Here is a 121,403-nt window from a genome sequence, read left to right on the forward strand (position 1 = left end):
ATAAAATCACAGAGGCTAGGCCAAACTGTCATATGCACCTACTTTCTGGTGCCCTGCCCACCATGTACTGCTGTTGCCTCTTGTGCTGGTGTGCCTAGGTACTTCCCCAGCTTCAGCAGAAATTGTGGGGGCTCCAAAGTATCAGCAAGATGTCTTCCTCTGAGCATCCAAAATAAATTGTGAAGTGACTTTGCCTGGCTCTGTGTGTCTCACTGCCCATCAAGCACAGTTCTCCCTGCTGGGAGCATGGAAGGAGCTGTGATCATGGGAAGCTCCCTGCTGCTGTGGCCTTCCCCACCCCAGGAAACACCCAGGGAAACAAGGCAGCAAGGGGTCTCTTCGGTGCCCAGGGCCCCTGACATAGCTTTCCCTTCCTTCCCCACCTGTTCCGCAGCAGCAGATAGCAGATGCTTTCTGCATCAACCACTGCCTGCAAAAAGAAACTATAAAGAATAGTGGCCAAGGGGATTATTCCCTTCAAGGGAAACAGAAGTGAAATAATCAGGAGGCTCAGACTGTACAGCCAGGAAGCCCGTTAAAACCCTCATAAATAAGAGCCCGTGCAGACAGCAGGTACTGCAGGGCTTTATAGGCCTATAAAACACCCTGAGCTGCCACCAAGGCTGGAGGGGATGGGTAGGGAATCTAATTTCACAGGATTTAAAGCAGGTGAGAGAGATATAAATGTGTGTTTTTAATAGTAATTAATGCTGCCATTCAGAAGCACTTAAGCACTGGGTTCGGAGAGTTTCCAAGGGCCTGTCTCATAAATCATCAGCCTGCTACCTGCCTGCTGTGCTCTTGGGGAGCTGAGCCATGGCTGGCGTGCTTGATCCAGGCGCTGCAGCAGAGTGGCCGCCTCAGCGGGGGCTGCATGGTGCAGCCCACTAGTCCTCGCCCAAGCGGGGCAGCAGCAGCTTGCTTCACCTCTCTTCTCTGTGGTGGGAATATTAATAAGTCACTGCCAGTCTGGTGTTATTCACAGACAGGTGCTGAGGGTTTTGCAGAAGTTTGGAGACTGAGACAGCAGGGCTGTTTCCTAGCCTGAGCAGAGAGCACAGCAGTGCTGCAATCAGGCTGCTCTGGAGCTGCTGCAAGTGGGTATTTTCCCAGCAGCTTCCCCTCACCACCCTGGTCTGGCAGACCCTGATGCTGCCTGCCCCATGCTGGCCCAGATGAAGGGAGATGGCACAGCCTGCAGAAGTGCGCTTGCCAATTTATTGTGCTGCGATCAACAGTGTGGAAAACAAGCATTTGAAATGCTCTGAGTCACTGAGCAAACTTGTCAAGTACCACAGGGGGATGTGCGGGCAGCAGGCAGCGGTGCCCTGGCAGCTGGCTGCAGGTGATGGGGAGCTCATCCTTGGCATGCATCCGCTAGGGAGCAGGGGCTATGTGGCCATGCATGGATGCTGCGGTGCTGTGTTTTGACCAGGTCCTAGCTCTCTGAGACATGGAATCAGGTAAGGATCTCAGCATGGCTCAGGGGGGAAAAAAGAAAAGTTTTCAAATAAATAGCAGGAAGGGTGGAAGTATCCATTCATTTCCAAGGAATCTTCAGGTTTCAGCTTTCTGGCCTTTAAAAGAGCAACAAATGAGCAGCCCCGCTATCCCTCTTTATCCTGGGCCATCCTGGTATGTGCAGAGATGCACCTTCTTTCAAGGTTATCTCCTGTTCCTGAAAGCCAGGAAGGCTAAATAGCAGCTTCCTCATGGCTAACTTTTTACTTTTCAGCCACTGGCTACCAGTTTCCTGCCCTTGTTGAGTCATTTCTGCTGTGCAGATGTTTGGGTCCCGTGCAGCCTGAGTCTCTCCATCTCCATCTCCCAGTTTTAGTGAGGAGGGAGAGGCTGCTGCTGCCCACAGGGATGAGGTGGATAGCAGAGGGTGCCCCAGGAGCGCATGGTAAACGCTCAGGAACCACAGGGTATACATAAAACCTATGTTGCTTTTTTGGTGGTATGATTTCTAAGCTGACACCAGGAATTCTTGGGGTCTGATTTTTACACCATTCTTGGAGAGAAGGTTGAGAAGATGATAGAGGCCAGGTAATTAGTGGGGAAATACAGAGCTGACCGCTAGAGATGTGCCTCATGTGTTAGCATCCCCACAGCATGCAGGAAAGGAACTGCAGTGCTCGTGGCCTTCACTGCACGCGTGCACCCACTCTCGCCTCCCACGGCTGGCAGTGGGGAGGCAAAGCAGGACGGCAGGTCTGGGGCTCCTCTCCAGCCCTGCCCAAGTCCTGCCCAGGGCAGCGCAGTCCAGCTCCAGCCTTGGCCCAGTCTTGTCCATCCCTGTCTGGGAAGGCTTCAACTGTGTGTCTGCCCTGCCCTCTAGTGTCACTTTTACCACAACTACACTTTATAAGCCAAGTAACTCTCTCCAAAACCTCTAGTACAAATTGTTCAGTGGTTTAAGATGTTAATGTTTCAGGCAGAGCTTAACTTTTATACTGGGGGAGCTGGACAGATGAAGGATCTAGACTTAGAGATTTGCCAAATGGTAATGCATTAATGTGAGGGGGGAAGGAACTTTCCTGTTCCCCCCACCTCCAGTCTCTGTGCAGGGTCAAAGCAGATCACTGCAATTTCATGTAGGCAGGAGTCCTGAGGAGACCAACGTTTGGAGGAGAAGGGGAGAGACTTCTCCTAGGAATGAACTGGGGTTGTAGCAGTTTGTCACACTGAGGCAGCTCAGCAGGGGCTCCTGTGAAGAGACTGCTCAGCTAACAGCACAGAGATCAGGAATTTGCAAAGAACAACAAAGCCAGGGAAACCTTCAGTAACTATTTCTCATGCATTCATCTTCCAGTTATCCAGGCTGGGGATTAACCAAGCCTCAGATGCAGAAACAGTTGAAATATAGTAGCATCTATTAGCTGAGGGGCACCTGTACTGCTCCAGAACCAGCTCAGGTCTGGAAACCATTAGCTGCCTTAGCCTGGCACACAGCCCCATGTAGAGGTCCTGCTGGGCCCCACTGCCTCCACACTGGCTCCTCCAGAGCCGAATCAGTGTTCCTGCTCCAGGGTCCTGGCACCAGAAATAAGGAGGCTGAAGTGCACAGACACTGCAGGAGCTCTTTTACAGATCCAGTTTGGATCCAGTGGGGAATTAGCCCCTTCTGGGCTGAGCCTGAGCTGACTCTGCAGGAGGTCCCCCCCTGCCCTGGGGTCCAGCCAGGTGTCTGACCTGGGTGTGGCTGGATCCAAGCACTCTTTGGTTGCTGTGACAGAGCTCCTGGAGCTGGGCAGTGTGGTGCAGGCATGTGTCTTTGCAGCAGCTACTTGGGTCAACAAGGCTAGTACAAAGCTCTAACTAATGAATCCAACTGGACCAAATCTGTTTCCCTTTTGTGTTGACATGAGGACATCTCTACATTGGGGTCCCCAGATGATCCATGTTTTTCTGTTGTATGAATACAGAGGGACCTATTATCCTGCACAATGGAGAGGTGACTGTAGCATTACCTCCCACAACCCATTTCTCCTATCAACCAAGAAGGTTCTGGAAAGACGTTGTATCATAACCGGGAATGTTGGCATTAGAAACAGGTATTGTTTTAGAAAGATACTATGCGATTTCTATATTCTCTCACCCTGATTCATGTTTACTGCCTCACAGATACCTGATCTGCCTGTTCTGATCAGATGAAGCAGGCTTGGAGTTTGCATTGGCTTCCTTTTCCTGTACCATCAACAAATGCAAAACAGTTTGATTACTGAGGCCTGTTATTACCAGGGAATATCTGCTGTTGAAAGATGGAACACTAAGCCTCAAGTTAATTCCAAACTTGCTGCCCCTGCGATGACATACACAGCAATATAGACGAATCACTGGTAGGTCTAGTAAAGTAATACACCTGTGACTGAGTGAACCCTCCTGGGTTTTTAGTCTCTGCTTGGGTTCCATTACAGGTTCACACTGTACATGTGTATACACACATACTCACTCATATGCTATGTACAGACACACATAGACATATATACACATATATGTGTATGTTTATACATATAGATAGATAGATACTTTCACTTGTAAGACCCTTACTCTGCAATCATCTACCAACATACTCCACACTCTGCAATCAGTGCCCAAATATGTGCATCAGGGATGTTTGTAGTAACTGGAAATCAGATACCCATATACACAAAGAACAATAAATCCTTAAGCGTTACAGCAGTTACCTCACTGGTGAGCTGGTTTCTTCCCATTTCCCTTACAGAAGCACAGAGGTAGTGGAATGTGGCCTATTTTTGATCCCAAAGGATTTTCTTCCTGAAGACCCAGAAATGCCTAAGACTCGTGATATTTTCTGCTACTTCGTTTGCTATTCAGCATGACTTAAAACCGCCCTATTTCCACATTAACAAGCTGGTTGGCACTTTCAAGATACCTTCTCTCGTGTGGCTAGGAAATGAAGTTTATATGCTGGCTCCCCACGGGGTCTGACCACTGCCCAAAAGTGTATTGCTATTTTATCAGCCAGGTATCAGCTGTTTATTGCTGATTTGCTTGCTTTTATGCAGGTCACATAATTTGGGGGGGAAGGGAAGAGTTCTCCTCAGGGGAATAACACCTGTCATATTTTTAAAGTTTTTTTGTTAACATAGGAAAAGATTAAATGAGTTGTAGGAGTGCACATAAAGCTGTGTGCATGCCAGCCCCTGCCTGCTCAGGAGGGAATGCCACAGGCAGGCAGAGCGCAGGTACCTCTCTGGACATGAGAGCAAGGACACTACAGGGACAGTCAGATTTCCCAGTATCAAGAACCTGTCAAAGCTGCTCATTTTCCAGTTTGAGACCTACACCAGCGATAACTTCATTTTGCAAACACTGAAAGAACATGAACCAACTCTCTCCAAGAGCATGAGGAGAAATAATCCTGTGCTGATCCTTTGTTATATTTGTTATTGTGTGAATATACAACCAGATAGCAAGGCAGAAAAATACCTAGGTCCTTTCCACATGAGGAAGTCAAGTGCTGTTGCTATAGCAAATTAAACATGTTCTATAGGGAAGTTAAATATATTTTAACTTATCAAAAACTAGGTTAAAGGGTAACTTGGTATGTCTATAAGTGCTTGCATGTGTCATAAAATTGTAACAAAATCCAGATGTTGAAACCTTGAGCTAGGCAACTCTAAACATGAAAAAAGAATGCATGTTATTTAGTGGGAAAGCAATCAGGCACTGGAATGATTTTGCTAATGTCCTACTGAATTCTGTATTCCCTGAAATGTTTTTAATCAAGATTGGGGTTTTTTTCACCCTAAAAGATCAGCTTTAAATCAAGCAGGAATTAATTCAGGCAAGTCCAAGGCTGGTGTTTTTCAAGAGGCCAGGCTACACTGTCGCAAAGGCCCCTGCTAGCCTATTAATTATCACCTTTACTCTGGAATCTCTAATCACCTAAACCTTTAAAGCACCTTTACCCCTAAGTAGAGCATCCATGTGAGGCAGGTAGGGAGGCACAGCTGTGGCAGTTTTTTCACTTAAGCAAGCTTTTATTCAAAGCACTTGTCAAAACCATTGCCATGCTGTAGACAAACTCTACCTAGGGAGACTGACCAGAGCAACTATCACAGAACTATGTGATTGTCTGAGAATAAATCACTTTTATTTTGGAATACAGTGTCAACACTAGGGAGTTATATTGGCAGAGCTGAGATAGCAGTTGTGGTCAATTTTCCTATATAGACGTGCCATACATATATTATAAGTCTGGAGAACACTCTTCCCAAGAGAAGCAATGAATGCTTTATTGATTGGGATATTTCAAACTTGTTTAGGACAACGCAATCTTTTATTTGCTGAATGAACAGACAAAGGGGAATTCAGAGGGTTTTTTTTCCCCATTTCCAATTTCTGTGTTTAGTTTAGAAAAGACTTTTTGAACAACACTGGCAAGTGGCAATGAAAAAATATGATCTGCATATGGCTCTGCTAACATCACAGGGGCTGTCTTGTGACCTTACTGGCAGGAGAGGCAATTTTTTTCAAATTAAAGATGAACCTGTGAGGCTGAAGCCACAGGTGTGTATAACAAACCACTGGGACCTTTAGACTCTCTCCAGCATCTCACACATAGCCTAATGTTTGTTTTGCTTTCCTTATTCATTTAGTACTATTTACAGAAGAAGTGTTGGGATCAATTTGAACCTGGAACTGGAAGGTAGTAGACAGCAAGGAACACAGGAGAGGAAGCTTGCGATGAGTAAGTTTTAGCTGCACTTCTAGTATGCAGGATCAAAGCATGGCTCAGCTAGAGGGAACACCTGTCAGTAATTTCCAGCACATCAAGGCTTTCCCTGGCCTTGATACCAGCTCCTCAGCAGACTAATCAACTTTTCTGTTTAGATGGCAGGAGCTGGCAAGCCTGTGTCAACCTGCTCTCGTGCCCCTGTGTGTGCTGGGGTATTCGGGCACCTTCACCAGGCAAACAGCTTTTGCTATGGCAGCTTATCCAGCAGCTTTTGCAAGCAGACAGAGCTGAGAGGTGGGTAAGGCGAGGAGGCTAAAGTCCCTTGGGATTGCTAGGGCTCTGATCAGGCTGGAAGGATGGATGTCTGATACGCCGCTGCAATCTGCAGGAGTGATACCTGGCATTCAGCACATACCCAGGGAAATGCTCAAAGGGCTCCTCTGCGTCACCCTGCGCAGCACTCAGGCAGCTTGGGACAAACCCAGACACCAACTATGTCTGCCTAGTGGGAACTTTATGCCCACCTGTGCCCAGATGCTTTTGGCAACAGAAGGTGTACGGGGAGAGACAACATCTTTTATGAGACTGATACAACTGGAAAAAAAAATTCAAGTGCTATTTTAGAGACCTGAGAAGAGTGTCTTGTGCCTGAAACATTTTCCAGCCTTATCAGCTGGTCTAATGAAACACATTATTTCTCTCCCCACAAAGCTGCCATGCTTCTCTGCCCTTCACAACTGCAAGAGGACAGCTGCTATAAGGGCTATTAACGCTGCTGACCTTGCCTGTGAAATCTTGCTAATTGTGCTCTCTGCGAATTGCTAGGCCCCAGGACAGCAGACAGGATGTTCTGCAGCAGTCTCAGCCGAGGTAAGGAATGGGGATTGTACTGAATGGTGTTTGACACTGAACTCACTGCTGCCTCCCCTGCATATTGAATTTGGTATTAATTTTAATTTATTATGTTGTATTCAGCAGTTTAAATTTGCAACATACTAGAGAATTTAGTATTGAAAAAGCTTCATTGTATAAAACACTTAAGAAAAGGCAGGAGATTTTGGCACATGGTTAGGGGCAGATGGTTTTTATACCTGGAACAGTGATTTGGGGTTGTGGGATAATCACCTTAGCAGGAGAGACTGTGTGTGCAGCTTACACAGATACCCAGGCTACCTTTAAATTATCTGGTTCCTGTATTGCTTGCACCGTAGCAGGGCGGTACAGAGTTCAGCACAAATCAGTAATGGAGCAGTTAATGGTGTTGGCAGTGACATTTTCACGGTCAGATTTTAAAGTTAACGCTCCAGGAAGAGGAACAAGGCAGCTGACACTTCTCTGTATTATCTTTATGACACAGTTGCAGATGTCACCGTGCCTACTCCATTTAGGTCATATTTACCTCCACAAAAATGAGAACTTTATTTCTGTAAATAAGGCTTAGACAGCAGAGCACAGATCTGTATTTTGTGGCAGGCTGTGGGCAAAATGCACATTAGAAATCACTGGGTGTACAGGACCCAGATCACATTTGGTCCAACCAGTACATAGAGGACATTGATATGAGATAGCAGAGCAGGTATTATTCCTGACAGAGGTGCTGCCATCAATTAGCTTCTTGATGCCAAGACCTGTGTAGTGGAGAAGGAAGCTGTTCCATGAAAAAGTGATCTCTATCCTGTTATCTCTCCCCATCTTTACTTGTTAATTCAACCCCAAATCCTTTCCATGACAGATTACAGTACATTGATGTGAAACACTCAGTTCACCTGAAATATCTTCAGGCCACCTGACATTCAGATTTTGCAGTATCAAATACTTCATTGACAAAGTGAGTCTCTGGCCTTCGCAAGCACAAGGAACATGGTTCTGTAAAGAGATGCATGCTGTCTTCCTGAATTTGCAGGCAGCCTGAAACACTGCCTCTGTTCTTGTTTGTTGTGCAGTCAGCCATGACTGCAACTTACAGAAGTGTACCCAAACTGGTTGCATGAGTACTTCAATTGCAGAAGTGTGACACCTAATGCTGGCAAATTATCTGTATGTTTTGCTGTCTTAAGAGGGAAGCCCCCTTGCAACAGCAATCTCTCAGCTACCACAACTGTATTAGCCTACATAAGGGTAGCTTAGGTTCAGGTGCAGATGTTCTTAGCAAGCAGCACCTGTGAGGGAAATCCTGAGGCAAGCTTGCATCCCAGCCTGTGTCCTACAGCTCTCAGCTGCCGTCTCTGGAATCAGATTGGTATTGCACTGCCACCTCTATTCAGAGACTTCACAGAAGCTCCAAAAACAGCAGGGGATGCAGCACAGATTTAGAGACATGATCAACCCAACCTTGTTATATTAGCTGAAAAGGCAACTTCAACAGGTAAGCATGACAATGTATTTGTCAATACTAACTGTCTTGCTTCACTGTAGCAAAAAAAAATAGAGAAAGAATTGAAACAGAAGTGGGATAAAATCTAGGAACTACATCAGGAAGAGGAGAGTTAGGATAGGAAGAGAGATGAAGACCTGAGGTCCAGTGGGAGGAGAGCTGCAAAGTGGCTCCCAAAAGAAGGCATACAGTGCTCGAAGAATTCTCTTCTGCCACTTGATTCATTGAGACCTATGGATGGGGCCTCTGGGCTGATAAGCAGCCAAAGCCAAATCGGAGGGTTCTGGAACAAGTTAGGGGAAGGGATAGGAGCAGGGCTGGGAAAGAAGTAAAACCTAGAGATCCAGTGCAAATGGCGCTGAGAAGGGCCTTCACAAGGAAGTACGGGCTGAAAAAAAATTATCGTGTGACAATGTTTGCTGCAATCACTTCCATGAAAGGCCTTCCCTAGGCTCAGCTCACACTAGACTTAGGGTTTCAGTTATAATTAGGGATAGGATTCAGACAGAGACAAAGTGTAGAGATGCAGGTGGACTGCCACTGAAGAGAAGATTCCAACAGAAGTGAAGCACAGCCAAGACATTTTTCCTGTGATGACAATTTCAAGTGCACCACATATGGGTGCCTTGCCTTAGCTCAGGCCACATGAGGGTTAGGGTTAGGGTTCAGAGAGAGAGAGAGAGTAGAGCTGCGGCTGGACTGCCCCTGAAAAGGGGCCTCCAAGGGAAGGAAAACCGTGCCAGAACAGCTGTCCTGGGGCAACCTTCCAGGGCACCACTGAAGGCTCAAATCAACCTGAGTACGGATTAGGGTTAGTGTTAGGCTTAGGGTTAGGTTTCAGAGCGAGACAGAGCATAGAGCTGTGGCTGGACTGCCCCTGAAAAGGGGCCTCCAAGGGAAGGAAAACCCTGCCACAACAATCGTCCTGGGACTGCCTTTTCCAGGGCACCACTTAAGGGCATCCTTGACTTGGCTCAGCACCAGCAAGGGTTAGGGTTCGGATTCAGAGAGAGACAGAGCACAGAGCTGCGGCTGGAGTGCCACTGAAAACGGTCCTCCAATGGAAGGAAAATGCTGCCAGAACAATTGTCCTGCGACCCCCTTTTCCAGGGCACCACATATGGGTGTCCTCAACTTGGCTCAGCACCAGCAAGGGTTAGGGTTCAAAGAGAGAGAGTGCGTAGAACTGTGGCTGGAGTGCCTCTGAAAAGGGGCCTCCAAGGGAAGGAAAAACCTGCCACAACAATTGTCCAGGGACTACCTTTTCCAGGGCCCCACTTAAGGGCATCCTCGACTTGTCTGAGGACCAGCCAGGGTTAGGGTTAGGGTTCAGAGCGAGACAGAGCGTAGAGCTGTGGCTGGACTGCCCCTGAAAAGGGGCTTCCAAGGGAAGGAAAACCCTCCTGTAACAACTGTCCTGTGACCTTTTCCAAGGGACCGTGTATGGGTGTCCTCGACTTGGCTGAGTGCCAACGAGGCTTAGGGTTAGGTTTCAGAGCTAGACAGAGCGTAGAGCTGTGGCTGGACTGCCATTGAAAAGGGGCCTCCAAGGGAAGGAAAACCGTGCCAGAACAATTGTCCTGAGACAACCTTTTCCAAGGGACCACGTATGGGTGTCCTTGACTTGGCTGAGCGCCAGCGAGGAGTAGGGTTAGGCTTAGCGTTGAGAGAGAGACAGAGCACAGAGTTGCGGCTGGACTGCCCCTGAAAAGGGGCCTCCAAGGGAAGGAAAACCCTGCCAGAACAGTTGTCCTAGGACTGCCTTTTCCAGGGCACCACTCATGGCTGTCCTTGACTTGACTCAGCCCACACGAGGGTTAGTGTTAGGCATAGGGTTAGGGTTTAAAAAGAGACAGAGCGTAGAACTGTGGCTGGAGTGCCTCTGAAAAGGGGCCTCCAAGGGAAGGAAAACGCTGCCAGAACAATTGTCCTGCGATCTCTTTTTCCAGGGCACCACATATGGGTGTCCTCAACTTGGCTGAGTGCCAATGAGGGTTAGGGTTCAAAGAGAGAGACTGCGTACAGCTGCAGCTGGACTGCCCCTGAAAAGGGGCTTCCAAGGGAAGGAAAACCCTGCCAAAACAATGCTTCTGCAACAGCCTTTTCCAAGGGACCGTGTATGGGCATCCTCGACTTGGCTGAGTGCCAACAAGGCTTAGGGTTAGGTTTCAGAGCTAGACAGAGCCTAGAGCTGCAGCTGGAGTGCCACTGAAAAGGGGCCTCCAATGGAAGGAAAACGCTCCCCGAAAAATTGTCCTGGGACAGCCTTTTCCAGGGCATCACCTAGGGGCATCCGTGACTTGGCTGAGCGCCAGGGAGGGTTAGGCTTAGGGTTAGGGTTGAGGGAGAGAGAGAGCGCAGAGCTGTGGCTGGACTGCCACTGAAAAGGGGCCTCCAAGACAAGGAAAACCCTGCCAAAACCATGCTCCTGCAACAACCTTCTCCACTCAGTCACCTAGGCGCGTCCTTGCCTTGGCTCAATGCCAGTTGCGGGTATGGCTAGGGTTAGGCTTCAGAGAGAGTCAGACTGCAGAGCTGGAGATAGACTGCCAGTGAAAAGGGGCCTCCAAGACAAGCAAATCCCTGCCAAAACCATGCTCCTGCAACAACCTTCTCCACAAAAACACCTCGGCACCTCCTGGCCTTGACTCAGCCACAATTAGGGTTAGGGTGTAGGGTTCAGAGAGAGACAGCGCATACAGCTGTGGCTGGACTGCCACTGAAAAGGGGCCTGCAAGACAAGGAAAACCCTGCCAATACCATGCTCCTGCAACAACCTTCTCCACTCAGACACTTAGGCGCGTCCTGGCCTTGGCTCAGCCAGAATTAGGGTTAGGGTTCAGAGAGACAGTGCGTAGAGCTATGGCTGGACTGCCCCTGAAAAGGGGCCTCCAAGGGAAGTGATAGGCTTCTAATACATTTTTCCTGGGACAGTGTTTGCTGCTCCAACTTGCATACGTGTCTGTACCGAGGCTCAGTCCGCACTACACTTAGTCTTTCTTTTAGCTTTGTGGCATGGGTGAATGTTCAGAGACAAAGTAGAGAGCAGTACCTGGACTGCCATTGAAAACGGGCCTTTGCAGAGAGTGAAGTGCCCCAAATACAGTTTTCCCCTTACAACATTTTCCATTGTGCCATATATGGGTGTCCGTGTCTATGGAACCACCAAATCTGAAGTTTTAAGGTAAGGTTTCACCTTTTGACAGACACAGTCTAGATGTCAAGTGGAAGTGGGGCTGCAAAGGAATTTCCAGAATAAGGTATAGCATGCCAAAAGAATTCTCCTCTGATACGTTTTTGCTTTCGGCCCTGGTTGGGGGTCTTGGTCTAATGCTCAGGCAAAGCCAATCTTGAGGATTAAGGTTACAGTTAGGATTAGGGGTAGGGTTGGGACAGATAGAAAGCCTAAAGGTGCAGTAGAAGTGAGGCTGAGAAGAGGTTTCCAAGGAAAGTCCTGGGCTGCAGAAAAAAAGGTCCTCTGATCATGTTTTCTGCTTGGACTTGCATGGGTGTCCTTGGCTAAGGAAGAAGCAAAGCTTAAGTTTTGAGATAAGGGTTAGGGTTGTGACAGAGACAAAGCCTATAGATTGAGTGGGAAGTGACCTAAATACTAGGGTGAAGAATGGGCATGAGATGTAGATATTTTACCCATCAGAACATGTAAGCCAGGAAGCCTACAAATGTCACGAGCAAGAATAAATAATATATGTCTGAATAGCCCCAATAATAAGAACATTAGCTGCCCTTGTGTGATTTTAAGATTCCCTAAGCAGAATAGAAGTTGACAAAAAAAGCTGAGGAAATTGTCCTCAGAAAGAATATAACAGCTGAGGAAAAAAGGCCATACTGAAGTAAGCAGAAGCTTTACCAGCCTCACAAAAAGCACTGGAAAGACTAAAAAAGGCAACCATAACAAAGAAACTCAGATGCTGTGAACATTTTGTACTTGAAAAAAAGCAAAATCTGCATGGCCATCTGCAGAATACTGTCTTCAGGTTCCTGAGTCTTCTGGGATGTCTGACCAAGAGATTGGTAAGGTCATGGTAACAAGCACCATGTACAACTGCTTAGAGTTGCCTGGTCGTGTGTGTTCAGCAATGCTGGCCTGGTAGAGAGTGGACTAGCTTTGTGCCTACTGCTGCCTGCTCCGTTGCCCACTTATCACTTGGGAGCAGACTCTTCTGATCACCTCGTCTGGCTTTTGTCACAGCATTTCACCAAATGGTTCCTGTATCAAGCCCATCGCTTCTGGCTACATAAATTATTCCAGTGGTAATTGCACTCACTTATTTGCCCATTATTTCCAGTTTCAGCTTCTAGCCATCTGACAGATCTTCACATCCTTTTTTTCTTTTTTTGCTAGATTTTAAAAAATACACCCATCATCAAATAGATGTTCTTTGCATAGCGCCACGGCTGCTGCTTTGCAGCCAGGCCCAGTTCGCGGTGGGGGGGAGAGGAGTGCCTGGCCCCAAGGAGCGGCCGCGGCCGGGGCGGGGCGCAGGGTGCGGGCCGGGGGCGGCGGCGCTGCCCGCGGCCCCGGCAGGCCCTGTCCCAAGATGGCGGCGCAGGCTGACGGGCCGGGGGAGGTGGGCGCTGCCCGCGGGGCGGGAATAAAGGGCGGCGGGCGGAGCCGCGGCGCTCTGGGGAAGCGAGGGGCCGGCGGCGGCGAGAGGAAGAGGAAGAGGAAGGCGCAGGTGAGCAGGGGGGAGGCGGCGTGCCGCGTCCGCAGGGGCGGCGCGGGGGCCGGCCGGGGGCGGGCGCGCGCCTGACGGCCTGGCCCGCCATGAACAGGGCGCAGCTGAAGCGGCCGGGGATCCTGCGGATGGCGCTGGGCGGCAGCGCTGCCGACCCGCTGCTGCCGGCCGAGGGCGGCGGGGGGCGTCCGGCGCCCTTCCTGCTGCGGGCCCTGCGCATCGCCGTCGTGGTCTGCCTCTACTGGTTCATCTCCATCACCATGGTCTTCCTCAACAAGTACCTGCTGGACAGCCCCTCGCTGCGCCTTGACGCCCCGCTCTTCGTCACCTTCTTTCAGTGTGCCCTCACGGCCGCCCTCTGCCTGGGCCTCAGCCTGGGGGCAGCCTGCGGGCCCCTTGGCTGCCCTGGCCTGCCCACCCTCCACCTTGACCCCAAGGTGTCCCGCAGCGTCCTGCCCCTCTCCGCCGTCTTCATCGGCATGATCACCTCCAACAACCTCTGCCTCAAGTATGTTGGTGTGGCGTTCTACAACGTGGGGCGCTCGCTCACCACCGTCTTCAATGTGCTGTTCTCCTACCTGCTCCTCAAGCAGACCACCTCGCTCTATGCCCTGCTGGCCTGCAGCATCATTATAGGTGAGTGGGGCTGGGAGGGTGCCTGGGCCATGTGGTGTTGGGACTCCACAGCCCCTGGTGGTCCATGTGTACACATGCGGCACAGACCCACCATGCAGGCAGTCCTGCAACCTTAGAGAGCTGGAGGAGGGGTTTCTCCTGAGCTTGGGCAGGTAACTGGAGAGGAGCCTGATTAACCCAGCTTTGGGGTCCTGGTGTCTCACTCTGTGGGCTGTAGCGCACTGTTGGACTGATTCATCCCATGGGGTGAATGCCTGTTGGAAGGCCCTGTTTGCTCTGCTATTGGCACTGCAGCATCTCAAGTCTCCAGCTGTTCAGTAGTATGTATTCCTACAAGACAGGGGAATGCTAAACTCCCACAGGCCTAATGAGAGTTTCCTAGCCTTTATTTGCAGATGTTGCTTAGCACCCCTTGGTGGTAGGCAAAGCCATGATAAGTGGGCTGTAGAAGTGTTAACCACCTTACGTGAGTCGTGATCCCTCAGGACACTCAGGCTTGGTAGTGCTACTCTGGCCTTAAGCTCAGACCTAGACACTAAGCTGACTCCCCCAAATACTGAGCCAAGCAGAACTGTTCTTCCTCTCTAGTCTCCCTCCACGTGCACAGCTGCTCCCTGATGAGACAGCATAACTTTAGGACTCTTTTCCTTGCTCTACCTTGGACAATCTGGTTTGTGTGTCTGGAACATGTAGGTAACAGTCCTTCACAGAAGAAATAACTTTTCTGACTGTTGCTTTCTTTTTACCTCCTGCCCCCCCCCCACCCTTGAAGGACTAAGCAACTATGAACTCTCCATTGAAGTTTAACTTAACTTGCTATTATTTTTTCACAGAGGCCTTAAAACAACTTGTGGTTTTCTCTTGATTTTCAAATGATGGTTGCATTATTAGCTTTGATAACAATAACAGTATTTAATAACTGTAAGTGCCACTGGGACCATACAACAGAGCCTGCCAATTTGGACAAGCTGAATGCATATGATGAAGGTTAGCTAATCAGCCAAACTTACTACACAACCAGAGCTTCTGGTGTTATTTTAAGGAAGTAGGGTAGGGCACTGACTGGCTTAAAGGGCACAGCTTATTAGCCTTCCATTCCAAAGGCATCAGTAATGCTAAAAGCTACCTTCCACTTCATGGCCATTCAGATGCCAAGGATAGTGAATTTTTTATTTTAGTCCAGTTCCAGGTGGATATGTGTTCACTCCAGTGCTTAGACAAGCAGATGGACTTGAATGAAAATGAGTTACAAGACTGTCCTCCCCACAGAAGGGGTGAACAGGAGGGCCTGTCTGACTAATGGCTACTATTTTCCCAAGTGATGCAGTCAGTTGGCTTCAGTGTTCCTTCAGAGGCTGATCTCTCCTGCTATGGTTTTCTTACAAGCTGGACAAGGGCAAGTCTCCATCGCTCAGCTCTGGAGAGACAGTCTGTAGTTCCTGTTTCAGAGGTGGTTAAAGAATGTACTGACTCTCAAAGAAGTTCAGCATGGTAAAGACATTGCACTCAGTTTCTGTCTTTTGATCTTTTTGGTTAAAGCTTCTTAGTATTACACCCGTGTGTTTTACTGTCTCTCCTTCTTCTGATTTCTCATCTTTTCTCTTTCTATAACAGTACAGCCAAGCCTGGGTGGGTTGTGGGGCCTGATTTCCTCCCCACCCTGTGGTAAGGGAGGAATGGTTATTGCTACCTGTGTGTCCTATTTGCTTCCTTGTCAATAAAAAAAATCACATGATCTCCTTCTGAAAATGACCAGTACACAAAGAATGTCTTTAACTTTAGTTCATGGCTTTTTGGAATAATTGTTTCTAAACTCATGCTACCTGCTCACTGTAGAAATCAATCCTCTAAGATTGAATGATTGTGCAGTAAAACACCTGCACTGCTAAAAGAAATCTTCCCAGAATGCTAGTCATCACACATTGTGGATTAACATACTAGAAAGGGGAAACCCTTAAGCCTATCTCTGTTTATGATTGTGGTTTTTTCAGTACAAGGTAGATGATGAATCACTGGCTGTGTGTGTTTTAAGTCCTTCACCAGTTGTTTAAATTATTCCTGATTTGTTTGGTTGCAGGTGGCTTCTGGCTGGGTGTTGACCAGGAAGGAGCAGAGGGCACTCTGTCATGGGCTGGTATATTCTTTGGGATCTTAGCAAGCCTGTGTGTCTCACTCAATGCCATCTACACCAAGAAGGTGCTGCCTGTGGTGGATGGTAGCATCTGGCACCTGACCTTCTACAACAACGTGAATGCTTGTGTCCTGTTCCTCCCCCTCATGATGCTGCTGGGCGAGTTCCATACCCTCTACCGCTTTGACAAGCTGGGCAGCCCCAGCTTTTGGGGCATGATGACCCTTGGTGGAGTGTTTGGCTTTGCCATTGGGTATGTGACCGGACTTCAGATTAAGTTCACTAGCCCACTCACCCACAATGTCTCTGGGACAGCCAAGGCCTGTGCACAAACAGTGCTGGCTGTTGTCTATTTTGAGGAGACAAAGAGCTTCCTGTGGTGGATGAGTAACTTGATGGTTCTGGGAGGCTCCTTTGCCTATACGTGGGTGAAAGGGCTGGAGATGAGGAAGGCACAAGAGGAACCTACTCTCAGAAGCAGTGAAAAAAATGAGACTGGTGTGTAGGCAGCTCCAGCCTCACATTTGTTTCTTTGTGTCTGTGGAGCTAACCTTCAATGTGAAAGGAGCCAGGAGCACAAAAAAAGTTGACCTGCAAAGTGTATGAGGAGCTGTGTCAGGAACCAGAGCCAAAGGCCTGTCTGGTTTGTGTTTTATCCACTGGATTGGACCCTGTCTGAGTCGGGAAAGCGTGTGTTGAATAGACTGATAAATTACCATGATCTCTTTTTAAAGTGGATGTTTCTGACCTAATCTGGACAATTTGCTTCTCTGGAGGTTGGAGATACAGTGGAGCAAGAACAGGATGAGAGCTGTGTATATTTGGTGATACAGAATGACAGCAAACTGAATTAACATAGTCTGAAATGATGATAAAAATCATGAACCTTCATGTAAGGAAGAAGCAAGTAGCCATACTGTTGAGAATAGTCTCCAGTAAAGTGTCCCCCTCTAGTAGAATTGGCAATAGTAATTCTATTACTCACTTTAAAGCAAGTGACTGGAAGCTTCTGCCCTTCTAGTTCAGTACAATTTTAAGCAGAAGCAGTGCCTCTAAATCTCATGTCTGAAGAGCCAGCATCTCTTCCTGTTGAGGTGTCTCGTGTCTATGTTTCTGTCCATCTGGTTTGTTAGTTTAAGGAACTATCCAAGAGGCATGGACAAAACTTCTCATTCCCTCTGTACTTTTTCTGTGAGAGAGAGCATGCTGTCTTAAATAGCGTGCCTTTGTTAAAGAGGAGCAAGACCTCTGCCTCTTTCAGGCTCAGAAGGGCAGGGAAAAGTTTCTGAAGCACTTGCTTCTAGCGTGCCTTTGTTAAAGAGGAGCAAGACCTCTGCCTCTTTCAGGCTCAGAAGGGCAGGGAAAAGTTTCTGAAGCACTTGCTTCAGTAGGGTGGAGATCCCAGGGCAAAATTCACTTTGTCCTCTTTCTCCCCGTGTGTAGGGGAGAGGTTGGGTCTGACAACTGTGTTGTTACTGATTAGGCCAGTTTCGGGGGACTTGTGCCATGCCTTCTGTTGATCCCTTCGGTGTTTGTGGTTTGTCTTTTTGCTTGTTCCTTGTAACATTCTCCCTCTTCCCCCCCCCCCCCAAATGTCCAGTTCAGTCAATCCTTTGCCAAAAAAAATTCCAGTTCTGCCCAGCTGTGTCAAGCCCTTTAACTGGAACTTGCGTTTAGGCTTCTTCTAAATAGTTACAGTCCTGCAGAACTCTTTGCACGCCCTCTGGTGTCGTGCCAATGCTATCTGAGGCTATTCTAAAGCCATGATTTCTGATCCTTGTAAGCAATGACATCCTGTAATAAGTTGTCATGCTGTACTGTATACTGTATCAGCTTTCCAAACTCTAGACCCCTCTAATTCCAAGGGTTATTTGAGTAGGGATTTGGGGCAGTTGGTGCATGCCCTGGTTGACCCTACACAGTGACGTTTGACCACTACTACAGAAACACTGCAACTCTTGTTTCTGTCCTGAGCATGTTTCTTTCTGGTTTCTTGACCATGTTTACCACCATGGTGGGTGCTGCCTCTCATTCTTTTTTTGGTGGAGGGTGGACTTTTTGGTCCTCAAATTTTCTATCAGAACAGACTTTTTTAATGATGCGAATACTGACTTGTAATTGTCAAATCCATTGAATAAAAATGGGGATTGGTATCTTCGTCTGTCTCATTGAAGAGCTGTTCAGCAGCGCAAGGGAATAGTGGCTCCTGAAGCAGGAACAAGGAAACTGAACAAGGAAAGGGCAGATGTGGGTGACTTCAGATAGAAAATTTGCTTAAGACGGCGAGAAACAAATACTGTACTCTTATATTTCTGCCTGTGTGATGAGGCAGGCTTTGTTTTGACTAGGCAGGCTGCTGGTTTGACTTGCTTAGGGCAGCACAGCCCCTACGTGCTCCTGAGCGTGCGGGTGGGCCCTGCCTGCGCAACGCTCTTGCGACGGGGCTGGGGGGGGCGACCGGCTCCTGCGGCCGCCTCACGCCCCCGGCTCCGCGGGGCCACCGCGGGGGGAGCGCACTGACAGCGGGCACTGCGGCCCGGCGGGATGAGCAGCCCCGGGGCGCCGACGGGCTGCCGCGCCGCGCCCGCTGGGGGGCGGCAGAGCGCAGCTCCGGAGGTTGGTGGGGCCACCGGCGCGGGCAGCGCCCCTTTAAGCGCTAGCCTCGCCCTCCGCCGCGATCTTCCCGTGGTGGCGGCGCTGCCGCGCACGCGGCGTCCCGCGCCGGGCGGCAGCAGCCAGTGAGCGCGGCGGGGGCGGCGGCGGCGGCAGCGGCAGCGGCAGCAGCAGCAGCAGCAGCAGCAGCAGCAGTAGCAGCGATGGCGGCTGCGGCCTCGGCGACGCCGCGCGGCCCGTGCCGCTCCGTGCACTGGTTCCGCCGCGGGCTGCGGCTCCACGACAACCCGGCGCTGCAGGCGGCGCTGCGGGACGCCGTGGCCCTGCGCTGCATCTACATCCTGGACCCCTGGTTCGCCGCCTCCTCCGCCGTGGGCATCAACCGCTGGCGGTGAGCGGGCCTGTCGCGACAGCGGGGGGTCGGGGCGGGGGGCCGCGCTCCCGCCCCCTCCGGTAACGGGGCAGCGCCCAGCCGCCCCCGTCGCGCGCCTCCCCCTCCTCTGCGAGGACGGGCGCCGCGCCTGCGGGTTCCGGGCCTTTCTGGAACCCCCGGCGGGATGGCGGAGGAGCCGTGAGCGCCCGGGAACCGCCACGGTGGGGGTGCTCGGGCTGCCGCGGCCTGTGCTGCCGCGTACGAAGCAGGCTTTCTCACGGGCAGCAGCAGGCGGGAATGCCCTTCGCGTGCTGCCGTTGTCGCTAGCCCCGTCCTCATGTAGAAGAGCGAAAACTGTAACTAACTAGCACCCTTAGCTGTTAGGCAAAAATGTGCTGAGTAAATACGTTATTTGTATTTATTGGAGGCTCCATTGTTTCCCAGGGGAAGCTTGGCTTCATTTTGCTCTTTTTTTCCCTGCAATTATTGGTTTTCTCAGGTCAGTGCTCTAAAGGCAAGTGTTTGTGTTTAACTTAACTTCCAGAAATTTATCATGTTGAAAAATTATTTATCACTTAACTGCGCAGCATATGGGTGAGCCAAATAATAGCAGCCCTTGCCTAACTTCCAGAACACCCTGGAGGGAAAGATGGTGTTGCTATTTAACAGATATATACTGAGCGGGGGGTGGAGGAGTGGTTTGTTCTGATGATCCAGACCTGATTCTGGCTCTGCTGTGCTGCTTGGCACGTCTTTCCTTGAAACCTTAGTCCCTTTCTCCTTCAAGATGTGCACAGGGGGCTGCGTCTGTCACAAAGCTTGCAATTCACATTATGAGCCATGCAGTTGAACAGAGAGGAAGTACCCAGATTGCAAGACAATAGCTCAGCTTTCCTATTAACTGTGCATGGTCTTCAGTTGATACTGCAGATACATCTTACAGGTCAGGCTGCAGAGCGGACATATAGGGGAGGAGGAGAGGCTGCAGACTCCATTAGGAAGGGTTCTGGGTTTGCAAGCACTGCTACATACCCTTGCAGAGATTAAAGTTTAGTTAAGGCTGGCATCATTCACAGTTATGGACAAAACAAAGGAAGCCAAGTTATAATGTAGATGGGGTTACATTGTGGTATGTCTGTGAAAGCAAAGATGATATGCCTGAAGTTGCACAGCACGATGTGAGATCAATAAGACACACTGTCAATAAAGTGCTTTTTGACAGCTTTGGGGTGGGAGGGAGTAGATAAATATCTTAGCATGCTCTCATCTGCATGGTGGAAGATAAATTTCAGTTCTGTTTGTAACTGTTCTAAGTATGGCTGTCATGTGGAGAGAGCAGCTGACAGGGGAGTATCAGCTCGAAGTGAGAACACAGGAAGGGCAGGGATTGCAAGAAGAAAATCCTGGAGAGCACTCTCATTTGGCTAAGCAGAACATGCATGTGAATGGCTGGGGACTGGCTGGTGCTGCAAAGTCTTAACAGTTAGTAGACAGACCAGGCATGAATAAGAACTCTTATTTTCTACATTTCTAGTCCTTCACCTTTTGTTTGGAGAACTGATCAGTGGTGCAGGTTAATTGGATTTCCATGTAAATCCTCTTCATTTGTCTTCTAGCTGTACCCAGTCTGACTGACCTGAACTGCTCTTGTTTATTCTCTGCAGATTCCTACTCCAATCCCTGGAAGACCTGGACAACAGTTTAAGGAAACTCAGCTCCCGCTTGTTTGTGGTACGAGGGCAGCCAACAGATGTCTTCCCAAGACTCTTTAAAGTAAGAGAATAAACTAATTTTCTGGAGCATAGTCAGGCAAAACTAATGTCCTGCTGTAAATGATATCCTTGTTTTCACTTCCTAATATCTGGTAGTTGTTGGAGATCCCTGGCTTCTCTTTAACTTCGCTACTATCCATAGTGGCCAGCTTAGGAGCCAGATACGCTCTTCACTCAGATTTCCACAGAAATTTAGTAGTAGGGAATAACCTAATATCAGAATGCTTGAGCTTTGCTTTTGGGACAGTGGCCTTCGCCTTTGTTTCTGCAAGTCAGGTTTCACTGGGTTGCACTGTAACCCACTGATTCCCCTGTATTGAGAGTTTCTTTTCTACTGGAAATTTTCTGTGTGCTGCTTCTACTCAAGAACACTGCCAGGTCTATACACCTTTACAGACATCTGAGAAAGCGTATTGATCTACACCTGAGCTGCAAATAAGGCTTTGTGTTATAATGTGAGAATTCAGAAGCTTTTATGTTAATTGTTCTTCCTTTCCTGCTTCCATTCAAGCCCTGCAGGTTTCTTGTTGCTGTTGTTTTGTTTTATTTTGCTGTTTTTTGGTCGGCTCAGTAGCAGAATGTAGCATGGGTCCAGGTATCTTGAAGATGTGCTGTTTAGGACTGTGGAATATGCCTTGGACCTCAGGGCCAAAGATGGATTAGTAGGATACATCTCTGAGGTGATATATCAGTGCTGCAGATTGGGAGAGAGAGGGCTGGCAAGAGGATCTCCTTGAATGTCAAGATTCCTCAAGCAGTAAAAGTCTCTGACTCATTCCTCTCTGTCCTGTTCTCAGATTATACTCATTGTTGTCTTTGAAGCCTTCTGACAGCTATTTTGCTAGAGTGACAAAGCTAAATGAAGAGAATATGGTTCACAATACTCTTATGGGTTGGATTTGTTGTGGAGAGTGTCTTACGTTATCTTACCTTATCTTATGTTTCATAGAACTGGTGTTCCCAAAGCCTGCTGTAGACCAGCTTCTGAGAGGGAGAGGTATACTTGGATCTATATGCTCCTGCAGTATACAGTCACAATACAATTTTCTCTGGAGAGGGGCGGTAAGTGGGAAGGGAATCAGATGATGCAGGTCAGAAGGTGCAACACTATTTATTTTGGCTCCTACGTGTTAACAAAGGACACAAATAACCTATTTACTGCTCTTAGCCTTTCTACAATCTGGGTTATTTTTATCTTTTGATCTGTAAATAAGTTCTGGCTATTTGTGGTCCATGCCCTTTCCTTATTTCTCTTCAAGGACTAGATATTCACAGGATAATTAAAACTCTGCAAGAGAAAAATACCTTTCTGTTCAAAGAACGGAAAGTAGTTGGCAGAGTCTGAATTTTGGAGAGATGATCGTGGAGTCAGCCAGACCTGCTTTTCACTGCGGACTGTTTTGCCTAGGCAGGTGTTGATGAATATCTTAGATGTGCTGTAACAGAGCTGAAGAGCATGTTCCTTATGCTACTACAAGGAGAACGTATGGTTTTCATGGGAATTCAGGCCCCTGCAGAGCTGCCATGCTGAACAGTGGGTGCTGGACAAATGAAAAATAGAGGGCCCTGTGATTATACTTGGAACTTATTGGGCCTGTTCTTGGACAAGCTTCATACATAGCTGGAGTGGCTGTAATCACAGCAAAGGTAAATGCCTATGAAGAACTTTGTAAATAGTGCAGGACAGCAGAACAGGACACCATTCATTTTTTCATTCTGTAATTAGAGTAATAGACAAAAAAGGCATTTACAAAATAAGAAAAAACTGTTGCCCTGTTCTATGGAAGAAGGTAAATGCCATTTACCTGTGGTTCCACCAAGTAGTGTCCACTGTCTTATAGCTGAGGAGTTTGGTTTTACTTTCTGCTTAAATCTCTGTAGACAATCACAGAGCTAAAGGCAATGAGTAACATGGATTTGGAAAGGAGAAGAGTTTGAGTGTAGAGTCTTGTCTGAAATGGCGTGCCTCATGGCTATAATGCACTGCAGGCAGCTCCCACAGAGAGGGCAGCTGTTGGAGCAGTATGCAAACAGCCCTGGTGCTCACGCTTTGCTGTCCTCTGTTGTGGAGAGTTACGTGATATGTGGTAAAGCAACAATTATGTCCCATCTAATTTCTGCTTGTGCTGCTAGCAGCAGGGGTATGTTGTTGCAGAGGTATTACTGTTGCAGGGTAGGGTAGTTGTGCTGTGCTTCCTATGTGCTAGTGTAGCGTATACAATGCTGTGCTTTTCAAAACTGCAGGAAATCTGCAGCAAACTACCTGAATTTGGTATTCTTATCCTGAAAAAGACACTTAGCCTTAAATGTATTTTTTCATTCCATTCTCTCCAAGCAGTAATACATGTTCTTCAAGACTAAACCTATCTCTTCCATGCACTCTAGCTGGTACTATTGTTCTTTTAAAGGAAAAGATTAACATGTATCTGTTAAATCACATTTTAGTAGGGGAGCAGACGAGGCCCTGCATCATGTTTGTGTAACTCCTGCTCTGACTTAGGGTTCTGTCATGTTTTTGTTTTGGAAAAGGAGTAGAGGACATCTCAGAAATGTACATTCAGTGATACACAACTGTTTTCATTCTCTCTTCTTCCATATAGTAATTGTAATATTGAATCTGAAAGAGTTTAGGAAGTAAAGGAGGCTTGTACAGTTGTTTTCTGCATCTAAATTCCCTTCCCTGTCTTTGGCATTCTTTTTAAACGGACTGCAATGAACTAGTCATATCTGTTCTTTGTATGTTATTTGTGTTTCTGATGCCTCAGGTCTGGTTCTGGGGTGGGTGAGACTGTCCTGTACGTACAGAGGTGACCTACACTGTTTCAGTTGGAGAATATGTTTCACATCTTAGTTGTGCGAAGGGTTTTTTTTATGTCTAGATTTTTTTGGCTGTGCTTGTCGAAGTGTTTGCTAAACAAACCTGTGGGCTGCAGCTCTGTTTGACAGATGTCTCAGGAGGGTCTCTGTGGAGACCATTAAACCTCCTCTTACAGGGTTCATTTTCTGAGGAAAACTAGGCCATAGACTTTGAGAGCAAACTGTGCTCTGGAAAAGCCTGCAAGAGGCTGAGAGCTATTTCATAAGGTCTATTCCATGTAATCTGTAAAAGACCTATTAAAGGTGTCAAGACACAAAATAGGTTCATAGCTTGACTAGGGTGAAAGAAATTCCTACCTTTGGGAAGTTAATCATTTAAATCAGAACTATAGTATCATCCTCTACTATTCTGAGAAGAAAGGTCCACTCATCCTTTGAGCCATCCAAGCCATCCTTTGTCCTGCATTTCGCACTGCCACGTTGCTTGCTGTTAGGGTTGGGTATTGATCCTCTATTATGTGTCAGCCTTAAAGACGCATTTCGGGGGGGAGGGAATTAGAGCTTACTCTTTTTACTTGATGATAGCCTCCACATAAAAACACAGTTTTTGAGCAGAACGTGTGTTGAAAGATTTCTCTGAAATGCTTTCTCTGCAAATGCTGGAAAAGAATGGGAGGTTTACTTTCAGACAATGTGGGAAACAAAACAGGATGCTTTTAAGGCTTAGTGACTGAGCTGTAATCTAAGAGGAAGGTTTATGGAGAACTGAAACCTCTTCCTGTGTGTTTTAAACCTGACTTATAGTTTGCATAGCAAATGCAGTGTTTGCTAGAGCTGCTGAAGTTGTTGATTCGTCAGTTATCTTGATTCCAAGCTGTTGTTCCTCACAGGATCTACAATATGTCTGAGCTCCCAGGACTTAATATCGACCAGAAGAATTTTCTGCCTTCCTCTTTAGCAATTGTACCCCTTGGAGAGCATCTTCTGTTTGACAGCTGTGTGTATTGTGTTTCTTGCAGGAATGGGGAGTTACTCGTCTCACCTTTGAATATGACTCGGAGCCATTTGGAAAGGAGAGAGATGCAGCTATTGTCAAACTGGCCAAGGAGGCTGGAGTGGAGGTGGTGATAGAAAACTCTCACACGCTGTACGACCTGGACAGGTACGGGGCGAGCAAGGGCAGAGGTGCTGCCCAGGCTAGGCTGGGATTGTTGTGTCTGGGAAGATTTCAGCCTCCTCGGTTGAGTCGACAGCTATGTGTTGCTCGCTGTCGTGCCCTGTGAGCCTGGATGGTGTCGACAAGGTTACGCTGTGAACTCACACTTTTGATTAGAGCACGTCAAAGTGCTGATAGTGACGTGAATGTAAGGAAAGGTGTTGCCTCAAGCTAATTAAACTCTGTACTTCAGTCATTTAAGTTACTCAGCTGTGTCCTATTGATTGCTGTCCTTGAGCTTGTTGTCACTGCATAGACTGCTTTTTTCCACTTCAGTGTAATAAAAATAGTTGAGCTGTTGTCTCAAACAGGTTATGAAGGCAGGTTTTTTAATTGATGGATGTGCCAGGACAGCTGTAAGAAACAGAACAAGGTTGACTGGGACAAATTTACCTTATTCTAAAACTTGAATACCTTGTCTTTGTTGTGTATTTGCTATGCAAGAGCCTTGCCTTTATTTTGAAACTAAAAAAAAAAAAATTCTCTTAAACAGTGGAGACATGTTTTCAGCCATGACTCTAAGATATGCTTGACTTCAGCCATGTTTCAATACAGCTCTTACAGGTTGCTTCTTTTTTGTTGTTGTTGTTTCTTTTTTTTTTTTTCCCCCTTTGGCTGATTTGTGCCAGGAATGTTAAAAGTAGCTTTTCTCCTGTAAGTCTGTTGTATCCATAATGTCCTGTGGGAATGAGCTTTGCAGCTTAGCACATGCTGTGCGCGAACGTTTGGGGTGAGAGGTGTTCTTCTTGAACCTGTCTCTTGGGTAGACACTGCTCTCTCATTTTTGTATTAGAAGAGACTGTGAACGCTTGTTTCTTCTTTACCTCTTCAGTGCCCCTCATCCTTCTTTGTGTCATCTTTGTCTCTTCCAGGCTGGAAAGTCATAGTTTATTTAAGTTTTGCAGGTGGAATCTGTTGTGTATCTCTTCTAATCTTTGTCACCTTTCTTTATGCTTCTGTCTATTTCTTGAGATGGAAAGTAGAGGTGAAAACTGTAGCTGGCATTCAAGATGTAGGAACACAACAGATTTATATAGTGCTGTAATGTTTTCTGTCTTCTCCTGTTAGTTACTAGCATTCTGTTGGTTTTTGAGCACTGCTAAACACTCAACTGATGTTTCTGGGCTTCCTTCCTGAATGGCCATAGCTAGTTGAGAGCCCATTACTATATAAGTAAATTTAAGATTGCAAAGCAGTGCGTGTGGAGAAACAACAGTACCAACACAGAAATTTATGTGATATTTTTCTCAGCTGGTCAGATGGTGTATAGGGAAGTTCTTCAACCGCCTTTCATTTTCATCTATCCCAAGTAGCTTACTATGTAAGTAAACTTCATCACCTTGCCCTTCATTGACCCTTTCCTGATAATTTTGGAATAATTTCAAGCAGCACAGGTCCTAACTCAGCTCTGTGTGGGATTTCTCCTTCTGTCAGAAAAATGTATTCCTACTCTTTCCTGTCACTCAACAAGAATCTTCTATCTGCAATGACTTTTCCCTTTATCACAAGTCATTTTGGTTTCTTCAAGAATTTTCAGTTGGCCACCTTGTCAGGTAGCTTTTGAAAATCCAGATCGAGTTTATCAACTGAATTTCCTTTGTCCCTGTGCCCAAAGATGGCTAAAAGATTTTTTTTTTTTTTTTTTTTTTTGAGGTACCAACTTGCCTTGACCCTCTGGTGTATTGTATCTACCCATACATTCCCTGATTCTAGTGTTATTTTTTACCAATTTGCCTAACACAAATACCAGGCTTTCTATTCTGTGGTCCCTCTGATGCTCCTGAAAGGCTTTATAAATCTGGAGTCATACTTGCTGTTTTCTAGTAGTATTGGATAGTTTTAAGGAAAGTGTTAAACGCAGCAGTAGTACTTTGGTCATTTCTTGATATCCTTTAAAAGTCCTGGGTGAATACTCTCTGGTCCTGGCAAGCTCTTACTGTTTTAGCATAGCTTCATTCTGTAGTATAACCTATTGACATCCCAGTCTGTGACATTTCCTGAGGTATTGCCTTGAAGAGATTTGGGGTGCCGATCTCCCTGAATACCTCCATAGTGAATACAGATGCAGAAAAAAAAAAAAAGCGCTGTTTTTCTGCTGTGATGTTGCGGTGTTTGCTTTCTTTCTGCCTTTTTCACCTCTTGGCTCTGTAGATATCCTAGAGTGTTTGGAAAGAGACTTTTCACCACTTACGCTTTTTTATTGTTGTTTGTTTCTCAAACCTTCATTTGGGCTGAGAGGTGCAAGAGGGAAGTGTTTTTTTGTTTTTGTTTTTTTTTGTTTTTACGTTTTTTCACATTTAACCTACCAAAGTTCCCGCCCCCCCCCCCCCACCGTTTTTGTTTGGCCTTCAGCTTTCTGAATGATTCTGCCTTCTGATGTCCTCACTGATGGTGTTCTTTAACTGCTTTGACTTTTGTGATTTTTCTAAAATCTTTTTTGATGGTTTACATGCGTTTGTTGATTTCTAATCCCCCCCCCCACACAGAGCATCTTCAAATAATTTCTGTGCTGGTTGTCTGCATTTTACCCTTTTGACTTCCTCTTCTTGCCTAGCAAGCTTCAGTAGCTATAGGCAAATCCCTTCTTGAAATAAAAGCTGTTATAGTTTTGTTGCTACTGCAAGGATACTAAATTGACAGAAGCCACAGTCATGGTTAGAGTTAGGCCGGTGATTAAATAACACTTTCAACTAGATGTTGCCTAGTGCCTAGGACAAAATTATGAATTGCCTCTCCTTCTTTTGGGTTCTTGATTAGTTGCTCCATGGAAATCATTTATGGCATCTAGAAAATTGTTGTTGCCAGGCCTTGGAGTGTGACATTTACCCAGTCTATGTGGAGGTAGTTGAAGTCTGCAGTTACTATGGTGTTTCCTGGTTCTTGGCCTCTCTGAGCTTTCTCAGTGGGTGGTAGCATATTTCTAATACTGTATTTCTCCTGAAAGTTTGTCGGACCAAGTATATTGCCCTACAGGCTTACTCTCCAGTCTTTAACTCAAGGCATGTGTCATCCCTATGCCCAGCCTACTTTTTCCTATATAATTTGTAATCCAGTGTTGGCATCTTACTTCTCATCTTCCTTTAACCAATTTTTCAATGAGACTGTCAGGCCTAGTTTTAAGCAAATAGTCTGATATTTCACTTCTACCTATGTGATTCCAGTAGTCTATCCCTCTTCCCCAGCAGTGTGTCCCTGCTACCATCAGCTGCAGCTCCTTTCCTAACATTTACAAAGAGCCTATTCAGTTAGCTTGTGAATTTGGCCACTTTTATGCCCGGTAGGAGGGTTGCAATGTGTTTCTCTCTGGCACTGCTGACACAGCTGTGTGATGATCAGAGCTTCTCCCCTCCCTCTGTCCCAAAACAAGGAAAGGGCTGTAGAAAAGACTACATCAGTGTTGGAAAATACTCCTAAAAAAATCTAAGAATTCCCAGTCAAGATTAGCGATGTTCAGATTCTAGAAGTCAGACAGAAAAGATAATCTTGAAGGTATCAGCTTAGCCTGCTCAAAGCCTTTACTTGACAATTATTCTGTCTGACAGCTTCCAGCTGACAACTTGTTTTGTCCCTTCTCTGGATCTGCCTGGTTTCCCTTCCTGAGGATCTAAATCCTCCGTAGTCTGCTTGCTGGCGGTCGGCATTGTGGTTTCTGTAATCCTGGGCAGCCTGGGTCATTGTGAGCTTGTTTTTGTAATATGCATCAAGAGATGTTTTACACTAAACATTCTAGCATATGGTTGAAATTATAATTAAATGCCTTTTAATAGGAGCGTGTACTGACTTAAAGGAACTAAGCACTGGGGAAGTTTGCACACCCTGGCAGTTCTGTAATGGATAGTTACTCTATACCAAAAACTGTTTTGTTTTCCATCTAAAAAGCTTCTGACCTCTCTGTTGAATCATATTACTCCTTTCTGTCTTGCATGGTGATTTAGCATCAGGTGTTTTCTCCTTGCACTGATACTTAGACTGTGATCGAGGAACTACATCTTTCACACACTTGTGTGTGTGATTCTGTGGCAGTGGAATAGTTCATCCGTTGTCCAGTGTCTGTTGTATGGCGTATCTGTAGGTTATCCTCCATCTCCTCTGTGAATCTGAAGAAAAGCTGCTTGTCTTAGGGGTGCACAGCCCTACACGAGCTCTCTGGAGAAAGGATTTAGATCAGAACAATTGTATAACCTGACAAAGGCTAACTAAATAGTATATGTGAATTGGTAGTCTGGTACGTCGTGGAACAGCCTGCTTGCCGAGTGTTGGCAGCCAGCTCTTCCGCACAGGAAAAAGCGGGTGGGAGCACATTTGGTCCTTTGACAGAATGGGGCCCTGTTATTTACAAGCTAGCTGAGATGTTGTGTTTCTGAGGAAAACAGCTTTCTCCAGACTGGTAACCATCCCACTGAGACACTGCCATGGAGGCTTGAGTCAGAACCTGATGCTTGTAGGGGTGCGCATTTGAAATACGCAAATACTGTGTCTGTCTTGGATGACTGTAGGATACCGTATAACCCTAGTAGTGCCAGAACTGTGTTTGGTCAGGTTTTGGTTGCTCTCCTTCTTGAGGTAAAATGTTATTGTGTGATAACCAAAAACATCTGGGCAGTGTCAGATAATGTTGGGCTGTATATCACTGTCACACATGTAGTCTGTGAATTGTGCTGGGGAAGATGGGATGAAACAGGAACATTAAATCCTGGGGAAGGTCCTGTTGTTGCTTTGTGGCCCAGTCTGCCTTGGGGTCAGTCCTGTGAGACTATACTGCCTGGGTTAGAAGGAAGCTAGGAAGAGGGAAAAGACCTGTGCCTATGGGGGCTCTGGCAGCTTCTGCAACCCCTTGTACCTAGGGCTGAACAACATCACAATACATGATGGTATTTGATATTTCTTTTCACGACAGTATTGTAAAAGGTTCAAATTTTGTTGCATGATGCCAGTGTCAAGTGTTGTAAAATGTGCAAGTTGTCCTAGTTCCATCTCTTGGGAAGATTTGTGTCCCAGATCCCATAACTGGCTGTTTAAGAGTTTAGGAGATGTAGTAGGTTATTTCACTCACGTTTATATTCTTGAGGATGCCAAATGAGAACACAGGCCTCCACCTGCAAGTCACAGCAATTTGGTCCAAATTACTGTCTGTTTGCAAAAACTTTAGCTGTGGATCTCAGACGTGATATAACACTGTGTATCTCAGAGTCCGGTGCAGCATAAGCAGATCTGTGGAAGAGGACTGAAAAAAGAGGTAGTGTTAAAGAAGCAGCTCCTTGTCCTGTCCCAAGCATCTCAGGGCAAACACTGTGCAGCTCTGTCACGTTTTAGTCTTGGGATACTGAACTCCTTTGAAAACACACAAGCCTATCTCAGGTCCTTGCTGTAACTGAAAAGGCCTCATTTTCCTCCTGGCAGCAATGATGATCTTTCAGCAGTCCTTGTGAACTGATGGTCTTGTTTGAGGTCCCAGTGTTCAGAGCAAGCAGCAGGGAAGTTTTGGTGGGTAGTATTCATGAGAGTTCATGGTCTCTTAGCATCCCTGGTATAGTACATAGAGACAGCCAGCCAAAAAACATCTGTGAAAGTGCAGGAGATGCTCTCTGGTTTGAAGAAACAGGACAGAACATGTTCCCTGTAGGGGTCCCCTCAATACCTTTGCTTGGAAGAGTGGAAGAGGGTGCTGAGCCACACAGTGATCATGTTTAAAGTCTTGCACTAAACTTACTGTTCTTTGCATACCCTGATGACCCTCCTTACCCTGCTCATTAGTGTCTTTTTCTCCAAATATGTACCGTTTATTACATAGAAAAATGAGAGGAAACTACAGGAGGCTTCATTTGAAATCTCTTTAATCTTTGCAACTGTGCTGCCTCTTTTAAAGGTTCCCTTTTTCTCTGCTCATAGTGTGTAGGTGGCCTGGGCTCCTGGTTCACACATGGCCTACATGGAAGCGGCAGCAGCAGGGACGTGCAGGGCAGGGCACAGCTTCCCACTTTGCTGTTGCTATGTTGAGCAGGGAAGCTAGGTCACTATAGAGCACACGTGAGGAATGGCTTGAGGAAGGCCGTGGGCCAGCATGTCGCTCCTCCTTTCTACACGTGCAGTTACTGGGGGAAGGGGAGGCACATGGCTCCTGCTGAAATGCTCCACGTCTGCTGAAACACTTGGCTTTAAGCCCAGCCCCTTGCATAAGCTGTTGACTAATGGGTGGGGAAGGCTGCTCTGCTGCAGCTCATGTGTGAGCTGTGAGGTTGGCTGCCTCAACTTTATGTAATGCTGGCGATCCCCATGCTGTCTGCTTTGCTGTTAACTCCTTCCCCTCCCTGCAGGAGCTCAGGCCAAAACATGGAGAAACCTACCTTGGCCAGGAGGTTTCTCTGAGGCTTCTGTGCTCGGTGTCCCAAGGAAGATAAGACTGTGTGGTCCTAGTAGGCTGTGGATACTTAGTGACGTAGAGGAGAGGGGAACTGTGACTGTCTTGCTGCCTTTTCCCTGGCGTGATCTGGCAGGTCTGCTCGTGACTTTACAGGGTTGGGGAGGAAGGAGGATTTCTCTAAGCACAAGGAGGGAGAGGAATGATGCAAACAAGGATTCGTCTCATCTGAGATTGGTGGAGGAGGGGTCGGTAATGCAGTGAGACCTCTTGTGTTGGGAGGGAAGAAAGTAAGGACAGAGGCAGGTTAGGATATCTCAAGGGGTGGGGAGGAGCAGATGCAGGTCTGGGATTTGTCATCCTGGGGAGACAGGGAGCAATCAGATTGAGGTTTCATACAGGGGATTGATATGAAGAGCTCTGGGAGAGACATGATGCTAATCCTGATTCAGCTGTAGTTGTTTTGTTGTATTTTCCATGGAAATGGATTAGTATGCAGTTGGGATTTTTTTTCTTGTGTGTTCATTTTTTTGGATATCCCTTTGAGGGGCACATCAGGAGGAACCTAGATCTGTACAGGATATCTGTACCAAAAGTGAAAGGCTGTTCTGAGCTGAGGTAGCAGGGTGCAGTTTAGCTGTTATTCCATTGTCTCTTCTGTGGGAGCAAGACTGTGTTGTAAATGTCATCTCGTTTATTTTATCTCCAGAATAATTGAGCTGAATGGCCACAAACCACCCCTCACCTACAAGCGCTTTCAGGCCATCATTAGCCGTATGGAGCTCCCAAAGAAGCCAGTGAGCAGCATAATAAGCCAGCAGATGGCAACGTGTAAAGTGGACATACAGGAGAACCATGACGATGTGTATGGAGTCCCGTCCCTGGAGGAGCTGGGTATGTGTTTAGAGTGAAGGCAAGGGTTAACTGCCAGCAGAAACGGGTTCCACTGAAACGTGTTTCTGAATGGTTGGCATGCACCCAGGACAGCTCCAGTGTTCTCATCTGACCTGGGTTGCCCCTAGCTGTGGAAGCAGCATTTGATTGTTAGAGAGTGCTGGAGTTTGTGAAAACAGACTGCTTCCCCTTGTGCCACAGTCATACAGAGGGCAGCATCCCCTTTAGCATTGCTCTGAAATGCTCTGTATCTGTCCTAGTGTTCTCGCTGCTATTCTGAACATGTAACCACTGTTACCAGTGTCTCATGTCCACACCAGCTGCTTTCTTCCTATTACTGTCTCTGGCAGGTTGTGTAATAGACCTGAAGAGCTGAGCTAACCATGTGCCAGTTTCAGATCACTTCACTCACTTGCTTCCAAGCAGCACCAATTTGGGAGCTTAATGAGACAGAAGATACTACTGAAACTACTTTCATCCATCCTGCTATGCCTTTTAGTTCTTGGGAAGTCGGGGTTTGTTTCCTCCTTCCTAGATACTTTTGTATTTTTTTTCTTGGAGAAGGAGGATGAATAGAGTGGTGCAACGTGAAGAATTTGAGGCCTATATCAAGGGTCTGAATTTAAATACAAGGAAATCAAGGGTTAATGCAAAATATTGTCTGTGTGCATGTGATGCTGGAGGCTTGATGCCAGTCTCCTAGGAGTATCACCTTGGCACCTTGAGGCACAATTTAAGCAGTCATGGAAAAGGAGGGCTTCACAACAGGAGTACCTGAGGGCTGCAGTTCTTGGTAGATCATCTTTCCTTGTCTGACCTAATGCAAGACTGCATGCAACCTTACAGTGCTCTGCTTGCTGCCAGGGGAGGCTCTGCTATGAGCCTAGAGCAGTGCAGGGAAATTGCACTGTTGCTTCCTGGGTTGCATTGGTTCTGGAAACTAACAAAATGTAGCTCTTCAGCACTATTCCAGCACCTTTCCCAGCACCATGTGTCGGAAGAACAGGAGCCTCAGCAGGCTCTCTAGTGAGCTGCTGGTAGCTGTGGCAGGGTATTTTGTAAGCCAAACCTGTGGGGCAGATGTCCCCTCTGCCAGCTGTTCTGGCCCTTGGAGCAGAGCCCTGTGGGTAATACTAATTCACAAGGGTGCCAGTGTGTGAGCAATAGGGGAAGTCCTCAAAAGGCTGCCTGAAGCATTGCAGGGACAGGCTCTTGTACTGCAGTGTCATGAACAGGCCTTCCTCATGCTCCAAATGATTTGCTTGCTGTAGAAAGAATAGAGCAGCAAGCAAGCCATGTTAGGCAACTCAACTAAATACTACAGTATTCAGCATGTCTTGCTGTTACTCCTGCTTAATTTCATCTGTTCCTTTTGTCTAGAATTGGCTTCAAATCATACCAAATTCTTTCCCTCAGGATTCCCCACAGATGGCCTTGCCCCTGCAGTTTGGCAAGGAGGGGAGACAGAAGCCTTGGCACGGCTGGATAAACATTTGGAAAGAAAGGTAACCCGTGTTATTCAAGTGGTTGTTCCTGCAGGCAGTGGCCCTAAGTGAAAAATGTTAAGCATTGGCCATTGCCCTCTTTTCTTGCTTTTTCTAGCAGCAATTGCACCATTCACCTGCAGCAGGGGAATTTCATACTGATGCTGTACTCCTGATCTTGGGTTGTATATAGAGCAGGGAACTCCACTTCTGGGCTACACCAAACCCAGAGCAGAGCTGTGTGTTAAGTATGCTGTTGTGAGAAGCACATGGGACACCTTTTCCTTGCTATTTCTCCTTCCATTTCCCTTGGAGTGCAAACTTGGAGAATCTGCTGTAAAGTTGCTCAGTCCATGCTGCACGCTGCATGCCATCTCCTCTTGTCTGTGTGAGGTATTAGTAGGGGTATGCACTCATAAAAGAATGCCTTCCCATTGTACGTCTGTCTTATGCTGTCTCACTAATTGGTATTCCTGTAGCCCCTTGCTGAAATACCCAGATCCCTTCTATGGTCCTCGTGCTTTTCATCATAGTGTGCGTGAGGCAAACTATTAAAGTAATGAAAGGTCTCCCAGGTGGAGAGGTATGGCTCACCTTTAAGCTGTTTGTGTCTTTTTAATGCAAGATGGCTTGGTGACAGGTGTAGAACTCAAAGTATAAATTCTGGTGCTGAAGAAAGAATAAATCTTCAACATCAACTTACACAACAAGCAGCTCTGAACTTCCTCCGATTATCTCATTCCACACACTAAACAAGACAGGCATACTTGGACATAACTGCATTAGCATGTGTCCCTAAGAGATCTCAGGGTTACTAGCTGAGGCATGCAGTGCAAATTTAGTCCTTTTCTGGGCCAAAATGACTAACTGGCTCAGATCCTTGTGGAGCAAGTGTTTTGCATTCCTTGAGTTGGGGTGTGGGGATTGGAATTGCCCACTGGAGATCTCCCCCAGCAGTGGTTGGAAGTGAATAGAAGAGATGTGAGTGACCTCACCACCTTCAAAGAGGCCTGTTCATAGCAGTGTCTGACAGGTTTGATTTTCTTTGCCTCCTGAATGTGTCTAGGCATGGGTTGCAAATTATGAAAGACCAAGGATGAATGCCAATTCTTTGCTGGCCAGCCCTACAGGACTGAGTCCCTACCTGCGTTTTGGCTGCTTGTCCTGCCGCTTATTTTACTATCGTCTCTGGGAGCTGTATAAGAAGGTAAGACAAAAGGAAATCCAGAAGTGTTCATCTGGAGAGCAGGCTGGTGTTGAGCACAGCAGGATTTTGGCTCCTGGAGAGTGTACCAGAACAGCTGCAGAAGTTGCTGTTGCCTACTTTGTGTCTGACCCTTGAGCAAAGCTTGTTGCTGCTATGGAAGAGGCTCTTGGGTGAGAAAAAGTGATTCTCCTGTATGTAGTTGAGCAGAGTGTCATTCTGCTGATCCTATTCTTTAGCCTGGACTCCTGGGTCATCAGCTATGTAGAGCTTTTTATTGTTAGTTGTTATTGGTGGTTCAGATTGCTTTTGTTGTACTGAATGAACTAAAACTCATGAGCTAACTTTACCAGCTGGGGTTTCTGGTAAAGTATGAACTGAAATTGAACTCCTTTATGGCAGCTGCCAGTAACTGACTTGATGGGAATCATGCGTACAAATGTATGGATGGCTTACAGCTCAGCTTAATGAAGCCAGTCCTCCCCTCTCTGTGAATACCCTTGTTCCCTCCTCCACAGGTGAAACGCAACAGCACGCCCCCCCTCTCTCTGTATGGACAGCTCCTGTGGCGGGAATTTTTTTACACAGCAGCCACCAACAACCCTAAGTTTGATCGCATGGAGGGGAACCCCATCTGCATCCAGATCCCATGGGACAGGAACCCTGAAGCCTTGGCAAAGTGGGCAGAGGGCAAGACAGGCTTCCCTTGGATTGATGCAATCATGACCCAACTGAGACAGGAAGGGTGGATCCACCATCTGGCCAGGCACGCTGTGGCCTGCTTCCTGACCAGGGGCGACCTCTGGATCAGCTGGGAGTCGGGAGTCAGGGTGAGTCTGGCATTTCCAGAGGCTTGCAGGAGACCATAAGGAAAACAATCTCCCTGGCACTCCCTGCAAGGATGGGAACACAGGTATGGCTTTCGCTTGGCAAGTAGAAGTTCTGTGGAAGAAGATTTGCTAGTGGGCTCTTGGCCTGCCAGCAGCCTGACTTCTTGCTGCTTCTGCCATGAGGGCTCCGAAAGTAAAGAGAGTCTCCAGTAACCCCTAAGTAAAAATTAGTGGGACCCACTGGTAAATATGGGCTGTGGTTTGGGGGGGCTTTGTTTTGGGTTTTTTTGTGTAAAAGTGCTCTCAGTCCATTTATTTTTTTTGCAAGTTCCATGGCTCTTTATAATTGGACCTTTCTCCTCATTGTATAATCCATCACCGTGCTGGTCAGGGAAGGCTCCATGACTGAAATCTGAGTCTAGAGTCTCTCAAGGAAAGAGGTAAAAGACCCACCTTTTGGGACATTTGAAGGGTCGGACAGCTTGAAACTACAGACAGCTTGAAACTATCAGGTATACATAAGACCTATGCAAAAAAAAACAGAAGCAGAGGCATTTTCTTACAAAGCTGAAAGTGTATCTTAGGATCGAATGTTAAAAGCACAACTTCCACGCATGGATGCGAATATTCCGCTGAAACCTGGCTGCTTCTCAGGATATGGGCAGTGAGCTCTGGGACCCCCAGAGGGGCTTTTCCTTCTTGTTTGGTCCTTGTTCTTTTGTGCAGCATCTGTCAGCTTTCCAGGGTCAGTGCTTTGCACTTTTTGGGTCTCCCAGGTTAGGATCAATACTCAAGGATTGATGTAACACTAAGCAGTGATTTAGTCTGTAGCTGCATGAGACATTAGCCAGCATTTTGTCAGTGTGAGCAGACAGTGCCTCCCTATGTGGAAAATGTCACGAAGCAGGATATATTGACCAGCTGGCTGGCTTCAGCCAGCAGATCGCCTCTTTGTTGCTCTTCTGCTTCCTAGGAGCTGTTCTCAGACAGCTCGATGCCTGCCATCTGGAATATCTTCTTGGTTCCTCCTTCTCCAGACGGGAATTTGTGGCAGCTCTCACTGCCTTTTCTTCCAATTGCTGCAGGTATTTGATGAGCTGTTGCTGGATGCAGATTTCAGTGTAAATGCAGGCAGCTGGATGTGGCTTTCGTGCAGTGCGTTCTTCCAGCAGTTCTTCCACTGTTACTGCCCTGTGGGCTTTGGACGTCGCACAGACCCCAGTGGTGACTACGTTAAGTAAGTAATGTGACTGGAGCTTCCTTCTTGCTTGATCTCCAAGCTGAAGTTGTTCGGTACCTGGCAGGTGCATGGCACTTCCTGTGCATTGTGAACCCTGCGTTGCTGCTCTGTAAGTGATGTTTGTGCATTGTTTTACTTGCGCCATAGGCGGTATCTGCCCAAGCTAAAGGGCTTCCCTTCACGGTATATCTACGAACCCTGGAATGCCCCAGAGTCTGTGCAGAAGGCAGCCAAGTGCATCATTGGGGTGGACTACCCCAAACCCATGGTGAACCATGCAGAAACCAGCCGGCTGAACATTGAACGCATGAAGCAGATCTACCAGCAGCTGTCACGCTATAGGGGACTGTGTAAGTACCAACATCTGTATGACACTGACCTTAGCAGGAGACAAGATGCTGGGAGGAGGGTCATGATGTAAAATACATAGCACCTGTGTCCCCGGCCAGTCCTTGCAAGAGGAAGGAGTCCATGTTGAAAGCTGTTTTGAGTCTGTGTTTCCAGGGAAGCCAAGCTAAGAGCTCAGTGTAGAAGTGGGATTTGATTAGTCTTTTGAGAGCTGGTGATGACACAAGGTCCTGTTTAATCCCTGTGCCACCAGGCACCAGCCCATTCTTCACTTTGAAAAAACTGGGCAGAGTATCCTGAATGAACCTGCTGCTAGATCATGGTGCCTGTGGCCAGCACTGGCTGAGCAGAGCTCTGAACTCATCCTGGTCATTGGGAATATGGATGTACTGATTGTGTACTGATAGTGTTGATGATTACTAGGTGTTTTATGGGAAGGGCTCTTGTTCTCTCCTCCTACCCCTGCCAAGTTCCCTGTTTCTCAGTTGTGATCGTCTTGCTTTCCTCTTCTAGGCTTATTGGCATCAGTCCCGTGTGTGGAAGATCTCAGTGGCCAAGTTGCAGACCCAGCTTTAGGGCACAGCAGCAGTACAAGTACAGGTGATTTGGAGCTATTTACATACTTCTGAGATAGTTTCATGGGGACTTGAAGGCTGTGGGCAGGAAAGTAAAATTCTCTTCTAATGAGAAGAGGATGTGTAGCTAGGAAAACAGATCATACTCACCTTACTTTAGGCTTTCTGCAGAACTCTGCAGTGAGCCTTCATTCCTAAAAGAGCTGCAGAATAGGAATTCACTAAAATTAATCTTTAATGGCCTGTTTGGGATCCTATACAACCACTTAATGGAGCAGTGCAGAACACTATAGAGCTAAATAGATACAATTAAGCTGTTGCCCTGCAAAGGAGAGCATCTTTGGTTTGTTCTGGAGGTATTAGTTTTTCTGCTTTTAATGAAATTTGTCAAAAGTGAACTCTCAAGGAGGCTGTGACAACATCTCCCAGTGCTTGTACAGTGTAGTTCTCCTGTCCCCCAACTCTGTGGCACATTAGAAACCCAGAGTGTACCTGTGAGGAGATCTAAGGCTGGAGGAAAAGTTGCAATGACTTTTCTTCCTATACAGTGATGAGACTACCACAATCTGACCAGACTTCTCCAAAGCGCAAGCATGAGGGAGCAGAAGAGCTGTGCACTGAAGAACTGCACAAAAGAGCCAAAGTGGGAGGTCTCCCTGCTCCAGAGATCCCTGGCAAGAGCCTGTGACTGTGAGTAGTCCCTGGCATGGTTTGGCTCAAACCATCTTGTTTTGACAGTTTGCAAGGGCCAATCTTAATTTTGAATTTTAAGGAATAAAATTGATTTGCTTGGGGAGGGCATGGATCCTGACTGTAGTTTCATAGCTCTGTAATTTGCCAGTGACTCTGCCTTCTGGTTGTTCTGGATTTGCTTGATAAGCTGTTTAACCCATAGTACAGCAGAGAGTGGTACTTTATTGCTAAAGCAATTACAAAGCAGTTATTCTTGGATTTGCTCCTGAAAGGTTTCTTCCTCTTCTATAGAATGGGGTTGCAGCCAGCTTTGCCCATGTGACGGGGGTACAGGGTGGAGGAGGGGAGCTGGGAGGTGGCTGCTGTTCCTAATCATCTGCCTGAAATGCTCCACATCGCAGTAGGGAAGGAGCTGGCCATATGTTCTGCCAGCTCCCTTTTCACTCTGAGGGGGGAACCAAGGCAAACTCTCTTTTCTCCTTTTTCCTGCAGCTCACAAGTGAAGAGCAAGTGCTGAAGAGGTGACGAGAAGAGTAGGGACTGTTGCCACAGAGGGCCTGGAACTTGAGATCCGCAACGGAAAACCTGGGGTGTCTCATGTAAATGTGTAATTCCACTAGCTGCCACAAAAGGGCACTGTATCACTTGTGCTTGGGGATATTTAGCTTTCTGGCCTCCGAAGAGCCAAATGTCTCTTCTCAGCCAAGCTCAAAACCTGCCTGCATGTAAGGGGGCAAGAGCTTTCTACTAATTTGTTCACTTCCAGGTGTATCTTTCTTTTCGGACAATGGATCAGTGCATGTAACTTTATGCATTGATAGGGAGCTGCATCTCAGAAGTAGTGAATGTCCATTCTCACTACTGGTACTAGGCAGTGAGGTGGGCCAAGGTTAATTCAAATTATAGTAGGAGTTGAGAAGGAAGCTGCTAGAGTATCAAGAGTAGTGCCCATCTACAAGAGAACAGGAAAATGTCAATGTTTGTTAAGCTAGGCTGGCAGGGATATAAATGCTTTCTGAATACATCAACGTGGTACATGTGTGAGATGGAAAAGAAATGAAGGGCAATTGTACCAAACGAATGAAGTGATGTGAACTGCCTTTGCACTTGAAAGGCACTTAAAACTTTGCAGTAGTGAGATTCTTCTGCAGGGAAGTTGAGCCATAGTGCTGTTGCCTGGAACAGGCAGCTTGAGAGCAGCTTGATACCTTGGGGGAGAGAGAGTCAGAGAAGGAGAATTATTTGGAGAATAAGACCATGGCTTGATATGATTAAAGCAGTCTCTGAGAAACTTGCTGCTCCAAATAGCAGAGGGAGCTATACTTGGTGGAAGGAATAGTCCTGGGATCTGGAGTCTACTGGATTTCCTTCTCTGAGCAATAGCTCTTTCAAATGGAGTTACCAGTGTCTGGTGTGTAGCCTGTGGAGTGTCTAGTACTGACGGAGGATGGGTTACACAGCAGCTTCTTGAAGTGAGTCTTCCTTGGACTCTGTCCATTGTCTGTTCTGTGTGGATGTTTGCTCCCTCCTGTATTAGCATCTGTGTGTTGAGTTTGTACACAGTATAATCCCAAAATCTCATACCCTGTGCACCGCTCCTTCCTGTTCACGCTCACATCAGTGTTTTGTAGTCTAGCAGGACAGCCATGTAGTTTTCTAGGCTCTTAACCATACATTCCTTGGCCTTGTCCTGTTACAGGATGTCATTTCAGCACAGTGCTGGCAGAGTGACTCTCCTTGCCTTCCCACCTGAGAGGGCAAGGGAGAGCAGTCCTGTAGAAGAGCCTCTGTTTCAACATTATTTCAAGTAATTAATCCCATGCAGTGGGCTGCTGTTGGCACTGTTTTCATTTGCTGTGCAAAACTCTTCATCCCCACCTGGCACAGATAGTGTGGGGCTATGTGTAAGCTTTCTCAGCTAATGGCTTGGGGAGCACAGGATTTGTCTCCCACTCTGACTGGGATAGTCAGATTCAGTTTTGGAGCCCATCTTTGAACCCAGAACACTGGGGTTACAAACAGGAACTCACTCAGAGGGCTGGAGGAGGTGGAGTAGTTGAACTGTGTCCAAGAGTTAATTTATTTAATAGCTGAATAACTTTTCCTTCCCACTCATCTCCCTAGGGCATTGACCCTAGATTCCCTTTCTGAGGGAAATCCATTGGCCAGAGTGTCTGAGTAAACAAGAGTCACTCTTCCTTCTTCACTTTCTTCTAAGCTACTATTCATAGAGTCTCCCTGGTGAATAACACAGTAATCAGTATTGCTTGGGTTTTGTCTCTTTCAGTCTGAATCCAGACCTTACTCCCACTGTCTGAGGGCAGAAAGGTATAAGGGAGAGACCCCCTGTCTTCTGCTGCAGGGGGAAGACATGCACTTTGTACACTTAAATTACAGAAACTTGACTTCTGTCATTTGGAAAGTTTCATGCTTAGGCAATGGTCTGTAAATATGACATTAGTTTTTTTATAAATGTCTTTAACCCTTTCTGCTGTGGTCCGAATTACTTTATTTGGTAAGTGGAGTATTAGAGCTGGATCCATGGGGGTAAAGGGTCAAGGGAAAAGAAGGCAAAATCTCCTAAGTGATCTCTGGGAAGGCTTTGTGGATAAGGGGGAATCCTGTTTGCAGGTTTTCTGTCAGCTCCTGTGGTGTGAATGGTGGCAGCTGGAATGGCCACAGTTCAGGTAATAGAGCTGAAAAGGGCACAGAGAAACACGCAAAGAATGATCAAGATGTGGAATAACTTCCATACAGAAACTTATTAAATAGGTTGGGATTCATCCATTCTGTTATCTTTTCCCATTTGAAATGATAAAGATGTGTGACACTGACAGGTGGAATAGGGAATGATTATTCACTGTTTCTATAGTGTTTAGGTTTAGGGGTATTCAGTTAAACTACCAGATGGCAGGCTCAAAACAGATGAGTATAGCATGTCTGCAGCTTCCTCTACATGGACTTTTTTGTGTCAGGCTCTTAATATATTGTGGGTATGAACAGTTTTCCTGGATTCAAAAGGCTTGACAGGTTCATGGGGAAAGAAAAAGCCATTAATAACCATTAGCAAAAATACAATCTTTGTTTCAGGAAGGAGCAGAGGATTGCTGGAGGCTGAGATATACAAAGGATGCATCATCAAATGCATGCCCCTTTGAGGTTTTTAATGTTTTCTGAGATAACAGCTATTTTCTGTGGCTGAGGGATACAGGGCTGGAAGGTTATCTGGTCCGACCTGGTACAGGCATCCCCAAAGGGTGAAATTCTTATGTGGGAGGAGAAAGCAGCTTGTTTTTGATGCTGAGAGAGTAGTGGCCCTTAGGACTCCCTTGCAGAGGATGTTCCATGGGCTGGTATGGAGACCTCTTTTCACTGAGAGGGTCAACACTGGAGCAGAGAAATGTGACACAGCTGTGAACATTGATATAAATGGGCCTTCTGTTTTCTCTTGCAACTCTTCAGCTAAGCCATGAAGTGATACTAAATACACCATCTCAAGCAGCCTAGTAACTAGCTAGGACACAGTTGAAGCGATCTTCTGTTTCTGCATTATGCCATTTTCCTCAGTGCTCCTTTGTAGACCTGGTTCCTGAAACTTTTTATCTTTGGAGAATGACATGAGGTATATTATTTTCTCAGTAACCAGCAAACTTTTAGCAAACAAACTGAAATGCAAGTGGCTGCACATTTCCTCCAGGTTTGGCAGTAGGGCTGATCTAGAACAGAAGTGCTAGACCCTTAGCCCTTAGTTATGTTCAGTTAGTACCAGTCTGAACACCAGCTATGCAATTATTACAAACAATCCAGACAATGACAAGATGCAATTCTAAAACATCTTTGTATCTATAAGCATTTAAAATTCAGAGGCTAAGTGGTTGGGAATGTTTGAGAGTGAAAAGACTTTTGGAAGATGCAAATTAGGTTGTTTCAAAGAGGCGTTGGTGATAAAAGGACAGGACTGTCTACGACGAGTGCAGTGCATACAGAACACTGGTTAACTGAGTGAGGCTATGGTCAATGTTTATGCTAGTGCTGAATTGTTCTTCACTGTCTCCACGAGCAAGGGCCTCATGGGCTTGAGGAAATACTATTTCAATTCTTAAAGTACCTTGTAAATGACAAACCCCTTTTGAAAACTGCAGCGTGTGCATTGGAAGACGAAGAGCCAATACAACAAACTCAGTAGTTCAAAAGCTGCTCAGTGGGTAGTAAAGTAACTTGGACCTGCGGAGGTCAGTTCAGGAGCTGCGGCTTGGATTTCTGGTAGAGGCTGAGTGATTGTGTGCTCCAAGTGCTGGTGGTTATGGAAATTCTCTTCTCTCATCTCTCTTTTCCACCAAGACATAGCTGGGAGTATGCGCGCACACACCACACACTCCTCACTGGGGCAGAGGGGGGATCTGGAGCACTGAGAAGGAAGGAAGGAGTAGGCTGCTGATTTGGTACAATAACTACATTGAGGGAGAGAGGGAATACCTTGTATTAGACCAGATGGTTTAACTGTGGGAGAGAAGCAGACAGTCCTCTCTCAGCACATAACCGTTTCTCAGGCTAAAAACAAGTGCTCTGAACTGAATCTGGTGGTTAATCAGACAATTTGAAAGAAAAGACAACATTCTTTGTGGGCAGAGGTGTAGGTTAGGGCAGAAGTATAGAGTCTGTACTTTGCAGGACATGTACACATGTGTTGCTGGGAACATGGAGGGGTTATACAGGGTCTACGAAAAATCAGGATGACTAAAACACCTATTTCTATCAAGTCGCCAATTTTCAGTAGTTAGACATCCTAGCCAAAGCCTGTGGCCTCAAATGAGCTGACTGCACATCACAGGTGCATCAGATTGTTTTACTTAGTGTCCAAGTGTTAGGTGTGATCTAACAATCTTCCCTAGGGAACAGTTCTTTGGGGTTTTGTTTCGGTTTTTATTTTACTCCCCTTACAGTGAACCTACATGGGAGGATCAGCTCATTCTCATATTCCCATACCTTGGCCAGCCAGTGCATTCCCATTGCAGATAAGGCAGCCTGCCTGGCTCCGCAGGGCAGCTGGATGGGGTTTCCCCAATGCAGAGGGTCTGAGGGCAGCGAGCAGGTCACATCAGCAGCAACATCCAGGTAAGTGAGGTTGGGTGCAGACAGGCATTAGAGGGGCATCCAAGGCAAAAACAAAAGGTTGTTAATAACTTTACTATTCCAGATCATACTCAGCTGCAAATGTGCTGCATGCTTTTCCACAGCAGTATAGGCCACTATGAGGGAAAAAAACTATCTCATGTTGTCCCTTGAAGTATTTGTCCTATGGCTGGCAGCTGCAGCAAGGGGGACTTGGGGGAAGCCATGGTGTGCCCCAGGGGGCATGAGGCTTGCTGCGGCAGTTGCCATGTGGAGGGTAGCACAGCCAATGCTGCTCTGTCTTAGTGAGGGAGCCTGCTAGGAAATAAGGGGCAATGTTGAGGGACTAATTTGGTATGAGATGCATGACTATCAGGGCTGGGTACAGCTGTCTGTTCCCAATGTCCAGGGATTCCTTAAGGAGGATTGTCACAATCTATTTCATGTCCTGGGGCCTTCAATAAGGCATGTATCTTTGGCCCTTGGGCCCAGCAGCCTTCTTCATCTGCTGACAGCTGAAGCAGAGACCTCAGTCATGGTCCTTTCTCAAGGAGAAGCATGGTGCAAGGGGGCACAGTCATCCCTGGGAGAAGATAATCCCTCCAAAGGAGAGTCGCTGGGAGAGTGGACCACTTCTACCACAGCAAGAGACTTTCTGCTGGGAGAGGGCCTGGCCTGAGGTGAGAGTGGTGTTGCTGTGTGCATAGCAGGGAAAAAGCACCCTCCGAAGCCCCTGCCTTGATTGCCAGGGGTGCGCAGGAGACAGAGCTGTAAGACAGGGTCACTTGCTCTCTGCATGCTCCACGTACCGTGGCAGGCCTGAGGAGCTGATGCTGTGTGGGCCCAGCTAAGGAAGGAGCAAGGCTGTAGTCCTCTCCAGATGACTATGTCCCACCAGCTGGGTCAACCAGTGACAAGCCACTAGAGGTCCTGCATAGCTTGGAAGCTAGATTTAGCCTCTGCTGTGCTGCTAGTCTAGAAGGAAGCTACGCTTCCCAGCACAGGCACCTTACTGCTCTCACCACAGGCAATGGGCTCTACTATGCACACAGGGAGATGGATGTGAATGGTACTGGTGCAGCTAGGAAGGCTAAAATGGGTCTACTGCTAGCCTGGCCTCGTGTCTGGACTGAGTGTGGGCGGAGTGTACTTCACTTCCTAAAGAGAGGAGAGATGCATTCATGGTGATCCGCCTGCAGGAGGAGGAGACTGCCTTGCCTGCTCCCCGGGACAGAAGCCAAACCCCACAGCCATGCTGCAGATGAATTGTGTTTCAGTAGCTGGGGCTTGTACTTAAAGATGGAGTGACATCAAAGCTCCTCCACTCCTTGAATGGAAGTCAATGAGTTTCTTAGGTCCTGGATGTAAGACAGCTTGATCTGTGCATCCAGGCTGTGAAGGGTACAAGTAGCGGCCCTCGGGAGGCTGCCCCGAGGGTGCCTGTGACTGCTGATCTGGTGGTTACGTGCCTGACTCCATGCTGGCCCAGGATTAACATCTCTCGAGTTTGGCAGAAGATCAAGACTCCCAAGTGAGAGCAGGGCTCTGTGCCTTGGAGGGCTCTGCTTGCTCTTCTCTGGAGGAGCAGCTGATATCCTGGGTCTTTGCCAAGAAATTAATACTGTTGTCTCAAAGACAGTTCCTTCTGTGGCTTGAGAAACAGTGATGGGACCTGCTCTGCCTGGCAGAGACTCTTGCTGGATGCAAGAGCAGGTCTGTGTTCTGGGGGGAGAGCTTGGCCCTAGAGATGCGCTTTTTCCCTTGTGGGTGTGGAAATGTGCCTTTTCAGTTTCCCGTGCTGGGCTTACAACCCTCACAGCCTTCAGGAGGATGGGGGGGGCAGAAGACAGGGTTTGCAAAGGGGTGGCCTGGAGCTGCCAGACCTGTTGTCAGCCACACAGGAGGTGCAAACCTGTGATGAAGGTGGGAAAGCATGGCCTGATTTTAGTGCTCTGCTACTCACCTTGTCTCCAGGCATGCATGTGCCACAGAGGAGAGGGGATGCTGGTGTGCCCTGTGAGGCCCCTAGTTTGAGAGAAGGGCCTGTGGGACAACCCTGGCACTGCTGCCCTGGGTTGCACCCTGCTTGAGGTACTGCCACCCCAGGAAAGACCTCGGGGGTAGATGTTGATGACAGGACTGCCCTAGCCCTTGGAAGTGGCCCTGGGTGTCAGACCAGCCAGGGCTGAGGCATCCCCTGGGGCCTGTCCTCCCCCCCCCCCGCCCCGGGCTTAAGTGCTGCTACTCAGCTCTGCCCCAGCAGTTTCCCCTGCTCTCGCTCCCCGGCCTGCCCCACTGCGTCAGGCCCCATGGTAGAAGCCCCTGGGCACCACCCGCACCAGGAGCTCTGGACATTTCCCAGGGGTGCTGGGGCTGGGGATGCTGCCTCCAGCTGTGGGCACATCTGTCCCAGGGGTGTGGCCTCTGACCTCTGTGCCCTCTGGTGGGTACATCTGTCTTGGGGGGCACTGTGTCCAGCTGTGGGCACATCTGCCCTGCAGGCAGGACCCGCGTTTCCCAGGGAAGGGGTGCGACAGGATGCTGCCTCCAGCTGTGACACATCTGCCCTGCAGCTGCTGCCTGGGACCATGGGCAGGAGCCCCCTGTGTGCCCCCCCCTCCCCCCCCCCCCGGTCGGCAAGTGAATCCCTCCCTGCCAGCCCTGCCAACAGCCCCCTCCCCGCCGGCCCTGCCAGCAGCCCCCTCCCCTCCTTCCTTCCCTCCTTCCCTCCCTCCTTTCCTCCCTCCCTCCTTCCCTGCCTCCCTCCCTGCCTCCGCCTGCATGGAGACAGCCACAGAATGGCGGAGCGAGAGAAAGGAGCTGCGTCCCCGCCTGCCTCCTCCCCCTTCCTGGGGCTGCACCTCAACTCGCCCCCCAATTTCAGGTACCGGCCACCTCCCCCGGGACGACCCCCCCGGGGCATGGGCTGCCCCCGCCGCTTCGGATGCCGCTCCCCCTGTTGCTGCTTCAGCCCCTGCATGCACGGCTGCAGCCCCCACCCGCATCGTCCCCCCGGGTGCGCCCCCCCAGCCCATGCACCACCTTGACCCCCCCAGCCTCCTGCTTAGCCCCGTGTCCCCCAAGCCCTCCCGGCTGCCCTACCTGTCTTGCCTCCTCTTCAAGCACCTCTTCCTCATGAAAATGCTTCATCTTTCTCCATCCCCAGGAAAGCCTCTTTCTAGCCCTTTCCAGGAAATCCCGGGTGCTCCCCTTTCCCTTCCCATCCCTGTGAAACAGGAACCCGAAGCGAGGAGGTGTGAGTGTGCCAGAATTGATCCACTCGGAAATACTGAGCACTCCCATTGATTGGGGATGCAGGGGGCTGTCTCTCCGCTGAAACCCGTCGAGGCGGCTTGCCAGGGCTCCTGATGGCCGTGGCAAGGCCAGATATGGGTAGAGTGGCTGACCTGTGGGGCTGGGGCCTTTGGACCCACTGGTGACTCTGGAGAGCAGCTCTGGGACAGGGCTGTGCTTGGCGGGTAAGGGGCGTCTCGGCTATCGCCCGCGTGAGCAGTGCCTGGCGTTTTTCTGCTTACTGTGGGAGGGAGGCTCAGCGCTTCTTGTGGCTTTAACATCTTCAGCCATTGCTCTCTGCTTGTCTCTGGCACCCAGGGGTGCTGTCGTGGAGTTGCTTGGGAGCCGTGTGAGAAGGGGGGGTCAGTACCAGGTGGTTTATGTGGTGAGATTTGAGGGGGAGGGGGGAGCAGGTGGTCCATGCTTGAGGCCACAGCTGAACTTGTCTCTGCCTCTGCCAGGCCCCAGCCTCTGAGGCTTGGGAACCAACAGGACCCTGGAAGGAAGTAGCTAGATGCAGTCAAGCTATGGCAGGTTTAGGCATTTTACATCTGAAGGTTTATGCAGACTTTTGCTTCTGGAGACCCTTTGCTGGGTAGCTCTGGGGGCTTCAGCAGCCTCCTCCTATTGCAGCGCTGCCTGTTAGAGCTGCTAGAAGCTATTGCAAAGTGGCTCGATAAACCCTGCAAATTGAGCAATTAAATGCTGCCTCTAGAAATGTCCACCGTGGAGAAGGGGGGCTTGGCCATGGAGCTGGGTGATAGGGGCTGATCAGCTGAGCTCCACCTCAGGCCCACAAAAGTCTTAGGTTTGCCACACACTGCTGTCCTAGGTGGAACATTTGTCTCCTGGGCACCTGCCCTCTCCCATGGAAACAGCAACACGCCAGGAAGGGAGAACAAGGTGCTGCTCCTTGCTGTGACTCAGATCTTCAGAAAAGGAGCCCAGCACGCCTGCATCCTTCCCCTGGGAGGAATTGATGCTCTATCAGGGGAGACGTCAAAGCCACAAGGAGGGCTGGGAAGTCATGGCAGGACAGAAAGATCCTTCCCAAGGCCCTGAGCTCAGCATCAGAGTTTTAAAATGGAAGAAAGTGACTGTCATGTCTCTGAGCCTCCCACAGGGTTGCAGAGGCCAGAAGTAATGCTGCAGTTGAGAGATGTGCAAGGATGATGCCCCTGCTTTTGAAATGTTTGCAAGATCTGTTACCTGGTGCAACTTGGGTTGTGCACAGCCAGCTACCTGACTTTCCCAGGCCTTTCTCCTTGTCATAGCAGCTCAGCAAGTGGAGCCATCCTCCCACAGCCGGTCTCCACAGCGTTGCACTGGGGCAGGCAACTAAGAGCACAGGTCAGGGTGAAGAATCAGCCTGCATCAGGAGGCAAAGCACTTTGTGAACCCTGCACTTTCCCAGAGTGTGTGCTGTGGCCAGGGTGAGGTATTTCACCTTTTTTCCCCCTCTGGTATGTGTGCCTACTATTCCAGTTTCCTGAATGCCAAAACACAGGCCCAAGCATTAGAAAGTCTGTTGACTTTAATCTAGAGAGGACTTGGTCCTGTCCAGCAAGGGGTGTGACGGACTAAGATCTAAAGCACTGATGAGGCTGTGAGTGTTGGTTTGGCAGGTCCCCATCACTGGTGATGGTTTGGCATTTTCTGAGAAGGGATAGGACGTGAGGGATGGTGAGGTGAACCCTCCTTCAGCAGGAAAACCTCTGGAGATGGCTGCTCTCTGCAACAAGAGCAACAGCATTTTAGGAGAGAGGAATAAAAAAGTTCTTCTCTCCTGTCTTGCACATTATCCTTAAGGCTCCAAAAGCCACTTCATTGGGGGTTTCACCCAGCTGGACCCCTTAGCATCTCTCTCTGGGGGATGGTTTCTCAGCTCCCTGCTCTGCCGAGAAACATTTTCAGCACTTCAGGCAAGGTTTCCTGTGATGTGTTCTCCATTCCTTCTCTAGGCCAGGGGTCCTTGTGTCCTGTGGCCTGGCTGTGACTGTGCTGGTGTGTAAGAGGCCACGCAGGGAGGGCTGGCACAACTAGGGCCGGGATCCAGCCGGGTGCAGGGCCCTGAAGTGCTCTCTTTGAAGACTGGGCCAGCCCTGCTGCTCCTGTGCCTGCCAAATCTGTCTCTTGTGTTGGTGCTACCCATCAGCGCTGGGGAGAAGCTGGCAACAGTGGGGTCAGAGGGAAAATGCTTCAGCTGATCTTTTGTCAGGTATGCTATGGATATTTGGTGTACGAGTCATGCCTTTTGAGCAGGAGGATAAGATACAGGCATTAACTGGGAGCCAGCCTCTCAGCACTGGCAGCTCTGCAGTGAGTGCAGCTCTGATGTAGAAGAGCTGCCCTTTGGGTGGGCTGGGTGCAGGGGTGTGGGACCATAGGGGTCAATGACTGATCTTCATGTGTCTGTTTCCGAGTCCCCTGATAAAAGCAGAGACCATCCACCTGGAAAGCTTCTAGAGAAGGAAACTCTAAGGGAGATATTTGCACGAAAGGGCAGGAAAGCTACCAACCTCCTCTGGGAGTCTGACTGTCTATAAGAAACCACAGCCATTTTCATGGCCATGGCCAGGGCCTTGAGAGTGAAGGAAGTCTCTGGAGGAAGAAGATCTCTCTCCATCTCTTCAGGAAGTTGAAGGAAGCATCTTTAGGCTGAGGCAAAAATCAATCCCAGCACTACAGGCTGTTTTATCTGTCTGCTGTATACATTTGGTCTGTCTGAATAGCCTGTTCAGAGGCGATGAGCTGGGCGTTGGAGTTGGGCTACCCTTCTTTTTGTAACAGAAGACAGAAGTGCTGCCTTGCTCTGAGGGAGACAGAGGTGGTTTCTCTTTGGTTTAAACAAAAGTGTCTGGCTCTTGTGATGGAGGGGAAAAACCCAGGCCAGCCAAATGCAGAAAAGTACTTTCTTTTGCACTAATATTGGGTGCAGGACTTCTGCACAGCCCGGCCTTCAAGCAGAGTGTCAGAGAAGGATCTGGACAGCTGGGGTTGTTGGAGTCTCAGATCCGTAATGCTGTGTTGCCCTGGCCAAATCTCAGCTTAGGAATCCTGCCGGGTGCCCCTCGCTGCCCTGCAGTGCCTGGGCAGCATCGGTTCCCAAAGTGGGCTATGGAGACAAAACCTGAACTGCGCCTAACGCTCTCCCGCGGCCGTTTGCCAGGGCCTGCTCCAACCTGGACTGCATGAAAACAGGTGGGGTGAGCAGAAAGGCAGAAACAGCTCTTGTTAAGGTGCAATATTTAACCCTAGCTGTGCTCCCCGGGGGCTCCTGCGGTGCTGATGGTGCGAGGGCCTGCAGGGCGGCATGGCTGGCAGGACGTGGGGCCAGGAGCTGTGCGAAGGTGGCACTTCTGAAGCAGCCTGCAGGGCAGTGGTCTGCACCAGACCCCCGCTGCCTGTGCACTGGGCTGGGGGACCTCCCGGGGTCGGTGCCAGCCCCCAGCCAGCACAGAAGGATAAACCAGGGAACGGCCCTGCCAGCGATGAAATGAATGGAGTGAAATGTGGTGTTTTTCCCCTGCTGAGCGCAGCGGGGAGCTCAGTGCTGCCTCCCGCCACGAGCCCCCACCTCTGCAGGTGCAGGGGGGCAGAGGGAGATGGGGGGTCCTGGCCCAACATAGACGCCTGCCCTGGGGCTGCAGAGGGGTGCTGCGCTGTGGTGAGGAGGTGTCCGGGTGGCAGCCGGGCCATGGGGCCAGTGGTGAGGGGCGATTGGGGCCCCGGCGTAGGCGCTCGCTGCCTCTCCCCTGGGTCAGAGCTTCGCATGCTTGGGGGGATGCAGTTGCTATGGCGGTTAAACAGCGCGGCCGGAGCCGCTGCTGTCTGCGGGTGGATATGCTGTGCATCTGTGGGCAGATGCGCGGTCGCGGCCCCACAGCGCTATGGCCAGCTCCCGTGTGGCCATGCTGCCTCTCAACCTCTTCCCTGGCCAGGGGCTCCCCTCATGCCGAGGGCCGTCCCCAGCCCTGACCCCTCTGGTGGCCCTGGCTCCCTTGGCACCATGATGCCCCAGCCCATGCCAAGCTCTGTGCCCAGCCCCATCTTCCCCCTGCTTGCCTGCAGTCCCAGCCCCACTCCCACCAGCCCTTGCCACTGCGAGGGCCCGGGCTCCCCCAGTGCCGCTCTGCAGCTGCGATTCCTCCGGCGCTGGTCGCCTCCTGCAACAGGCTGCTCCCTAGGCGCACCTCCCGCTCCTCCTCCTCCTCCCGCTCCTCCTCCTCCTCCTGCTCCTGCTGCTCGCGGGGCTGCGCGGCACCAGCGAGCCGGCAGGAGTGGGGAGATGCACAGGGAGACCTGCGGCATCCCGCTCTGGAGTGACGCGCTGGGGAGCTCACGTAAATACCCTTTTCCCCGGTAGGGCATCGAGTCGGCAGAGACACATCAACCAAGGCTTATTAGAACACCTTTTATTAACTGAAGCGTTAGTACGACTAGAGTCAAGCTGCTGTTATCAATAGGAAGTGATGACTGTTTGCATGGCTACTCCCTCCACTCGCTCGCAGAGAGGTGCTCGGAGCGGTGGGCACAGCGGTGCGGGTCAGCTCCAGCTCCGCCCTGGCACCGCGCTCTCCTTGTGAAGCCCAGGCTTACACCCGAGGCCAGCTTTGGGAGCTCAGGCGCTGGGCAGGATGTTACTGCTCAGGCTTTCATGGACGACGATAGAGCTGATGGGAATAAGAGCTATTTCATTTTGTTGATATTTTTAACCTCTCTGTGAAGCAACAGAGAAAGGCAGGGGTGTTTCCAGCTTGGAGGTGGAAGCAGTGGGGTAATGGAGAGTCCTCCTTGTGCCACCTAGGTAGTTCTGGAGCAGCCATGTGAGAGAAGAAAAGAGCGGGAGTAATGTGGAGAAAGAGATTTCTTTATTTTTTCCATTAAATGAGTAGACTTTGAATAGATGAGATGCCCCCAAGGCAGATCTGATGTGAAAGATGGAGCCCTGGATATTGTTATCAAAGGTTTGAAGGACAATAAATACAGTATTGCAGGAGAAATTTACCAATAGCACAAAAATTGGTGGAGCGATAAATAGTGACAGAATAATTCTAGAAAGTGGTCCAGATCACTTAATAAATTGGACTCCTTCAAATGTCTCCTGCTTTAACCCAGCCAAATGCAAAGGCAGGCCTCTGGGCATCAGGAGCGCAGGTCATGAGCGATAGCTGGCTGGCTGCATTTTAGGCTACCGGTCCCCTGCGAAGGCCTGGTCAGGAGATGCACCCACTGCTTCCACTGCGAGCAAGCGCCCTGGGCAAGGTGGAGGCAAGAAGTCCTTGGTATGGGTGCCAGGGATGTGGGGCAGGAGGGCAGTGCCAAAAAGTGTGGCAGTGGGATGAGATCCTGCTAAGCATGAGACTCTGGGTGAGTACAGGCTGTGAAGGGAAGAGGGGTGCTCTGTCCCACCTCTCTAAATCACAGTAGGTGCCTCTTTCCGAGAGATGCACTTTGGCTCCATTGGCTACCGGTGAGATGAGGAACCTCTCCTCGGAGGTTTATGCTCTATGTCACATGGGAAGTCGGATGTGAGGATCTGAGCGGCTCTTCCCTGCTGGCAGTTGATGACTCTGGCACAGGGACAGCCCGCGGGTCTGGATCCCTGCACGCCTCCCCTCTCCCATGGGAGTTCAGCTCGTCCTGCAGGGCGGGCTCCAACCCTCACTGCTGCAGGGCTGTTCAAACTGATGCTTCAGGGAAGGAAGGCAGCTGAGAGGGGGTGAAAGGATGAGGGGAGGCAAAAAATGACCCTTAATAGGGTTAGGGCTTAGGGGAAGCCCAGGGATAGCCCTGCCTGAGATAGGAGGAGTGTGGGTTGAGCGGGGAGCACCCAGGGAAGGGGCAGTGCTCCCAGTTGGATTTGCCCCTTGATGAAGTGGGAGCTGTTAGTGCTCCTCGTGCTTCCCTCCACTTGGGATGAGAACCTGGCTGAGATGCTGGTCCCATACGAGTGATGGAAATGGCCCGTCCCTTTTGTAGGTGAGATAATCCTTCCCTAACTAAGTGTCAAGAAGCCAAATGAATGCCGCCGTCCCCCTTGGGGAAGGGACTTGGAAGGGCTTGGCCAGTGATGCTGCAAGGGCAGGAGAAGGTGGCTGGTTGTCAGTGCCAGGGTAACCAGATCCCCCCAGGCCCTGCTGCAGGTGGTGGGGAACCAGGCACTGGACCAACACCAGGAGCCGGGCTGGCTGGCAGGCAGAGGGAGTCAGCGTCCCCGGCAGCGTGCAGCGGCTTGGCACCAGCTCAGCTCTGGAGGTTATTTTTTTATTTTTTTCCCCTCCAGGACAGCTGATTCCATCTATTTTTAATGAGCTTCCCTAGGTTGCGCAGTGAGGAGACAGAGAGCGGCACCAGCAGCCACAGACTGCGCTGGGGCAGCCGGAGAGGCAGCCAGGGCCCAGGGCTTGGCCTTCATCTCCCTGGTTCCTCCTCACCCCAAGGCCTGGGGGGGACTTCCTCACGGTGAGAGCGTGTCTCCCAGGGGAGGGGGGTCCTCCTCCATGCAGCTGGCCTTGAAAATGGAGTCAAGCACCGAAGAGGAGAGCTGGCTGGAAGACCAGTGGGAGAAATGGTAGGGGACCGGCTGGGCCTTGGGCAGGGGGGAAGTTGTCCTTGTGGATGTGCGCGTGGGGAAAAGGGGGCGGCCCTTCTCCCCAGGGTGTGTTGCCCCCCTCCGTGAGCGATGCCTGTAGGACAGGAGCGAACTTGGCACAGAGTCAAGCCCAAAGTTTTTGGCAGGGCAAGAGGAGAGAAGCCCCATGGGGTGGGTGCTGATGTGGAGCATTAATGGGAGTGTTAATGCAGCGGGGAGAGAAAAGGGACGACTTGCAAGGAGTCTCCCGAGCCCTGGTGCCAGGTGTACCTTTCTCCTGCCGTGAGCCTGTGTCTGCAGGCAGGGCCATGCCGGATGCCTGCGCAACATCTCCCCATCTGGCGAGTGTGGGGCAGGGCTGGCTTTTCCCCATGCCGAAGCGGGGAGCGCTGCCTCCTGCCCCAGCTGGCCCTGCAGAGCTGGCAAGCTCCTGCCAGGCCCTCAGCAAAGTCGTCTTGTGTCGGGACCCTGCAGCTCCTCGCCTGCGCTCCCGCGCCTTGGCAGACGGAGGTAATGAGCATTAGCAGCCGCCGGTGTCCGACCCCAGCGACCCATGTAATGGGAGAAGAAATCGATTTGCACTTTGAAGGCTCATTGTGAGCCTCTTGCCCACGGGAGGGGAGGAAATGAAGAACAGCCGCAGGATAGAGCGGGGTGCAGACATCCCACTTTGGGGCGTCTCACATGGGCTGCCACGGCGGGCACGGCCATTCCCAGCTGCCTTCTCCCCACAGAGGCACTGCTGTGGGCAGAGGAGGGAAAGCCCCTGGCGCTGGTACCCACTGTGCAAGGTCCTCAGGAACGGAGAGGGAAGATGTTACTTTCCCCACCAGCTTTGCCTTCTCCTTTCCCCACGCCAGGGACCTGGACAAGGGATTGCTACCACCCTCCACAGCGCTGGCTCGGTGCCTTGGAGGGGGGATGCCAGGGGATGTGCATCCCCACTGCAGAGGGCAAGCCCCCAGGCCTGTGAGCAATGCCCAAAGTGAACGTGGGAGCTCTGCTGGAGAAGTGCAGCTCCCAAAACCATCCGTCTCCTTTCTTCCCACCATCGGGATCCCTAACCTCTTCCCCTCTCATTCTTGGCGCTGGCCTCCTGGGAACCCCGGCCCTCGCTCTGCCTCCTCACCCCGCAACTCAGGCTGGGGGGGCCTGCGGGACCGCGGGGCTGGCCACAAGGGCCCTGTGCTGGGAGCACAGGGGCAGCGAGTTATCCCTGCACTTGTCGTGATGGCTCCTCTGGCGGAGGTCTCATCTCCAGCCGGGTTCAGCACTATCCTTCCACACTGAGCCTCTCCCAGCCCAAGGGGAAATACAGCAAATGGAAATGGCAACCCACAAAGCAGCGCCCCCTTTGCTCAGGCCTTTTCCAGCAAAACTCACTCCGGGGGCCAGGTTGGTTGGCAGACGACTTTCAAGCTGGCCTCTTTTGTTTACCACCGCGGTAATGAATAAGGAAGAGGAGCACTGCGGTACAACTAAATAGAAATGTTTTAATGCACAGAAGCCAGGAGCTTCTCCCTGTCCCTTGGAGAATACAAGCAGCAAGCAAGCATTCGAGGAGCCTGGTAGTCAGCATATACCAAGCTGCTAAGAGGAAATCTCTGTCAACTTTTTAAAGAGGTGCAATAAGTGTGTGGGACTGACAGCCCTAAGGGACCCCTGGGGCCAAGCACAGGGGCACATCGAGATGGGCTTGGCAGTGCTGATGGCTGCAGGGATGTCTGCAGTGACCTCGGGTGGTAAATTTGGCACAAAGGGAAATGGATGCCCTCTAACTGCAGGCATGGGCTAGCACCTGAGTTAGGGGATATCCCTTCTGCACAGGCCTGCTCAGTGTCCAGCACCAGTCAGGCCACAGCAGGCAGGCTCATGGCATGCGCGAGGTTGGTGGTTGTTGCTGTGGTTGCCCATCCCAGCGGGTTCGTTGTTCAGCTGTGCCCTGCCAAGGGCCCGGCAACCAGGTCCTTTACCTCCCTGTAACCCTCATCCTTGCCCCGTCAGGTACGTTTGGGCTCAGCAGCCCTGCGAACGGAGGCAGTCTGCCCAGTTGAGACAACACCAGAGCCTCTCCAGGACAGTGGGAGCTAATCCCCAGGATGGGGCTAGCTGTGTCATTTGTCCCTGTCCTCTCCCAACCCCACACGCACACATCCCAGCTGGCTGCGGCCAGGCAGGGTCTGCCTGGGGCACAGGCCTGACTCCCTGCAGCCTCAGATTGTGTCCAAGCCCCACTGTGGTGGGGATGGGCCTCTCCTCTCCAGAAGGAGCCCTCCTTCCCAGTCTTTCTTCCCAGTAAGGACCAGAAGAGCCTCTCCCAGCCCTGGTGGTGCTGCTCCCTGCCTGGCATGCAGCATGCCTCCGTGCACCCTCCTGCCCACCGTGCGTGTGCCTGGGGCTCGCCATGGCCCGCATGTGAGCTGTGCTCAGTAAGTGACCACGCCATCTCTGCTCCCTCCAGGCTCACCCACGACATCAGCCTCGAGGAGTTTGAGGATGAAGATCTCTCCGAAATCACTGACGAGTGTGGCATCAGCCTTCACTGCAAGGAGAGCCTGGCCTCCCGGGTAAGCACAGCGGACTGGTGGGTGCAGAGCAGGGGGGACGCGGCACGGGCAACGTCCTCTGGCCTTGCTCTGCGTGCGCCTGCAGGACCATCAGAGAAGGCAGCTCCTGGGCCAGACCGCAGGTCCCAGGCCAGCAGCGCTTTCTCTCCCACCATGCCATTAATCTCCAGTTCAGCAGCCCTCTCTCCTTAGCCTGAGTGTGCAGTTGTCCTTCACCACAGCACAGAGGAGCCCCTTTCTGACCTCTCTAAACTTCGGTAACTTTAAAAATCATGTCTGAGCTTGCGCCCTTTGGTCCCCTGCTGTGCTGAAAGGATTGGGGTGTTTGTCCAAGGATGGCTGACGTCGCAGCGGGGGAGCCTAAGGGTTTGGGCACAGTTCAGGGCTTGCTCCCTCATTTGCACCTGGTGGCCTGCAAGCCTCCAGTGCCCCATGGACACCTCCAGAAAGCAAGAACGTTTCCAAGGCGGCACTGAGGGTGGCACGAGCCATGCCACCGCAACGATTGCGTTGCCACTCACAACGCTGATCATCTTCCCATGCGCACTCCTGGGGGCCTGAAAATGCAGTTGGGCTGGCACAGTGATAGCCCTTCTCCATTTACCAGGTGGTTATGTGTTGTTTGCTAGCACCTTTAACAAAAGTTGTCCTCGGGCGTCTCTGTAGTGCACCAGGTGGGAGACCTGGCATGCCAGTGAAATGGGGGGTGGACCACCAGACTGTGCGTGTTTGGGGAAATAGCTCTAAACCCAGCAGGCAGCAGATGAAATTAAAAGTGGGTGCTGTGAAGCCTGTGCGGATGCTACAGGTGGGTCTCCCATCAGCTTTAAACATCCTGAGGCATGCTGTGGAGATCCAGAAGGCTTTTGGACTGCCATTTGAACTGTCCAAGAAGGTCATGGGGGCAGAAAAATGGAGATAAGCTGAGAAATACACTGGATTTGGCAAAATGCAGAATGCCTGGATATTTCCAGGGTGTTTCATGCTAAAGGGAAGAAAACTTTGGAGAAGCAAATAAAAGGTTTGAGAATCACTTTATCCCTAGGGAAAAATATTTCCTCTGCAAAACTGCTATGTGGATAAAGATCCAGAGAAGAGGGGAAAGGCAGAGGAATTTGTCACAGATTTAAAACTAGAAAGTGAGTTTGTAGTGTTGGGAATCGCTCATTACAGGCAGGGAGGTGCAGAGGGACCTACCACCTGGGAGCTCGAGGTGTCCTGGCGCACTCAGTGATCCCGCGCTGGAGCATCTGATTTGAGACACCGTCCCTGAGCCCCTGGGCAGAAAGCTGGTTACTCCTGGAAAGCTGGGCTGCCACCCACCGCTGCTGCTGCGGCTGCAGCCTCAGCCTCTCCAGAAAGTTATGGCCAGTGTTTCACGGCCAAGGTGAGCAGGGCTAGGGGGAGCCCCGGCTGATGGGCTGTGTATACTTTGAAGGCAGGAGGGATAACACTTGTGGAAAAGCTAAAGGCAAAAGCAGTGCTGGATGGCAGTGAAAGATCACATGCAGTGAGCAGAGAGCATCAGAAAAATCCAGCCTGTAATAGGTGAGGCAGGCAGTGACTGTGGGCGAGCTTGCTTGACACTTTCCATTAGCCGTCCTAGTTCTCAGCTGCATGTAATGTAGCTAGACTTCAACTCTTAGACAGATTTTTTTATTCTTACAGAGTGTCAGCCTTTAGCTGAGGTTTGGCAGGGAGAATAACAGGGTGGGGAGGGGAATCTGCAGCTCAGTTAGTGCAGCAGCTCCTTGGAAGGAGGATAAAGAAAAATACAGTATTTTGCCCATGTAAAACCAAACCATTCTGTTGAACAGCTTCTTGAGGAATTTCTTCACCTCTGCACCGTGATGCAGAGACCTGAGCCTTGGCAGAGAGTTTGCCTGGGCACCAGCAATGTGCCTCATGCCTTCCCTGATGACTGTTGTAAGCTGCTTTGCAAAAATATTTGGGTACATTCAGTGTCTGCTCAGGTTAAAGGCAGATGTGAGGCTGCCTCCAGGGAAGCAGTGAGCTATTCATAAACACAGCAAAGAAAGAAGTCTCATGCGTAGAAAAATGGCTACTAAAAATATGTACAAATGGCTTATATGGGACATAAAAAAATTGCCTGAGGAGCAGAAGTGAATGTGATGACAGCAATGGCAATGAGAGGGGCTTTTCAATCTGAAATGTCAAAGGCAAGAGCCAAAGCACTTTGAAATCCAATTCCAGCGCAGAATGAGCTCAGCACGGCAAGGCCATGAGATGAGAGGTTGCAGAACAGGAAAACAGCCAGGCTCAGGAGGAGCTCTTCGGCTTGGGCTGGCCCTGGACACCATGTAGAGGCTAGGAAATTAATGATAAACCTGACCCTGGGATGAAAGAGCTAATTACGTCACGTGGCGACATCACCTCTGCAAAGGGGGGGCTTTCCAGCACCATGGGACAGGGAAAGCAGGCCAGGATTCTGTTACGTACGCCAGCAGAAACACTCCAAAGGCAAGCTGATGCAAAGCCGTGAAACGCGGTGACAGATGGCACCATCACCAGAGCAGGGGACCAACAGATGGGGTGTGCACGGGGGGGCCAGGGAGCTCGGGGCCCGCTCGGATCGTGCAGGGCCCCCACGCATGCTGCATTTCCACATCCCCTTCTCGCTGCCTCTTAAGCTTGCGCGATGGCCTCCACGGAGTGGAAATGCCGTTTATCCAGGTGTCAACCTGGTGGCCATGGGTCTCTGCTGGTGAAATCACCGCATGGCAGAAAGGCCATGGCTGGCTTTGCAAGTAACACTGACTCTGGTGGGGCCCCGCTGTAGCAAGGATTGCGTGGGTGCCGAGTGGGGCCAGAGAGGGCTGGGGGTTTCTAGCGTGTGCTGGCCTCTGGCCTAGCAGCACCATGAGTGTGTTTTGTACGGGGAGATTGAATGGTGACTGAAGATGCAGCCCAGCAGAGATGCTGCAGACCACACAACAGAGCAAGCCCTGAGGGGTTAGACAGACCTGCCATGTGAACAGCTCACACGAGAGCAGAGCGCGATGAGGAAGGGAGAAATTCCAGTATGGGTGCTGTCATGAGCCGCCCAGGCTGCAAGCAACCAGATAGTCTAAGCTGCCCACTTCCAACCCAGAGATGAGCCTCCTATGAAACGGGCAGATACAGTATCCCCCCCAGCAGCAAGAAGAACAGTGTTGGGAAGGATCCAGGGGAAGCACCTCGGAGTGACTGACTGAACCCCAAAGGAGGGTTGGAGAAGGCAGTTGCTGGATGGGAATGACCAGTGACCTTCAGGAGATGGTGGGTCTGGGCAGAACTGGTCAGCAGGCAGAAATGCACAGCAGCAAAATCATGTGGCAGGAACAATCTGCCATTGCAGAGGACAACACCTGAACAGAGGTGGGTTTGGGGGGGTTGCTTCTTTTTTTTAAAGTTGTGGAAAAACAATGAAGACTTCATCATGGACTATTTTAGCGGCTTTCCAGAAATAGTGCCTGAGGACACTATTTGTGTTACACACAATCTGCAAGGAGGCTTCAATTGATGTTTCTGCACCAGGGAACTCTATAAATGCCAAAGATTGCACCTAATGGACATGACACCACACAGGAAGAACGAGAAATATTCCCAAATGTGGCTGAAAAAATCCTTAATCTCAACAAAAAGTCTTGGATGAATTAAAATATGGACTGAAGCGAAGGGTTAGTTCAGGAGAGCATTCAATGGAAGAGCAGAGCTGTATTTAACGCTCTTCTTCCACAGCGCTGCATCCCCGCAATATGAGACCACGCCGCGGAGCGTCGGCTCAGCCCGGGAGGAGCGGAGCCCTCTGAGGTGTGTGACGTGGCTGGCAGCTGGCAAATCACGGCTGGCTTGGCAAGGAGCTCGGATGCATTAAGACGGATCATTACAACAGAAGTGAAAGACCTTTGCTTTGGATTTGGCCTCAGTTTGTCTTTTAAGTACAGGGTGACTATCCCTGACTTCAGCGAGAAGGTTCCTGACAGGCTGCAGTTAATAAAAGCTGGTCGCCTCATTCATATTCTAGGACATGCAAAAATGATTTAATGCAGGAATGGAAAAAAAAAAAAAGTCCTTCTTGGAAATACCTGAGAGTGAGAGAATAAGTTCCCAAAAGGAAAGAACCTATATATGGCTGTTTTAAACCTTCATGATCTGATCCTGTTCTGGACTGTGTGACAAGGCCTGAAACAGTCGTGAAGATACAGATGTGAAAAAAAAGTTTTGTTGTTTCAGTATAACTGGAAAGACTCCTCAAATTGATGGAGTAGTATGGGAAAAACCTGATTCACTGTGCAGCTGGCAGAATCTGCCCCAAGAAGGCAATTTGGACCAAATGCCAAAGCGGGGGGCCTTGCCCAAAGGGATAAATGTCAGCAAAACACAGCTGCAATGTGCCAAGCAACCTGTTGATCCAGGGGCAGACGGGGAACCAGTTGCACAAGCAGACAGGGAGCAAAGCCAGGATAGATTACAGCAGCAAGAAGGCTGTTTACTGTACGCAGCTTTTCAAACAATTTCTTCTGAACCTGCCTCTGTTATCCATGAACAGCCTTTAGACTGTGCCAGGCTGCACAGAAGAAGCATTTCTCCAGGCTCCGTGCAGCACTTTGAAATTGGGCGTGAAACAATCTGGGCTGTGTGGTGGGGAGAGGGGATGCAGATGATGTGGGTCAGCTAAGGAACCTTCCATGGGACGGTGTCAGGTCGCTGGGTAAAGCTGAATGCATGATATCAGAGGGAATCACAGCTCTGGCATCTTGGAGGGGCTCCCACGCCTCCCCTGCTTCCTTGTGCTTATACTTTTTTTTTTTTCTTTTTTCTGCTGGAGGCTTCCTTCCCCATTTTTGTCCCTCAGCCCCTGGAGCCCAGCCTCGGTGCCCACCAGAGACCAGCTGCCTGGCACTGGGGATTGGGTTTTTTTGTCACTGGGGGTGGCACTGTGTGGGTGGGAGGTAGCCACAACAGGAGCACACCAGCTTTGTGGCCAGGCCAGAGATGGCTCTGTAGCAGAGGTGTGAACCTCTCCATGACTTGCATTGGGATCCAGACGTGCATCCTCTGGGAGTCCCACAGCAGGGTTGGGGCACTGGTGCTGCCCTCCCACATGCCCTAATCCTGCCTGTTCCCTCCCACTGGCTGGAGGGTCTTTGGGAAGTCCTCTCTTCACCCCATCTGTGCTGAGGCAGGACTGAGCATACTCTGCCTGTCTTTAGGTTAGATATTCACATGACTTGTTCTTAAAGGCCTTCCTAGGCAGCCTGTTCTGGTGGTGAAGTATTCTGCTAGTTAGAAAGGCTTTCCAAGGTCTAATCCCTACCCCTTCTTTGCAAATCACTGCAGGTGCCACTGGGGTGGTAAGGTGAACGATTGCTGTTCGATTTCAAAATCACTTTGATGTCTTATCAGCAACTGATAAGTACCTACAGTGGTTGTAGTTTCCTCTTAGCTATGGAATTTTGTACGGTGCCTCACTCCCAGAGAGTACTTTTTTAAAAATAGGTACTGTTTTGCTCTTCTGCATCCTTCTGTGACTTTCCCTCCTCTATGAGCTTTCAGAGATACTTGCTATAGCTACAAGATTATTCCGGCAGCATCATCAGTAGACTATTTTGAATGTTATCAAGTCAGCTGACTTGAATACACCCACCAGATACACCCAGATATGATTTATTCAGTTAGTTAGAATTTTTTCCCCAATTCTTTTCCTGTGCTTCAGTTTCCTTGTTAAAATCGATGTGATTTGCTACAAGTAATTGATGTGATCTGCCACAATAACAGTTTTTTTTGTATAAAGGCTGAAGTTAAAAACAAAGATATTTGTTGAACATTTAAAGCCTTGCAAGACTTTGCTGGCTGTAAGAGAGTAGAGGATGCATCCAGCCCCTCACAAGGGTGCAGATGCATCCAGCCCCTCAAAAGGGTGCAGGTGCCTCCAAACTAAGACTTGGACTTTTGCATTTGGGCTGATTTTCAGTGGTGAGCTGAGCAATGTTCCTCCAGGCGCTTGCCTGGTACCTGTCAGATGCTCAGCAAGGATACTAGGGCAAGGTGGTCCCGAGGAGGGCATCCACACTGTGTTTGCATTACACAGAGCCCTGCCTGTGCTGGCATTAGCCTGACTATGTAGGAGCTGGTAGCAGTGGGAGCTGTTGGTGCGGGCTCCGAGACCTGCCACTGAAAGGGTGAGGTGGCTGTTTCTTCTCCCCCAGCTAAAGGGGTATCCTCCGTGCAGCTGGAGACACAGACAGCATCAGCTGCAAAAGAAGCGCTTTTCCACCTCCGCCTGCTCACAAGGCTTTACAGTCACCACAAACAGCTGATAATGCAGAGCTCAACTAGCTAATGCCAGGTCACAGCCTTTATTCCTGGCTACAGCAACCTATGATTCTCTGATGAGTGCAACGGACGCTACTTAGGAAGGAAACCATTGACCTTTCAATGCCTGCAGCCACATTGGGACAACAGTGCCTCTTCACCCAACATGGCAGGCCACGAGGCGCATGTTCCTTCAGGGTACCAACCCTTCCTGGCCCATCTCCCTGCTGAGGAGCATGGCTCAGTGCTGGGCTGGCCTGGCCAGTGCAATGGGCCTCCGCTCCCCGCAGCCCTGAAGCTGTGTTGCTCCAGGGGTGAAGCGGCGGCTGCAAGGGGGAGACTGTTGAGCGGGAAGGTCATGTTCCTTCTTCCTGCTGGGGGACTTGCTCTTGGAGGTGTGAAAAGAGTGGGTCTGCCCACAGCCAGAGTGCAGCCACTGGTTATAAAAGGGCCTCCAGAGAGCTAATGCCAGGTGGCAAGCTCTTGTTAAAGCTCCAGGGTGTGTAAGGAGCATGGGCATCCCTTCTGTGCAAATTTATTTGCAGATAGGTGCAAATGTATAATGACTGTCTGTTCCATCCAGTCACTCAGTAGGCATGGCCTGTCCCCTTCATTATCAACACAGTCACCCATGTTAGGACAGTGAACCCTCAGTAAAGTCATGGGTGACCCCAAACTGGGGGAAGCTGGAGGGCAGCACTGCCGTTCAGAGGGATAGTGACAGGCTGGGGGCTGACAGGAATTGCATAGAGTTCAGCAAGGATAAATGCAAAGTCCTGTGCCTGGGAAGGAATGTCCACATGCAGCTGGGCAGCTGGGTGCCACCTTCTGGGGAGCAGCTCTGCGAGGAGGACTTGGGGTCCTGCATGAGTCTGCAGGGTGCTTGTGGCGTTGGAGGACAAATGCATCTATCTGCTGTGGCAAGAAGGCAATCTGTGGCACTCATCAGGCTGTGCAGGGGAGCTATCAGGACCCCATGTGCTGGGGGCTGGCACATGGGACGGACAAGAAATGACTCGTTCAAGATGAGGAAGCCAAGGGGGATCTCACTGCTGTCCCCAGCCACCTAATGGGCACTACAGAGAAGACAGAGCCTGCCTACTGCCAGGGATATGCAGTGAAAGGGTGAGGGGCAGCAGGCACAAGTCTCGACGAGGGAAAGTTCAACCCCATATAAAAAGAAGAAGACAGGAGGAAAGCAGTGTAGCACTGGCACAGGTGCCCAAAGAGGCAATGGATGCTGCTCCTGGAGGTTATTCAGACCTGATGCACAAGGCCCCGAGCAACCTGCTCCGACTTTGAAGTCAGCTGTGTTCTGAGCAAGACTTGGACTAAACCTCCAACCTGAATTACTCAGTGGTTGTACGAGTCTATGCAGCCAAGACAGGAACGAAGAAAGGGTTTGATCTGCTTTGGAAGAAAGAAATGGTGTATGCGTTTGTTTATTTTAGAGGAAACATAGTGATTGCATGTCTCTACATCACGGGTGTAAACCCTACCCTGAATGAGGTAATACCGATATTCTGGTTCGTTTGTGGCACAGTGCTGCAGACTCACCCAAGAACAGCCCTAGAGGAGCAGCGGGATCCCACTGCTCCCCTGGGGCAGCAAATAAGCCCTGCAGCCCCACCACCCCGCTATCAGCCTCTGCCACACCAGAGACAGCAGGGAAGGCAAAGGGCAGCCAGCATTGGCCTGACGTGGTTTTAAACTGGGGGTGGGTGCTGGTGAATTGGGGCAGTCACAGTCTTCCCTGCCTCTTAGAGGCTGGGCTGTGTGGGCGCAGAGCCTTCTCTCTGCTTTTGCACCCGCTGTGTGCGCTCCCTTGGTAGATCAGCCCTGTTTGTCTCGGCCGCGGGCATCCTGCCCTCCTGACCTGCGGCACCCGCTGTGAGCTAGTTACCAACCAGAAAACAGCCCCGTGGCTGCAATCGTAGCTGCAGCTGCTGAGCAGGGAGACAAAATACTGACGGTGCCTCTGCATCTGATGTGGCAATGGCGGTGCCGGGGCAGGAAGCTTGGCTCAGAGATGCTTTTCGAGAGCTGAAAATAATATTCCTGCCCCTTTAAAAGGAAGAGGCAGCCGGGTGCAGATTTGCGGCTGTACCAGCTCCAGCTCCCTCCTCCCTGCCCCGACGCGACGCGACGCGGCGACGCGGCTCCCGACCTTCCCACCCAGTCTCATGACTGTGTCTATTAATCCCGGCAGAGCCATGTGAGCCTGCAGGCCAGCGCTGTCCGGGGAGTGGGCGGCGGGGAGGCCAGCCGGCTGCAGGCGGAGATGCTCCAGCTCGACCTGATCGATGCCGCGGGGGACACCCCCGCCGAGGAGGAGACGGCGCCCGAGCCGCTCAAAAAGGACCCCCCGCCTGGGACCATGGACACTTACAGGCCCAAGCGACCCACAACTCTCAACCTCTTCCCGCAGGTGCCTCGGAGCCAGGTAAGGCTGGCCTGGGGGCGTGGGGGCAGCGGAAAGCCCGTGCGGCGGCGTGGCGGTGGGGACGGGGCTGCCACCCGGGGGCTGGCGTGGGCACTGGGGCAGGAGGGGGTTAACCCATCTGCCGGGGGGGCTTTTGTCTGGGATGGACGACAGGGCTCAGCTGGCGGATGGAAGGAGCTGCGTGCCGGGAGATGCGTACGCCGGCGACACGGGTGCAGCGCATGTGCGTGGTGGGCAGGGGCACGGCGAGGGTGGATGCCCCCTCTCTGGGGGTGCCGTGCCGCTCCTGGCAGTGCTCAGCTGGGGCGGCCAGCTCCTCTCGGGTTGAGCCCACTTCCCCCAGGCCTGGCAGAGAGTGTGGGCCAGGGCCAAGGCAGCTCTGGCAGGTGGCAGGGTGGGAGTGGGGAGGGCACACAGAGATGGTGGCTTCAGCAAACAGGGCACAGTGGGCCAAATGCAGGAGTGAGCGCTATGCACCGGGGTGGTGCTGGTGAGCCACAGGCCGGGCTGGGGGGCAACGCTGGCTGGCAGGCCAGCCCCCGGCCCCACCAGCCCAGGTGGAGCTGGCGACACAGTGCTTGGCCGTGGGGAGACAGCGGGCTCTGCTCCTGAGCAGCGATGCCTTGTAAAAGAAGCGTGAACATCAGCGCCCTGTGCAAAATTCAAGAGACAGAATGGCAACGCCCAAAATGGTGGTGGGGAGGATGAGCGGTTTCTGTTGTCTTGCTTGCTCTCAGGTTTCACCCGGCGTTTCCCTGGGGCTGCTGGCCCTACGCAGCTGCGGTGGCGTTGCTGTTGTCCCCAGGACAGGCGGCGTTTTGGTGCCCCACATGCTGACCCTCTGAGTGGTGGCAGGGATCCCTTTGCCCCATCTCTGCTGCAAACTTTGCACACCCATGCAAGGTGCACTACATGCAGGGCTATTTTTGTCATCTTCCTGCATTCAGCAGTGGCTTCTCTTGCCAAGTAGGAGGATTTTCGTCGTGGTGACGTTCAACTGAGGAGAACGAAGCGAGAGGCAGGTGTCCCTATGGGTGACAGATGGGGAGTAGTCGGAGCTGGGTGTCGCTAGCATGGAGCCGGCAGCTGATGCCAGCTCTCCACCCGAGGCCGCGGGTGGGAGGAGGAGAAGGGCAAGGGGCCAAGACCGGTGCCCTGAGGGACAGCTGGCACCGGAGACAAAGGCAGTGGCATTGGGCAGGCGGCGGGAGCCGGCACGCAGGCATGGAGCATAATGGACAAGGGCGCAGCCGGCAGCCTTGTGCCACCCTGTGCAGTGGCCCCAGGCAGCAAGCAGCACGTGGGAGCTGCGTGCAGCTGGGGGGCGACAGGGCACAGCTGGGCACCCCCCGGCAGTCGGTCCGGACCGGTCTCCAGGGGTGGCAGCAGGCCTGTGGAGAGGTATTTTCCAGGGTGCTTTGTGGCATGCTGGGGCAGAGAGGCACGGCCCTGATGTCGGAGAGGGCAGCTGGCTGCGGAAAGGGGTGACGGTGCCTCAGGAGGGGGACAGCGGAGTCGGTGGGGGCCGCACCAGGAGTCACAGGGATGGCCTAAGCCAAGGACATCATCAAGAATGGGAGGTAGGGACTTGGCTTTGCTGCAGTGGCGGCCAGCAAGAGGGCAGAGCTCTGGGCAGGTGTGCTCTGCCCCTCGGTCAAAACAGCACGGGAGCTTCACTCAGCTCCTCAGCACAGGAAAGCTCCTCTCCCATTGCGTTGCCTGCGTGGCCCGTGGGGGAGCTCAGCGTGAAGGGGCGAGCACGCAGGGAGCCCAGGCAGGGCACAGGACCTGGCATGGGCTCGGCACCGTGACAGGAGAGCACCAGGATGGAGAAGCCAGGCGGATGCAGCAGGCTGGCAGCTGGCAGGGGTGGTTGCATGGGGCAGAGCTGGCTGCGGCACGAGGCATCTGGGAGGAAGGAAATCGCTGCTGGGACCAGCTAGCTTCTTCCTCGGACACCACATGAACACCTCTCTGTCCCGGCTGGGCATTACAGACCCCAAAGTGCCCTGGCCCTGCAGGATGTGTGGGCTCTCCCTGCTGCATTTGCTGCCTCTCGCCCTGCTCCAGGCAGCGTGGATGGGATCTGGCAGCCTGGCTGGCTCATGGTGCTGCAGGAATTGCTTTGCACACAGAGGCCATCATTGCAGCAGCTCACCTGGCCTGAGTCCTGGCCCATCGCAAACCTGGGAAAGGCAAGCAGGGACATGCCATTATTTGCACTGGCACAGCAGGGGCTCTGGAGGCTGTGGTCAGAGCTCCCCGAAGCCCCTTGGAGGGGGTCTCTCTCCTTCTTGCGGCGTAGAGGCAGGGACGTGGCAGCCATGCTGTTCAGCAACATGCGAGTTAGTGGACTCACAGGGCAAAGGCTTGCTTCACACTGATGGGGAAGCAAGGCAAGAACAGGGCAGCTCCTGAATAGCTGCAGTCTGTGACAAGATCAGGAGAAAATCCAGTCCTAGCAGGGCTTAGTACGCAAGCAAAAACTAATAGCATGGAAAATGCCACTACTGCAGCTCAGGAAAAAGTATCTAGTGCCCCAGCAGGAAGGAGCTTGGGGAATGGAAGACCAGAGAGGAATTTGGTGCCCGGGTGTAGAGGAGAGGATGGGAAATGGGGCTGGGGTCAGCAGCAGGAGACTGCGTGCTCCAGAGCAGGCTGTGGGGAAATAATGAGAGCAGGGAGGGAATGCAAGCAAGTGGGAAAGTGAGAGTGTTCTAGGGACAGGCTTCAGCCCTTGGGTCTTGATTTTGGTTGAGACTGTCCAGCAGTGAGAAGTTATGTGTGGGCTCCTGCAGGGTTGATAAGTGCAGAAGTTGAGGCCAAGCTCTCTTTCTTCTGGCTGGCCCATTGCCTGTGCTTCTCCTGCTGCCACTCAAACCCTCCCAGCAGTAGTGGTAGTGTGACGAGGTGGGGGCTGGCAGATGGTCCCAGTGCACCCATGTCCCCCCCATGTGCACAGGCAGGAGTGAGCCACTGTGGGGAGAGCTGGGCCAGGTGCTGTGGGCTCGGGGAGGGATGGGTGCTGTTGCGCCACGTGCTGTTTACTGCTCTAGCTACAAGGCAGCTTTGTTCTTCTCCTCAGGACACGCTGAATAACAACTCTCTGGGGAAAAAGCACAGCTGGCAGGAGCGGGTGTCCCGGTCGTCGTCCCCTCTGAAAACGGGTGAGTTCTTGGGCTGTTGCCCAGGGGCAGCTCCCTGCACCCTTTAATGGCTTGGGGAGTAAATCCACTGCCAGAGCCTGTAGCAAGCAGTGCCAGAGCAGGGGGTTGGGGAGAAAAGCCCACATGGACAGGGGATGTGTGTCCAGCTTGAGCCTGGGGCCTGGCTAACGCATCCCCCACCAGCTTCCCCAGCTGGGAGCATCCCCCTTCCCAGGGCACAGTATGAGTGCCAACACTGCTATCCTCCCCCTCCAGGTGAGCAGACCCCTCCCCACGACCACGTTTGCCTGAGTGATGAGGTCAATCACCAAAATAGCACAACCTCCACCAAAGACCGGGGCACGTCCACGGAGAGCCCATGCCGGCGCACAGCAGCGACGCAGATGGCGCCAGCCTGCATTGCCTCATCCCGGGCACCCGAGAAGCACCAGGTGACCAGCCGGCCCCCACCTCACGGTGCCAGCGTGGTGGTGGTGACAAGGGGCCCCGAGGCCCACCGGGACCGCATCCGCTACCAGACAGATGTGAGGCTCGAGGCCACAGAGGAAATCTACCTGACACCTGTGCAGAAGAACTCGGACCCCTTAGAGGCCGAAAAGCCGTTTTTGTCCCAGTCCAGTGAGAACCGCATGTCCATCAGCTCCGACGTTGACACATCCAGCTATTCAGCCCTTGCAGGGAAAACCAACCCCTCCATCAGTGAGGAGGACGAGGTGCTGGACTATATGTCCTCCCCTGACAAGACAAACCCGCCCAGGACCTCCTGCGGTGGGGGGAATGGTGGCTACCGGCCAGGGCACAACCTTCAGAGGGCATCGGTGAGTTCGGACACCAGTGCCCTCTCCTACGACTCGGTCAAGTACACACTGGTGGTGGACGAGAATGTGCAGCTGGAGCTGGTCAGCCTCAAACAGTGCTACTCCGGCTACAGCGATGAGAGCGATTCGGCCACTGTCTATGACAACTGCGTCTCCTCACCCTATGAGTCAGCCATCGGCGAGGAGTATGAGGAGGACGCGCTGAAGCGCGACTCGGTCTGCCTCTCTGAGGACTCCACCCCTGAGGCAGACATCCACTTCTCCAAGAAGTTCCTCAATGTCTTCATGAGCGGCCGGGCACGTTCCTCCAGTGAGTGCTGGTGGAGGGAGGAGGGGGCTGGTGACTGCATCCCCAGACAGCCCTGCCTGTCCCTGGTATTAACGTACCCTGCTCATGCCATGCAGCGTGGCTGGCAGGTCCCCGCGGTGAGATGGAAAGGCTCCCAGTGGGCACTGGCTCCCAGGCACTTGCTGCAGCCTGTGACTTCTTCCTTTGCAGCCGGGGAGGCACATGGGGCCTGGAAAGGCTTTGTGAGCTTCAGGCAGGGATAGCTGGAGGCATTTCAAACTGCTTCTTGCCTAGCATGACATGGGGCTAAGTTGGCATGGTCCCAGCTGTAGAGGCGGAGGTTTGGTTGTCTCGCAGGGATGCAGCAGCGCATCTGGAGTGCCCCTCTTTGCCCCAAGGAGCACAGGACTAGCTGGTTGTGCCTGTCCCTGTAGCACTGGGGAAAGCAGGGCCATGCTCTGGCAGACAGGGCTGCCCTCAGTGCAGGCTGAAGGCTCAGTCCTGTTGTGCTGCTGCTGATGGCTGTCACAGTTGTGTGGGGGCAGGGGCTGGCACAAAAAGGTCATGTTTCCAGCAAGGACTGCTAGGCGCTTTTGTCATGTATGAGCGTGTCAGCTCTTGTCGTGCCTTCCTTCCTCACTTTTACCACTGCGTGACTTCATCTCAGCCAAGAACATTCCTCTGGGGACTCTGTGTCAGGGACATGTTTACCACTGTACGCTGGGGCTGCCTCAGCCAGACAACTTCTGGGGCTCTCCAGCAGAGCGTCAGTGGTTCATCCTGCTCTGAAATGCCCTTCTCCTATCCCACCTTCAGCCCTCACCTGAATTGCCCTGTGGCCTCTGTAGATGGCTCCTAATTGTGTCCTCAGCTGGTGACTGATGTGTGGCTGAAGAGTGATTTGAAAGCTCCCCTTTTTGCAGGGATCACTGCCACCCGAGATGCTCTGACTCCCTGCTGCCTCTGCCCAGGTTCCTACTGTGGCAGAGTGGCCTGCTGCCAGCTCTGCTCCACTGCTGCAACTCCAGCCCGTCCAGGGACCAGCTGGGATTGTGGAAGCAACTGCTGGAGCAGGGATGGGACAGCTGCCCGGTCTCCCCCCCAGCTTGCTCCTACCTAGAGCCCTGTAGGGCTGAACCCTGCCTGGGGAGCCCAAGCTCCCCTTGTCTGCACACGCTGGGACATGGTCTCCTTGCATGACCTATGTGGATAGCCTGGGGATAATCTTCCTGTAGCTACACAGGCAGACCCTCAGGTTTTCTTTTCTTTGGACACCTCATGCTAAAGCAATAGGAGACTCTTGGTCCTCTGGCATAAAGGTATCACCTCCATTGGCTGTGCTTTCCCAGTGCCTTAGCAGAGCTGGGGAATGAGCCTTTGAGACAGAGTTTGTCTAGGAATCCAGGGCATAACAGCTGTGCTGGCCATGGGGAAGCTGGCACTGCGCTCTTAGTCATGCCTCGCTCCCTGGAGTCCTTCCAGCTCCACTGCTGTCAGTGCAGCCTCTTATCAGTGTCAGGGAAAGGGTTTTGTGGCAGAGTGTATGCTATGGGGGCTCTCTGCCTCTTGGCTGAGATGTCAGACTGAAAAGCATGGAGCAAAGCTAGTATGCTGTCTGAAAATGCAGTACAGCCTGCTGGGGAGGCTCGAGCAAGCACCCAAGGCACCTGGCCGTAGAAATGGGTTGAGATAGCAGTGTCCTTCTCTCTGCAAGGGTACTGACCCCTCAAAGCTGCAATGTTCCCCTTTGCATTCATTCTCAGGTGCTGAGTCCTTTGGGTTGTTCTCCTGCATGATCAATGGGGAGGAGCAGGAACAGACTCACCGTGCTGTCTTTAGGTGAGTGCAGACACAAGCACTGTCCCAAGTCAACTGCTTAGAAAGCCCAGTAGTCCCCTCCCACCACAGTGGTGGCTAGCCACACTGCTCGAAGGAGACCGGTCCCAATCTAAGACTCTGCTTCCACTGCAGTGCCTCCTAATGTGAGAAGCCTGGAGGCCAAACCACTATCCCTAGCTGGTGTCCTTCCCAGCAGGAGCCAAGCACTAGCTAAGCAACATCCATCCAGGCTGTGGTGAGGCTCTCCAGGGGTGAGAGACCTCCAAAGGGACCCAAGACCTCTGTGCGGAGTAATGAGGGTGATGCAGTAGGGGACACCCTCATTGTAGGTGCCAGAGTGCTGCCTTTTGACCCTAGGCCTGCTCAGATTCTTTATTCAGAAGTCTGATATCCTTGACTAGTTACATTTGCATGGACACTCCCTGCCTCTGTTGGCTGTGAGTTTTTCATTGCTCTCCACCTTAGCAGTATCATAGTGAGTAGGCCACCAGAGTTGCTGGCTGGCCAAGCACCAGTGACTCCCTGCCCAGGTTTGTGCCTCGCCATGCGGATGAGCTGGAGCTGGAGGTGGATGATCCTTTGCTGGTGGAGGTGCAGGCAGAAGATTATTGGTATGAGGCCTACAACATGCGGACGGGGGACCGGGGCATCTTTCCTGCTTACTATGCTATTGAAGTCGCCAAGGACCCAGACCATGTAACAGGTACCAGTCCTCTCTGCATACAGCCCATGGACATCCCCAATTTCTGGCCCACCTCCTCTCTGCTGAATGGAGGCTGGTGCTGAGTTGGAGGGGTGGAAGGAGGACTGTGTTGGGCACCAGGCAGGAAACAATGGGAGCCTGGGCAGCTTCTGTCTGTGATGCTGGGCACTTGTACGTGGTACTGCAAAAAGCCTTACCTGGACAGGAAAACATGTGGAGATGTGGGAAAAATGGAGGGGGGAGGTGTATCTTGCTCCACACACTTTACCATCAGAGATGGGCATGTGCCCAGGGTATGTGTCGTGCGTGTCTGTTCCTGCATGCTCCCTGCCATGTGCTCTGTCTTCCAGCTCTGGCCAAGAGCAGTGACTGGATGGACCAGTTTCGGGTGAAGTTCCTTGGCTCGGTGCAGGTTCCCTATCACAAAGGCAACGACGTGCTGTGCGCAGCCATGCAGAAGGTAGAGTCCCACCGCAGGCCAAGCCCCCTAGCAGGGAGCAGGAGCGGTCACTCCTCCTGGCAGCATGAAGGGGCGAGTGGGGAGCAAGTGCAGATCCTCTGCAGGGAGGGGCGAGCTATGATCGCATGCTGCCCGTGAGCGCCAGAGCATTGTCTCTCTGTCTTCCCTCCCAGATTGCCACCACGCGCCGCCTCACTGTGCACTTTAACCCACCCTCCAGCTGTGTCCTGGAGATCAGCGTGCGCGGGGTCAAGATTGCTGTGAAATCTGATGACTCCAAGGAGAACAGCAAGGTAGGGCCACACTCCCTGAGCTTATCACATCCCTTCCCAGTTGCTCTTCTAAGCAGGCTCTTGTACCCTCTCCTCCAGATTGTGTTCACATAAGAAAATCACAGGTTTCAACCCCATATGATCCTTGCTCTGATGAGAAATGCTATCTGAGGGGTTGTAGGCCCAGCATCAGGGTCTCCCATGCCTCATGGGATCCCAAGTTTGGGCCCTACTGCAGCTTGACCCCAGACCCATGCAGCTGCCAAGTGTATTGCTCTACTGGGATACTGTGAGCTGAGCTGCATGGATAATATGTGAGCTGCTCCTAAGCCTTTCTGCTGCTATTTTCAGTGGTGCCCTCCAGATCTGCCCTGTAATCTCTTTAGCTGGATACTGTAGACTGCTGATTAGTGTTCTCCATAAGTAGCCTACCAAGGCACAGCAAGATGCTCTGCAGAAGCAAATGAGGCCTTCACAGCAAGCCATTTGGAAACCTCTTCTCCAGACAGGGATGTAGGATTGGTTCATGGCCATGGGTGCTGTGGCAGAGAGCTGGGCTGGGAATTTTTTATGAGTCTTGCTGTATTTAGAGGATGTCATCAACTCGATTGCTTTTTAAACCTTTTTTTAAATAAGGTCTCATTTCTGAGTGGGGCCCTTTGAACACCAAGGCTTGAATGACTGACTTAGTTCTTCTAAACCATCCATTCATCTTCTGCCTATTGGTATTTATGAGTATCTTTTTAGCAAGGGAAAAGGATTGTGTGTGCTGGGCAAACAGTAGCACTGCCTCTGAGCTGAGTACAGCCTGACACATGGCCTCCAGGGAAATACCATAGGTGCTGCTGGAGGTAGAGGCAGTGGGGGTGGGAGGCAGAAGGGACTGACTGGTAAATCAGTGTGTGCAGGTAGCTGGGGTCATCCTTGAACTGACCCTTCATCTTGGTGCTCTCACCTCCCTCTTCCTCCGTACCTCTGCAGAGCCTGTCCTCTCACCAGCACCTCTCATGCTAGCCCTGTTGGTGATCAGTGCCCACAAGCCGTTCCTGTAGTTTAGGCCTCCATGGGGCAGAAGCACTGGTGCCAAATGGCGGAGATGGGTAGCAGCTCAGCAACAGGCCTTAATTTTGCTGCTGGACCAGTGCACATATTTTTCAGGGGTCACACTGGCTACCCTGCAGCTGTGGTGGGGCAGCTGTGGGCAGGGTAGCTTTAACAGTCCCTTTTCTTTTCCCCAGGTAAACAAATGTAGCCATTTTTTCCAGCTGAAGAACATTTCCTTTTGTGGATACCATCCAAAGAACAACAAGTGAGTAGCAAAGAGGTGCGGGCTGCTCTCAGCACCAGCTTCTCAGCATGGAGCTTTGCATTGCCCTGCAAGGGAAAGGGAAGGGAAGGGAAAGGAGGGCTATCCAGTGCCTTTCATGCGAGCTCCCCTTCCCCTGTAAACCCTGTGCATCACCTTCTTGCAAGGGGTGGCCTTTGGAGGGCACTCCTTCCCAGCACTGGGCCCTGGGAGCTGATGGCCACCGGAGTTGGGGTGGGGGAGGGGAGGCGGGTCCTAAATCCCTTGGCTGCAGATTGACACAAGTGCCCTGGGTGGGTACTGGAGTACCTGCTCGTCTGCTGGTCCAGTCTCACCTAGTCTCTCCTCTCTCAGGTATTTTGGGTTCATCACCAAGCACCCTGCTGACCACAGATTTGCTTGTCACGTCTTTGTCTCGGAGGAGTCCACAAAGCCCCTTGCAGAGTCTGTAGGGTGAGTCTTGGCTAGGCTGGGAGGAGGGCGCTTCTTCTGAAGGGCAGGAGGATTCCTCCCAAAGGCATCTGAATTAGGGCCCCGGGCTGGATTCTGCCATCTCCCCATACATGTGGGGCTCTGACCTGGTTCCAAGCTGGCACCACTTCCCTAAAACAAGGCTGACAGGGTGACAGGCAGTATATGCCTGACAGCACTGGAACAAGTCCCAGTGCAAAGATTTGCTGGCAGATGGTTGAAAATCATGCACAGTGCAGAGGATCAGAGCAGGGATGGAGATCCTGTTGCTCCAGTAATGCCTCTGGGTGCTAATGTGTGAGGGTTCGGGGACTCAAGCGGTGGGTTCCTGCTCCAAACTCACAGCTGGGTAGTGAGCAAGGGCAGGAAAGCAAGCTGTAGCAGTGGAGATAGGCTGTGTTGATGCCCCAAGGGGCGGGCACTGCTCAGCTTTGCTCATGCTGTGTTGCAGGAGGGCTTTCCAGCAATTCTACAAGGAGTATGTGGAGTACACGTGCCCCACAGAGGACATCTACCTGGAGTAGGGGCTGGCACAGGCACCTCCTGTACAGCCAGGGCTGCAAACTCGCCCTTTCCCCATCGTGCATGGACAAGAGCTGCTTTGAGAATGGAAGAGGAGTGGGCTCTGGGAACAGCTCCCTGGGGGCGCAGAGCACTGCCTCTTTTCATGACTCTCCTTCCTCGGGCTGGGATGGACGGGAGGGGGGAGGGCTGGACAAATTGTGTTTATTGTACAAAATACTCTTAGTTTATTCTGTTGGAGAAGCACCTACAGGGTGCCCTGCCTGTGAGCAGCAGAGGGGTGGGCAGCAGCATGCTCAAGCCCTTTCCTGGTGCAGGCTGGGGTGACAGCATCTCCCCCTTGTGACCATGGCCCAGCTTCCCGTCACATCCGTCTGGGGTGACTTTTAATGCAGTGGCAGGGTTGGACTCTTGCAGTACGAAGACACAGCAGCTACAGCAAATGAGAACCACATGATGGCTCCTGTCTGGGAGATGGACTCACCTCCCCCTCCCCCCCTGGCCAGGGGACATCACCTCCCTGCCAAGCGCTGGGAACAAGGCTGCTGGGCCAAGATGACAGAGGGAGTCCTGGTATCTCCTCTTGTAGAGGGGTGCATGAAAAGGGATGAGCTGAGACAGCTCACCTCTGCCTCTGCACCCATCCCCACACCTCCCATCTTGTAACCGTGCCCTGGGGAGAGAAAGATTCCCCCTTGTATCTCTCCACAGTGACTACAACATGGAGAGAGGAGCACTTCCCTGCCCCTTTCTCCCTCTCTCCCTTCCAGCTGCAGGCTGTGGAGGCAGGGGCAGGGCTGAGCCACCCCACCAAGGTGGGCCTGAGCCCCCTGTGCAGAAGGGGGTGCCTCTCCAGAGGTGGAGCAGGGAAGGGCTAAAGCCTGCAGGGAGCCATGCAAATCTCCAGGGAGACAGAAGGGCTCTCCTGGTCCCTGCAGCCAGCGGTCTCTGTGCTTCAGCTGGATCTGCTGTGATGGCAACAACTATTAAATATGATGGTTCATGGAGCAGTGCTGCTGTGCTGTTTATGTCCTGCAGCAGTGGGTTTGGCTAATTCCCTCCCTTGGGACCTCAATAAGCTCTGGCACTTCTTGGGTTTGGTCTGAGAGCTCTTCTTCAGTCCCTGAAGCCAGGAGATCATCATAAAATTGCGGTGTAACAGGTCAGAAGGGGCCTCTGGAAGACCTCAAAGCAGGCATGACTGCAAAGTTATAGCAGGGTTCTCAAAGCCTTATTCAGCCAAGTTTTGTCTCTCCAAGGCTAGAGAGCCAACACCTTCTCCGGACCAGTGTTCCGGTGCTTAACTGTGATCACAGCAAATATTTTTTCCTTGTATCTAACCAGAACTGCCACTGTTGCAACATGCATCTCTTGCCTTTTGCCCTTTCCCTGTGCACTGCCAAGAGGAGTCTGGCTCTGTCCTCTCTATACCTGCCATTAGGTAGATGAAGACAGCAATATATCCCCTCTTAGCTTTCCTGCCTTAAGGCTGGGCAAACCCAGCTCCTTCAGCCTCTCTTCATACCTCATGTACCCCATCCCCCTAATCAGCCCCATGACCCTCCACTGGTCTTGCTCCAGTTAATCAGTGTTTTCCTGTCCCAGAGGCCCCAGACTGGGCATCACGCTCCAGGCACAAACTCGCAACACGCACACAAAGGGGAGCAATCACTTCCCTCGACGTGCTGGGTGCGCTTTTACTATCACAGCCCAGTATGCTGACAGCGCTTGTTGCCACAAGCGCACTGCTGGCTCCAGTTCAAGGTGAGGGCTGCTTTTTCTGCCGCACCGCTCCCCCTCCAGTGCCTGAGATGGGGCTCGGAGCAGTAGAACCCCTGCCCATTCAGTCCACGCTCACCCATGTGCCCTGCGGTCCTGCAGTGCAGCATTGCAAAGCACAGGGCAGGTGAAGTGGGGGTCTCCAGGGCCAGGCGGTGGGGGGCACACACGCATGCTGGCTCACAGATGGTCATCATAGTAGTACTCCGACATGTCGAGCTGATTGCGCTTGCTTTTACCAGCACTGCGCAGCCCTGCTGTCTGCGCCTGCGTTGCCCAGGTCCTGAAGCGAGGCTGCTTTGGCTTAACGCCGTAATCTGTGGGGACACAGCAGGGTGAGGGGGACGCAGGGATATCAGTGCCAGCTGAGCCCTGCTGTGCCCGGCGGCTGCAGCATTTCCCTTCTTCCCCAGTGGCTGCAGCTCACAGCCAAGGGAGCAGACAGGCTCTTCCTGCCCATGTCTCCCCACAGGAGATGGGGGACTGCTGCAAAGCATGTGAGGGCCAGCCAAGCTGCTTCTCCTCCCTTGCCTCCCCCACAGCAGTGTCTGCTGGCAGGCTGGGCTGGTGCAGGGGGGACGCAGCAGGTGGGGACTTGCAGAAGAGCTTGGCCAGCTGCCCCTGCTGAAAGCAGGCTTGGGCAGTGCTCCTGGCTGTGGTGGGGACCAGTGAGAGACCCCATCCTGGACCACAATGAGAGGTGCTCTCATGTCCCCTCGGTCAACCGACAAGTGCTGAGGAACAAGACCTGGTCGGCAGGTCTGTGTAGAGCTGCTGTGCCAGCTCCGTCCATGCATAGTAGAGGGCCCTGAGTGCACAGCCAGGGGCTGGGGGCAAGGAGCAAGCCGTACCATCCACCAGGCCAAAGTGCGGCTGCGGGAGCTCCAGCGGAGCAGAGAAATCCTCGGGGACAGAGTAGTCGACCCTGCAGAGGAAACGCGAAGGCAGGAATCAGCTGAGGCCCCCCCAGTGCTCGCTTGGTGTGCCCCACACCCAGGCACTAGGGCTGCCACCATTAGCTCCCATGCCCTGCTCATCCCCAGCGCCTCTCACCTCCTCCCAGGCCTGTCCTACCTCTGGAGGTGCTGAGCTTGGTGCAAGGGGCTGGGGAGGAAAGGCTGCACATGAGCTAGAGATGGGAGAAGGGACAGCCCTGTGGATACCCCTGCAGGTACTGCCATGGTGTGCAAAGATCACGAAAGCGCCATCACCTCTGGTGCAGGGGCCGAGGGAGCGCAGCTCCCAGCAGCACGGTGAGCAGCAGGAGCCAGCGCATCATGGGGCTTGGCAGCAGCCCCCAGGGCCCACGCACAAGCGGGTGAGCTCAGCCCTAGCACCCCGTCGCCTGCAGCATGTCCTGACATCATGCACCACAGCCACGTCACAAAGGGAGCCACCACCTTGGGTGGCCCTGGGGACACAGGGCAGCACAGCCAGGCTCCTGCACCTGGACCCAGCCAGCTGGGGTAGCAAGCAGGTTTCCGCCTGGATCTGCTGCCTCCTCCTCCTTGCCCTGCTTCATGGTGCCTCACCTGCTCACGGCTGCCCAGAGCCATTTCTGGGAGGAAACCTGGGGCTGGTGGGAGACCCCCCTCCATGGCCATGGGAAGGGCCTAGAGCACCCGGTACTGGCACCACGTCATCGGGGACACTCGCCAGCTGGGTCTGCTGTGTCAGGCATCAGGTGACTTGGAGCTGAAGCAGCCGTCGGCCCCACTGGTACAAAGTTTCCGGTCTTCGGCTGCTTTCCACACACTGCTTACCTCGAGCAACAGCTCAGCCACATCCTTCTGATACAGCTTTGATGACTGCTCCTCACTGAGCCAGGCTTTGGGAGGCAGCCCAGCCCACGGCCTCTGCAGCCTTCTCACCAAACCCAAGCCTCAGCAGGACTCCCCTGAGGCAGAGCATGACACAGAGCTGCATAGACCATGCTGGCTGCTCACAGCCCTCCCCCACTAGCGCACATCCCTTCAGTGCGTGTCACCTGGCAGCACCATGGCTGCTTCCCTACTCCCCACCATGGTGTTCCCCACCAGGGTGTTCCCTCTGCCTCCCTCTCAACCCTTCTGAAAGCAAATCCCTTCACCTCTGCAGTTCCCTCTCCCTACACGTTAACCCACACTTTCCAGGCTTTATAATCTTCAGCATCTTCCTCTATTAAAAGCCTGTGACCTGAATGGAGCACAGTCCCCAGCTTGCCACTTTTCCAGGCTGTTGCTGCATTACAGGGCATCACTGCCAGCTGAGGCAGTATCACAGACCCCATGCAATGCCAAAGCCCCAGGATTCCCCCCACCCACTGCTGAGGTCTGTTGGCCCCTGGGGTAGGGGTGGGTGTACCGTACCTATTTCAGATGCTGAGGCAAGAAGGCTGTGATCCCTGCAGCCCGAGAGTCTCTTAATGATGGGCTCGGGTAGGAATATTACTGTCACCCACTTTAAGTCAACTTCTGTTCAGACACAGGAGGCACTGCTGGCAGCAAGTTTCCAGCTGGTTAGCCCAATAGTGTGAATAGTGTCAGCAGCGGGACAGGCTGCTTGCGGGACTGACCCCAAGCTACAGAAGCCTCCACTGCAGCTGACTGGATAAACTGATGTCTCAGCTGTCCCCCAATTAGCAGAGTAGATAAAAGAGATGATGATAGCTGTCTAGGCCTCAGCTGGACCCTTTATTAAGTGCTGCACAGCAAAATCTGCTCTTCGTTTCTCTTCTTTTCCACCCTGGGCCAAGCCACTGAGTACCGGCTGGCAGCCATTCTGCAAACACTTCTAGCACACACTTAAGCAAAACATCCTACACACCATGGCTCTCCGTACCCACAGGGGAGCCCCAGGAAACTGGGGACTGAACCAGGCATCAGGAGTTGGAGATGCTACACACTCACCAGCTGAGCAACAGGTGGGGCCCTGTGCCTCAAGGCCAGGGGCAGAGGGAAAGGTCTTAAAGGGACAACATAATTTCAGATAGCAGCTCCCAGGCTAGACAGTTACAGAAGCTGTTCCTGCTGATCAAGAGACTTGATGGCACCCAATACCAGAAGACACAAGGGTATCCCTTGCAGGCAAGAAAAGAGACCTTAGGAAGATGAGGTCTTTCAGCTCAGTTCTTTCAGTTCAGTCAGTTTATTTGACAGACAAGCCCTGTCTGAGCAGACTGGCCAGGCATGGCCAACACAAGCAGGCTGCAGGTCTACCCTAGGCAGAACGAGGCAGGAGACTGCTCTCCGAAAAACACTGTGCTGACTAGCTTTATTATAGTCCAGCCATACAAAAGGAGAAAAATCAGGTGCTTAAAAAAGGGGTTGTCCCACCACCATCACTGCAGCCACAGCACTGTCCAGGGAAAGAAGCGGCCAGGATCTCTCCACACATGTAGTGTCCATCATTCACAGCCAGATCTGTTAAAAAAAAATTACATACACCCCCTCCCCCCACCCTGCAGAATGGGAGCTTCTCATTGATGGTTTAACTGAAAATCAGACAAGGTCAACATCCCTTCCCCAGCCTGCTTGCTCTCCTTAGAGACGTCCAGCCATGATCTTAGCAAAGAAGGGTCATCTTCTCATCAGCCCCAATTATAGAAATAGATTTTCTGCCAAGCAGGCAAGTAATCCATCAGTGGCCCTGAAACAAGAGAATAGAAGGACCAGGCAAGTGGAAAGGCCAGAAGCTGAAGCCGTATCTATATGGGGTGGATTCCCCCTTGCCATTATGATACGTATCAACCCAACTCCCTCATTATACTGAGAAAACTCAAGAATAAAATGGCTATTTTCACCAGGATGGGAGGCAACTTCAGAATGTGCCACCAGAGATCAGGTCAGGAAAATGTAGGGCACAAAACATAATCACGGGACACCATCTCCTCAGCGCTGACCTGCCTAAGCTCCAGTGGGGAGGGGGTTCTCTAATGTGCAAGGGAAAAACCTGCATGCAGTGAGTCAGGACACAGCTGTGGCACAGGAAAGAGGAAGACAACTCAGCAATAAGGAGCAGGTGCAGACACAGAAGCAACTGCAGCATAACAAAGATGCTTATGATAGCACACAGCTTAACGTAGGCTGCAAAGCCCCTCTGAAATCAGTAACAGGGGGAAGGGGTTCCTGAGCTAGCCAGCTTTGTGCCTTCCCTGTAGAAAGGGCCAGTCCCTCAATGCCATATTGCTGCCATGAACCACTCCAGGAAAGGCTTCACATCAGCAGGGAAGAGGGGGAGGTGAAATTCTAGCCCATGGCAAAGGGATCCATTCAGGTGAGGGACTTGGGAAAGAAAGACTTGGTTCAGCCCTTTGATTTACAAGCAGCTCCTGCCTGGGCCAGTAACTCTTGGCCACTGTCTACCCTTCAGGCCTGCACTGCAGACGCAGGATAAAGGAAAGGAGTTCTACCCAGGAGAGAGAGGGATACAGCAACTAGGCCCACTTACGTGTGACAAAGCCAAGTCCAGGCACATAATCAGCCAACAAGCGCAGAAGGAAGAGGATCCTGCCCCTAAGAAAGGAGAAAGCATGAACGAGTCCAGTGGGACGTTCTCCATCCCAGCTATTCAATGCACTAACAGTAGCGGCTGCATTTTATTCTTGTGAAGCTGATTTGTCTTGCTTGCCTCTTTGGTAGTCCCCCGCTCAAAACTGCGAGATGAGTCTTTAATCTTCTATTTAACCTGAGCCCGCTCTATCACCCTTGCTCATATTAACCTGGTCACAGGCATCCAGACCGCTTCAAATTTGCCCACCCAGTCACCTGATGCTACCCTCCGTTAAGCAAAATTTTCAGCAAAAGCCCATCGGGGCCCCCTTACTCTGAATATCGGTCATAGAAAGGAGATCTCAGCAGGTAGTACAGCAGTAGGATGGTTCGTCGCCTCAGCTCTGCACGTTCTCGCCTGTTCAGGTCTTTCAGATCACTCAGCAAGCTCAGACTGGAAGAAGGGCAGAGAGCTAACTCATGGCAACAGCAGCCAACAGGGAAAGGAGAGTGGGTCTCCAAATACCCTCCATTCTAAGCTCCATGCAGAGCAGACTGCTCCAGCTCTTCCAGATGGGTAGTATAGAGAAGAGAATCCTAAGAGGTGCTGCAGAGGATATCTAAATGTTTGAATCACCCAGCTAAAAAAACAGACCAGCCCCTGTGCACAATTCAGCCAGAAGGGCCCGCCCTGGGTGGAAATGTGATGGTCAGACATCCCCCAACCCCAAAACACTCACAAAGGAACTTTAGACTGACCTTGAGATGTCCAGGATTGCTGAGAGGAGCCAGGGCTTCCACGACCTCTGGCCCCACACTCCTAAACTCAGTACTAGAAACAGACAGTCAAGGAATGGAAAGAACCAAACACAGCTAATAAAAGGTACATGGACAAGTGATCCTCTGGGTACCAGCAAAGCTCTACAGAGCTCAAGAGAATACACCCCAAGGCAGTGCCAGAGGGCACCAGGGAAGGGGTTGGAGGACTTGTGCCCACAGCTTAAGCGGCTGATGCTGGCTGCCAAGGTGAAGGATGAGGGAGGGGTCCCCAGGCCCCTGCATAAGCAGAACAGCACCAATGCTTGAACAGTGGAGAGGAGCATGGTGCTGCACTCCTGTGCACTTGGCTTGGTGGCCGAGTCCACAGCACCCTCTGCTGGCACACGGGGTACAGCATGTGCCCTCACGCAGCCAGGGCAGGATACAGTGGAGTAGAGGGCGGGTAATGTAGACAGATTCTGCGATGGTTTCTTGGAGGCCCAGAGGGGTGGGAGGCTGGTTCATCTCCTCTGATCTTCGGCTCTGGGTCTCCTCCCTCTGCTGGGGAGACCCCCAGTGCCTGGACTGGAGGGATGGGGCTGAAACAGGCAGATCAGGTCACTAACACAAATAGTACCTTTCTACACCATTCCCCATACTACCACCCTGCTGCTTTCCACACTGTGAAGGGGTGAAACAGGAGACCTCGAAGAGCTGTGGACACTGCAAGACTGTGGCTGCCCCCTCCCTATGCCTGTGTTTCCCAAGCTATTGCAGCTTACCAACACACTCAGAATTTGCCTCCAGAAGGGACAGAGCAGGGAGAGATGCTCTAAGACCCATGCTCCTCAAAGCACGGCCACACTGAAGACTTGTCTCCATTGCACAGGTCACAGGCCAAGTCAATTCTGAGTGCTGCACAATGTGCCTGGATCCACTCAATGTGCCTGAATCCATTACTCTGATGCCCCCCCAGGCAGGGCTCAGTGACAGGCCGAATATGTCCCCATACAGGTTGATCTTTATTGCCCACACCCAGACCATATATAAAGGGCACAGAGAAGAAACAGACAAGGAAACAACCTCAACTGGCATAACTACTTACTGCTCTGGAGAGACCGCACAACACGGCTAGAACGCCTGCCAACATAGGTCTGATCCTTCCCTGAGGAATTGCCTTCCACGTCTGCAGGAGAAAACATCAGACTTCAGAGGATCACATCTCACCCCAGAAATGGCAGCACCCTTCTCTACATCACCAGCTAGAACCCTCCTCCATTAGGACAACACTTTCATTCCAGCTTTCTTTTCTCAGGAGGAGGCAAGCTGACTGGACTGAATGCTTATGTAGAGCAAACTGGGTTGTCCTGAAGGGCCTAACATTAAGCAGTGCTGCCAGAGGTAAATCCTCACAACATCGCCCAGGCCTAGGAGGTCTTTCTTCACCCTCAGACTGGTGGACATAGAGCTTGATTTGCAGCCCACCCTGCTGTTTCAGGCTTAGACCCATTATCCTCTGCCTCTTCCCTCCAGGCTGTAAGGCAACGTTGTCCCTAGCTAACCCTGAGACGCAAAAGGGCACGCTCTGCAGAGGATGTAAAGCACAACACAACTCAGCTTGGCACATGGAACTCTTACGGCTCCCTGTGCTGCTCCAGCCACTGCCCTGATGAGGAAATCCTAGCAGGCCAAACAGGGTGCCAAGCCAACGCTAGCACTGAGGGCTCACCTTGGGGGTGGAGAGGCTGCTGCTGCTCCCTGTTCAACGGCACAATGGGAGGAGATGTCTGGATGCCCGCTTTGTACCACAGCAACAGCAAGAGACGCAGGATGGCTCTGTGGGCAGACACACAGGGAAGCCTTCAGCACCAGGCTACGGAGCTCTGTTCCTGCTGTACTCACAAGGTGACTCCTCCAGAGGAAGGAAACACTCAGGTCTGCTCAGAGCAACCATTGGCAAGGTGAGAGGGGCAAGCGCCCCTTCCATGGCATAGCATCCAGCATATTGTGAGACTCCAAATTCCCCCAGCCTCAGGGACAGGCAGCTCAGCCCTGCTTGGGCTTTCACCTGGGGTACTGCCAAGCCCTCTCCAGATCCCCTTTCCAAGCTCATGCAGCCCCTTCCCCTCCGTCTGTGGCACTTACTTAGCCAGCTGGATGAGGACAATGATGGTCCATCGGCCCATCTCCCCCCACACCCTGGCTGTCCCCATCTCTGCAAAGACCTCCACACATTCTAGCACGCTCAGCCAGGTCAGCAGCTTCTGCTGGGGCAGTGACTGCAAAACACAGAGAGGGAGGAAGGGGGAGAGGAGGCAAGTTCTGCTTGAGAGTTAAGAGGGGTAGAAGCCAGCCCAATTTGGTGGGACTCTCAGAACTAAGCACCAGATGGCTTTGGAAACCACAGACTGGGAGACAGAAGTAGTGCCTCTCCTGGGGTCATAGTCTACAAGCAACCTCACTACTCTACCTCCAAGCAGTGGCAGACCCAGAAATCCCAAAATTATCCAGAGCTGCTATCCCAGAAATGGAGCATGTCACAGCTGCCTGCTGGATTGCTTTCTACTCCAGCTAAAACAGCATCACAATCTCCTGGGTTGTGGCACAGCACCTGAACTCCACAGCAAAACTCTTTCTTTCTCCTGTTCTAGAATTGGGATACATGCTGAACCTCCACCCTGGTTAGAGGTGATGAGGCAGGACACTCGCAGTACAGGGAAGGAAACCTGGAGCCCACAGTCACACTAGAGCAACAGCCTGCTAAATACAAGTTCACAGCATCAGTCTGTATCCCAAGCATCAGCCCCAAGAGAGTGGGGTTCCTTCAGCCTGGACCCATGCTCCCCAGAGGAGAACTTGCTGGTGCTGTCAGCCACAGGATTTAACCTGTATTACTTGAAAGGCATCAATTAAGAAGACACTGCTGCAATTCCCTTCACCTCATGCTCAGTCTTTAACAGCCAGGGAAGCAAGCCTTCTGCATGTTTGTTTGCTACATACCTGACGTTCCAGTTGCCTACCTGGGCTGACATTGAGCCTGACACACCCAAACCCACAGGACAGACAGGCTTGCTACAAGAGAGGCGTCCCCCAAAAACCCTTCTCCTCTTTCTCCAAAGGCTCTAACAACTACGGAAAGCAAGTCTGGGGCTCTTGCAAAACAGAAGGTGCTTAAATAAAAGTTTTACTCAATACCCTAGGCAGAATGATGCAAAGGGACTATTGGACTGCATCAGTCCTCCAGTCCTCCTTCAGTGCTCCATAACCACTGCTCAGGAAATGACAATATTCATTTGGTGATATTTTTAAATATCAAGTTCTGAACTTCTCAAAAAAACCAAAAAATGCCCCAAAACCCCCCTAAACAAACAAACAAAACCCACCCACAAACCAACAAAAAAACAAAAACAGCAGAGCTCCTGGCACAACTCAGGGCCTGATCTCTATAGTCCAGGGAGCACTCTGGCCACTCCTCCAAGCCACGAGCTATGGAGCATGATTGCCATTTACCATGCATTCAGAGAGTGCCTGTGGCACTCTACAAACTTGATACCAAAGAGACACCACAGCAAAGCCCTGGTAGTTTCTACAGACACTCCCTGAGAATGTAGCTTCTGCAAGCAAAAAACACATGTTCCAAATCCTTCTTCCCACACACTGCAGCCTTACCACAGGCAAGGTCCGTTGAAGCTCCTTTCGGAGGATCCAGTCATTTAGTAACACCAGGAGGTTGGAGGCAGAGTACACTAGACGAAGAAGAGAACGGGAACAAACTAAGCACAGGATGCATGAAAGTCAAAACAGAATACAGACTATCGCCCTTTCCTTCTGCTAGAGGGTGAGGACTGAGATGTGCAGATTCCTCCTTAGCTGGCAGGAGACGCAGCCAGGAGCAATGTGAAGAGAACAGGTTCTGAGAGAAGAAGGTGCTCCAGGAGCATGGCTCCACACACAACTGTGCAAAGGCTGAACCATGAAACCATCAATGCAAATCAAGTGGCAAATACCAGCCACTACTACTGGGGGGAATAAGAAACGCCAGCAGAACTGAGACAACAACCAACAAAGGAGCAACCTTTCTTCTCCATGCACAGACAGCCTCATCAAGCCCCCCGCAGAAGTGAGGCTTGCAGCCGCGCTCGGGAGCCGGGTTACCGCGGCCACGGAGCAGCAGGGCTCGGCACGGCTCCCCCCTGCACACGCAGCTGCCGCGGGGCCGCCTACGTACCAAGCTCCGACAGCTCGTGGGAGTCCGAGAAGCGACCTGCGAAGGGAGAGAGCAGCTAGCACGCAGCGCCCGCGCCGCCGGGCCCCGCGCAGCCCCTCCGGCGGCAGCTGCGCAGGGCCCCGCCGTCCCCCGGCGGAGGCGGAGCCCCAGCACCCCGCAGCCGCGCGGCGCGGTGCGGAGCCGGCCGGGCCCCCGCCAGCGAGCGGCCCCGCGCCGCCCTCGCGGCGAAACGGCCGTTAACGGGCGCCCGCGGGGCGGGGGGAGGGAGGCAGGCCCCGGCCGCCCGGGTCCTCCCCCGCACCTGGCAGCAGGTAGGAGAGGCCCCGCACGGTGCCCTCCAGCTGGGCCGTGGCGGCCGGGTGCCGCTTCACGTAGTCCTGGTAGCGCTGGCACAGGAGGCGCAGCCACGCCACCGGGCCGCCGCAGGCCGCCGCCGCCGCCATGGCCCCGCACGGCCCTGCGCGCTTCCGGGAGCCGCCGCCGCCACCGCGCCTGCGCCGCCCGCCCCGCCCCTCGGCACCGAGCGGGGGCAGGCGCGGCAGCCGAGCGCCGAGCGGCCGATGGGCGGCCGGGAGCGGGGTTAAAGAGCCGGGAGCGGGCGGCGCGGCAGCGGCCGGGACAGGTACCGGGGGGGAAATGCGTCCTGCCGGCACCGGGGGCGGGCCGCGAGTGCGGCGGGGGAGGTGGGTGCCGGCTGGGACCCCACGGAGGGGCCGCCGGGTGAGGGCCGGGAGAGGAATGGGGGGGGGAGCGAGGGGCCGGTTGGTGTGTGTGGGGCCGGGTGGGGGGGCAGGGGGGTGTAGGGATGGGTAGGGGGCAGGTTGGGGGGCAGGGGGATATGGGGGGGCAGGTTGGGGGGAGGGGTGTAGGGGGGTGGGGGGCAGGTTTGGTGGGGGGATGTTGGGGTGTGTGGGGGGCAGGTTTTGGGGGGGGAGGGCACCTGGTGCTGGCCTGCGCCCCGGGACAGGGGTGTGTGAGTGTCTGTGTGTCCATCCGTCCGTCCGTCCCCTGTGCTCCTGGACGGCCCCGGCGTGCGTGGGCTGCCCCCCATTCCCCTGCAGGAAGGCCCAGGTGTTGCTCCCCCCTCGTGAGGGGGCTGTAGGAGCCCTTTGCAGGGGGAGGAGGGCACGTGGATGGGAGAGGTGGAAAGCCGGGCTGGGATTAAACCCCTCCTTGGGGCTTCAGAAATGGTCTCGCTGCGGGTTTGGGTGGGTGAGCTGTAAGAAGTATTTTTCTTCCCCTGCATTTAAGTGAAGTACTACCTCCGCTATCATTAGAGCGAGGTCTTCTCTTTTAAAGGTTGGCGGTAAGCACTTTAAAACTAGTTCTATCCGAAACAGCAGATTGTTTTGCTGTCGGCTGTGTCCCAGGAGGGGGTGAAGTTGGGCTGGTGGTCGGCTGGGGTCTCTGGGAGAGGTGTTTGTCGGACGGTGCAGCCGATGCAGTCGGAGGGTTTCTGCTGTGTGTGCACTTGGCGTTCGAGGGTCTCGGACCAGGTGTCCACTCCATCCGTCCATGGTCTTACCTGCTTGGTGTGATCTAGTGTGTGATACCTGCCTCCCTAAAGCATCAGGATTATTCAAGGGAGTTATTAAATCTGATAACAACTTTCTGTCAATGTTATTAAAGACAGGGTGCAGGCTTTTGAAGTGGTACGTACCAAATGCTCACACGATGGAGGCTGATACATGTGTTCATGTTGCTAGTCAGGAAGGCCTGTACCCTTCTAGGGGATTTGTTCTGGTCTACACCCAGGGACTATGTTTGGATCTCTCCTTGGCAGACATTTGAGAACCATCTTTTTGCATCTGGCAAGGTCTTTATTTATGGAAGGGTAAGGTGTGACAGACCATTCAGGAGCAGCTCTGGCTCTTCTAGAAGACTAAGTTACATGTGCCCGCTTGCTGGGTGTGGGGCGGGAGGAGATGCTGCAGGAGGTGATGCAAGCTGAGGCCAGCAGCTGGAAAAAGTGTGTGTGAGGAGATGGGGATGGGGGACCCGCCAGCCTCATGTGCTTTTTCTAATGTGTGTGAGTCTCTTGCTGCCCTAGATCAGTGAGAGAAGCTTCAGAAAAGAGGGACAGACAGACAGAACAATGAAGAAGGCAGGAGAAGAGAAGGTGGTCGGGGCTGTGCAATTAGTGATGTTGGCACCTCCTTGCTCTCTCCTGGAGCCCTTACATTAGCAGTGCTGGAGGCTTGCGTGGCCACTGTCATCCTGCAGTCAGGGCACTGAGTCTTCACTGCACTCCAGTGCTAACTCCCACTTTGTGTGTGGGAGGCTGAAGCACAGGACATCTCTGGCTGCAGCCAGGTAACCTGCAGCCTGTTGCAGAAGGGGGAATCGGACCTGTGTTCCTGCACGTCTTTCCTTCCCACTGGTGCTGGGCTCTGCTGGCTGCAGTCCCGTTCTGCCTCCTGCCACAGCTCAGCTCAGTCCAGCCCGGCCAGGGCGAGCACTCCTGTGCTGAGCCTACCTGGCCAGCACTGCCCCTGCCCGGCTTCCCCTCCGCTTTGCGTGCTGCTTGCCTGGGCTGGGTCCGGCCCTTGGCACTCCTTGTGCTGCAAAGATCTGTGTGCACAGGTGTGGATACAGGTGCACACCTCAGTGCTGAAATATGGCATCCTGGCCCTTGAGTTTGTGCGTGGTTCATAAGGAAGGTGTTTCAAGGCCTCTTGCAGGTCTCCTCAGTGCAAACAGAGCTCTGCGGAGCTGCTCCTCCTTCTTCCTGTCCAGTTACCTCCACACAATAGATGCAGCGTGTGCCTGCAGCTTCCACTGCAACAATTACAGTTGCATGGGCAGGCGCTTTATCCTTTCTGATCTCCCCTCTTCTCCCCCCCTCCCCAGGGGTTTGTTTTCCAGCAGGCTGAGTTTAAAAAGGGCATGAGATACTGCTGGCAAACAGTCTGGCACTAAATAAACCTTTTTAGTCAGAATCACATGGATTAGACCCAACTTTCCATTTACACACAGTGCTACCTGTGAGCTCCTCTGAAATGCATGGTGGCTGGGCTGCTAGTGTAAAGCACCTCCATATCAAAGTAGGGGTGAGGGAGTATGTGAAGCCGCTGCTCGTGACTCTAGGGGCATATCCAGTGCAGACTGCTGGAGCTACTCTCTCGCTCTCTTTCAAGGAGAAGTCCTGTCTGTGCCAGACAGCAATCCGAGAGCCGGCTGCCTAGGAGACTGCCAAAGACACCTTGTCTTCAGCCAGAGGTGAAGCTTGATGCACAAAGTCCTTGGGCTTCTCTGAACAGCATAACTAGATAACTAGTGCTGTTCTGTCCCCGAGTGAGAAACTTCTTGGAAGATGCTTTCTCCTCATCCCTTGTCCTTTGCCTCCCTCCCATCCACTGTCTGTTGCTTCTCCTTTTTCTGTTAATCTCCCTCCTGCAGTGAGTGAGTTTGGAGGACAGTTTGAGTAACAACCTAGCGACTTTTATGGTAAATATGCTACAAGAGAGCACTGCGGGGGGGAACCGACTGCTCCTCAAAGCAGCTGACAGCCCATAAGGTTGGGCAAAACTTAAATTGCTTTGGCTTATAGTTCTTACAGAGGTGGTAGGAAGCAAAACTGGGTTAAGGGGCTAATTTCTCTCTCCACTGTACCGGGGAAGATCTCTGAGCAGTGCCTTTGTTAGCACTTACTGTCAGTCTAGGTGCTGAAGGCTGGTGCTTACTGGAAATGCCCTGGCAGTAGCTGAGACCAAATGATTCCTCTGCTCTGATGAGGGGTGCAGGCTCAGCGGTAATTGCACAAAAAGAAGCAAACCAAAAAGCAAGCAGACTCTGCTAGCCTATCAGCAGATACAGTGCTGAAGTCTAGCTTGCTTGGCTGCCAGCATCTTGTTCTTTGCTGCTCAGATCTGCAAGACCGTTTCTGGGCAGACTGACCCCAGGCAGAGCACTGCCATGAGCTGGTTGTTCCTAAGTAAGCCTTGCTCAGAGTATGCCTGGTGCAGACCATGCCATGTGCTGGGGTAGGTGAAGACGTTATTTCTTTGGTACATACATTTGCCTGCATTAGACCTGGGGAGCAGGATGTCGTAGAGGAATAGACATAATGCATTAACATGTGGCTGTATCTTGAGAGGCTGGTAATTATGGGGAAAGGTGATGTTCTCCCCATCCGTGTTTTCCTGCTATACTTCATCTGCCTCCATGAGGGAAGGAGCCTGCCAGTGTGAGATCTAGGAGAGAGAGGAATGCATTTTTTTTCTACTGTGGTTTGAAGAGAACAATCCTGGTGTGGGATGAGGTAGCCTTTCTGGCCCTGTCTCCATAGGAGCATCCCTTCCTGCCCTGCTCAGCTCCTGCGCTGTGCTATGACAGTCTATTTTCTTTGCTTCTGGGTGAGCTCAGCCAATCCCTTGGAATAGCTGGGGATAAATTGTGACTCGCTCCAAATAACCTGTAGGCAGATGCCTGTCCAGAGAGTATTTTAGTCCGTGACACATGAGCCCCGTCTAGAATGGAAGGCCTGATTCACTCATGGTATCTCAGGAGGCTGACACCTTTCAGGAGAGCTTCAAATTTGTGTCCAAATGAGGACACAAGGGCAATGAAGCATACCAAGCTCTGAGCATAGTGTTGCTGGTGTTGTGCACCCCTGATCCCAGACCACCCTCCCAAGGCCTGGAAAGACAGCAACTAACAGGAGATGTTGTAGTTCTTGTGCCTCTGAAGTGGTGTTGGAAGGTTTATTGCTTGAAGCAGTGGTCTGAGGAGAAGGAAGCCCAGGTCAAACAAGCTGGAGGAGGGGCTTTAATGGGCCTTGTGACCTGGAGGCATTTCATTGCTGTCCTCTGTGTTGTGGTGCCACTACCCTTCCCAGCTTGGTGGAGACTTGGCACCTCGTGAGAGGGGTTTTTTTTTTGCTTCCTGGGAGGAACAACATGTCTGCAATATGTGCAGAGCCTCCTGCATCCAGATGCCTTTTCCAGAAAGCTATTTAGAGCTCCAGGCTGTTGCTTTGATAACTCTGTTCTCCGATTCATTAGCAGTGTGCAGTCCAAATCTGCCTGTGTTAAAGGCTTAGAGAGAGAGGCAATATCTTTTAATAACTGTGTGGTGCAGTTGGAAAAAACTTCTGGACATGCAGTTGTCTGGTGGCCTGGATTAAGGGAAACACTTCAAGGGAGAAATTCAGCTGGTTCCCTGGGTACTGAGAGAGATGGTGCTGTTGCAATCACAGCATTTGGGTGAAGGGGTCAACTGCTCTTGGTTTCTGGTTCTGCCTTTTCTCCCCGCTGCCTGCACAAGCTGTCTCTCTTGACCACGTTCCCTGTCTCCTGCCTCCCCTTTCCCCTGCCTCAGGAAGGTGGGTGACCCAGGGATCAGTCCCACCATGCCACAGGTCTTGCAGGCCCCATGTTTGGTGCTGTGTAAATAGTGCCAGGTGGCTGAGTTGTAGCAGTTGGTTGTGAGCTCCACCCTGGAGATTAGACTCTTGCCATATGTGTTTGGGAAATTTGCTTTCCCTGTGACCTTGGTGGCAGTGCTGTGGAGGATCCTGCTGGCCAGTGCTACCTTGCGTAGCAGACGTGCTTGGCTCTCCTCATTCTTTACTAGCTGTGCTGAAGGTGCCTTCAGTTATCCAACTCTTTGTTATCGAAACCACTCAGTCTCATTCCCGGCAGCTTCCGCTTCCTATTCCAGGTGGGTGCCTGAGGCTTGACTCTTACCTGGTAAACTGCTCCCTGTAAATGCAGGGCTCTGGTAAGCTAGAGGGAGGCTTGTGACTTTCCCAGCTGCAAAGGGGACATGGGCCAGGCAGATTCTGCATCCCAGTTCACACTGTTCCCCCAGCTCTAGAAGTGTTTGAGGATTCCCACCTACAAACCCTTTCAGTCTGAGGTGGGAGCTGACAGATCAAGGCAGGAAGAGGGGGGATGACAGAGGAGACATCTGTTTATTGACATATGCCGTAGTGTACCCTTCTGTCCATATGTGTTCTCTGTCGCTAGCTGCCTTCTTCTAGCCAGATACTGTGGGAGATTTGCAAAGCAGAAGTAGCATCAGCCTTTGTGTTGCTGGAGGAGGATTTTGCTGAGCAACTGTGGTGCTGTACTTCTTCATTGGAGTTGCTGGATTTCACTGTTCAGGTGGCAGCTATTATGAAGTATTTCTTATTACAAGCCCTTGTTGGGATTGATGTTGCTTTTCTTGTTTCATATTGTGCCACACCAGGCTGATCTAGGATTTACTGTGGCTAGAGAGGTGTAATTGGTGCTGTGGCAGGGCTGCCTGTGGTGCGCAGTCAGCAGTGTGTTGTACACTTACTTCTCTGTTCAGGGTTTTCCAGCAGGTGGGACAGACCAGGGAGACATTTTCAGTAGATTTTTTTAATCTGGTTTGAGGGTCCTATTTCCCCTGCATTTCTGCAATATGTTAACAGAGTGGCATTAAGTCAAAACTCCTACTCCTCTGCCTGTTTTGCTGCAGCCTACTTGTGTGATCTGGGGTAAACTGCTTTCTGTCTCTGTGCTTCTGGCTTAGGGTTTCCCCATGACAAGGGGGTGATAATTCCTATGTCCTGCTGGGAGTAGGGCTCACCCATTTCAGCCTGTGGATGTGGGGTGAGTGTGCCCAGCCCCCTGGGGGCTGGAGGAAAGGGGTGTGCTGGGTGAGATCCCAGCATGGGGTGGATGCCCTTTCCTCTGAAGGGAGGTGATGTGCAGGCTGCTCTGCTCTCTGCAATGAAAGCTGCATGGTGGCTTTTGTCTGTGTGTTCTCTCTCCTCTGCCTTCATGCCTTCTCCTTTCCCTGCTGTGCACCTATCTGTATAGACTCCCTTGACTCCCTTCCTGGGACTGTGTAGGGTGTGTTACAGAGGTTCAGGTTACTGGACTTGATAGTTTATCCCTTCATTGGCTTACAAGCTAAACACTTGCTGCTGCTATCATTCGGGAGGGGGCCAGGGCACTCATGTCCTTCCCCCAGCTCTTCTTCATACTGAAGAGTTGGTGTGAGGACTCGCATGTGTTGCTATGGAGCACAGTGACTGTGGCTTTGCCAGCACTTCTGGGGACATGTGCACAGTTCTTCTCACCTGGGTGGGGAATGTGTTACAGGACCGAGCTCCGATTTGGAACTGGGTACATGCAACACACAGATATTCCCCTATGGGCTTGTTGGGTAGCCTTGGGTGATGCTGAGGTGTGCTTTGCAAAAGGCTGCAGGAAGGTACTGGACCAAGGCATTGCATGGTGCTGCTTGGCTGTGCAGGGGCCTGTTCCCAGAGCTCTTTTGAGCAGTAGCTTTTCAAATGACTGTTTGTCTTTTGGGTTTCAGGTGACAGCAAGCTGCAAAACCCCAGGTACATCTGGGATGTGCTCTCTGCCCATGAAGATGAGAACCCCTAGTTAGAGAGTGGTCCTCACAGTCACCACCAGGCATTTCCAGCTTCTTCAGCTGCTCCCAGGTACCCTTGCAACATTGGCAGCCTCCAAAGGTTGGTCCTCTTGCTTGTCTAGTAGACAGGTTACATGTGCTCATTCCCCTGCTGTCTTAGTGCTTCTATACCCAAATTGGTAAGTCAGGGATAACTGCATGGCAGAAGGTCTTGGTGCTGCAGGCTCCCTCTCTACTTGGTGTGGAGGTTTTTGAGGCCCATCAGGAGATTCTGGAGACAACACTGACACTTGTAAGCCCCCAGGGCCCAGGTCTCTGAAGGAAAAGACTCAGGCTGTGTGTCCTCCCTGCCCCAAATCCTTGGAATAAAGTGTGGTCCCATCTCTATGGCTGTTTCAGTGGGACTTCCCTTGAACATGCATGCCTGGATCCTTCTCCTCAAACCCTATTGTTGTCTGTTGCCTCTTTCTAGTGTAGTAGATGATAGGTGACTTGAACCTGGGCTGAGGAGCTGGAGGAAGCTCTCAGGACTAGAGGAAACGGGCCCCCTTCTGAAGGCTGAGAGCCTGTCCTAATGTTGTTCTGCCCTAGCAGCTTTCTTCTTTTCCATCTGTCCCTTGCACCAAGTGTTTCTGTGGGGCCACTGTTCTCAGTGGCTGCCTCTCCTACCCCTCATTAGTGCAGGGCTTGGCATGCCAGCAGGAGGGGGCCTCAGCGTGTCTGCGCCTTGATCGGATTTGTCAAGGCTCCTTCCCTTTTCTTCCTGTTCATTGAGGGCTGAAACAAAGCAAACAGAAGAGAGGAATTCCAAAGAATAGGAGCAAGGGAAGAGAGGAACGCTGGAGTGACAAGCTGCCCCTGTACGCAACCCCCCCCTCCCCCTTCCTGCTCTAGTGGGGCAAAGCTGGAGGCAGAGCATTTGGGGAGGTGAGGCCTTTCCCCAGCACCCTTGTTCCCAGCTCTGTTGCCAGCTGCTTTGCTCCCAGTGCTGTGGAGCTGTTGCATGCTGCAGCCCAGAGAGCTCCTGACCCCATTGCCTATGTAATTTCCAGGGTGAGGTTGTCCCTGTTACATTGAAGTGCCAGCAGTGAGAGGAAAGGAGGCCTGGGCCTGCTGCCTCCTCTCAGCACAGGCATGAGGACCTAAATGGATCTTGAGTGAAACAGGCTGTTGTTTGAACTGCTTTGTTTGTCGTGGGCTGTGGTAAAAGGTTTCCCTCTTTACCTGTGCCAGGAAAGTTTCTCCTGTCAGCCAGCCCAGCACAGAGCTGAACATCCTGTGTAGATGCCGGGGCAGCAAGGCACCAGCCCCTCCCCAGCCTGTGGCCAGATAAGCACTTGAACAAGGCCATTCTGTGCAGCCAGGTCTGGGAAGTAGAAACAAATGTGGCTTGGCACTTGTACGGTTTCCCAGGAGGCAGGGGACTCAGGAGGGGGAGTCATGGCCAGCCAAGCCAGGCTGTCACAGGTGGAGCTTCATTCTGTCTGAGAGAGCTCCCTACCTTCTCTTCCATCTCCAGGCCATCTTGCAGGTTCCTCTTCATTCTGCCCTCAGCCCCACTATGGATTGGCAGGGGAGGCCACAGGATGCTAAGGAGCCCCAGCATTAAGTACTTGAGGAGGAAATGCATCCCCATCAATGACCACCTTGCATTTAAGCCACAAGGAACAGCCCTTATGTCACAGTCTATGTTTCGTCTCCTTCCTCTTCCTCATTGTTCTCCCCCTTCTGGCAATCTCCGTACCTTATGGTTTAATTAAAGAATGGAGTAAAGTGCTTAGACTCCAAAATGTGCAAATTAGGGGTTACTAATCCCTTTCCTCAATGGGTGCTCATTTCCTGCCCGGTCTGTTATCAAACTTCTTTCCCCAGAGTGGAAACTCATGCAAACTCCAGACCTCCACTCTCTCCTTGCTTGCTGTGCAGAGGAAGAAGGGAGAGGAGGAACAGGACAGCCATGGGGGAGGAGGGGAAGTGAGCAGTGGGCTTCTGAAACTCTCAAGGTGGATTTGTAGTCAACACTTCTCCTGCCCTGGATGTTTTTGCTGTTCCAGGAGCAATGTATCAAGGGGTTCTGGTTTCTCTGCTTGCTGTTCATCCACCAGTGCAGTTCTGCCAGTCTGTTTCCAGTGTTGGCCATGGAAACCAGCTAACCACCTTTCTTGTGTTTTGGGTGTTTTTTTTTTTTTTTTTGTTTTGGGTGTTGCCTTCCTATGCAGGTAAACATTCTGGCTGAGGAAGCACCTGCTTTGCTGTGCATGTGTGCTTATATGCTGGATTGTTCAGTTCGGCTTTCCCTGTGTATGTACATCTCTCCCTCTCTTCCTGATTCTGCCCTGCATCCTGATCACCAGTGTATGCCCAAATGAGCTATATTTCAGCTTTGCACTCCTTGTGTTGCTGAAAGCTCATGGCTTCCTACTGAAAGCAGGAGGTTGGTGTCTGGCAATGCTGCTTGAGGACGGAGGTTCACACAAGCTCTCTTCCTCTGTAGAAGCTGAAATCCCTGTATAGGACACATGCTATCAGTCTGAAGGGGAAGACAGAATATCTCCTGTTCCATAGAGGCACCAGCAGCATAAGAGTAGTGAGGATGGGGGTGCAGTGAAAAGGACGAGACCCTTCCTGGGGTAGGAGGGAAATTCAGTGCTGACAGTCACAGGTTAGGCTGAGCTCTTATGCCTCCTTCTTGCTCTTGGCGCAGCGAACAGCTCTTCCTCCAGGGTGGTCAGAGCTATCTGCAAAGTGTAAGCCTCTCTATAGCTCAGGTATCACCACAGATTCATAAAATGCCCAGAGTACCCTGAATGGATGGCAATATTGTTCTGAGCTGTCTGGTTTTTTTAGCAGCGTCCCTCGGGGAAGGGCTGTGCCTGCCCTGAGCCATACTGGTTTGCTATTTATAGTGCGGTTGTTCCATTCCTGTCTGGCTGAGGTCTGCTTTCAGCCTTGCTTGGGCACTGAGGGCATCAGTGCCAGGAATAGCTCTGGGCATGGAGCGGCTGCTCAAACACAGCTTGAGCCAGTCCTTGGTGGAAGGGGCTAGAGCTGTGTCTTTGAGCTCTGGCTGTGGCTCATCCTGAGTGTCAGCCTCCTCTGTGGTGCACCTGCTTTTCATACAGGGGGAAGCAAAGAGAATTGCCCTTCTTTTGTTCTGGCACCCCTCCAAGTGAGGGCCTGGATTCCCTGTGTTGCTGAGGCTGTCAGAATTGAGTATGGCACTGCCAGAGATGGTATCCAGAACAATTGCCCCAGGCCTTGGTGTGATGCACTTGCAAAGAACTGGACGGGTGTTTGCATGAAGAGTCCTGCCCCTTGCATGTCCTTTAACCAGTGGCTGTGACCTCTTGGTTGTGTATCCTGAATTGTTGCCCATAAGGGTGGGTGGACTCCTCTTCAGTGTCGTGCCTGTCCGTCCCTCGCATGGGGCCTAGCTGCTCTCTCCCAAGGCTAGTGCTTCCTGGCATCTGGAGAGCTTGAACAGAGGTCTGAAAAGAGCTCTGTGGTACAGGAAACATCAACACCTTCCTTAGTGCTATTGCTCAAGCAGAGCTGTTCCATCACTTTGGTTTGTGATGCTCTCAGCTTCTCTGGAGAGCAGAGCTGAGCAAATAATTAATTGCTTGATATAGCGCCCAAAATGAAAAGCTGGGGTGGGGGGAGGGAACAGTTTAAGGCACCTTTTATCTTTTATTTTAAATGTAACACAGCTGAATTTGAAACAAAACAATGCAAAATGAGACTTACTGCTTGGAAAACAAAGCATTTTGTTCTTGTCCAAAACCTGTCATGAAGTAGCAAATAGCTCTGGGCTGTCTGGAAACTGCAGTTTTCAATCAATAACTATTTGGCTGAAAACACTTACTAGCTTTTCTGGCGACAATGCACCACAGGCACCTGGGGGCCTGGCTCAGAGCCAAGCCCCCTAGCATCTTCCCAGAGTTGGCAGGGAGGATGGTGTTGTGGCCTCCTATGGGCTTTTCCAAGCAGAGCAGCAGATCCCAGGTGGCTGGAGTCATTTTCCTCCTTTTCACTGTGATTAACTTGATGTTTTGTGTGAGATGATGCAGACTCCACAAGCATCCACAGGGGCTAAGTCTGGTCCGATGTCCTGGGATACAGTCCCTCTTGTCCCATTGGGGAGCAGCTCCTGTTGCAAGTTATTCAGGAATGTTCCAGGGAAGCAGGGTGATCTTTGGGATCTCCTGTCAGTCCCTAGCTGTGTTGATCAGGAGATTCTGCACACTCTTGGGCACAACTGGCTGGAAACTTGAGGTGCCAGTACCTCACATGGCAAAATTCCCACCCCTTTGCCATGTGGCGTGTCACAACTGCATGCTCTACCTGTGCTGATTGATGGCAGGGCTGGAGCTGGAGAGGGACTTGCTGCAGAGTGACTTGGATAGAAGTAAGAGCTCCTGACTGACCACGCTGATGCCTCTCTCGGCTCTGACCCCAGGAACTACCATCTGCCACAAGCCTGCAGCAGTGGAAGTATATCTCAGGAAATGGGTGTGGGGTGAATGGGTATTGATTCCCGGAGCACATCCGGAGACCAGGACGCTGTGAACCTAATGGATCCAGAGCTGCCCATTAGCTGCAGCACAGACGTCAGCAGAAATGCAGATATTAGAAACCTAATCCCATCACAGGGAGGGGAGCTGGCAATTGGCCCAAAAGATGCTCCTCTTCTGTTTCAAGAGGCAGCCTGGATCCTCCTGTCCCTTGTAGTGCAGCTGCACAACGTCCTGGCTTGATTTGCCACCGCCACCCTGTGCCCAGCTGTGCTGACCAGGAAAGTGATGGAGGAGACGTGATCCAGGACAGACACTGTGGCCTCTGTGTCAGGCCTGTGAGTCAAAACCATGCTCCATCTGGCCCAGTGTCCTGTTGCCTACAGTGGCCAAAAGTAGGTGCTGAGAGATGAATCATAAGACATAGCCTGGCTGATTGTGATACTTCACTTGCCAAATATCCTCTGAGGCTCAAGCAATTTGCAATTCAGGGAAGTAAAAGTGAAATTGGTATGTTGGACATGATTCTCCTTTGAGAGTTTGCTAGGTCTCTCACCGGAACATGGCAAGGTCTCGCAGTGGGAGGGGGACACTGAGCAGTTGCGGGAGGGGAGGGGAGGGGGAGGGGGAGGGCACTGAAGCTCTGGGATTGTCCCCATGTGCCAGGACAGAGAAGTTGGAGCAGGGCTGGCATACCCCACAGGGCTGAATGGGGAACAGGGGCTTGGTGGAAAAGCATGACTGGCATGGACCTGCAGGGTGTTAGCAACCACCTCTCCCTTGCCCTGGGCCCGGCACTATGGGCGCAGGCCTGGCTCAGTGCTGAGGGAAGGCCGTCCTCTCCAGAGCAGCAGTGGGGGGCTGGACAGCACTTGGGTAGCGTGGCTTTGTGTTGGCAGGGAGTGATCTGGTAACCCCTCAAGAGGGGATTCTTACCGCTAGCATAGGATGACACCCCAGACAGCAGTGTCCCTACAAGTGTGGCTGAAGACTATGACCAGCTGGCCTCTTCCAGTTTCTCCCTGGGTCTAGCAGGAATGAGAGTGCTTAGGGATTATGTTGGTAGTTGGGCTGAGAGTCTGGATGGCCCCACCTTGTCTTACCTGGGAGCTGTGGCAAAAAAAGGGCACTGCTGCCTAACTTTAAGTATTGCAGGGGTTCTGGTAGACTTAAGTCTCCTGCACAACGCTTGCATACTCCTCTCCTCTCACAAGGCATCTGACTCCATGCCTGCCCTGCAGGGCACTACCTCCAGCTCTGACTCTGCCAAGCAGCTGAACCCAGTGCCTAGTCATGGACTGGGAGACTGACTGTAGTGTTGCTCCACAAAAGCAGGCTGTGGCTCTAGCAGGGCCTCAGGATCAGAGTCCCTGCCAAGAGGAGTTGCTTCCTGATGCATTCCTGGGACTTCAGACATGGAGAGGTAAGCTGTGAGGCTTATTCCCATGTTAGACCTAGTATGAACTTGCTTGTTTCCTCATGTTCTGGGTGAGGAAAGGAAATAGCCTGGTGATGAAAGTCTCTGCTTCAGCCAAGCTGGGAGCTTCAACTAGCACCCTTCAGGGACAGTTGAATCCTCTTCCCCAGGTCTTATGCTTCTACTGGAGAAGAGAATGTAGCTTTTTCTGTGTGACTTTTGTGAAATAAAATGCTGAAGTCTTAGAGCTGTGGAATTGTTTGTAATAATCATCTTATGGGCCTGAGAAGAATCTGATGCACTAGAATGAACCATAACTGAGGCACAGGCTCACTGTTGACCCAGGAAGAGATCCACCTTTCTGATGTTTGCTTTGCAGCTTGGTTGTGCTGAGGGTGGGTGGATACCTTTGTTTTGTTTTACAGCTTGTGTTCATCTGGTTCTGTGGATGCAATTTGATCCCATCTCTTGAATAAGGTGGCTATTTTGTCACAGGTTACTCTTTCCAGTGAAATATGAAAGCGAAATTCCTACTTAAGTTTCATTTATCATAAGACTGGGGGAAGGAGGGGTGGAGTGATAATCCGGAGCATGGGGTTTTAATCCTGTTTTCCTGGCCAAATTCCATTCCGCCTCTGTAAATTCCTGCAGCTGCTCCACTCTGAACTGCTTGTGTGGTATTCACCAGCTGGCATCATCCTCTTCAAGTGGGAGCGTCTCTGATGGGGAAGGGAGGCAAGGGGATGGCCCCTAACTGTAAGCTGCTTGTCGGATGGGTGCTGCAGTACGTGGTTTAAAGGTGACCTGTTGAACAAAAAACTGGCCCATCCCCTCCCATCTCTTTGGAAGAGAAAAAGAAATTGTCCCCAGTTGCCTCTCTTCAAAGTGTGGTGCCTCTTCTCAATTGTCAGTGTTGCTGCATAGCTTTCTTACTTTGGCTGTCAGGCCCTTTTTCACCTCCTGTGAGCCTAGAAAGCTGCTGCATTGTGCTCATGCTGAGGCAGTCTTTTTAAGTAGACCAGCTCTACTGTTGCTGTCTTCCCAGCTCCAAAAATGAGACTTGGGAGAAGGATTTGCAGCTTCTGTTGCTTGCAGCTAGGTGGGACAATGGACAGTGAAGCTCTCCAAAGTCACTGCTCTCAAGTGACCTGGAGTTTACTGGAGACAGCCAGGCCACCCCTTTGCTTGTAATGCCTGGGGGGCAGTGATGGGGGGGCAGTAAGCCTTGAGCTGTCCCTGCCTATGCCGCTTGTGGCTGCTGTCCTGTCACTCATAGGCAGTCTTGCTGTGACCCAGCATCCCCTGTGTGGACGCATAAGTAGCTCCGGGGGCTAGAACCGGCTCTCGCCCCAGCCCCGTGATGGGCCCCCTCCCAGTGACAGGCTCTCACCCTGCAGGTCTGTGGGAAAACAGGGCTGTTCCCTCTTGTGCTGGGGGAGGGCAGCTCAAGCCATGGAAAAGCTCCCTGTGCCAGGCTTCCCTAAACATTAACTGCTCACCTGACAGTCACTGGGTCAGTCAGAGAAGAGGCCAGCCTGGTGAGGGGCCCTCCTGCAAAAAGAGGGGATCTCGGGGAAGCAGGGTGCCAGCATGGGGACAGCCCTGGGAAGAGAGGCCAGGGCAGGCAAGATGGTTGCACTGCTCCAGAAGTGGAGGACACTTGTGCATGGTGGGGCATCTGGCAGGTAGCAAGCTTTGAGCTCCTGCGCAAGCCTCAGCAAGTGTACCTGGCTTTCCGCTGCCCCCCCTTCTCTTTTCAGTGGGAGTGACCAGGGTTTCTTTCTGCCTTTGTCCTGCAGTGCCCTGCGATGTCTGTGAGTGGAAATGGGCCCTGGCCGTGGGCTCTCTCCAGGCCCTCAGAAGGGAGAGGTGGAGAGATGACCTCTCCAGCTCTGCCCGGGCCTGGCTCCAGTCCAGCGGCCTCTTTGTGCCACCCCAAGGTGGGAGGCCTCACTCTCAGCATGACCTACTGTTTGTGCAGCTGCCCAGCTCTGCTGGAATGACACTCCCCTGTCCTCTGGCTTCTGCCTTGTCACTGGAGGCGGGGGGAGTTCAGGCATGAAGTGTTTGAGGGCACACCAGAGTCCTGCCTGCCTTTTCCCAGGTGGCTGCTGTGAGCCTCTCGCAGCAGGAGACTGGGCTTGGGTACCCAGGAGCTTTTTTTGTCTTATTTGTCATGTTCCTGATCCCTGCTGAAGCAGGAGCTGTGCAGCTCTCCTGCAGCCAGGCCTCAGGGAGAGCATGGTTGGGAGCAATGGGGGGAGGAATGATAACCTGCTGCGAACAGCACTTCTGCCCTGCATCCTTGTGCTGGGGTCAGTAATGGAGAATGGCAGTATTGGGAAACCTCTCATCTTACTGCTGGCAACGCTTGTCTGGCGGGAGCAAGGAGACTGAGGAGGGAGGGCAAAAAGGGCGAGTGCTGTGGCTGGAGGACTGGCTAGAGCCTGAGGAAGGTGCGAGTGCTGCGTGGAAGCCAGCATGCCCTCCTGCCCTGCGCCAGCCCCTGTGACCTTTCCCTGCGCTTCTGCCTGCTTGTACATCCCACTGTGCGAGCAAGGCCCTTCCACCCAGGGATGGCTCAGCTTAGTGCAGCCACTGGTACCCGGTGTTTCCCTCGTCTGGGGGCCATTTCCAGCCTTGCCCTCCACTTGCTGTTCCTTTAACATTGCACAGGGGAGGAGAGGCTGTGTAACTCCCTTCTTACTTGCCATCTTCTCCCTACAGGTATAAATATCCTAAAACTCCTCTGCCTTGCCTGTGCTCCCCCAGCAGCCTCTCAGCTCTTGGCCCTGGCAGGACTGGTAAGGGCCTGGCTGTGTCTTGCTGCACTGGGCCTGGCGTTGGTTCCTGGGGATGGAGCCTTTGGGTCCTCACTTGCTGGAGCAGGCAAGATAGGGAGGCAAGAAAAAGCGTGCAAAGAGGCGGCTGGGGTCAGCTGTAGCAGACAGTGTTCTCCTCCAGAGCAGAACTCGTCAAGCTGGCGGCAGGAGGCTGTGGGAGGTCTCATACGGCTACTGCTGGAGCCTGATTCCTGCTGTGCTTCTCCCAGGAGTGTGGGTAAGCTCTCCCTGTGTGGCTGCTGCCTTCAGTGCTTTAGCTTGAGGCTGGAACATTCATTACATGATGGATAGTGTGGGGCAGTGACAGTACAGGTCTCAGGGGCTGAACTCCATCACACCCCCTGAGTGGTGATGGGGGAAGCTCCTGCTTTGGGGTGCTGCTGGCTCAGAGAACTGGGGTAGCCCGGGGGTTTCCCTTCCTTGTCCAAGTTGGGCTGGGCAGAAAGTTGCTGTTAAGGAGCAACTACCTGCTCTAACTGGGGCTCTGCAAGGACAAGCAAGAGCTGCCCAGGCAGGAGGTAAATGATTTCTGCAGTGCTTGGGTGGAGACCCAGCCTGCCCTGGCCTTGCAGCTCAGGGGCTGTGTTTGAAGGCTCTGCTCCGTCTTTGCAAGGCAGGTCTGTGCTTGCTGCCACAGCTCGTCCTTTGATTACAGAGGTGGGGGGCAATTTGCCTTTCATCTAAATTGCCGTGCAGGCGGTTGCATCCTAATTCCTCTGCCTGCTACTGGTTGCCTCCTCTTCCCACCACGCCCTGCCTTCTCCAGGCATCCTCCCAGCAGGCTCCTGAAAGGCCGAGGGAGGCAGGGAGGGCCGGGAGCTCCTCCTTCTGCTGTATCCCTGGGCAGGAGCCTGCCTTTCCTGGCCCTGGGGCCAGGAAGGGGTGGGGGGGAGCTGCTGCAGGTAGAGGCAGTCTCTGCATAGTTAGCATTCCCAGCCCTGGCCTCCTCACTCCTCCTGTTGCCATCCCTTCCCTAGGACAGCCCTGCTAGCGCCCTGAGCAGGTCTGCACAACAGGTTTTCCTCCTGTGCTCTTTGGGGAGCCCCACTCTCCTGGACTGATGGGGCTGGAGCTCTCCTGCCCTGGTACTGGTCAATAGGTAGGCAGCCCTTTCCTTTTTGTACCTACGGTGGTGTTTGGGCCCTTTGCAGCTCAGGGCTGTCAGCAGAGGCTATCACTTGGACCACGGGCAGTATTGCCCCTCTCTAAGTAGCAGGGAAATCTGCCAAAGCTGGGCAACCCCCACCCCACCCTCCCTTGCATCTCCTGCCCAGGCTGGCCGTGCACCCCTCTCTGCCAGCCGAGGGGAGACCAGGAGGGCTCTGCTGTCTTCCCCCTGCAACTCAACATCCCCCATGTGGACAAATCCTCCTGCACCTCCCTTGGGGAAGGAGGAAGCAGGTGCTGTGTGTGTGGGGGGGTAAATAATCCTAATGCCTTCCCTTATCCCAGCAAAAGAGGCCAGGGAGCAGGAAGGGAGCTGGAGGGAGGGCAGATTCCTCCTGATTGACTTTGGGCAACTCCATGCCCCTGGCACTGGGGGCTCTTGAGTAGAAAGTGAATTTAATCTCTTGTTTTGTTTGTTCTTTCTTCCTCCGTAAGGGGGGCCAGCACAGGGTGTGCCGGGGGAGCTTGGGTTTGAGAGTGGGGAGGAGGGGGGGAAGTGTCAGATTTGAAAGGGAGGAGTAAAAGGGAGGACTGGGAAAGGCAGAGCCAGGAGGGAGCAGCGGCAGTGGGCTGTGAGCCGGCTCAGGAGGAACGCGGGGAGGAGGAAAAGGGGAAAGGCAGGTAAGGAAATTGCCTCCTTGGGAGGCAGGTGAGAGGCCAGGTGAGGGGGAGAAGGGATGACGGGAGGAGTGGCGGGGTGCTGTGGAGGGGATGGAGCCCTTGAGTGCCTCCGGGAGTGTCTTTGCCACCTGGCCTGCTGTTGCTTCTGGTCCCATCCTGTCCCTGAAAGCCACCGTCCCTGTAGTGTGCCCTTGTGTTCACATGCAGACCGCGGACAGAGACCACCATCCCTGCCAAGGGCTCCTCTTGGCACCACAGACAAGCAGGGCAGAGAGGCACCGGGTGCGAGTGGGAGCCCGGAGGTGCTGCTCGGCACTCCCACCTTGTCCTGCTGAGGTCCCTTTCCTGTGGTTGGCTTCTCAGACTGCTCGGTGCCTGCTGACCTCCCTTGTCTTGCCTCACCTCTGCCTTTCGTGTAGCGAGCCTGATGCAGTGTTTGGGGGACCCTGGCCGCACAGGAGGGGTAGAGGTCTCTCAGTGGGCTGGGAAGGGAGAAGAGCTGGCAGCAGTGCGAGTGCATAGACCTGGTGTGTGCAGAGAGCTCTGAAGGGTTCAGGCACCTCTCCTGGGTCCAGCATGGCTCCTGGCCGGGACAGCTGAGCCTGGCACGGTCCAAGTGTTATCTCCCTCTTCCCTGCTGTTCCAGTGCTTTGTCTGCCCTATAGACCGTAGAAGTGGGACATGGCCCAGCCTTGGTTGCAGAAAGCAGTGCTGCAGACAGGACCCCTTCCCTGCCAGAGAAGAAGGCGCAGCTCCTGCACAGGAGCTCCTGCCTGCCGCGTGCTCCTTGCTCAGTGTCTGGGCACACAGGGTCTGAGTGTGTGTTTTCTACGAGTTGCACATGAGTTAGCCTGTTGTGTTTGCTCGGCATGGTCCTTGGGCTCTGCGCTTGCTGCCATGCAGGCTTTGCAGCAGCCTGACGCCCCTGAGCAAGCTGTGTATTACAGCAGCCGTACTCCCTTAGGTTGGCCTTGCTGCAGCCAAATCCTGTGGGGTCCAAGCCTGGCTGCAGGCAGCTCAGTGCCAAGGCTATTGCTGCATGTCCCTTGTTCCTGGTGCACTTGTGACTGGCCCTACAGTGGGCAATTCCCCGCTGTGGGCAGGCATTTCCACCCTTGCCCCAGGCTACCTGGTGCCTAAGGGCACGCTGGGTGATCTGGCCCTTGGTGTCCTCCCAGGCTGCCTGTCTCGAGCTGCAGGCCTCAGCGGCCCCCTTGGGCATCTGCACATCAATGGGCTCAGGCTCTGTGCGCGAGGGGGGGCAGCCCCTAATCCGGCCCATTCATTCGAATGGCAGTGCAGGCTTTTGTTGATCCTCCAGATGTTGCCTGGAGGTCAGGGGCTCAGTCTCCTGCTGCGGCAAGCAGGGACGAGGAGAGAGGCCAGCCTGCTAGGAAGAGGTTGGTGTTTCTTGCTTTGTGGGATTTATGTCTTCCCTGCGCACCTGGCTTTTCGAGGATCTCAGGGCAGGGGTTTCTGGAGATGATCTTTGTCCCCTGGGTTGGCTTCCTCCTGTCCTGGGAGAGGACAGACAGTATGTATCTCTGCCACTTTTTTCTCCACATAAAAAGGACCAAGTTGGGCATGGGGGACTGGAGCCCTGTACAGCCAGGGCACAGGTGTTGCCAGCCAGCTGTGGCGCCTCCTCCAAGGCAGCGTTGGCAGGAGCCTGCCTGCCCGAGGTCCCAGCTCATCGGGGCCGGGCCCAGGGAACAAAGCGGGGGAACACAGAGCTCTCCCTGGGCTCACGCGCGGCTCCCCATGTGAAGCGAAAACCCCCTCTCCGGTCGGTTGGGAAGCGCCCCGCAGCCGCTGAGGAATGCAGCACGCATGGCTGGAGCGGCCAGGCCGGGCAGCCAGCTTTGTGTGCCACGGCGGGGGAGCTGGTGGCAAGGGGAGGGGAGGGCAGGGCACACGGGGGGCGTCGCGTGGGCATCTCCGCCTGCTGCAGCAGCTGGGGGAGCAGATCCCAGCATGGGGTCCCTGCGGGGGAGAGGGGGGAGGGGATCAAGCCTTGTTTGCTGCTGGTTGCTGAGTTTTGAGCTCCCTCTCCTCTCCAAAGCAGATGTTTTTTATGGGCTCCTCCCTTGACTTGTTGCTAGCACATCTCTTATGGCTGAGTTGCCTGCTTCCCACATGTGCACCCATCCCACGACAGGGTTAGCTGCAGTAGGTGCCACCTTGTTCCTATATATAGCTGGAGGCCCTACAGCTTCCCCCAGTGGGATGCGGCCAGGGCTGATGCATGGCAGCTGTGTAAATGGGGAGCAGCATTTCTGTGCAGTGTATGCCTTGCCGTTCACTGTCTCTCAGTGCTTTGCAGCAGCGTGACTGTTGCTGCTGGGAACTGCCATGCTGCCAGCCAAAGCAATCGCAGCGTAATGGTTCCCAGCAGCAGCAGTTGCATTACTGTCATAGTAGGGCGACCTGGAGGTGAAGTTCAGGCTGTGGAGGCATTTTCCTCAATCCCTCCTAAAACCATGACCGTGCTTTGATCTGGTCCTCAGGGGAGAGCTCTTGGTCTGTGAAGTGTACTGTCCCTCCCAGGAGAGGCTGGCTTGCACCGACGCTGTTGCCCAACTCTTTCTTCTGCAGCCCCTGGGTTTCCAGTCATCCCTTCTGCAGAGCCAAGCAGCCACCTTGGCACGTGTGCCCAATGGGTCCACTCCCAGCCCCAGAGGAGGCTGTGTTCACCATCTCTGCCTTAGGCATGCCCGGAGCTGCGTGTCCCTTTAAGCCAGCAATGCTGGGGAAGGGAGTTTCACCGAACCATTCACAATCTCTCCAGCCCAACACCAAAGTTTGCAAGGGCAGGTAGTTTTTCTCAGCCAAGTGAGCAGAGGGGGAGGTACTTGGCCAGCAGGAGATCTAGGTAAGGCACATTGCAGGAGAGTTTTCCCCCTAGCCCCAAGCCAGCCAGCTGGAGGGTTGGGAAGGGAGCCAGTGTGCTGAACTCTGGCTACTTGCTTATCTGCGCGTGGGCTGTGCTGCCTGGGCAGCACAGCATGCTGAGCCTAGCCATGTCCTTGAGGTCTGTATTTCAGGAGCAGTCCCAGCCCCTTCTGCCTCTGGAGGTGGGGGAGGGATCTGCTCTCCATCTCAAGGGCAGGCTGCATTAACCATCAGGTGACTGGCCACCCAGCTCAGCAGGGATGCCTCCAGCATGGGGCAGTGGGACAGGACAGCATCTTTCCTTCCCCAAGAACTCTTCTCTCTCTCCCCTTGGGCTGTGAGACAGCAAGGAACAGAGCTGGAGTGAAATTGCTTTTGGGGAACTCATTCCCTCCTCCTGCATTTGAGGTTCCCTCCACAAAGACTGTGTGGCCTGAGCAGGGTGCTGGGGCAGGCCCTGGGACAGGTAGGAGAGTCCTGGCTGGGAGAGGTTGCTGGGCGCAGTTGCTGGAGAGGTTGTTGTGCCTGTCCCGTAGCTACACTAGCACAGCCGGTGTCCTGAAGTGAGCAAGGAGACAGAGATATCCTGCCTGGGGGGCATCCTGCTCAGCGAGAGAGGAGAAGGACTTGTTGTGGGATGGCAGGCAGGTTGGTGACTCTTGCACTCTGCTTGTTTCCCGGCTCGCAGGCTCTAGGATGCTGGGACCAGCTGGGCTAGGCCTGCCCACGTGATCCTCGGCGCCCTGCTCCCCACTGCCAGCCCACCATGTTGTGTTCCTGGCGTGTGAAGCTGAAGCTGCTACTTGCCACGGTGACCCTGGCCATCCTCCTCTCCTGGCTCTACCTCTTTGTGGGCAGCCTTGAATGTGAGTAGGGCAGACCAGGACTCCTGGCTTATTCTCCCAGCCATGTCCCTTTTGGAGCAAGGGAAGCTCCCCAAGACGGGGTGGGAAGGAGAGGCCAAGGCCTTGGGGTGGCTGCTCTGTGGCTATGCAATTCCCTGTGGATGTATTTGACCTCCAGATTTCCATGGATATCCCTGGGGCCTGGGGGATCAGAGCTCTGAGTGTCTGACACACACAGGGTGTCCCAGGACCTCTCAGCTCAAATCTGGGGCTCTGCCCCTCTCTCCACACCCGGTGCCACCAAGCTGAACTCTGCTCTGGGGGTTTCTCTTTGCTGCACCCCGTTGCATCCCCTGCTCTGTGTGCCTCCGCAGATGGCCGCCTCCTCTTGCTGCCACCGTGCCTGGGTGAGCAGCCGAGTCGGGACATGGAGCGCGAGGCGCTGGCGTCGCAGGTGCGCAGGGTGGAGGAGGAGAACCAGCAGCTCCGCCTGCAGCTCAGCCAGGTGCAGGCAGATGGCAGCGACGGCAGCCCACAGTGGGGGGCCTCCACCGAGGACGGGGACCCCCCCAGGGGTGAGAGGAGCAACCACACAGCCTGCCCCAAGCAGCGGACGGTGCACAAGTGCGAGGTGGGTGGGCAACATTGGTGCAGTGGCACAATGAGGATATTGGATGGGAAGTCGAGGTCTTGGCCAAGCACAGGCATGCCTGTAAGTCCAACCTGCCTGGCACTGCTTACCCAGTGCTCTGGCCACAGTGGACCTCACTCTGGCTCTCTGTGGTGCTCAGTGGGACAAGGGCAGTGTCTGAGAGCATCTTGCTTCTCAGGAGGGTGAGACCTGACAGGAAAGGGGCAGCAGCCAGACTCCTGGGCCCTGCTCTGATCTGGGGGATGCCTGCCTCTCTCTCTCTCTCTGGATCTCCATTTCCTCAGGGGAAGGGCTGGGTTATGGAGTCTCTTCCCATAGGGTGGTCTGAGGGATGATCTGACAGGCCCTTGTGTAAGGCTCCAGTCTCAAAGAAGTGTCATTTGTCTCTGGACAGCTCCTGCACGTCGCAATTGTGTGTGCTGGACACAATGCAAGCCGGGATGTGGTCACCCTGGTGAAATCCATCCTCTTCCACAGGTAACGGGGATGTGCTATGCCAGAGGCCCACTGGTTTGCAGTTCCCAGATGAGCTGTTGCAGACTGCAGAGGAGGCTGTGCTGCAGGAGAGATCTGCCCCTCCTGTGTCACTGCTGCTGAGGCTTAGAGGGCCAGAGGGAGGATTTGTTTCCCCTTGAGGATGATTTTTCTCCGTGTGCCTCCTCAGCTGCTGTCTGTCCCCCTGGCAGGGTTGGGGGAAGGGGAGGCAGGGACCATGTCCCTCTGAGGTGGCTGTTTCCTGCTGCTATGGTGCTGAGCACTGCTGCACTTGCACTTGGCAGGAAAAACCCCCTTCACTTTCACCTCATCACGGACTCGGTGGCTCACCAGATCCTCCAGACGCTCTTCCAGTCCTGGATGGTGCCCTCCGTCCACGTCAGCTTCTACAATGCCGAGGACTTGAAGGCAGGCACTCAACCCCCTGCCACCCTCTCCCTCTCCCCCCTTTCTTTCCCAACTCAGTGCTTGAAAGGCTGAGAGGGGCCAGGAGAGCAGCAGAGGAGGGCTTTGTGGGAGGGGGGCTATTAACTCTTCTGCTGCTGGTCCCTCGCTTGCCTGCTCCCCTTTCTGGACTTGTTGCTGTCCAGCTGAGAAGGGAGGTGCCAGGCTGGCTCTGGGGGTGGGGGAGGCCCCTTGCGAGTAGTACTGTCTCCGCAGTGAAGCTGGGCATGTGGATCCCCCACTGAGCCCTGAAACACCAGGGTGAAGGCAGGGAGTGGTGATGGTGACTGGGGTCTGGTGTGATCAGGGGAAGAATTAGGCTGGGGTGAGAACAAAGGAGGAGACACAGCCAGCAAATGTGTGGCAGGCCTAGAGAGAGTGGTATGTGGCTACCCACGATGCAGCCGGAGGAGATGCTCCAAGCCTGGCTGCCCTGCAGGAAAGACTGAGGAAGCAGAGGGGGCAGGCTGGGAGGGCAAGAGGAGATCAGGCTGTCACCTTTGTCCCCTCTGAACCACCATGAGACTGGAGGGACTTCAAGCAGGGCAGTGAGTGCTGCTGCGGAGAGATGACAGGATGCCCCAGATAGAGTGGTTTAAGTGAGGTGCTCTGACAGGGAGGCTGGGGAAGGGTCTTGCAGGGGGGATGCAGGAAAAGGGCTATTCCAGCACCCAGGCAATGCAGACATTGCAGGCAGAGGAAGGAGCCTGTGTGCTCCCTCGTGGCAGCTGCTGGGCTGTGCAGGGTCTCTGGCACTGGTTGTGGCAGCTGGGAGATGGGAGCACATGCAATTTGCTGGGGGCATCTTGCTTCCACCTGGGTTTGAAACAGGGTTCTGGGGCCTTACCTGGCCTGGGAACTCAGGTCTGGCCCTGTGCTAGGCCCTGGGGAGCTTGCAGAGAAGGTGCTGGCACTGGGCTTGGGCAGCAGGCATGTCCCTTGCTGGCCTCCTCTGTGTGGGGGTGCTGGGCATGTGCAGCTGTCCTGCCCAGGCAGGTTGACAGCATGGCTGTACCCCAGTCCTGAGGCTGTGTCACCTTGCAGCCAGAGGTGTCATGGATCCCCAACAAGCACTACTCCGGCATCTATGGCCTGATGAAGCTGATGCTTACCAAGGCGCTGCCCTCCAACCTCTCCAAGGTCATCGTCTTGGACACCGACATTACCTTTGCCACTGACATCGCTGAGCTCTGGGCCATCTTTGGGAAGTTCTCCGGTGAGGGCAGACCACCCCTGGGAACCACTGTGGCTGTGGCAGGGCCCCGGGCCTTGTGAGCCTGCTGCTCCCTCAGGGTGGGAGTCCCAGTCTGTCACAACACCTATGCAGTGGTTTTGCTGGGAGCCCCCAAACCTGTGACAAGATAAGCCATGTTCATGTCCCTCTCTTTCTTCAGACAAGCAGGTAATTGGGCTGGTAGAGAACCAAAGTGATTGGTATTTGGGCAACCTCTGGAAGAACCACAAACCGTGGCCTGCTCTGGGACGTGGCTTCAACACGGGTGAGCGTGGGGCTGCTGGGATGGGGGTACAAGCACCCTGACAGTGCATCCAGCTGAGGCAGGTTTGGTGAGGGGGGAGGCTGGGCAGGGCTGAGGTGAGGCAGGAGTATCTGTGTGGGTGCAAAGGGCTGCTGCTGCATCTTAGGGGATCATGTGGGTGGGCACCCAGAACAAATGTCTCGGAAGCTGAGGGTATGTGGACTGATGTGCTTCAGCTCTGTACTGGCTGGGTGCCCCCTCAGTAACCCAGTGCCCTCTTTGCTGGCGCCCAGGAGTGATCCTGCTGCTGCTGGACCGCCTGCGTCGCCTGGGCTGGGAGCAGATGTGGCGGCTGACGGCGGAGCGGGAGCTCATGAGCATGCTCTCCACCTCACTGGCCGATCAGGTAACAGTCCCTTCTCCAGGGCGGTCAGCCTTGGTGCATTCCTATACTGTTGCCAGCATGTGGGGGCTGTGGTGCCTTCCTTGGCCACCTGTGTACTCATCTGCCTCTCTCCTAGGACATCTTTAATGCAGTGATCAAGCAGGACCCAGCCCTGGTGTACCGGCTCCCGTGCTTCTGGAACGTGCAGCTCTCTGATCACACCCGCTCAGAGCAATGCTACACTGAGGTCTCAGATCTCAAGGTGAGTGGGTTTCACCTGCCTCTGTGTGGGGGAGAAATCGGAGATTCCCCCATTAGGGGCCCTGTGCTCTCCCTGCTAGGTGCTCCTGCCCTGCAGGGAGCTGGGTGGAAGGCCTGAAGGATGGAGCACATATTGGAGGTCTGGGGGAGCCAGCGTTGGGCCTAGGGGCTTGGGGAGCATTGGTTGCTGCTGACTTCCCCTCCATGGAGTGACCTGCGCTGCCCCCAGGTGATCCACTGGAACTCACCCAAGAAGCTGCGGGTGAAGAACAAGCATGTGGAGTTCTTCCGCAACCTCTACCTGACCTTCCTGGAGTACGATGGGAACCTGTTGCGCAGGGAGCTCTTCGGCTGTGCCAGCCTCCCCAGCCCTCCCAGCGATCAGGTGAGGGCAATTGCAGCTCTGCTCCCAACCCCAGAGCGTGGCCTGGGCAGGGGCAGAAGGTGCCCCCAGGCAGCTCTCCCCTGGCTCACCCTGTGTCTCCTTTCCTGCCTCACCTTTGTGGCATTGCAGCTGCAGCAGGCACTGGAGGAGTTGGACGAGGACGATCCCTGCTATGATTTCCGCCGGCAGCACCTCACAGAGCACCGTGTCCACCTATTCTTCCTGCAGTATGAGTTCCCGGCCCTTACTGACCCCACCGATGTCACCCTCGTGGCCCAGCTCTCCATGGACAGGTACTTGCCAGTGGGACTTGTGGGATGACTGCTTCTCCCCTCCATTGCCTCTGGGGTAACTCCACAGCTCAGGAGCTGCCTGGAATCTCTGATGTGGGTTCATCACTGTCAGAGCTTTGCAGTGAAGAGTAACACCCCATGTTGGGAGCAGCAGTTGTCCCCCACACCCGTCTCCAAACTGGTCTCGGCCAGTACATGGCTCCCTGACAGGCTCCCAGTTTTGGGTTCGGGTTCTGCTCCTTACCCATCAGGCAGCAAGGACAATCCTGTTGCTGTGAATCTTCTATTTCTCTCTGCTGGGAGTTGGAAGCCTCATCTCTACTGCAGATTACTTTTTTGCATCAGACAAAGATGCTCCCCAGCTTTAGCAAGCTGCTGGTGACTTCAGCACTGTTGGCGGTATATATCAGACCCCATCTTACAGCCATGTCACCACCTTCTCACAGCGCTTCCTCTCAATTCCCTGTAGTTCTGTCAGGTTGCAGCTCTTGGAGCTGAGCTGTCCTGAAGGGTGAGTGTTTGGAAGCAGGTGAAAACAACCAAATTCAGCATTTAAGCAGGTTCTTCCCAGAGACTTTGGTGAAGAGCTACTGAGACCTGTTTTAACTCGGTCCCAACAGAAGCCGAGGGATGTAGGGAACTTGCGGTAGAATTCAGGCCCACCTAGCTGTGATGAACATAGTGCCTTGCAGTGATTTGCCCAGAGGAATCAGTCTGGGCTTGTGAGGAGGATTGTGGGGGACTATTTCAAGCCATTGCACACTTGATTTGGCCAAGTTCCTACAGGGCAGGGCTCCTGCTCACACAGTGCCCTCTGCTTTGCAGGTTACAGATGTTGGAGGCCATCTGCAAACATTGGGCCGGCCCCATCAGCCTGGCATTGTACATGTCAGATGCAGAGGCCCAGCAGTTCCTTCGCTACGCCCAGGCCTCAGAGGTGCTGAGTGCCCGCCGAAATGTCGCTTATCACATTGTCTACAAGGAGGGGCAGTTCTACCCCATCAACCTCCTGCGCAACGTGGCCTTGGCCAACACGCAGACGCCATATGTCTTTCTGACTGACATTGACTTCCTGCCTATGTATGGCCTCTACGATTACCTCAGGTATGGCCTTCCCTAGCCAGCTGTCACTCAATCTGCTGGGCTCCCTGGGCAGCAAAACTCAGCCTACAGAAACTGTTTCCTTTGTGTTCAGTCTTGCTTTTGCCAGACACCAGTGGATGGGGAAGGAGCTGTGGCTGTGAGGGGTTCCCTATGCCTCCTGTGCCAGTGTGGCACCGTACAAAGGGTCTAAACCCTGTTTATACCCTCTTGCAGCTGTGGGCTGGGTGCAGGGGCTGAGGACGGGGGCTGTGGCCACAGTTTGTAGCTCTCCCAGCGAGGTCTCACACTCTTCCTCCCACCACAGGAACTCTATCCAACAGCTGGAGCTGCTCCACAGGAAGGCAGCTCTCATTGTGCCAGCATTTGAGACACTGCACTATCGCCTGACCTTCCCCAAATCCAAAGCAGAGCTGCTCTCCATGCTGGACATGGGCTCTCTCTACACCTTCAGGTAGGGACTGGAGCTGCCCCACCATCCAGCAGGGCTGTCACACCCGACAGAAGCCAGCTTTATGGCCTTGTGTCTCGTGGATGTGGTACAGCCAGGTCAGAGCATCTCCTGCATCCTCTGCCTGTCTGTGGGAGCTGCCACTTTTCCCTGGATGTTTCATTTCCATCCTTCTTCACAGGTACCATGTGTGGCCAAAAGGCCATGCCCCAACTGACTATGCCAAGTGGCGGACGGCCACCGTGCCATACCGTGTTGCATGGCAGCCAGACTTTGAGCCTTACGTTGTAGTGAGGCAAGACTGCCCTAAGTATGACCAGAGGTTCGTGGGCTTTGGCTGGAACAAGGTGTCCCACATCATGGAGTTGGATGCGCAGGTGGGTGAGGAGCTGCTCCTGGCACGGTGGGAGTGGAGGTGCTGGGGGGAGGTCCTGGGTGGGCAGTGAAGTGTTGGTAACACCAAGCTGGTGTTACTGTCACCAGAGGTGATGGATGCCACTCTGCCCTCAGGAGTATGAGCTGCTGGTCCTGCCCAATGCCTTCATGATCCACATGCCCCATGCCCCCAGCTTCGACATCTCCAAGTTTCGCCTGAGCGCAGGGTACCGGGGCTGCCTCCAGACACTGCGGGAGGAGTTCCATCAGGACCTGTCGCGGAAGTACGGGGCTGCTGCGCTCAAATACCTCACTGCTGAGAGGAGCCTGTGATGCCCAGGGACAGCAGGTGCAGGGCACTAGCAGCAAGCTGCAGAGGAGAGGGCACAGGGCCTCCTGCCTGCCCTGGCCAACCTCCATAGTCTTGCTTGAGGAAACCGAGCTGGCAGCACAGCCTCTCCAGCCCAAGAATGGGATGCTTGTAGTTAAGATGGAAGATGCCAGCTGTGAGAACAGGAGGAGGCCTGTGGATCAAACTGCCACAGTGTGGGTCAGAGCAGCAGCCTCCCTGTGTTATAGCATGGGGGAACCTTCTCCAATGCCAGGGACCAGGGGGATGTGTCTCCTTTGTCCCATTGCCGGGGCCCTTGGACAAGGTTAGTGTACTGGTGCTAGGGCTCTTCTACAGGTTCCCTGCAATGTTATTCCCAGCCTCAGACATCTCCCCAGTAGGAAGTTTTAGCTAATGTGGATTTACAGCCTTTGCTGGCTCACCTCTGCCTGGGGCCTGGCTCCTTCAGGCTCCTGGGAGTTGTACATGGGAGCTGTCCTGCTCTACTTGGTTCTGCCTCCTCCTGTTCTGTGGTCTCTGTTCCCAGTTCTCTGCACTCTACCTCTGGAGCCTTGGTGAGTGGGACAAGGGGATGTAGAACATCATTTTGCACCCTTTGTGGAGCAGGCTCAGAAAAAGAGCTCAGAAAAAAGGGAGGTAGGGCCAGAGATTACCAGGAGTTGTGGAGTCCTGGCTCAAGCCAGGACCAAGGCTGGCTGGTAAACAGGGTGAGATACTGTTTCTCCTTGCCCCTGTAGAGGCAAAATCTCCAATGAGGCTGGTCCAGTACTGGTGTTACGAGTGCAAAGATGGGCTATATCTGACTTCCCTGGTAGCCAACTCCAGAAAAAGGTCTGCATGTCTCTGCAGGAAGCAGCTATGCCTGTGACAGGCACTATTTGGGGGCCAACAGTGCCCAGCATGGCATGGCTGTGAACCAAGCGTGGCCACAGCAGTGCTCATATAGGCAGAGTATCTGTCCCTATCTTCATGGCACAGCACTGGTCCAGAAGGTTATACAGAGAGTTTTTGTACAAGACACCAGTCAGCTGCTCATCACTGTGCTCAGTTTTGGCACTATAAAGTCCCAGCTTTATTTAAATGAAAGCAAGGTGATGTGTTGTTGGGCTGACTGACGCCACCAAGCGCTGTCCATCCATGCAGGCATGAGAAGGCTCTGTGCAGGCAGGGTCCAGCTTCACCCTGCTTGTGGCTACAGGTTGCTGCTGCAGGCTCAGGCAGTGGTCAGGAGCTGGGCTTTGTAACACGTTCAGCCTCTGCTTCTGGCCCATTGCAGAGCTGACCTTGGATGATCTTTCAGCTCTGGGTGACCACTGTGGGACAAACCACCAAGCCCCTGAAGCCACAGGTATGGGTGAAAATGCGTGGTGGTGGGCCAGAGAAACTCCTTGCAGAGGACCACCCTGAGCCTCCCTGACGCCTGGAAACACAAGACATTGTCACTGACAATCAGGGCTGTGGTTGACACTGGAAGAGATTGTAGCTGAGTGCTGTAGCTGGATCCCTGCGCTGGGAGCAGCTTGGCTAGGCACTGTTCCACAGCTATCGCAACACTGGAGCACAGAGGACGCATTGCTTTCCTCACGCTATTTAAATTATTTAATATGGTTCTCATAAGATGTAAATGATAAGGGTGTATTGGGTTTTTTTTTTTTTTTAATCCTTTCTTCCTCCCGGATGATTCTGCTGGTGGCCCTGGAGGATCTCCAGGCCAGTTGCTGCTGCAGTCTCTGCTGTTCTCTTCTTAGCATTATTCTGATCTGCAAGAGCCAGCTCTGTGCAGGTGTGAAGACTTCCGTCCATGGTGGGAATGGCTAGGAGGAGCCATACACATTGTATTGTATGGAAGGGGCACAAGCGCCTCTTGCTTTTTTTCCTCTCTTTTTAATTTAATTTTTAAATTAAAGCTTTTTTATTCTTTTTCAAATCCTTGTTAAAACTGCGTCATTATTAACTTTTTTCTATTGCAAGCTGCAAATGTCCCCTGGAGGAGCTGTTTCGCTGAAGGGGAGACAGTGGTAGCCCGAGCCTTGGTTGCAGAAAGCACATCTGGTCCTTCCTCTGCCTGTTGTGTTTGAAACTTTTGTCCTCTGTAGCTGGTGCAGTGGGAGGGTTGTGGAGAAGGGAGCAGCAGGTGCTAGAAGAAATGCCAGTGTCCCCAAGCAGCAGGTGAGCCATTCTCCTTCTAGCTCAAAAAGAGGTTCATGGACACCCACTAACATCAGATCAAATCCACCACAGGTACAGCTACAGGGGTGCAGCCTGGGTGGAGGTGCAGTCCTGCCTCCAGAACTACCACCCTTCAAAGGGCATTCTTTGACTTAACTGTTTAGTCTCATAGTCAGTTTAATCAAGCCCAAGAGATGTGTATTTTCTTGTTCTGGTGGTGCTGCAACTCTTGTCTCAGAGATCAGTGTCAGCTGGGCTCTGCATCGTTACCTGTGAGGTGACCTCAGGACCACCCCCCTCCCCCCCCACCCCACGCTCACTTCTGACCCTTGCAGACCAGGTTGGTGCGGGGGGCTGGTCCCCAGCTCAGGTCACGATGCAGGAAGTGGAATTTGATGTGGCTTCCCCACAGCTGAACTACGTTGGTTCTACAAGACTAACAGGAATAAAAGCTGGGTCTTAGTTCAGGCTGTAAGCAGCCATCTTTGCCTCTGCAGGGTGGGACAAAAGTGATGGTGGTACACCAGAAGCACCTTGTACTTTCAGGCTTTATTTGGGAAAGCACTGTAAAGACATTGCTAATCATGGTGAAGCAAGCTGTAGCATCTTCATGAGAAAAGCTCAACCCAGCTAGCCCCTAGCAGACAGCTTTTGTTTAATACAGCAGAAGCTCACTGTTACCACTCTGCTTCTGCACTGAGGATAACAGAGGTTTAGAGCAGGTCTAGCCAATAGTTTGTCTGTCCCTCTAAAGCCTGCTTTCTGCTAGAAACACATTAGGATACTAATGCTGGGAAGATGAGGGCTCTTTTGGACATTTCTTTGATGGATACATGGCTAGAGAAACACTGGCTTTGTAGTTGATTCTGCCTTGGGTTACTGTAAGAAGGTGTACAGCTATGCCTATGGCAGAAGGACAGGGTGGCATAATTTTCAGCTAATCCATCCTAGTTTAGGCATTCCTTAGCCCAAAACGTGTGTAAAAGATAAACTCATTTATAGACCTAAGAGTAAATGAGTGAGCCTTTAGTCTCAATGTGCCCTCTGCTGGACAGTAGTAGCTGGAGGAACCACTGATGAGAGTGTGAGGTGATTTTTTTATTTTTATTTTTTCCCTAGACCAAGCACAGCCCCTTTTATAGAGCTAAAATTCACTTCTGCTAAATGCAGCACCCTTCTGCCTGCCAAGAAAAAAAAAAAGCTTTGACTCAGAGTATGCTGCAGCCATTTTGCCGAGCTGCACTTTGAAATCCCTCCCAGGGCTGGGCACGTTCCCTTCTGCAGGCGATACGCATTCCCTGAGCTCTGCTTTGGTCTGTACTCAGCATGTCTGCGGCCTGCCCTTCAGCTGGGTGCAAGGTGGGCAGGCCAGCCTGCCCCCAGGGCCCTGTGCAGCTTGTGGGATGAGCTGTCCCCTCCTGGGAAATATAGCTAAGGAGACAAGAGATTTTATTGTGTTTTATTTAGTAAAATGTTAAAATAAATAAATACAAATTGATCAGATGCTCTGTATCCCCCTCCCCCCAACTTTAATTTGCTAAAATCTAAACACATTTGTACCAAAACTGAAACCACAAGGGACTTGAAGGCAGCAAAGAGACTGCAGATCACTATGAGCATCAGGCTAAAAAAAATAGAGATATTTAAAAAAATCCAAACCAGCTCACGAGTCAGTATTCTCATTATGTGATTCTGTGAAAACAAAGTAGTACCATTCAAAAAGGGTATTTTACACCAAGGCCTGCAATGATATGAGATTCTCAGGGAAATGGAGGGCAGCACACGAGACACCGAGTCTGTCTGGCACAAACTTCAAAGAGGAAGGAGGCTGGCTGGCAGGTGCGGGGTGGCTCTGGGACATGACTACGTATGTCACAACCAGCTGCAGAGACCGACTACAGACAAAACCTGCTACCATCCCCTCGCAGCACGAGACCAGCGACTGCACGTGGGGATTACGCTGCTGCCTGCTCGCACATGCTCATGCTTTTGCACACGTCTGTGTTCACACATGCTAGGGCCAAGAAAAGCATTTTGTTCTGCCACAGGCAGATGAGTGTGGAAGCCGCTCTCTCAGTACAGGAGTTATTGATCAACGAGGCCCAGCTGTTTTTCTGGGTTTTTTTTTGTTTGTTTGTTTTTTTGGTTTTTTTGCCTAAAAGTGAGGGCCAACGGCACAGGGAGCCCCTGGTCCCCACCTTCTCCCGCCACCTGGAAGCAGAGGTAAGCCAGGTCCTGGGCAACTGTGATGGTGGCAGCAGCTGGAGACCCAAGGAGCTGGGAGTTATTAACAAAAAGCATCTGGAGAAACTCGGGCAGGCTGGGAGTGACTGGGGTTAAGACACGCAGCGCCTTTCAGTGCTAGCTCATGGTTTGACCTCCCCAAGCCAGGACTTGCATTTTACAGCTTGGTCTCTGGGTGACATATTTGGTGGGAGTAGTGGTGGCTTTGTCAACAAGTCTACTGAGACGGTGATTCACAGGAATGTGACGGAGTGGTCAAGGCCGCATTATTTTTGCTACAGAAGCAGAGCTCCCTTCACTGCCCTGTCTGCCCTAAGCTGCGGAAGACAAAGTGGGTGTTTGAAGATTGGAGCTCATCAGCCTCCAAAGGACAAAATACTGCTTCAAACGCCGCTCACTGCTGCACTGAACCCTCCCAGGCAAGCTGCAATTCACTGACGCTCGTTTTCCTACACCACAGCCTTTAGTGCTGTTGGTGCAGCAAAGAGGTTTCCTTCCATTGTGCATGAGTTACCTAGCTGGGAAAGCCTACACAGGAGGCTAAACAAGTTGGCACTAGCCCCCTGCCGCTTAATCCCTGGTTAAGGTAGTCTGCAATAGCACTCCTGTGCCTTGCCTCTGCGGGACTATTACAGAAGGCCAAGGCCCCTCTGACAACTACTCTGTGGCAACGACACACATTTGGAGGCAAGGGGGTCCCTGAAGCCATAACTGGAGTACATCAGCTTGTGGGGTGTGACCACCCATTGGTTCTGGTTGCATGGGGCTGCTGTGCTTGGCCAGGGAGAACGGCTGAGTCTAAGGGGTTTATGTGGCAGTAAAAACCCTCCTTACGGCGCCCGGGCTGCCTGTCACATATGACGTTGGGAGTGACTCAGAGACAAAGCACATTCTGGAAGGGAGTGCTGACGGGTAAGACGGTGCTTCTGGCTTTAGCGTCAATCACTGTTTTGATGCCAACGATAATTAAAGTGAAGAAACATATGAAACTATGATTAGAAATTACACATTAGCCTAGAACAAGCAGAAACACGCAGCCTCCTGCTGCCTTCAGCACTGAGTGCTACTGTACCTATTCCTTCAATGATGCCTGTACCTAGTGCCCATGGCCCAAGAAAACCAGCTCCTGGAGTTCTTAGAGTTAGCATTACCTGCCTAACAGAGGGGAACGTGAGGCACGGAGAGGATTCTTTCTTTCCTTTTTGTATAAGTGCCCTACCCGCCTCAGTTCTGGTATGTCCAGTTGGAGAGGTCTATATCTGGACTGCAAGCAAGGGGAGCCCCTTGGTACAACACATTCCCTGTGCTGCAGCAGTACCAGCCTGCAGTGCTGAGGACCCAAAATCAAGGCTGACCACTGAACACATGCCCTGGGCACTGGCCAGGGCTAACCAGTGAACCTGCACAAGTCACTGCTTCACTCCTCTGCATAAGCTAAACCCACAAGGCCATTCTGGTTACTTACCAAGAACAGGGCTTTCTCAAAGCTCAGATGCAACAACATATCTTTTCCAGCAACACAGATAAAAGAAGGCAGGGGACAAAAGGGCAGAGTTCTACATTCCTCTATTGTAAATTTAGGAAAATGTTGCTAATTCCCTACATGGTGAGAACTCTGCTGAACACAGCAGACTGATTATCTGTGCTGCTAACTGGCTTCCGTGCCGCCTCTCCACTCAAGACAGAGCTAGGCTTATAAAGCTTTTAAATTACCCATGCACTCCTGACACTAATAGTAAACAGGCCCTTAAGTAGCTCTTCTGTTTCAGTGAAGAACAGAAACACAAGAGTTTGTTACCCTACTTACAGGCTGGATCTGTGAGTGCAGGTCTTCCAGAAGGGTCCCCCATGGGCTGCTGCTTAACATTGCCTTGATGCAGGCCCTCAGCATGGCTCTCCAGGCTCAGCTCCTGAAGGGCCACATTAAGCTTATATGCCCCTGTCTAGCGGAATGGATGAACCACCTCCCTACCAGCATCCCTAAAGAAACCAGATCCTAAGGAAACAAGAAACATTGCTGCACAAACAGTTTTTGGCACAGAACTGCCACATGTGACAGCCCAGAGCAGGAACCTCACACAGATAGTTCAAGAAAGAGTTAAGAAGTACCTGACTCACAGGTCCTGCCAGGCACCGCCTCCTCTGCTCACTGGAGATCCAGGGCACGGGGAAGCTGACATTGGTTTCGACTAGGCTGACCACACTCCAACTAGGAACTGGCTACCACACTGGCAGAGCTGAATCTTTGGCTGCTCCCTGGAATAATTCTAGCCAGGGAGAAAATTTTCACTCAGTCTGATCTAGATTAGCGCAGACAGGCTCCAGCTGCCCCAAGGTTTGCTTGATCTGCCTCATCCCATATTGTAGCAGAGAAGTCAAACAAGACTTTGGTCAGGACGGGATGACTGGGGCAGCAGAAGCAGAGCCAGGGAAGATTGGTGCCTGCTTCCTTCCTCATCTGCAGCCAAGCAGCTCTTTTCTCCTACCACACTTTGTCCCTTTGGAATACAGATCAAGTCAGAAAATCAAGGTAGAATAAAGACCCTTTCTGTCCCAATCTTTCCATTGAATTTTCAAACCCTGTGACTGCAGAGATATCTCCTCATATACTGATCCCTCATTTGCTCCTCCTGGATTTTTCCTACCCTCACTTTCCCTCCTTCTCATCTGTTTCCCTTTCTTCTCTCTGCTCTCCTTCACCCCATGCAATCGTCCTTTCTTTTGCTCCTCCTTTTCCCTCTTCTCCTTTCCTCTGTCTCCAGACCTATACCCCTTCTCACTGCCCTTAC

The 121,403-nt window shown here is 52.3% G+C and overlaps 6 protein-coding genes and 1 long non-coding RNA gene across 16 annotated transcripts; 4 read left to right on the forward strand and 3 right to left on the reverse strand.

Moving 5' to 3' along the window:
* The first annotated feature begins 13,112 nt into the window (after positions 1-13,112).
* SLC35C1 (solute carrier family 35 member C1) lies at positions 13,113-18,199 on the forward strand. Of its 2 annotated transcripts, XM_064512633.1 has the most exons (3): positions 13,113-13,279; positions 13,377-13,915; positions 15,993-18,199. In XM_064512633.1, exons 2-3 carry the CDS (start codon positions 13,408-13,410, stop codon positions 16,550-16,552), a joined length of 1,068 nt encoding a protein of 355 aa, XP_064368703.1. In that variant the 5' UTR covers positions 13,113-13,279; positions 13,377-13,407; the 3' UTR covers positions 16,553-18,199. The 2 variants fall into 2 exon arrangements, with proteins under 2 accessions (XP_064368703.1, XP_025963310.1); XM_026107525.2 differs by lacking the exon at positions 13,113-13,279 and having other exon boundaries at positions 13,298-13,915.
* Positions 18,200-18,654: 455 nt separating this feature from the next.
* On the forward strand, positions 18,655-40,950 carry CRY2 (cryptochrome circadian regulator 2). The gene is made up of 12 exons (XM_026107524.2): positions 18,655-19,050; positions 20,697-20,805; positions 24,641-24,783; positions 31,905-32,089; positions 33,506-33,594; positions 34,640-34,780; positions 35,296-35,607; positions 36,693-36,844; positions 36,995-37,197; positions 37,709-37,795; positions 38,319-38,460; positions 38,956-40,950. Exons 1-11 carry the CDS (start codon positions 18,863-18,865, stop codon positions 38,456-38,458), a joined length of 1,749 nt encoding a protein of 582 aa, XP_025963309.1. The 5' UTR covers positions 18,655-18,862; the 3' UTR covers positions 38,459-38,460; positions 38,956-40,950.
* A 628-nt stretch (positions 40,951-41,578) lies between these two features.
* LOC135328492 (uncharacterized) lies at positions 41,579-44,018 on the reverse strand. The gene is made up of 2 exons (XR_010389417.1): positions 43,450-44,018; positions 41,579-41,850 (listed from the first exon to the last, which is right to left on the reverse strand). It is a non-coding gene; the product is annotated as an uncharacterized LOC135328492 (long non-coding RNA).
* Positions 44,019-46,333: 2,315 nt separating this feature from the next.
* On the forward strand, positions 46,334-75,646 carry MAPK8IP1 (mitogen-activated protein kinase 8 interacting protein 1). 2 transcript variants are annotated; one of them, XM_026107531.2, is made up of 12 exons: positions 46,334-46,459; positions 55,926-56,031; positions 64,559-64,792; positions 67,878-67,959; positions 68,215-69,087; positions 70,830-70,905; positions 71,436-71,608; positions 71,959-72,068; positions 72,242-72,361; positions 73,579-73,649; positions 74,001-74,099; positions 74,569-75,646. In XM_026107531.2, exons 1-12 carry the CDS (start codon positions 46,374-46,376, stop codon positions 74,639-74,641), a joined length of 2,103 nt encoding a protein of 700 aa, XP_025963316.1. In that variant the 5' UTR covers positions 46,334-46,373; the 3' UTR covers positions 74,642-75,646. The 2 variants fall into 2 exon arrangements, with proteins under 2 accessions (XP_025963316.1, XP_064368705.1); XM_064512635.1 differs by lacking the exon at positions 46,334-46,459 and adding an exon at positions 53,321-53,443.
* Positions 75,647-76,450: 804 nt separating this feature from the next.
* FREY1 (Frey regulator of sperm-oocyte fusion 1) lies at positions 76,451-77,713 on the reverse strand. Its single transcript, XM_026107492.2, has 3 exons — positions 77,630-77,713; positions 77,270-77,343; positions 76,451-76,735 (listed from the first exon to the last, which is right to left on the reverse strand). The coding sequence occupies exons 1-3, from the start codon at positions 77,695-77,697 to the stop codon at positions 76,599-76,601; spliced, it is 279 nt and encodes a 92-aa protein (XP_025963277.1). The 5' UTR covers positions 77,698-77,713; the 3' UTR covers positions 76,451-76,598.
* A 1,931-nt stretch (positions 77,714-79,644) lies between these two features.
* PEX16 (peroxisomal biogenesis factor 16) lies at positions 79,645-86,389 on the reverse strand. Of its 2 annotated transcripts, none has more exons than XM_064512653.1 (11): positions 86,176-86,389; positions 85,875-85,910; positions 85,316-85,392; positions 83,792-83,925; positions 83,376-83,482; positions 82,752-82,832; positions 82,093-82,245; positions 81,647-81,719; positions 81,222-81,341; positions 80,847-80,911; positions 79,645-79,819 (listed from the first exon to the last, which is right to left on the reverse strand). In XM_064512653.1, exons 1-11 carry the CDS (start codon positions 86,315-86,317, stop codon positions 79,704-79,706), a joined length of 1,104 nt encoding a protein of 367 aa, XP_064368723.1. In that variant the 5' UTR covers positions 86,318-86,389; the 3' UTR covers positions 79,645-79,703. The 2 variants fall into 2 exon arrangements, with proteins under 2 accessions (XP_064368723.1, XP_064368724.1); XM_064512654.1 differs by having other exon boundaries at positions 79,645-80,045; positions 86,176-86,388.
* Positions 86,374-116,128, forward strand: LARGE2 (LARGE xylosyl- and glucuronyltransferase 2). 7 transcript variants are annotated; one of them, XM_064512638.1, is made up of 17 exons: positions 86,374-86,496; positions 93,171-93,330; positions 102,126-102,221; positions 107,373-107,550; positions 107,904-108,160; positions 108,576-108,658; positions 108,961-109,077; positions 110,158-110,336; positions 110,515-110,619; positions 110,892-111,004; positions 111,120-111,245; positions 111,474-111,629; positions 111,759-111,922; positions 112,748-113,026; positions 113,331-113,477; positions 113,656-113,851; positions 113,985-116,128. In XM_064512638.1, the coding sequence occupies exons 4-17, from the start codon at positions 107,451-107,453 to the stop codon at positions 114,180-114,182; spliced, it is 2,220 nt and encodes a 739-aa protein (XP_064368708.1). In that variant the 5' UTR covers positions 86,374-86,496; positions 93,171-93,330; positions 102,126-102,221; positions 107,373-107,450; the 3' UTR covers positions 114,183-116,128. The 7 variants fall into 7 exon arrangements, with proteins under 7 accessions (XP_064368708.1, XP_064368706.1, XP_064368709.1 ...); XM_064512636.1 differs by lacking the exon at positions 102,126-102,221; XM_064512639.1 differs by lacking the exon at positions 102,126-102,221 and having other exon boundaries at positions 93,171-93,300.
* The last annotated feature ends 5,275 nt before the right edge of the window (positions 116,129-121,403 follow it).

The sequence above is a fragment of the Dromaius novaehollandiae genome, chromosome 5 (assembly GCF_036370855.1).
Source record: "Dromaius novaehollandiae isolate bDroNov1 chromosome 5, bDroNov1.hap1, whole genome shotgun sequence".
Taxonomy (NCBI): domain Eukaryota; kingdom Metazoa; phylum Chordata; class Aves; order Casuariiformes; family Dromaiidae; genus Dromaius; species Dromaius novaehollandiae.

Coding starts and splice junctions, on each gene's coding strand:
- PEX16 (XM_064512653.1), bottom strand. CDS start 86,317: ATGGCGGCGGCGGCGGCCTGCGGCGGCCCGGTGGCGTGGCTGCGCCTC. Junction 85,911..86,175: donor CCTCTCCTACCTGCTGCCAG/GTGCGGGGGAGG, acceptor CTCCCTTCGCAG/GTCGCTTCTCGGACTCCCAC. Junction 82,833..83,375: donor GCAGCCTCTCCACCCCCAAG/GTGAGCCCTCAG, acceptor TTTCTCCTGCAG/ACGTGGAAGGCAATTCCTCA.
- SLC35C1 (XM_026107525.2), top strand. CDS start 13,369: ATGAACAGGGCGCAGCTGAAGCGGCCGGGGATCCTGCGGATGGCGCTG. Junction 13,916..15,992: donor GGCCTGCAGCATCATTATAG/GTGAGTGGGGCT, acceptor GTTTGGTTGCAG/GTGGCTTCTGGCTGGGTGTT.
- CRY2 (XM_026107524.2), top strand. CDS start 18,863: ATGGCGGCTGCGGCCTCGGCGACGCCGCGCGGCCCGTGCCGCTCCGTG. Junction 32,090..33,505: donor CCCGTCCCTGGAGGAGCTGG/GTATGTGTTTAG, acceptor TCTTTCCCTCAG/GATTCCCCACAGATGGCCTT. Junction 35,608..36,692: donor GCTGGGAGTCGGGAGTCAGG/GTGAGTCTGGCA, acceptor CAATTGCTGCAG/GTATTTGATGAGCTGTTGCT.
- FREY1 (XM_026107492.2), bottom strand. CDS start 77,697: ATGATGCGCTGGCTCCTGCTGCTCACCGTGCTGCTGGGAGCTGCGCTC. Junction 77,344..77,629: donor CCTCGGCCCCTGCACCAGAG/GTGATGGCGCTT, acceptor TTTCCTCTGCAG/GGTCGACTACTCTGTCCCCG. Junction 76,736..77,269: donor GCACTTTGGCCTGGTGGATG/GTACGGCTTGCT, acceptor GTGTCCCCACAG/ATTACGGCGTTAAGCCAAAG.
- LARGE2 (XM_064512638.1), top strand. CDS start 107,451: ATGTTGTGTTCCTGGCGTGTGAAGCTGAAGCTGCTACTTGCCACGGTG. Junction 109,078..110,157: donor AGCTTCTACAATGCCGAGGA/CTTGAAGGCAGG, acceptor AGGCTGTGTCAC/CTTGCAGCCAGAGGTGTCAT. Junction 113,478..113,655: donor GGCTCTCTCTACACCTTCAG/GTAGGGACTGGA, acceptor CCTTCTTCACAG/GTACCATGTGTGGCCAAAAG.
- MAPK8IP1 (XM_026107531.2), top strand. CDS start 46,374: ATGGCGGAGCGAGAGAAAGGAGCTGCGTCCCCGCCTGCCTCCTCCCCC. Junction 64,793..67,877: donor CGCAGGTGCCTCGGAGCCAG/GTAAGGCTGGCC, acceptor TCTTCTCCTCAG/GACACGCTGAATAACAACTC. Junction 74,100..74,568: donor CCCCTTGCAGAGTCTGTAGG/GTGAGTCTTGGC, acceptor GCTGTGTTGCAG/GAGGGCTTTCCAGCAATTCT.